The sequence below is a fragment of the Rhododendron vialii genome, chromosome 10a (assembly GCF_030253575.1).
Source record: "Rhododendron vialii isolate Sample 1 chromosome 10a, ASM3025357v1".
NCBI lineage: Eukaryota > Viridiplantae > Streptophyta > Magnoliopsida > Ericales > Ericaceae > Rhododendron > Rhododendron vialii.
This window is the reverse complement of record NC_080566.1, coordinates 10,432,929-10,541,114: the sequence shown is the minus strand read 5'-3', so window position 1 is coordinate 10,541,114 and position 108,186 is coordinate 10,432,929. Positions and strand designations below refer to the sequence as shown.

Sequence of the window (108,186 nt, the reverse complement as noted above, 5' to 3'; positions counted from 1 at the left end):
GAGCTACCATTATGCCGGCAAAGATCTAGCGCGAACAGAGTGGAGGAGGAGGGCGATAGTGGTGGAGATCGGGTGGGTTTGCAGATTTCGGAGAGATAGAGATGGATTTTGTATTTGTGCATATGGCTATTGGGTATCCATATGTTAAAGGGAAAGACTACAATACACACCTCTTATTTGGGTGTGTATCATATGCACCCCAAAAATGTTATGAATTGTAGAGAAAATGTTACGAATCGTATAAAGGTTACGAAACACACCAAAATGTTATGAATCATAATGAAAATGTTACGAATCGAACTGCTGAAAAGTTATGAATTGTAGAACAAAAGTTACGAAACACAATAAAATGTTATGAATGAACCATCAAATAGGTGCATATGGTACACCATTTTAAGAGGTGTGTATTATAAACTTTCCCTATGTTAAATGGCTAGTTAATGGGACTTTTCCTAAGCATTTTGGCTAGAATTCTCTTGCGGCTTCTGGAGATGCTCTTAGTACCGATCTATGGTCTAATCAATTGTATCTCCACTCATAGTCTATTCTACCTGTTTTAAGTTTGAGATCGCTTGTTGGATGAATTTGAAGCCAGCTTACACCGCAAGACTATAGAATGTATTCTCATATCCATCAAATAGATTATTGTGGAGCGGCTCCTCTCTATTTGAAGAAAAAACTGCCCGAATAACCTGTTTTTTAATGTTGATTTTTGTAATAGATTCTAAAGTATATTGGAGTGATGTAAGAGAATACGAAAATACTCGAATGAGTTTCAAAAAAAGGCAACACACGACCCCACCATTCACATGCATTCATATCTTTCATTCACATGACTAGCACCATGTATAAAGAATGTGGTTTGGGGTTTTATCTGAGGAAGGAACTGTGCAAGGAAATGTTTCAGTAACTTATATAGGGTTTAGGCCCCGTTCCGGAAATTTTTAAAAAAAATAAGTCCTTATTTTGTAACTTTTCAAACAAAAATAAGAAGGGTCATTCCACAAAATTCAAATAAAAAATTTATTTCACATTTTCAAACTCAAAAATAATGTAAATGAAAAAAAATATTCAATTTTTTTTGCACCGTATTAAAGATCTCAATGAGATCTATCAAATAAGATCCATATTGATGAGAAAATTATTTGCGTAAGCATATGATTTTTGAGCTTGAAATTGCCTTCTTTAAAAATAAGGAGTTGTGCTATGAGTAAACCGGGGAGGGAAACGTACCGACAGCCGCACCGGGCCGTTTTCGGCCACCGGACGGCCGATCACATATACACGAAAAATGGGTGTTCGGATCAAGCACCTTACACACCTCGGATGCCGTTAATTCTCGCGTAGGTCCCCTCGGTTTTTTTTTATAGAATTTTTGGACGGCTTGGATCGGCCGTCCGGTGGCCGGAGACGGCCCGGCGCAGCTGTCAGTACGTTTTCCCTCCCCGGCACTCATTGGTACCTATATAAATTCTGAAAAGGGTAGTATCTTCTTCAGTCTTACTCTTTCATAATATCTCAAGTTCGAAACTTCTCAGTTGTTATCAATAATGCATACGTTACCTTGCTCCGACTTTAATTGGACTATGAAATTAGGCCCTAAAATTATTCGAGTTGTATGTAAGTTGAGCAAGACATCTGAATTATCGAAAACGGAAGAAATCTACAGTAAGGGGAGGGGGTGGTTGTGGAGGAGGTAAAATCAGGGATAGGCTTATTTGGTAGCGGTTCAAAGACTCTTCCCGTTAGGAGAGACTTGGGTGGGGGTGACATTGATTGGTCAAAATAAAGGGAAAGGGATTGCATTGAAAAGATGAGATACGGGAATATATTACCATATATATGGTATGGCCAGAGTTTTTTTGTGATTTTTTTTTTTTTTGGTCTGATTGTTGGAGGGTGGCATGCAATAAATGGAAATAGAGGGTTTGGGTGGGAATCAAGATCTGACCAACTCGTGTTCCCCTCATTTGATATAAAAATGATAAACTTTTCACGGCCTTACTTGACGAACAGAGTTGTTGATTTTGCATGATTCTATGCGTTTCTGATTCATATAAAAAAAAAATTAGGTTGATCGAATATTGGTAATGATTTGATTGAATCGTATGTCATAAGAAAAATAAAAGGTCAAACGGTGAAAAATAAGAGTGTAATTTTGTTCACTCTCCTTAAAAGATGGTGAATATTACTCTCCCTCTTATTTGTTGAAATAGTGTAGGTCTTACCCTTGCAATACATTTTTTTGGTAAGCATGACATCACTTTGTGGTAGGATCTACAACATTTCAATCAATTGGAAAGAGGGTAATGTTCACTCTCTTAAGTGGAGGGTGAACAAAACTCAACTTGAGAACATCTAGAGATCGTTCATTTACAGGTTTTTGGATTTTAGATTCTAATCATTATCCTATTTCTTTCCAATTTTTACTTTCATTTTTCTCTCTATCTCTCTCCAATCATTACCCTTATTTTCAATCATTACTCTATTTCTCTCTACACTCATTACCTACAAATCCAAAATTCCAAAACGAACGGGCTCGTACTTTTCTAGCTAGTAACGATTATGCTTCATTCAGTTGAATACTGATATCCAATCAATCAGATCTTTTCAAAATGAATGATGAAAACAAAATATACCGCTGGAATAGTCAATTGATATTTTAAAGAGTCTTATTTTACGTCACATGAGAGGATCATCACATACAGAATCCACGTTTTCTTGGGCGGCCGGGAAGAGTTCCAAGGTTTGTGGGGGGGGGGGGGGGGGGGGGGTGGGAAGGGGAGATTCATTGAAAATTTCTGTAGATTCTCAAAACTATATAACTCATAAATGGGACTAGATGAATGGGTCAACAATAACGGGCCAACAACGAACAGTTGTAGCCGAGCGAAAAAAAAAAAAAAACAACGAACGGTTGTATTATTCTGTTTAAAAAATTCTTAAAACGGTCATATTTCAATATCATCCGTTGAAAGTGAACTAATTATACGGGTTATGTGTGACTGGACTAATTAATGACATGATTAGTAGGAGTATCATATAAAGGCGGCATATATATTAGGTGAGATCTAACTATGCTATTCACATGTAACCACCCAGAATTCTTGATTAATTTTAGAGATGCCATTTTATATTGACGCTTCCTTTTGTTATTAGCACTTTTAAGCTGAAGATGTCCGGGGCGTCTGACCGGATTAATGACATATTATACTTATTTTCCCCGATTACTTGTGTGTTTTTTCTAAAAACTCTTGCACATTGTTAATTTTCTCTTTAATTTGTGTTTCTATGATATTTTATCTTCTCTAATCTTATAACTGAGCGTGTTGGAGTCAGTTCACGCGTATATTGACTAATTTTTGAGGGATCAATTTAATCTCGCTTTGTCCATCGGAAGATAGCCCTTTTAAAAAATTGGAATAAAGCCCCGTATGGAATAAAGCACAAAATCATGTTACTTTCAGTGCATGGTGCATGAATGATTAAAAATTCTGCTACTCCATTAAAATGGAAAAAGACTATGATGACTAATGAGTCTTCCATTTACTAATATACAGTAATCCATAATAACCTTTCACGGCTCCTAAAAGAAGAGCCTCCATTTGTTTAGAGAATGGGGAGAGTCCTCGGGGGAATCTTCCAACGACCATAATCTAACGTTTGCTTTTGGGAATAATTGGCGAGGGTATTTCACGCTAGAGCTACACAAGGGTTCGTTGGAGGAATAATTGTTGGGCTCGGAGTGCCCCATGAATTTGGATACATAATAATTGCGACCGTTCTAAAAATAGTTTTGCGGGTGCAGTGTCGAACGCCATAAAAAAACTTAATTGAAACTCTTCCTAACACCAATTGGTTTTAGAAGAGATAGTGGAAAAACGATCAAACAATAATTTTATTGTTTCTGCTATGATATAAAACTAGTTAGGCTCACCCCGCGTAAGTGTGTAAATGAATGTAGGAGTCATAGGGCTGCAAACGAGCCGAGTTTTGCCTTGCTCGAGCTCGGCTCGCCTTAGTTTTCTTCAGCTCGAGCTCGAATCGAGCTCGAATCGAGCTGAAATATGTGGGCTCGAACTCGGCTCGAACATATATTCAAAAGCTCGACCTCGGCTCGAATGGCTCGTTCGGTATATGTATGTGTGTGTGTGTATATATATATGTATATATATATATGTATATATATATATATGTATATATATATATATGTATGTATATGTAAGCTCGAGCTCGGCTCGAATGGCTCATTTGGTATATGTATGTACTGTATATGGCAGCTCGCGAGCTCAACGAGCCGAGCATCAAGTGGCTCGAGCTCGGCTCGTTTATGAAACGAGCTGAAAATGTTGGCTCGAGCTCATTCATTTGCTTGATGAACCGAGCTCGAACGAGCCGTTAGCGAGCCGAGTCACGAGCCGCTTGCGAGCGGCTCGGTTCGTTTGCAGCCCTAAGGAGAGGTTATAAAAATTAGTCCGAAGGACACGCAAGGTGAACCCGGAAATACCCTGTATTACCCCAAAAAAGAAAAAACAGTGAAGAGAGATAGATAGAGAAACTTATTGAAAACCGTATAAAGTGTAAATTTTTTTTGAAAATTCTACATTTAGTCCCCGTAAGGAAATAGTAGGGCGATTGCAAGGATTCCAATTTGGTTTTCTCCTTCAAATGATAAAAGAAGAACAATCAAAAGCATTATTTAGAGCTTCTTTATTTAATTGTTCTTTTAATAGGAGATAGTCTATTCGTTGGCTAAGCAATTCATATTAGCTGCTAGATTAAAAAATTGGAAGAGGTTTTGTCCTTCAATATTTAGCTAATCTTGCCCTTCTGATGATGTTAGGTCTTCGAACCAGATTTGTTCCTAATAATATCCACATCATTTTTCCTCCTCCTCTTCTTGAATAAATAAACAAATGAATAATTAAACGAATTACGTTAACGAGTTGTCATTATCAGTCAATAAAGATTCGAGACTTTTTGAGGCGTCAAGCCACATCTGTTAAAGAACGGCTCTCTAATACGTATTCTCTCCTCATCTAGAAGGCCAAATCTTGAGACAAAATTCAAACTCCAATATCAAACATCCACTCCACGTTATTTTATCTTGAGCACATTTCGACTAATTTCAAGGTTTCTAAGATTAATAACCGGATGAACCCTCCAGTGGCCCTAAAACTTGGAATGTACGGCCTTCGTGGAATTTAAAAAAATAACTTCGTGAAGGACAAACACTTATTTGCTTTTCTATGCCCACTTGCAGAACCGATCCTAGACAAAGGCAAAAAAGGCGGCATTAGCCCCCGAAAAAGTGTAGAAAATAGGGCACCCAATAATTCTTATTGCCTGATATTTAAGCTCAAAAATATTTTTAGTACCCAAAATATAAGACCAACAGAAAAAATTGGGGCCTTAACCTTTCAAATTCACTTTAGGCTCTCGAAAAGCCAAGGCCGACCCGCACTTGACCAAGGTTTGTTTACACACTGTTGAAGTTCTAGATAGCCAACATGAAGGTCAATATCCCGTGTAATTTAAGTCTGAGGAAAAATTTTCATTTCTTTTCAAAAGTGGAGGCCCCGTTCCAGTTTCCGAAAGGGACTATTTTTTAATAAGGCAATTTTAAGTTTAAAAATTATTTGCGTAAAAATTATATGCTTACGTAAATAATTTTTCTATTAATATAGATTTTATTTGATAAATTTCATTGAGATCTTTTATACGGTGCAAAAAAATTAAATTATTATTATTATTTTTGAGTTTGAAAATATAAAATAAATACTTATTTTTTTAAGAAGGTGTTCTGGAACGGGACCTAATTGATGGTAGAAATTGACGTGTTCAAAATTTGGAATCGGAGGTCAAACGTGATACCTTATTCTTGCAGTTTTCTAATGAAAATGCTATGCCCACCATACCGACATTGCACTGACGGTCACACAAGGTCCACTACGGGTCCAACATAGAAAATTCGAGTCGTTCAATAATTTTATAAAAAATAACGACTAGCCCCGCAAAAAGGAAAAATCAGCTTAATCCAATATGTATAGGTACTCAATCAGATCTTCTCATTTTTCATTTAGATATAACAGGATATCTGAATGAAAAATGGAAAGATTTGATCGAGCATCCACATACATTGAATTGAACTAATTTTTTGCAGGGCCACTCATTTTTGTTTGTTTAAAATTATTAAAACGGCTCAAATTTTCTGTACAGGACCTATAGTGGGCCCCGTGGCCGTCGGTGCAACGTTGGTATGGCCACCATATGTGGCCGGAGAAGGGTCCGTTTTCAAGTTGGCTTTTCAGGGTTCCAAGATGTAGTTGGATACGCAATTTGGATACGCAATTGAAACACTGATGTATACGTATTTTCCGAATTCCTTCAAAAAAGTCATTCATTTTTTTTTTTGGAACAGTAATACTAGTAATAAACTGTGAGCTCGCAAGACTTGGTTCTGAATTCATTTGTTTTGAAAAATCTTATTTTGCTATGGTTTTTTTTTTTTTTTTTTGGCACATCAGGCAGTGCCGCTGTTTTTCGCCCATAATGTAATTCAACAAAGGACGGAACCATGGGAAGATAATACAGGCCCTGCTGCTGATTTTATAGGACTGATAATATTTGAAAATTTATACTCCTAAAAAATACTTTAAATCTTAGGGCAAATTGAGCAGGAGGACATGTGTTTACACCCGTTTTTGACATCCAGTCCTGGGCAAGCGTTGGAAGGTTATTTAATTATCTTTTAATTAAATTGGGCCAAAGAATAAAGATGGATCGGATTAAAATTAATGGGCCAAACCCATGTTGACTGGGCCCAATTAATTTTAATTTGGTTTGGGCTCGAGTTTGGAGGTTTTGGGCCAATTTGTAAAAGAATTCGGCTGGCCCAAATGTTGATATGGGTTAAATATGTTAGTAGGCCATTTAATTTAATTAAATGACACATTACCCAAGTGGCCCATGAAAAGTAGAAGGAAAGAAAGAGGTTGTTGCCTGGTGAAAGCCATTTGACCAAATCAAATGGTTGGGAGTTTTATTACCCATGGAAATAGGAAATGGAAATGGCCCACTAAATGCTCAACTGCCCATAATCCGGAATTAACCCATGGGTAATTGTTATTAACCTCCAATAACCACTCATGATCCCACTAAATATGTTAGTGGGTAGTTATTTCGGACACTTGGCAAGATCTGAAAGCTACTCGGGACACATGTCAGCTCGTGGCGAAGGTGGGATACTCGGCCCAGATCTGGACCAGTGCACTATTTGCCCATGATCTTTTGTAACTTCCAATAACTACCCATTACCCCATGATCTCATGAAGGGAAAGTTACAAAAGACACATGGCGCCATGAGAAGAGGACAACAAGCCCTTTACATGCAGAAAATCGAAGACCCGTGGCCTATAAATACTAGAAGACAAGAAGAAAAAAGGGTTCCCACACCAATCAAGCTCAATGCTTAAAACCAAAGCCTTCTCAGCGAAGCAACTATCTCTATTTTCTCACCCTCACTCAATTACTTCACCAAGTAATTCGGGTTTCTATCTCTCTTGTACCCCAACTTTATTATTACGAAACATAATAAAGTTATTCATATCTCTCTTCATCCCTGACTTTATTATTACGATATAGTAAAGTAATTCTACGTTGTTACTTTCTTTCCTACACGGTTAGAAAATTATTAAGTCCTCGCACGAAGAGGCAAAACCACGAACCTTCACTGCAATCCAGCCCTTGGTTGCAGCACTATCGCCTTCTCAGATCTAGAAGTCAGAACAGGGACGCTCAGCCCTTTACGTTAGACGCGACAAGTCTTGACACGCCCGCTCAGTCCTTGAGCCATTTCAGAGCCGAACATCTTTTTGGCACGCCCAGTGGGACCCTAATCGTCTAAGGGTTTTATCATGGTCAGGAAGCCGCAACAACAACCGGATCCACCCATCCCGGATCCACCACAGAGTCCTGAGGGAGTGGCAGTCGACGTGCCATTACTCAAGGAAGCTGGTCCTCAGATCAGCGCCCAAGATCTTAGCGACGCTACCGACAGCGTCAAAAATTATATGTTCATGGCAGGACGTGAGATCTCCAACAACGTTACGCAGTCAATCTCGCAATCCTTCACTCAGTTCTTGGAACCTCTGACCATAACAGTCAACAAGATGGTTGCTACGCTTACAGAAAGGCTACCGCTCGCTCCTCAGCAGCAGGGCTTTCCACAGTTTGGTGTCTTTGGCAATGGTCAAGACCAAGCTGGCTTATTGGGGGTTCCTCCCCCTCCTCAGACATTTTACCATGCCACTTCGTCTAATAGCCCTGCACTCGGGGGGCAAAAAGAGAAGGGAGTCGTGATTGGAGGAGCTTCGACGCCTCCGAATAATGATCAAAGGTTTATTTTGGTCGAGGACCAGAACAAGCTTGACAAGTTTGACAAGACGGACAAAAGGCCTTTGCAAGGAGGCCAGGGCTCTGGAAAGGACAAAGGAGCACATACTCCTCAAAGCTCGGATACTCGGGGGGCAAGTCCAGCCCAGAACCAGCAGGCACAAGAGGCGCACCCACAACCGCCTCCTGAGCCAGACCTAGTCATGGGAAGGGATCAAGTCTTGAACCTGCTACAGGAGCAGTTAGGACCTGGTTTCAGACCTTGGGAAGGCCAATGTATAGGAAGCCTCATACCGAGGAGGTGGACAATACACCTTTCCCAAAGGGTTATAGAGTCCCAGAATTCCAGACCTTCAATGGCGAGAGCATGCAGTCAACGGTGGAGCACATTGCCAGGTTTCAAGTTCAATGTGGAGAAGCTGGAACCATTGATGCACTGAAGTTGAGGCTTTTCCCCAATTCTCTTACTGGGACAGCCTTCACTTGGTACATCAACTTGCCACCCAACTCGGTGCAGACCTGGGCACAGTTGGAGGAGATGTTCTACCAGCAGTTCTACAGGGTAGAACCAGAAGTCACGTTGGCGGGCCTGTCATGCTATCGTCAAACCCATCTAAGAGTCTGTGGAGTCCTACCTCTTACGTTTCAAAACTGCTCAATTCAAATGCAAGATAGTCCTTCCTGAGGCCGAATAAGTGCGTATAGCACTAAACGGCCTGAGCTTTGAAATAAAGAAGAAGTTTTATGGAACGGAGTTCAGAGACCTGTTCGAATTATCTTCTAAGGCTTCTCATTATGAAAAGTTCTTGGCGGAAGAGCAAGACAGGAAGACGGCATCCAAAGGGACGTATTACCGCGACCCTAATTACGAGATTGCTGCAGTGGAAGCAGAGGCAGACCCAGACGTGGCAGTGGCTGAAATCATCAACAAAAAGCCATACGTGTGCAAGGCCTTTGTCAAGATGGAGCCCACAAAGCAGCCAGCCCAGAGCACTTTCAATAAGTCAACCAGGACCTATACGTTCGATGTGGGTAGGGCTGAAGCTATCTTTGATCACCTCCTGGCCGACAAGCTGCTCAAACTGCCCTTTGGTCATAAGATTCCAACTCCGGAAGAACTGAAGGGCAAAGAGTATTATAAGTATCACAATTCTTGGAGTCATACTACTAATAACTGCATAGTATTTAGAAATGATATCCAGGACAAAATTGAGCGGGGAAAGTTCAAATTCCCAGAGAAAGACAAGCAGCCCATGGGGGTGGATGGCAATCCCTTTCCTTCAGGGCTGAGTACAAATATGGTCTCTGTCAACATGAGGGACATGCCTAGGACTGTTCCTAGGCAGAAGATAAGTTTGGGAGCCCCTTCTAGAGCAGTCTATAAGTCCAGCCCAGGCAGGTATTGGGATCCTTATTATGATGAGGGTGACGTCAGTACTGAGCGGGTAAGAAGGTTCGAAAAGCTGAACTCTTGGTGGTCCAGACCGTCAGGAGTGAAGAAACCAGAGAAACCAACTTGTTCCATGGTGTGTACAGAGTGTGGACATCATGCCAGTCCTAGCAAGCCAGTCCTAGCAAGCCAGTCCTGAAAAGCATTATTATGGGAAGGGCTGAGCCAAGTCCTAAGGAGCAGTGCAGGTCTAAAGGAAGAAGGGTTGTACGCGAATCTGTGTTCAACCGAATTCAGCCTGGGTTGGTTGAAATCGGAGATGAGCTCGTCAACTTGAGGATATCTGCTCCTTCCAGGGATAAATCAAGGGCTGTGAAACCTCCAGTCACTCCTCCAGATGAGTGGCACAGGGTTGAACATCCCAAGTTTCCTTCTGAACCTCCACCTTTATCTAGATCTCAGAAAAGGCGCCGCCAACGATTCAGGCAGGCAGCAAGAAGGGCTGAGGAAGAAGGAGACCTACTTGACGATCCCATGAATGAAGATGACCTCATGAATGGAGATGATCCCAAGGGGAAGATGAAGATGGAGATCCCAGTGGAAGAGCCTATGGTCGAAAAACCTAAGGCTAAAAGAGTATACAAGCCCTTGGAAAGGACTATGGAAGAGGCTATCGTTGAGCCTCTTCTAAAGACTTTACCCCAGAAGCAAATCCTGTTCAAGAGGACGTACAAAGAGGTCGTTACCAAACCACCTCCAAAGCAGACAACGGTACAAAAGAAACAACCTATCTTGGAAAGAACTCTCAAGGAGGCTAGAATTCAGCCTCCACCAAGACAAGTCTCTTTGCTCCAGAGGACAGCCCTTGAACCTAGAAAGCCAGACTCGGGGGGCAAGTCAAAGTTGAATCCACAGGCTAAGGTATTTGTGCCTGGACAGGGTCATAACATGCAATGCAACATGGTCGTGTTCTTACCAGCAGATCTGGAAGCCAAGGAGAACACTCCAACAGCCATGGAGGGAGATGTTGTAGAGATGGGGCAGACAGCGGAGATCTTAAATGAGTCCTTCTCTGTAGGACTGAATGGACCTTCAGTGATCTTGCTGAAGGACGAGACCGAAGAGAAGAATGAAGATCGTGCGGCTAGCGTGATCTTTGAGAGGCCGAGTCCTACGATGAACAAACACATCAAGCCCTTGTACATTGCTGGTTGCCTTGATGGGATGCCAGTGAACCGTATCCTGGTAGACAACGGTTCAGCAGCCAATCTCATTCCTAAAGCCATGATGCAAAGGCTCGGGAAGACTGATCAAGACCTGGTTTCATGCAACGCCACCTTGACTGACTTCACTGGAAAGGAGATAGCATGCCAAGGTATTTTGATCATGAATTTAATGATAGGGTCCAAGACCTTAACAACACCTTTCTTTGTTGTCAATTCACACTCTTCCTTCAATGTTCTACTGGGGAGAGATAGGATTCATTCTTGTCTAGCGGTCCCCTCAACCCTTCACCAATGTCTTATTTTTTGGAATCAAGACGACGTGGAGGTAATATGGGCTGACCGTAGACCGTTCCAAGCCTCTACTAACCATGCTGAGGCCCACCTATATGATGAAGGGGTTGGTCCAATGAAGGTGGCAGGCCTTAACAAGTATGGCCGCCACAAAATAGCCCCCATTCATAACAAGAAGTCAGCTGAAGAAGTGAAGGCACTTTTTCAAGAATTAATCGGTCCAATGATTACGGAGTCAAGTAGGCCGATTATAGCTTCATCCAAACACCCTTCTCAATGTCAGTAAGCCCTTCAGAAGCAGAGAAACATGTGGCTCTTTGAACCACATTGTCAAAGTTTGAAGCCTATTTACTAGAGAAGAGACTGACGAGAAGTCAAGAGTCTGAGGAAGATTTTTTGGCCTGTGCGGCCGAAGTAATCAACGAAGACGAAAACCTGGTTGAAGATCTTGATGAAATCCGCTTGGAAGACCTTGAAGCGGCCCCAGCCAAGTTGGATGATTTAAAGGCTGACGTGCAAGATCCTTTAGAAGAAGTTAATTTGGGAGATTCAGAGAATCCCAAACCTGTATATATTAGTCAACTTCTGCCAGAGGATGTGAAGAAAAAGTTCATCCAGCTCTTAAGGGAATTCAAGTCCTGTTTTGCTTGGACTTACGAAGAGCTGCCAGGTCTGTCCAGAGACTTAGTAGAACACAAGTTGCCTATACAACCAGAATTCAGACCTTTCAAACAACCGCCAAGGAGGATGTCCAATGAGGTTTACTTACAGGTCAAAGACGAGATCGAACGCCTTTTCAATGCCGGATTCATACGCATAGCCAGGTATGTTACTTGGCTCTCTAATATTGTGCCAGTCCTTAAGAAGAACAGCAAGGTCAGAGTGTGTGTAGACTTCAGAAACTTAAACTTGGCTTCCCCAAAGGACGAGTATCCAATGCCAGTCGTAGATCAGTTGGTAGATGGAGCTTCTGGTCACAAGGTCTTGTCCTTCATGGATGGGCATTCTGGTTACAATCAGATCTTTATCGACGAGGCCGATACGGCTAAGACCGCTTTTAAGTGTCCTGGAGCCCTAGGAACCTTTGAGTGGGTTGTAATGCCCTTCGGCCTAAATAATGCTGGTGCTTCGTTCCAGCGAGCAATGAACGCCATATTTCATGATTTCATTGGCCATTTCATGGAGATCTACATTGATGATATCGTGGTCAAATCTCAGTCCTATGATGAACATTTGGAACACTTGAGGAAGTCTTTCTTGAGAATGCAACAATTTGATTTGAAAGTAAACCCCTTGAAATGTGCCTTCGGAGTCTCCGCAGGCAAGTTCCTTGGATTCTTGGTCCACAACAGAGGGATTGAAGTTGACAAGAACAAGGCCAAAGCAATCGTGGAAGCGAAGCCTCCTACCACCAAGAAGGAGTTGCAGAAGCTCTTGGGTTCGTTCAACTTCTTAAGAAGGTTTATCTCAAACCTAGCTGGAAGGGTTCAGGTCTTTTCTCCACTCTTAAAGCTGAAGGACCACGATGATTTTGTTTGGGAGGCAAACCATCAAAAGGCCTTTGATGAGATCAAAGGCTATTTAGCAACGGCTCCAGTCCTTATGCCTCCCATCAAGAATAGGCCGTTGAAGCTCTACATCTCAGCAGCTGAAAGCTCTATTGGAGGCCTTTTAGCTCAAGATAACGCTCAAGGAAAGGAATAGGCGGTTTATTACTTGAGTAGGTTGTTGACTCCTTGTGAAAGGAGGTACACTCCTATTGAAAAGATTTGTCTTGCCTTGTACTTTTCAGCAATAAAATTGAGGCACTACATGCTTCCTATTTTGGTTTACATTATGAGTAAAATAGACCTAGTTAAATACTTGCTTTCTCAGCCAATCATGAGAGGCTGAATCGGCAAATGGTCTTTAGCTCTAATGGAGTTGAGTTTTCAGTACGTTCCTCAAAAGGCTGTAAAGGGCCAGGCTTTAGCGGATTTTCTTGCTGATCATCCATGCGTGGATATCGGCGATGAGTCTGAGTTAAGTCTGAGCACCCTTGAGATATCACTTACTCCTTGGACACTGCTCTTTGACGGACGAAGGACTCAAGAGGTCTCAGGCTGCGGAGTAATTATCATCTCTCCCCAAGGCCTGAGGACCGAATTATCTTTTCAATTTGATTTCCCATGTACAAACAATCAAGTGTTTAGGGCACCCCGAGGCCATGAGGGTCATGAGTGAGGTCCATGAAGGAATTTGTGGCGCCCATCAATCTGGAATAAAGATGAGATGGCTAATCAAAAGGTATGGATACTATTGGCCAACCATTTTAGAGGATTGCATTCGTTTTTCTAAAGGGTGTCAACCATGCCAAGCTCATGGCCCAATCCAGCGTGTTCCTGCAGCTGATTATCATGCTGTGGTCAAACCTTGGCCATTTAGAGGTTGGGCCCTTAACGTAACTGGAAAAATTTATCCACCCTCTTCAGGAAATCATACTTACATCTTGGTAGCCACAGACTATTTCACCAAGTGGGCAGAAGCGGTGCCATTAAAGTGTGTGGATCAACAAGAGGTAATCAAGGTGATCAAGAAAAGAATCATCCATAGGTTTGGACTGCCTGAACACTTAGTTGCAGATAGGGGTACAATATTTATGGGGGAACAAGTGGTTAACTTTGCTGCACAGCAAAATATTATTATCTCCAATTCTACTCCTTATTACGCACAAGGAAATGGCCAAGCTGAATCCACTAACACGACTCTTGTCAACATTATCGAGAAAATGGTGGAAGATAATCCAAGGGCCTGGCACGAATTGCTTTCTGAGGCCTTATGGGCCTACAGAACCTCAAAGAATGAAGCCACCAATATAACTCCTTATATGTTGGTATATGGGCATGACCCAGTCCTACCAATGGAGGTAGCAGTAAAGTCAGCAAGAATAGCATATCAAAATGGCATCACTCCTGCAGATTATACTCAGGCCATGCTGATGGAGCTTGAGGACTTGGACGAGGTTAGGCTTGTAACCCTTGATCATATGTTGGTTCAGAAAAGAAGAGTCGCTAGATCTTATGACAAACGTGTAAGGAGAAAGAGCTTTACTGAGGGTGACTTGGTTTGGAAGGCAGTCTTTCCCTTAGGGGAAAAGAACCCAAGATATGGCAAGTGGTCTCCAACCTGGGAAGGACCTTACCAGATTGCTCAAGTCCTTAGAGGTAATGTCTATCTTCTTATGGACCTAAATGGCGGTCTGTTTAAGCATTTAACAAATGGAAAGTACCTAAAGCATCACTATCCTACTATGTGGGAGATGAGAGACTTTGGAGAAATTCAATCTACCAAACCATAAAGAAATTTCATGGCAAGGCCTGAACGGAGGCCGCAGTACTTACTATGCAAAATTCAAAAAAGCCTCAAGTTCAGGCCGCCTATCATCAAAACCAAACCATTGCCTTGGCCAATTAAAGGAAAGTTCCAGGCCAGGCAAGAAGCAAATTAACTAATTATTACAAACCAAAGTTCAAAAGTGAAAGTTTTTGAGGTCAAGACCTACAGAAGGCCTTCAAGACTGCTTTTGAGGTTTGCCCACGAGGTGTCAAGGTTGGCAAGCCGAGCTTCAAGCATATCCCGCTGCCCACAAAGGCCTGGGACTTCTTCAACCAGGAGATTCAGCTTCATTTTCTGGCTTTTTGATCCAGCCTTCAATTTTTCATGATGTTGGGCCAGGATTTTGGATTCCTTCCGAAAGTTTTCCAGTCGGCCTTCAGCTAGTGCCAATTGGGTTTTGAGATCTTGAATTTCATCGGAGGTGGCAGTGATGTTTGCTTCATTGACCTTGATATCTTCCTTGAGCTGATTCCATTCAGAACTGAATTTGGTAAGCTCCATATCAACCAGATCCAATTCTGCCAACTTGGCATTAACCTTGTTAAGCTCGTGGGTGGAAGAATCATGAGATTTGATCATGGTAGGAAATTCTTTTTGGAAATACTGAAGGGAGGTCTCCTCCGTACCCAAGGCCTGGGACTTCACCAGCACCTCCATGGCCTTCTTGATACTCGAGGCTCGAGCTGGATGGACAATAGCCTTGAAGTTCTATAGAAGGGTCATCCTAAGAGCTGTTTTGGCCTCAGCAATTTCATCTGGTGTAAATTGAGATTGGGAAGTTGATCCAAGACCACTACCTGAAGTACCAGAATTGGCTGCCTTCAACAAGTCTTGAGCAGACTGAAATAAAGTGTCCAGATCTTCTTCATCTTCTTCCTCTGTTACGATGACAAATTCAGGTTCGACAAGAGGATGAGTCAAAGGAATAGGTTTGATTGCTGGAGAGTTGGGCTTCTCTGGAGTCCTAGAGGATGCTTCATGTTCCGGTTCCTGGTGAGGCATACCCAGCCCTTTGTCTTCTATCTCTGTCTCTTCTTCAAAGTAATCATCAAGTTCCTTGGGGTTAAAAATAAGAGGGGTAAAATGATAGTAAGGGGCCATGAATGCTGAAGAGGACATGTCACAATACATCCTTACGATGGGATTGCCTTCTGTGGCAGACACGGTATTTTCAGAGTCAATTGGAGTAGGTTTTTTCTTCCTCAACCTCTTCTTGGTTTGAGCAGAATCAGCTTGCCCTTCCTTGATCTTGGAGGTGGCCTGTCAAAAGGAAGGGGATTTAGCAAAAGGTTTCAATGAGGCCAAGGGCAAGGCCAAGAAGAATACAAACCTTCTCCAAAGGGTCAGACTCAGGAGAACTGTTTTTGGCACTACTCCTTGTTCTACCAGCCACGGTGGTCTGAGAGGCCTGTGAGGAGATTTAAGGCATAAGTAATGAACAGAAGGAATAAAGAGATGCTAAAGGAGTTTTACCTTTGGCGCCTGCTTGCGTGCGAGCATTTTAGTCCTTTTGGGTTTCTGTGGGGCAATATCAGCGGGGGTCTCATCGGGGATACTCTCCGGGCCTGGAGACGAAGAAGAGATTAGCCCAAATGTTGATATGGTTCAAGAAATTTGCAACGGCAAAGGTGTGGGTCTTACCTTTTCTCTTTATGTTCAAAGATGGAGAAGGACTGATCTGTTGCAAGGGCATGGTAATGCCAGGCTCAGGCACTCCAGCAGATTGCGGCAGAAGTGTGGCCAAGACCTCCAGGTAGGGTTTCACGAAATGCATTCTTGTGTAACCTCCCCACCAACTATCAAATTTGGCTCCTTTGTCAGTGCGTTCAGCATAGCGATGAAGGGCAAAGGCTTTCCTGAGCTCAGGGAGAGTGTTCCTGACCCTTTCTAGGTCCTTTGGTTGGACCACCGGCCTGTCAGTGAAGTCCTCATTCAAGGACTGGTATGGAGGCAATGGAGTGAGTTGACAAAGGCCGAGCTGTCTGGCAAATTGGGCTGCATTGTAGTATTCAACTCCACACTTGTAATTGGTAGGAGTATAGGCCATGCCATACATGAGGTCCCTGGAAATCAGAAAGCTGCTCCAAATCTTGAAATGGTCATCAAAGTCATCACCTGGATTAGAGGCTTCTTGTTTCAGCCACCAGGGCACCGTGTCCCTAACAAAGGGTAGCCAGTTCTTCCCCATCCCAGTGAGTTCATGGTAGAAGAATTTGAAGTAGGTCCCGAAGGCGTATCTAAGGCCACGAGCATCAGTGTAATGAAGGCCGTAGCAGGTGTGTTCTGACTTTTTGTTCATGGGTGGGGCAAGTTTAGGAAAATAGGACCATAACCAAAGGGTCATGACCCACAGGGGTCCAGGGGCAAAGATAAATTTGTTGCTTATCAGTTCCTTCATACCACGGTAAAGATGGGCTAAGACCAAAGGGCCTAGTGCCAGCTTCTGCCTAGAAGCTAGGGCACAGGCCAAGTCTATAAAATCCTTGGTGACTCTATTCGCAGAAACACAGAAGATAAACTTGTTTAGCCAATACAAGAGGAAGGCCACGTGTTCATTATCCTCAACAGGTCCCTTTTTGGCATAATGGTTAATGAAAGGGGCAAAAGACAAGGGTTCTTTATATTCGAAGTAAGGAGTTTTTTGTGACAGAAAGTAATTGGCCTCTGTCCCATGGGGACGGAGGCCTGTCAGGAAAGCCAAGTCTTGAAGAGTGGGGCTCATAAGGCCTACCTTAAAATGGAATGAGTTTGTGGTAACTGACCAGAATTGAGAAGCAGTCAGGAAGAGATTTTTGTCCATATCAATAAGTGATCGACTGAGCAGAACGGCGTCTCGGATCCCTATTTGCTTCCACAGATCACCCTTGGTCTCAAGCATTCGATCAAGCCACTCTACGTACTTGGCGTCAGGTCTGTGCCAAAGATGATTGGGAATATCAGAGTTGAAACGATTCCAGTCAAGGGACGGAGATTCAAAGGGAAGGACTTCCTCAGCCAATGGGTACATCGGGGCAAGTTGGGAGGGAAACCCTAATTGAAACGCAGGCCCCAACCCAACTCGATCAGCGTTTGCAATGACCAGGACGTCGTTGGTAATCGCTCTATGCTCTTCGTCAATAATCTTGCGGATTTGGATGGCGAGCCTGTTGGGATTTGGAGGAGGAGCATTAGCTTTGTGGGTCGCCATCTCTGGTGCAGATCAGAAGACTTGAGTGAAAGAATGGCGGTTTAGGGCTTTTTTCTGGACTTCGTTCGTGCAAAAGGAGAGGAAGCAGAGAAGATGTAGAGAGAGAATGAAAAGAAAGAATGGAGCTTTGTGGATGGCGGCACAATTGATGCCGTTGTTTTTTCCTTTCTATCTCTATCTCTTTGATCGAGATTGAAGAAGCAACTCAAGGGTTGGACTCTTGATTGACGCAAAGAGTCCTGACGGTTTGAAAAGCTGCATGGCAGCCAATGAACGGCCTAGGGTGATGACACGTGTCCCTCAGGCCTAAAATGGTGATAGTTGTTGCTGTCAACAGAACTCCTTAAGGGGTTGTTTATCTCGAAAACTATTGAGATTCAAAATGGAGAATTCAAACCCAATTAAGAGACGTGCTTTGGAACTTAAAAAGTTGTTAGGCCTAAATATGGCCTGATTATCTTTTTAAGTGTAAACATTTGAACTTTTGAAAAATTCTTAGGCTAAATAAGCCTGATTATTTTTCAAATCTAGCAATAAGGACTCGTTTGATTATGCCAAAAATCGTATTTTGTCCTAATTTACAAGCCTAGATCTTGAACAAGATCAAGGCATGATAGGCATTGTTTACACCCGTTTTTGGCACCCAGTCCTGGGCAAGGGTTGGAAGGTTATTTAATTATCTTTTAATTAAATTGGGCCAAAGAATAAAGATGGATCGGATTAAAATTAATGGGCCAAACCCATGTTGACTGGGCCCAATTAATTTTAATTTGGTTCGGGCTCGAGTTTGGAGGTTTTGGGCCAATTTGTAAAAGAATTCGGCTGGCCCAAATGTTGATATGGGCTAAATATGTTAGTAGGCCATTTAATTTAATTAAATGGCCCATTACCCAAGTGGCCCATGAAAAGTAGAAGGAAAGAAAGAGGTTCTTGCCTGGTGAAAGCCATTTGACCGAAACAAATGGTTGGGAGTTTTATTACCCATGGATATAGGAAATGGAAATGGCCCACTAAATGCTCAACTGCCCATAATCCGGAATTAACCCATGGGTAATTGTTATTAACCTCCAATAACCACCCATGATCCCACTAAATATGTTAGTGGGTAGTTATTTCGGACACTTGGCAAGATCTGGAAGCTACTCAGGACACATGCCAGCTCGTGGCGAAGGCGGGATACTCGGCCCAGATCTGGACCAGTGCACTATTTGCCCATGATCTTTTGTAACTTCCAATAACTACCCATTACCCCATGATCTCATGAAGGGAAAGTTACAAAAGACACATGGCGCCATGAGAAGAGGACAACAAGCCCTTTACATGTAGAAAATCGAAGACCCGTGGCCTATAAATACTAAAAGACAAGAAGAAAAAAGGATTCCCACACCAATCAAGCTCAACGCTTAAAACCAAAGCCTTTCCAGCAAAGCAACTATCTCTATTTTCTCACCCTCACTCAATTACTTCACCAAGTAATTCGGGTTTCTATCTCTCTTGTACCCCAACTTTATTATTACGAAACATAATAAAGTTATTCATATCTCTTTTCATCCCTTACTTTATTATTACGATATAGTAAAGTAATTCTACGTTGTTACTTTTTTTCCTACACGGTTAGGAAATTATTAAGTTCTCGCACGAAAAGGCAAAACCACGAACCTTCACTGCAATCCAGCCCTTAGGTTGCAGCACTATCGCCTTCTCAGATCTAGAAGTCAGAACAGGGACGCTCAGCCCTTTACATTAGACGCTACAAATCTTGGCACGCCCGCTCAGTCATTGAGCCATTTCGGAGCCGAACAACATACTATAAGGATTTTTGTTATAATAAGGACATAATATTTTCCCCTAAAGTCTAAAGGGCATTTTGTCCAAGATTTACAAAAAAAAAAACCCTCTCAAGGTTGATCGGTATTGAAAGTGCCTAAAATCATAGTGTACCCTATGAAAATGCCTAAAACCTTTGGGTATCCTATATATGAAAGTGCCTAGAACCCTAGGGTACCTTATGAAAGTGCCTCAACTACTAAAACCCTATAATAGAAAAGTGCACCCTAAAACGCTATGAAAGTGCCTAAAACCTTAGAGTATCCTATGAAAGTGCCTAAAAACTTAGGGTACCCTATGAAAGTGCAACAAGATCAAAAAACACGGAAAAATACATATTTTGTATTAGCCAAATAAGGCCCCTTGTCTCATTTAAAACGATTTAAATGAAAAAAGATATTTTTTATGTTAGTCAAACAAAGCTCTTGTCTCATTAAAGGCAATTTTGTCTTTTCACGGACTCTGAACTCTAAAATATTTTTATTAATTAACTTTACACATCATAGAAATTTAAGCTGGACAAAAACTCCTATGGGATTGTTTCATTTGGACTTAAAACTAATATGCTGTAAATTTTAAGGTAACATATTGGAATTCAACTAATATTAATAACCAGTCCTTGTGACATGTTTGATTGCAGAAATTCAGATAGTACTCCGTGGTATTTAAACATTGTTTTGTTTTGTCATAACTCAGAAACCCGGGCCAACATTCTCGCCGTCAAATCGCGGGACCAATTAAACCGGTTTTTAAGCTTGGCCTACGAGTTTAACCAGAGTCAGAAGGCCTTAGGCTCCGTTCCGGAAACCTTCTTAAAAAATAAGTACTTATTTTGCCACTTCTTATTAAAAAATGAGAAGGGTCATTTTACAAAACCCAAATAAAAAGTTCCTTTTACATTTTCAAACTCAAAAATAATGTAAATGAAAAGAAAATTCAATTTTTTTTGCACCGTATTAAAGATCTCAATGAGATCTATTAAACAAGATCCATAGTGGTAGGAAAATTATTTGCGTAAACACATGATTTTTGAGCTTGAAGTTGCCTTATACAAAAAATAAGTCTGTTGCTATGATAATAGGCGCCGGAGGAGGAAAATCGTACCGGCGGCCACGCCAGACCGTCTCCGGCCACCGGACGGCCAATCCGAGCCGTCCAAAAATTCTATAAAAAAAAAAAACCGAGGGGGCTTTCGCGGGAATCAACGGCATCCGAGGTGTGTAGAGTGCTTGATCCGAGCACCCCTTTTTCCGTGTATATATGATCAAGCATCCTACACAAAAAATGGGTGCTCGAATCAAGCACCCTACACACCTCGGATGCAGTTGATTCCCCTGTAAGCCCCCTCGTTTTTTTTATAGAATTTTTGGACGGCTCGGATCGGCCGTCTGGTGGCCGGAGACGGCCCGGCGCGACCGCCGGTACGATTTCCCTTCCCGGCCGGTCGGTACCTATATAAATCCTTCCAAAATAAGTACCAGCCTTCTTATTTTTCGGAACAAGCCTTCTTATTACACAAAAAATAAGTTCTTATTGTGTTTCTGGAACACAGTCTTAGTTGGGCAAGCATTTGAGGCTACCATAGTTGTCAATCACGTACCATACCAGCCGGTACGTACCAGATTTGAGAAAAATCGGTACCCTAACCCCCCCAATACCGTTTCGGACCGAATATCGGTCCTTACCGCTTGGTACCGGCCGTTTCGGAAAATACCGGCCGAGACAAGCTTATCGAAAATCCCATCCGGTATTTTGCAGAACAGAAAAAAAAATTTCCTAGATATGATGTATCTTTCACATGTTATTCGGCATCCTCGAAAAAATTAACCAAAAAAAAACAAAGGGATAGAAAAAAAAAAAAAAACAAACGTTGCCTTTCAGAATTTTAGCAAAACGTGGGCTTAATTATAGTACGTGCGCGAGGCTCAAATCCCATATTTGCACCCCCTCTACACTAATAATCTGTGATGCGCACCCGGTTAATTGGTTTCTGAATCAGTTTTTTTAAATTGCCTTCGGCCACGGCCCATTTTTCTGAGCATGCAAGTCTCTTCTTGGGTTCTCATTCACAAGCCCACTAGTGTGCAAAGTCATTTAAGATGGAAAAGAGTTTTGTAACTAGACAATGTGGGACAAAAGGCAAACTCATAGGTATTTTATGATGAATTGCATGGTATGAGAGATTTTTTTGAATTATAATTATATATAATTATTTTATATATTATAGTTGCAGTAAATCTAAAATGGTACCCGGTATTTGACCGGTACCGGTACGTACCGTACCAATAGAAAAATTGATTACCTGGCCAGTACAGTATTCAGAACATTGGAGGCTACTGATGCTTTTTATTGGGCCGGCCTTAACGACTGATATTTTCAACTTCATAAACTAGCCCTGAATCGATCCTCTATTCCTCTCACTTAATTTTTCCGTGTGATCCTCTTATGTCATTGCCCGAGCAGAATGGAACCGTTAACATTCCTATTTTGTCGATGACCTGAATCGTTCATTTCTGTGAGAGAATTGAGAAAAGGAGAGATATTGTATTGAATTCGATAATAAACTGTACAATGAGGTCCTTATTTATACAAGGTGAGGAAGCCTAACTATGGAAAGAAAATCAACCTAATTACAATCAAATCATAATAAATTACAATAATAAGAAATCAAGAGAATCATATAATATCATAATCATATCATATCAGGATATGATTATGATTACGATAATATATGTTTTGATATTCTAACATCCCCCCTCAAACTAAAGGTGGTAGTGTAGACACTAGCTTGAGTTTGGACACCCAAGTCATGAAAACGTTTAGGAGGATGAGCCTTTGTAAAGACGTAGTCTGATCGAACGAGGAAACTGAGAGAAGGCGAACGCTACCCCAAACAACATGTTGTCAAATAAGTGACGGTCGATCTCAATATGTTTGGTGTGATCGTGGAACACATCATTGCGGACAATCTGAACAGCACTCTGATTATCACAATAAAGTGTAGTAGTAGTGGAATGAATAACACCCATATCACTGAGGAGCCAGCGAAGCCATATCAATTGTTGAGTAGTGTCAGCAATAGCACGATACTCTGCCTTAGTACTAGAACAAGAAACAAGAGATTGCTTTTTGCTTCGCCAAGAGATGAGAGAGTCACCAAGAAAGAAGCAGTAACATGTGGTAGAGCGACGATCAGTGGGGTCACGAGCCCAATCAACATCGGAATATGCACATAACTCAAAGGAGGAATGTGCTAAATAGTAGAGGCAATGAAATAAAGTGCCTTTGACATAGCGAAGAATTCGAAGAACAACCTGAAAATGAGTCAATCGAGGAGCAGACATAAACTGGTTAACTATGTGAACGACATAGGTAATGTCAGGTGGGGTGACAGTAAGATACACAAGACTACCAACGAATTGGCGATAAAGAGTGGCATCAGGGAGTGGTGTGCCATCCAAAGGAGTGAGTCGAGTGGTTGGCTCAAGAGGTGTAGAAGCAGTCTTATTGTCGGTGATACCAGCACGACTAAGAAGATTAGAGGCATACTTAGTTTGAATGAGATAGTAGCCATCAAATGTAGATGAGATCTCAAGATCTAAGAAAATAGCTCACAGTACTTAGATCCTTCGTTTGAAATTACTTGCCAAGGAAGGCTTTGAGATCAGAAATACCAACATTATCATCGCTAGTAATAATCATGTTATCAACATAAAGAAAAAAGAAAAATAATACCACGTGCAGACTTTTGGATAAAAAGTGCAGAATAATACTGGCTAGAAGAGAATCCAAAACTATGAATAATGGTGTTGAATTTGGCAAACCAGGCACGTGGAGCTTGCTTGAGACCATAAAGAGCGCGATTAAGTTTACACACTTTGTTAGGAGGATAATTATACCCAGGTGGAGGTCTCATGTAGACTTCTTCAGTAAGATCACCATCGAGAAAGGCATCTTGACATCCATCTGATTTAGATTCCACTTGCGTACGGCAGTAACTGCAAGTAAACTCCGAACAGAAGTGAGACGAGCAATTGGAGCAAAAGTTTTCTCATAGTCAATACCATACTTTTGAGAAAAACCCTTTGCAACCAGACGAGCTTCGTAACACTCTATAGAGCCATCAGAATGAGTTTTTATCTTGTAAACTCACTTAGAACCAATAAGAGTCTTGTCAGGAAGAAGGTCAACAATATCCCAAATGTGTATTTAATCCAAAGCCTGTAATTCTTCTGCCATTGCTTGCTACTAGTTAGAACTTGCTTTATGGTAGAAGTGAGGTTCATGTTGAGAAAGAATAGTAGAGAAACAATGATAATCACGAAGATGAACAGGTACTTCCCTTACCCGAGTAGAGTGACGAAGTGGTGAATCATTAGATAGAGGTGGTACAAGAAGCTCAGTAGGAGGAGAGCTAGGTAATGTGAGGGGCTCATTGGGAGCAAAACCAAAATGTGAAGGCTCAAGAAGGGATGAGCCAGAAGGTGTAGGAGTAGGGCCAGGAGGTACAGGAGTAGGATTATCAGATAGAATCGGCGCCTCAGATTAGATCATAAAAGAAAGCCCAAAAGAACCTATATCAACATCATCAAGAAATATATCTACAGAAGGGTCAGTGAAAAATGATGAAATAGACACATGGAGTAAGTGAAACTTGGACATAGAAGAGAACATTTTGTGTTCCCAAAATATAACATGCCGAGAAATGCAAAGGCGTTAAGAAGAGGGATCCCAACATTTGTATCCTTTATATTCAATCGAATACCATAAGAAGCAACAGAGACAAGCACGATGTTTCAATTTTGTGCACTCATGGGGTTGTAAAAGAACAAAACAAGTACATCCAAAATCTTAAGAAGATCATAGGTAGGCAATATACCATATAATTGTTCATAAGGTGACTGATTTCTAATGGTAGGGGATGGAACACGATTAATGGTATAGACAGCAGTGAGAGCAGCTTCCCCCAAAGTCGCTCGAGATAAGAGGCATCTATAAGAAGGGCACAGACACTATCCAAAATGTGTCTATGCTTACGCTCAGCGCGACCATTTTGTTGAGATGTGTCAAAACATGACCTATGTGGCAAGGTTCCATTTTGGCAAAGATATTTTAAAAATTCTGTCTCTTTATATTCTATGGTATTATCAACACGAAAAACTTTGATTGGGCGTGAAAATTGAGTTTGAACCATTTTGAAAAAATCATATAAATCTGTTGTACTTCAGATCTATTCATCATAAGATATAACCATGTAAAACGAGAATAATCATTTATGAAAATAACAAAATATTTGGAATCGCCCATTGTAGTGTTCGGTGAAGGTCCCCATTTATCAGAATGAACTAAATCAAAGGGAGCAGAGGACAAAGAATCACTCAAAGAAAATGGCAATGCTAGTTGTTTAGCAAGTTGACAAAAAAGACAATCCACGTGTTCATCTTTTACATGTCCTAAATGTCCACTTGAAATTAGGGAATGTATTCGACCAAAAGACGCATGACCTAATTGAAAATGCCAAATACCAAGAGAATTAGAAGAATTAGACATAACGGAACATTTCAATTGACTCACTGAATGAGTGGGAGGTGCAATGGACTGGGATGAAATATGAAGATTGATGAGTTCATATAGGCGTCCAACCTTACGGCCTATCCCAAAAGTTTTTCCTATCCGATGATCTTGCACATGACAACCAGTAGCAGAAGATAAGCACCCGATAATACAATTAAGGGTGCGCTAGTTGTCTAGTTTTAGCTATTTCTTTCGTTAATTTTTTGGTTTTTAATTGCTTTGGCTCATGAGGTAGCGTAACCTTATTTTGTAGGAATTTACCTATTAACAGGTGTTTTTAAGGCCCAAGGCATGTCAAGAGATGAAGGTGACCCGATGGCTCGCAAGGCAAGGCAAAGCAGCGAGCAAGACCAATTGTTGGAGTTAAGCACTTCGGCATCGATGGGAAGTATCATGTTACATCGATGTCAAAGTATTTAGTGACCAGTTCCATACCTATCTCGGCATCGATAGGAAGCTAAATGTTACATCGATGCCGAGACCTTTAGCAGCAGCTTTAAGCCTTTCTCCATCGATGTCGAGGGCTTTAGGAGGGCGTCTTTGGAGCATCTTGGAGAATATTCTGTGCGTGTACTTGGAGGATATAAAAGCCATGATGTCACTTTGTACAAAAAAGTAGAATAGATTTGATTGCATCAATTTTTAGATCTAGAACTAGATTTTGAATTGTTCTTGGTTGTTCTTCATTTTTCAGCTTTGAATCTTTATTTTTCTGTCTTAATTAATTAGTTTTTGCCATTGTCGTTTTCATTAAAGTTGTAGCCGCTACTCCGATCTATCATTTAATCTAATTTTCTTCTAGCGTTGTTATTTCAATTATGCTAAGTAGATTTTTGCTTGCTCTTATCTTAATAGATATGTGTGAGTAGTTTTTCAAGGTTAGGTCATAGGGTGATTAGCACCTCATGACTCGAGTAAAAATTACATTTTTCACCAATAAAGTTTGAATCTTTGGTTCGAAAATCGATGTGGGGTTCGGATTTATTTGTCAAATCGCAAAGATGTTAATCTCCTTGATCATGTGTAGGTAAGTGCATCGTCTACTTACCACACATGATGCTTGGAGCTCTGTCGCACGAGGCATTTGCTAAATAAATTCTAGAGTTAGCTTGGTAATCGAACCATCTTATTTTTCGGTTTGGGAACCTTAATTGTGTATCCTGAACTGCGTAATTGGGTGAAAAATATAGTTTAACTTGAGTCACGAGTGTTAATAATTCCTAGACCTAACCTGCTTTTTATCTTTATTTATTCGCTTTTCAATTTAGCCCCTTTTACTTTCCACTGCAAACGTAAAACCAAGTTGGCTGCTTAAAAGCCGAAAGCCCTTGCTTGTATCTACAAATCCAGCAAAGCCGTATTAATTATTCCCGTAGGTACGATCCTGGTCTTCCGGATTATTATGCTTCAATTGACATAGTAAGCTCTACGCTTGGGGCGTTATTCCTTATATCGGAGCGAACGAAGCAGCAGAAATGATAACATTAAGCCTAAGTTCACATAATTAACCAACAGATATTAAATTCAATGTAAGTTTAGGGATCAAATATGTATAAGATAAAAATAGTGGAAGTAGAGATGTGACCCATATGAATGACATGTATGTGAGAACCATCAGTTGTTTGGATGGCTGGAGTGTGAGAGACATGAGATTTAGGGAGGGGGGGGGGGGGGGGGGGGGGGGGGAATGGTAAAATCAGATGTCATATGATTACAACATGTTGAATCAAAGAACCACGAGGATGTACCTGCGGCAGCAGATAAGACAGTAGAATTCTTACCAGACTCGGATAAAATACCACATTTGGAGAGAATGTCCTGAAATACAAATGGCAGTTCACTTTTGGTAAAGGGGAATTTTTATGCCGGCCCAAAAACTTAGGCTCGGTCTTCATTTAGTCCTGTACAATTATTTGTATTTTTTATTCCAACCTTGCCCCTTCACGCGCATCAGCGCACAGAACTAGAGAGCATCTAGTATAGAAAAATTATCCAATGCTCCATGAGCACTGGTGCACCATTAAAACATTGTTTAAATTTCAAAAAGTCATATCTTTTGTTGTAGATATTTATTTTTTTTTAAAATTATATTTTTGGAACCTACTCGACGATATCTACTAAATAAGATCCATATTGAATATGAAATTATGAAATATTAAAAAAATACCATTTGCTATGAGAAAATTCTATGAGAACTATTTCTATGAGAATTGTCTATGAGAACTATTTCTATGAGAACTGTCCCTATGAAAACTGTTTCGGACAAAAATACCCTTAGTTATATGAACTGGCTATGAGAACTGTTAATTCTCATAGTCAGTTCTATGAGAACTGCCAGTTTTCATAGTCACTTCTATGAGAATTGGCTATGAGAAGTGACTGTTCTCATAGAGAACTAGCCTTGTGAACTGGTTATGAGAACTGGACTATGTGAACTGGCTATGTGAACTGAAAAATACACAGTTCACATAGTCTTACCACACACTAAAATACACAGTTTCATAAAATATATATAGTTCTCATAAAAAATATATGGTTCTAATAGACAGTTCTCATAGATAATACACAGTTTTCATAGAAAAATACACAGTTCTCATAGAAAAATACACAGTTCTCATAGACAGTTCTCATAGATAATACACAGTTTTCATAGAAAAATACACAGTTCTTATAGAAAAATACACAGTTCTCATAGAAATCTGGCTATGTGAACTGAGTTATGAGAGCTGGCTATGTGAACTGCTAAAAAATATATGGTTCTAATAGACAGTTCTCATGGACAATATACAATTCTCATAAAAAATACGCAATTCTCATAGAAAAATACACAGTTCTCATAGACAGTTCTAATGAACAACACACAGTTCTCATAGAAAAATATACAGTTCTCATAGAAAATACACACACGAACAAAAATTGAACAAAAAATAAAAAGGTAATCAAAATCAAATATAGTTATAAATGTTTTTACTGCCATGTCTTAAAAGAAGTAATCAAAGTAAAAAAATAATAGTTCACATAGAAAATAAATTGATTTAGAATTGAATTTTTAATTGCCAAGTCTCATAATCAGTTCTATGAGAACTGCTCAGTTCTCATAGATAACTGGCTATGTGAACTATCAATTCTCATAGTTAGTTCTATGAGAACTGCCAATTTTCATAGTCAATTATATGAGAATAGACTATTCTCATAGAGAACTAGCTTTGTGAACTAGTTATGAGATCTGGACTAAATGAACTGGCTATGTGAACTAGTTCTCATAGACAATTCTCCTAGAAAATACACACATGCACTTCCCTTTTTAAGTTATACTACTCTCAATTCCGCTCCAAATTACACACATGCGTACATCTATATACAAAGAGATGCCTTGCACACCTGGATGTTAACAAATTAGAAGACGATAAACCTCTAATTTTTACCCAATCTGACAAGTCCAGGATCGGCGTGAGTAAAGGAAATGCCTTACTCTTAAAATATTACAAGATTGGCGTGAGCAAGGGAAATGCCTTACTCTTAAAATATTACAAAATCGCCTTACTCCTTAAAATAGTCCTGACTCAAGTCCAAGATCGGCGACGGTTTCGACGGTGAGAGTCAGTTCGTGGAAGATCTGTTGTACGTTGAGACTTCCCGCATACAGAAACAACATCGATAGATTGCACAAAGAACTCCTTCGCATACACAATTCGCATAGCACATCTTCAACAACTCCTTCTCTTCCCCGCCACGAACTCCCCCTTCAAGTCCCCATCTCCGGCGCCTAACATCGTCATGCCGCCGGCGCTGTCCACTTCAGTGAAGTCCATAGCTGAGTGCAGCAAGTTCTTCTCCAATATAGATCGATCTCTCGCCGTCATCGACACTTGATTTCACCTGCACACACCCACCGCTGGCGACGGCAATTTTTTGATCCTCCCCTTCGATTGCGGCCATATGTTTTCAACTGTGTGCAAGTCTACGTCGTCGAACAATTTGTTCAACTTCATCAGAATGAGAGAGAAGAAGAAGAGTTCAACTCACGATGTCGCCGTCGGACGATTTGTTCTTTAACGGGAACCTGGTGCTGTTGTGAGATCGAGATGGGAGAGAGAGGGGATTTGTTGATGATGGAGAGACGTAATAAAAAGGGTAAAAAAGTCCTAACATAACATATCCAAGCCTACACAGGTTTGGGAATAATATTCAGGGTTGGGATCAAACCGAACCTAAAAAAGGGGACCGGTCTTTAATTTTCTATTTGGTAAACCGAGTTGAGGGAGGGTACTGTTTGAGACCTTCCAAGATGACCTGAACGTATGGCACCATGACAGATTGCAAAAAAAAAAAAAAAAAAAACAAGGTTGCACCATGCAAAACTAATCAAGAATTGCCCCACGGGATTAAATTTGTGGTCTGGACTGGGATGAAATTCGTGGTCTGACGTCATTGATTAAACGAGATTGGTAATAAATGGTAGTGGAGCAATAAGCGGTGATGGTAATTTGGCTAGACAATGGGTATTTTGATCACTGGGTGCAATGATAGCTTTAACTGGTGGTATTTTAATTTGGCTGGAAATTTTGGACATTGGCAATATGGTGGTTTTGGTAATGATAATAAAATATGGTGGTGATGATATATGGTGGCAACAGCAATATAGGCATGGAAATATAAAGAGTACCTTTTCATAGAATGTCAGATTGCGGTTTGGGAATGCGGTCAGATTGTGATTTTGGTTTTGGTTTAACAGGGAGACGTGGAGTTCGGTGGTGGAGTTGATTTGTGAGGGAGCAGTAGGGAACCGACTGATTGAGGTGGTTCCGGAGAGCCGATTGATTTGGTGGTGGTGGTGAAGAGGATCACGGTGGAGAAGCTAGGTTAAGAACCGTAGCTCTGATACCATGTGAGAGAATTGAGAAAAGGAGAGATATTGTATTGAATTCGATAGTAATAAACTGTACAATGAGGTACCTATTTATACAATGTGAGGAAGCTTAACTATGGAAAGAAAATCAACCTAATTACAATCAAATCATAATCAATTACAATAATAAGAGATCAAGAAAATCATATAATATCGTAATCATAATCTTATGATTATGATTACGATATTATATGTTTTGATATCCTAACAATTTCAATGTCTCTGATCAACTTATAATCCACTTATATATATAGGATAGGAGATAGGAAATAAAATAAGTTGATTAAAAGCAAAAACTCTCTCATCAATTAACATTTGTTTTGAAAGAATTGAACGCACAAAACTCAGAGGATCCTGACTATACTAAAGATCAAAAGGCTTTATTTTGGGCCACATTAGTTGGGCTGGGCCTTAACATGAGCCCATTGGTTTTCTGTCAAACGTTACGTTGACCCATGGTCGTTAGTCAACGATACCTCTGTATCCCTTAAACTACGACGACCTCCCAACGGTTCGACTCCAGGCCAATTCGTCAGTTTCTCGGCCTCGTGATTCGCGGCATTCGCCAAAGGAAGACGGACATGGACTACAACCACAAGCTCGTCCTCGCTCCTATGGTTCGCGTTGTCAGTCTCTCTCTCTCTCTCTCTCTACTGTTAGGGTTTGTTTAATATGTTGAGATTACTTGCTTGTAACTTCTAGTAATTTAATACCTGAAGTAACTCCGTTCTAGTGTTTGAATTAACTCGGCAATCCTGTTGAAAAACTATTTACTTTAAATGGATCAAATTCCCACTTAGTCTAGGATTGTGATTTCTGGTTGAATATGTCATTAGGAATCACATTCCTATTCTGGTGTGTTCGAAACGTGGGAATTATGGGTATATGGCATCACATTCACATTCACATTCCTCCTCAAGATTCCTGCCATCCAAGCTGAGCCTGATTTGTTTGTTTTTTAGGGTACATTGCCGCTTAGGCTACTGGCTGCAGAATACGGTGCAGATATAACATACGGAGAGGAGATAATTGATCATAAACTCATCAAATGTGAGCGCCGAATCAACGGTAATCTTATTTCTGCCCCCTTTTTCCGCATTTATGCCTTTTGATTTAATTAATGTCTACGGTGCTGGAGGTAGATCAAATGAATTTTTTTTTCGTGCAATTAGAATGTAATGTGACTACCAGTGGCAATAGGTACATAATCAATCAATTACTTGACATATATTACTATTGGTTTGCTAGCTTTATTTCAAAGATTGTTGAATACATACCATGTTGTGGCCACTTTAAGGGATCATTGTTTACTTTACCAGTTTATGGAGTGTTAAGAGGAACAGCCTACGGATGCATCTACGCAAGTATAACCTTAGGTTAATTAAGATATATTTAGTATGTGCGATTATTGTGTTCAGTGGGTGCTAGCAAGTTATTTAATCTAATTTTGTTATTTTTAACGTCTAATAACAAATCTATCAGCAGATACTCAAGTGCAGAGTATGTTCAGAACCATTTTGTGTGACCCAGGATTATTAAAGGAGTTGTAGATGTATATACCGTTTCCAGTGTAGGATTAAGCACTTTGTTGAACTTTCTCGGTATTAATTAGATGGAATGCAACTGTAACTTAAACACATATCTGACATTTCATTGGTCTTTCTTTTTGGTTCTTGATGGTAACTGCTGAATATTGCTTTGTTGTATGGATGATTTTGGTTACCATACATTACTGAGTAAGAAGGTTTGTGTGAGTGGAAATTCTGAGTGGAAAGAAAGGGTGCCATCATGAAGAATGTGAACACGATTCAGGACCAAAATTCAATAGGTTTGGAACCAATTTAAAGAATAGGTCCCGACGATGGGTTAGGCTGATATTGCTTAAAAACTGGCCTCTTGGCACCCTTCCATGTTACTGCCATGTGGAGAGTTTTAATTTTTAATAAAGGGCACTGTTAGAACGTTCTACTCGTGACATGTCATTGGAAAAATATCCCGTAAGCTCAACATGTTGTTTATCCCATATGATGACGAGGAATAGCTTAACAAGTATGTTTTGATTTGAGTTTACTGCCTTTACTTACATAACCTACTCAGTTCAGGATACAGGGGATGTGAACAATCCTTAATCCCTATATTTGAGATATTAAGTAATTAAAATCAGCTGTATATAGTTAAAAACACAGACCCATGGCTAGGGATGCAAACGAGCCGAGCCGAGCAAAGCTTTGAAATGTTCGTCCTCGGCTCATTCGAAACTAGTCTATCTCGAGCCTAAAAATCGAGCTCGAGCTTGGCTCGTTTAGTAGTGGGATGTTCAAGTTAGGTTTGTTTACTAAACGAGCCTCTACAAAGGAGCTGAGCCTCTTCAAACGAGTCAAGCTTTTATAAATGAGCCAAGTTACAAATAACTCGAGCTTGACTCGTTTGCTAATGAATCAAGCCGAGCCCGAGCCCACAACGAGCCTCGCCTCGAGCTGATCGTAAACAGCTCCGTTCGTTTGCAACCCTACCTATGGCTACAGATGAGCAGCCCAAACTCTACCTATTGGTGAAATTGGCTGATATATGCTGTTGGGTTTATGAAGCCTGATTCGGTCTAAATTGCGTTTCGCTGACTATTTGAGGTTTGACCTAACTGGTTAGGTCGCAGGGGTCCATGGGCCATCTCCCACAGCAGGGGCTCGAGGGCAGCACCCCTGAAACCTAGACAAGGGTACTACAATTGAAGATGTAAACAGTAAACCCCATGTGATAAATGCTTGTTATATGCAGCCAATGTAACTGCACTCCATTCTTCATGCATTACAGAGTGGAAACTGGTGTGAGCTATAGATGTACTCAACTACACAGTTGGGGAACCACGTAAAATCTGTGTCTTGAGTTCTTTGTTTCTGCTTGAGTGTTCTTCGCGCTTTGTGTTTGTGCTAGTTTGGCCGATTTCTCATCATAAACTTGTGAATTGTGAATCATCTTCATGCCATATGGAGGGATTTATCCATGTGTGGTATGTTTTGTACATGGACAGGACATGCATCTGGAGTGTGGCTCTCCATGTCATTTATTGGAACTTGGAGATATAGTGGGGGCTAAACTCCTACTTTGAGCATTTCTTTGTTTGACCTGAGCCCCAAATTTGATTTCATTGCCGAGAGAGGCAGTGAGAGACGTAGATGTGAAGCCTTAATTTGTTGAATAAGAGCTTGTAAAAAATTCTGAAGAAGGGTTGTAGAAGCTGAAAATACTTGGATGAGGCGCAACTTGTCTTGAATGACTTCTTTTTAGTCTTAATTCACCCATTCTTCGCTCCCTCCATCACGACTTACATGATGTTACCCTCGTACCCGTGTCTAGTTAGTTCTCTTAGCTTTTTAAGAAGTTGGGTCGGTGTAGTTTCAGTTCCCCTTGTTCAAAACTGGGTTGGGTTGGGTTGGTTTATAAGGTATGCCAAAATTTTCACTTACATTATCAAGTTATAGAGGCGGGAAACCTTATCTAGTTCATGAATTTGTATTGAGAATTGGTTTATAGCTTATGTCAATTCCATATAAGAAGTTGTTTCACAGTTACATCATTATCCTGACTCATCAACTTAAGAAAATGAAAATCAGGTTAAAACTTTTCTATATGTTTAATGCTGTCTATTGAATCTGTATGTGTACTCATTATTTCACAGTGTAGTGTGCTGCTCTTCTGTTTAGAATCCGGAACTCATCTGATTTGTTACTTATCAGAGGTGATTGGGACTACTGATATTGTGGAGAAGGGAACTGAGAATGTTGTTTTCAGGACCTGCCACGAGGAAAGTGATCGGGTAGTATTTCAGATGGGAACTTCTGATGCTGTGAGGGCTCTGGCTGCTGCCCAGATTGTGTATGTTTGCTTGTTCACTCTTCTTTTTCTGATTTTCCGGAAGGTCGGACACCTTAACAAGACTGAACTTGGTACTTGGCAGTTCTATGTTTTCTGTGCCGAATTAGTGTGTTCCTCTATGATGAGTTGCACTTTGGTGCCTTTGACTAGATGGTCAATTGTCTTATTGTGTTGTGAGAAAGGAAATCCAAGTCAAGTTCCCTAACCCGTAGTTTCCTTCTTTTATTTGGAAGTGAGTCTCCTGTCCTGGTTAAGTACGGATTTGCTTGGGATTTTACAAATTCCTCGTCAAGCTCGGTAGTTGGTTCTTCAAACGGCGCTGTTACCCCAGGGGATAAGGGTTCTTGGGATTAGGAGAATGTAAGAGAAAGTAGTTTTTTCATTTCATTATCATTCTAGCATCTTAATCAAGGCACAGTGAATGTAGACTGATTAGGGGTGGAAGTTTTCACAGAAAAACCAAGCTGTTTGGTCTGCGCCCTTTTTACTTTGGACAGTTTATAGAAGGCTCAAAGGTCGGTTCTGTTTAAATCTAAGAAAAAGTTTGAAGTTTTTTTTCGGTTTCAAGTGGGGAAAAATTTGACCCAACGAACCCCTTCAGTTTCCTTACTCTTTTTCAAATCGCAGCCATCCATCTATTACACGAGGGCACATCCTAGCCGTCCACCCATTCCCCAACTCACTACCCCATTTTCTCCCTCTACCTAACCCCAGACTAATCAAACGCAACTGACTATCCCACCTTCTCTCTCTCTCTCTCTCTCTCTCCAGCTGCACTCGGGCTTTTGAAAATTAGTTTTTAACTTTGTCTTTGAAAGCTTGTTGCTGTTAGCTTTGTTTCTCTTTTCTATGTTTGGAAAACCCTGCTTTGTATTCATCCAAGTAAATAATGGGATAAGAACAAGATGCTTTCACTTAGATGCACATCTGGTCACATGAAACAGCATCTGCCTTCATTTGCCACCTCTGATCCGTAGTTGTCGTGGTATATGATCCTTCAGGTGCAAAGATGTTGCAGCCGTTGATGTCAATATGGGTTGTCCAAAATCATTTTCTATTAGTGGAGGAATGGGTGCTGCACTACTGAATAAACCAGAGCTCATCCATGATGTATGCGATACCTGTTATTCATCACGTTTTATGTAGTATGTATTTATTTCATTTCTAAAGTTTTCGTTTCTGGTCCATGTTGAGCTAAATGCCTAAACTCTTGAATCCAGATTTTGACAACATTAAAGAGAAATTTGGACACGCCAGTGACATGTAAGATTCGACTTCTAAATTCCTCCCAGCATACTGTGGAATTGGCGCGGAGAATCGAGAAAGCTGGTGTTTCTGCTCTTGCTGTCCATGGAAGGTAATGTCTAATATAATCATCCATAGTTCAGGATATTTCTGAGCTCTAGCAGTTATTTCCACGGGTTTTTAGGATACAGAATTTTGGCTTGAGCATTTTTGGAAGCTTCATGTTGCATAATTAGCTTGATTTGCATTAGGAGTTGTATGTCGTTTTATTCCATTTAGTGTAGTTCAGATTAGGTTGCTTTCTGAAGCTTTCATTTTTCTGTGACTCTCGAAGAAAGATTTCCTCTTTTGCTTCTGACAATTTTCTATTTTATTTTTCAATTGAATGCACATAAAAGTTTTGACAAAAACGTTATTCAATTGCTATTCGATGATGACCAAATTTTCTTGTCTCTATTATTTGGAGATGAATGCAAACACAATATTGATTCTCTCATGTATGAATCTGAATGTAGTTTCCTAAAAAAGTCTTGTTCTTAAGTATAGTTTTGGAAGGGCAAAAGAAAAACAAATAAACTTTTAATGTGAGGGAACTTTGACATGGCCATAGAAAGTAATCTAGTTGTCGTGGCTTTGTGTCCTTGTAACTGGACTTGTCTGTGCTGCTTCTGTGACATTACCCTAGGTTAAAGAATTTGGTCATTGTTGTGTCAAAATGACAATGCTGGCTTGAAGGACCTATTGATTACTGTCAGGAGTTGCTTTATCACGATGTTAGCAACATTTCTATAGATTGTTTTATCAAGAAATGATTCTTGTCCCATATCATCATTCGTTTGCTGTTATGCTACTTCAAATGGAGGGTTTATCAATTCTAAACCATAATGTACTTGGGTGTAGAGCTGTTCTCATAACTGTGCAACTAATGGCTGTGCATGTCCCGTTGAGTGAATTTCAGAAGAGTTGCAGATAGGCCCAGGGATCCTGCTAAATGGAGTGAGATTGCGGATGTTGTAGCAGCACTCTCTATTCCTGTCATAGCAAATGGTGATGTCTTTGAATATGAAGACATTGAACGCATTAAACTGACAACAGGTAGATAAAGGACCTCCAATCAATTTTTAACATTGTATTTCTTCAGTTTGAAGGTACTTAAAATGATTTATATGACTCATCACCAGCTGCAGTTGCTATTTTGTTTGGTGTTGTTTCTTCAAATAATCCTATATTTCAGTGGATTAGGAAAAGATGATCTCAGGGTTTTAGGTAGAAGGAGAAGAAATATCAGTATCATAATTTCATTATTAAGTAAGATTTATGTTCTATTACTGTTGCTACTTAGTCTGTATCCAATTACGACTTACTGGGTGGTGCTGGGATTGGGGTGGCAAATGTGTTAAGGATCTGAGCATCTATGACTCTTTGTGTTTTCTGGTACGATACTGTAAATGCTTTATTGTTGTTGTCCCTTGGTTTGTTTTTATCATCACTCAGTATTCATTGTCTAACGTGATGAGGGCAGATCCCTTTACCCATTTCTTGAGTACTTGAGTCAGCCAGAGCATTTGTTGAAATCAGATGTTGTAACCCTCCCCTTGTCTTTTTTCCGCTCTTCTTTTGTCTCCATATCTTTGTAATTCTATTTTCACTTTAAGTGATCATCTATTCTTTACAAGGTGCCACATCTGTGATGGTTGCTAGAGGCGCTCTTTGGAATGCTTCTATTTTCTCTCCTAAAGGCAAAGTACCGTGGGAAGAGGTGAAAAGAGAATATGTTAAGAAGGTATTTGGCCTTTCACTTTTCTCTTTGCTTTTCTGTACATATCTTATATGTAAACCACACTGTGAGGGAAAATGTTAATTCCTCTTTCAATTGATATAAAGACCTCTTGTTAAGTTCAGTTTCCTAGTGACTGAAGAGTTAGTTTGTTTTTCGTTGGAGTTAGTGTAACAGAACTGTTTCTGCACTTTGATCTCAGAGCATCTTGTGGGATAATGATGTTAAGAGCACAAAGCACACTTTGAAGGAAATGATAATGCATTTTTCTTGCCTTGAACTGCCGGAGGGAAAGGCTGTTACTAAATCAGAAACGTTAGCAGATCTAGCGTAAGTATATTGTTTCTGTATTTGGGGCTATTTTTTATTAGCTCTACCAATTGTTTTGTAGTGTCATGACTACATGGATCCAACCAATCACATTCTTAGGTCTATGTCCCACACGATAATGGTTGAGGAGCTATGTGCATCGACATGGACACAGCACCGACACCTCAACAACAGAACCCATGTTGTCCCCAATCATTGGGGGTATGGGCAGGGGAGGATTGGAGACAGACCTAACCTTTGGCAATATGCACAAAGTGGCTGCACTCAAAATACCACTAAAACAGTGGCCCCCCTATACCTGTTTTGCTGCGGAACCATGCCTCCAAATCAAAGCTGAATGACATCAAAGAGGGCAAGCCTAGAGACCCAATTCAATTTTTGTGCACATTACCATGTTTCCTTCATTGATAGTCTAGAGCATCGGTATGCACAATTATTGGGGGACTCGTAAATTGCAGGACACGACACGTTGGGGGACATGTTTTAAAAAAATACTTATTTTCTCCACTATTATCATTAAATCATTCACCGAAGTATTTCAACAAAAAGTGTTTCATCACTTAGGAGTTAGGTGTCTTTGTAATTAAACATCACGGCCACACAAAAAAAGAAAAAGAAAAAGGAAGACTTCCTTGAGTTCTAATTAGAAAGTACTATTTTATTTAACACACTGACTTGTTTTTCGAGTGTCCAGAGCATTTTTTTAGAATGTCCTGGAGTGTCCACCCAAAAAGAGTTGAAAAAAATAGGAGACTTCAGATTGAAGTTTCGGACACATGTCTTGAGAGTGTTGGTGTCCAATACCCCTATGTGGCTTCGACTAAGTGTCCGTGCTACATAGTTGAGGAGCTTATAGTTTCTTATTTCTAGATCAGCTGTTTCTGTGTGGCGTGATTCCACCAGTTGTTGATTGCATGTTTTGTATATAAGCCAGGTTCGATTTCTTTATGTAAGAAAATATGGATTTGTTACACGTGATATGCCAACAAAATATTTGCTAAATTTTGACAGATGCTAATGTCTGCCGTGGATTTTTATAACTTGTAAATCCTCACCATACTTCCTGACTTTCAAATTTCAATCCTTGGTTGGACTTCCAAGAGAAGCCATAGAGAAATCAATATTATAAGCAATCTTACTTGGTATTTGCTTGTACCCCGACCTGTTGATAAGATATCCTTTGTCATTTGTTGTTGTTGTTGTATCATGGGAATGAAATGGCCTGCAAGGATTTGCTTTTTCGTTATTTTTCGTTTTGGTTATTCTATGTTACAATTATCATTGTCTTTGTTCATCGTTTGGTTTTGTAACTGCAAGTTGGGAATCTGTGGGTAATGTACGTGTAGACATTCTTTTATATTTGGTATGCTAGTGTAGTTATTTTAGCTTAAAATGTTTTGCCAAGAATAATTGCATCCGACACTTCCGTTCACTAGTATAGAGACATGCGGTCTAAGTATTTTAGCTGTCGTGACTCCACAACCCTTAAAGTTCACTTGTTTAATTTTTCTTAATTTAGTTTCATTACTCTCAACTTTGTTGCGTTATACCGTACCAGGTTCTCTCTCTCTCTCTCTCTCTCTCTCTCTGGGTGTGTTTGCATGCGTATGTGTGTGTGTTTTGTGCTGCTAATCTGAAGCTTGCATTTTTTACTTGAACTTCAGACAACTTTATGGGGAGGACAACTATTATGATTTTGTCAATGCCAACCGGTTCTCCAATGGAAGACGATGACTAGTATTTTCTAAGCTGAGAGAGTCTTGTTCATCATCAATATTGAATTTGGCGACATGGTGAATACAGCAAAGTGAGTTGATATCTATGGCTAGTAACTGCAGTTTCCAGAAATGTATACAAAACAAATCTTTTTAGATGCATTTTCGACCAAAATATAATTAAAACCCATGCTCTAAAAAAATCAGTTTGGAAATATCAGGATTCACACCTTGTTCTTACTACTTACTACTATATTGAGTTTCCAAATTCCATTCCCAGAATACTTGTTCGGTGCCATTCTTATTTTATATTTCTTTTCCTCTTGCAGTTGTTTGTTGCTTGTTAACAATTATGTGAAGGCAAACGATTTTTCACCTCAATTCTTAACTAGGGAGAGCAAATAGTGATCTTTACCCGAGAATTGCTTCGGATTGTTTAGTTTAGCTCATCGAAGTAGGGTTATCTGTAATTTGGTAATATGTAATTGTTTGGTGTAATTCTTTTGCTATTGTGCTTGTGCTCCAAGCCCTCAAAACTGCTTAGCACACTGATCATACTTCAAGGTTATCTGTAATTTGGTAATATGTAATTGTTTGGTGTAATTCTTTTGCTATTGTGCTTGTGCTCCAAGCCCTCAAAACTGCTTAGCACACTGATCATACTTTCAAGGTTTTCTCTGAGGCATGTAATTTTATACCATGTGATTATATGTTCTATCTATAGTGAAAATTCTGCTTTTAAACGTAATCCGATCCTTCTGGTCCACGCCTTGCATACAGTATTTTGTATATTTTCTCGGGTTGTTTTGTATTGGCTATAATTTGTTTGTTTCGGGTCCCCCATCTCAACTGATTTAGTTTTCTGTTATTGTAATTCTTTGAGTATAAATTTTCTACCACTTGACATTATGAAAGAAGAAGAGGGTGCGCAACTTTTCTTGTGATTTTGCTCTTACTGATTAGTGATTTCCTACTGCTTTTTTTTAATATACTCCATATTTTTATTTTTATTTTGGATCGAAACTGCTGAGTCCAAGTTGACATATAATTTCAATAACAAGAAAATGGCAATCTGAGGGGTGTATAATCGATAACTACTGCAGAAAGAAGAAAAACTCTTTGAAGTAGGAGTCTATTCTACGGAGTATTCTATACTCTCATGTTCACTATTTGTATTTGGTATGTTCCGAACCCTATGATTATGAGTGAATCTTCAACGCATAATTCGCATTAATCAATGATTTTGTGAAGATTGTTCCCTATTGATTGTCTCCTCTCACATTTTCCTTGGTGTTTTTTTTAAAATTTTTTAGTAATTTTTTTAACTTTCGATTTGTTTTGTATGTTGGAAAATTGTTAAATATGAATAGAAATTTTGAATAAGGTTGCTAAATAAAAAATAAAAAACTGATTACTCAAAAAAAGATTAAGCTTATCTGAACTATCAAATATTAAAGATAAATCACTAAAGATGCAACGAGCCGGAAAATAAGGGGGCATTTTCGCTAAAAAATTTGGACTTCAAGTTCTTGCATTTTACCATGTTATTCACACTAATCCACAACTTATTTCTCTTCATTTTTCCCTCTATTTTTTTCTTTAACCCGCCCATATACAATCTACAATTTATGGGTTAGTGGAAACAATTTGAAATTTTTGAAGAAATTGTCCATAACTTATTGGTTCACAGAAACGCTCTGAGGCATCCAAAATCAGGCTTATTAGTATGAAAAAACATCATTTAATAAAAGGGGGTAAACACAAATTTCTGAACTTATGATGAGTTTAAATTGTCTTGTCTTATTTTTTAAGTTAGCTTCTTTTCATTGTGATTTCTTTTTAGACATTCAAAATATTTGACTATTCAGATTCGTCTCGACAATAAAAATTTTCAAACAAATATTAAAAAATAGGGATCAAATTTTAAAATGAGTAGTGATTTCTCACCCCCTTTTTTTTGATAAATGCACTACATTTTTTTTTGTCTTTTAGTGAAATTTTTATGTGTAATTTTTTCACTAAAAGACAAGAAGTGAAGTGAATTTATAAAATAAGGAATGTGAAAATTACTTATTTATAAATATAAAATATATAGGCTAAAAAACCTGTGAACTTTCATTTATTTTTTTCTTTAGTAATTTATTGTCAAACCTTTTCAATTCTACTCTTCAAGATGAAAAAATATAAAATAATTGAACCCAAATTAACAAAAAATTGACAATAAAAACAAACTCCAATAATAATGTAAAGTACAGTAGATAATAATTTAAGCTAGACCTAGGCTTCGTAGAATGATCCCATTTTAAGCAAGCAGAACCATTTAAGCAATCATAAAAATCTGCCCTTTTGAGGAGCGTTTACTTATCAGTTATATCATAAAGGTTTCGCATTCGCAGTACTCAACTTAACGATTGCTTCTGTGCACGACTCTCCTCTTCTAGCCTCTTCTTCAGGTAAGAAAACCGACCCTCCTTCCTCTTTCAATTTCTACATTCAATTCATATATGCACAAATACAAATTAGATCTTTTCTTGAATTAGGTTTCCACGGTTTTCTCAAACATGTGTTTTCTCGGTGTCCTGTAAGTAAAATCCCGTTTGAAGATCACGTGTCTGTGCGGAGCTGTTGGTTGCGTTTGTTTGCCTTGTGTTATCTTTGAGTTATCTTTTGATGGGTTTGGATCGGATGCGCTATTAGTGTTCCCTTGCTTACAGAGCCGGCCACGATTTTTCAGGGGCTTAAAGCGAAAAATTAAAGATTGGGTTCTTTTTGCTAGACTATTAAGAAGGATATACCACAAAGGAGGGGCCCCTGAAATTTAAATTTTCTTGGGGCCGCTTCTCTTCTTCGGCTTTAGCTTAGCGTCGGCTCTACTTGCTTATAGTTTATGTCTGAATCATAATAATATAATGAAATCCCTTTCCTTTGAATTGGGTCTGATTTCGTGCCTAACTACTAGAAAAATTAGAAATTTGGGAAATATCAACGGTCTTTTGTTTAATATGTTATATGGGATGTTGGTTTTTCCCAAATCCTGAGTTGGTTGTGAGAGCCATTGTTGCGAGGGTTAGAGATAGAGTTTGTTCTTGGGACAAAATGTCTTATTCATGAGTATAATATGTCGTGTAGGAATTGGAACATTTCTCGTTGTATTTTCAGTAGAAGTTTAGAAGATGTTTAGCTGAGGTCTTTAGCTGTAGCTTGTTTGTTGTTTTGACTATGGGTATGCCCTGGGATTGTTGAGCTGTCTTGTGGTGGAAATAAAATTTAACTTACCCAAAAGAAATCATATTTACAAGGCATACACAAGGCCAACTTGTCTGATTATTGAGTAAAGCATGTGCTTTTAATAGTGAAACTTTGATTTGTTACTAGATTCAGTGAAGTAAAAGATCCCAGTGACTGTGGTCTGGCAATGAAAAGCTTTTTCTGTTTTTGTTCAAAATGTGCATGGAGATTTGTATATCTCATTATGTGATGATAACTGTTAGGTCTTCAATCAATACGTGTATTCATACATTGTAATACTTTGTTTTTTTTTGGGCTTTTTCTTGGATATTTTGATTGAACAGCATACCCAATATATGAGCTTGTTTGGCTGATAGAATATTTCTTTTGTAAGCTTCTTAGATAAGAACTCTCTTGTTTGGCACTTGTCTTGAGTTCAAACTTGTCCTGCACTCTGTGCGTGGCTGCAGCATACGTTCTGCGCTGAGTATGAAGCTAAGCGTCACAGAATGGGACACGGACAGAGTACATGAAAATTATACTATTATGAGGGGCACGGACACAGCGGGACCCTTAAATATATATATATATATATATATATATATATATATATATATATATATATATATATACATACATACGGGGCAGTTCTGGGGACACTTAAAAAAAACCCCCCAAGTTCCCGATCGAATTTTGATGTTCCGAGCCGCTCAATGTAATCAGAACGTGATTTTAAGGGTGCCCGTGAGAAATCAGCAAAAAAAATGACTGGGAAGGGCTTCATCCGAATAGTTTTTTATTGAATTTTATGGAACGGTTCAATAAAAAACTGCTCAAATCAAGCCATTCCCGGTTAGTTTTTTTGCCAGTTTTTCACGAGCACCCTTAAAATCACGTTTTGAACACATTGAGCGGCTCGGATCGTCAAAATTTGATCGGGAACTATGAGATCGGGAACTTGGGAGGGTTTTTTTAAGTGTTCCCGGAACCGCCCCGATATATATATATATCGGGGTCCGAGCCGCTCAATGGGTTCAGAACGTGATTTTAAGGGTGCCTGCGGGAAATTGGCAAAAAAATTAATCGGGAAGGGCTTGATTTGAGCAATTTTTTATTGAACCGTTCAATAAAGTTCAATGAAAAACTGTTCGGATGAAGCCATTCCCTGTCATTTTTTTTGCTGATTTCGCGCGGGTATCCTTAAAATCACATTCTAATTACATTGAGCGGCTCGGATCATCAAAATTTGATCAGGAACTTGGGGGGTTTTTTTTAGAGGTTTTTTTAAGGGTCCCTGGAACTACCCCAAATATATATATGGCTTTGTATATTCTAAGTTGATAATTATATGACCATTGTGCGCGGAAACAACCAACACTGATATTACAATTTGCAGTTCTTATCTTTTTCTTGTAAATATTATAATCTAAATGAGGGTTTATCTGGTCAAAATATGTTCATGAAATTAATAAATTGACCCTTGTCGTGTCTAACTTGAGACACTGGTGTTCCCGTCTTCCCGATGCATGTCTCAAGTTGATTGGACATGCCACCGGTGTGAATCTCATACTCGGAAGGTTCCTGATGTGTCGTGTGTTCCCTACCTGACTGACAAGTAAGGCTTGTTGGTGCTTCATAGGTCTGACATGCCGTGGACATGCCGGAAAACTTTTGGGATATGGCACATGGGGTGTCGAATAAGTTTAATTGATTTTTTTGAAGTGGGACACGTCGAGTACACGGCATGGACATGTGGGGACACAGCAGGGGTGGATATGTAACATTTTTTAGTTTTTCGATGGTAAACATGTTATTACTGTATATATCTGGGGTTTAGTGTAATTAAGTCTATATAGACTATCCTAACACATCAATGGAGGAAAAAAAAGGCGGTCTTGAAACCCTAGATGGCTAGATCGAACACAGAACACTTTTCTGGTGTGGGATATGTGTTTGTCATTTTTAGTTGGACACTTACCTAGAAAGTTTATTTAGTATTCAATTTCATTCCCCAATTTGGCATAAAACTCTCATATTCAGCATAAAAATTGGGTCATATATGTCAGAAGTTAGTTATTGTATAGCCCACACATAACGAAATTTTGGATCTCAGTTTCAAATTCCTTGTAGTCAATGGCTCGAGTATGGGTATACAGTATACTCAAGGAAATCCAATCCCCAATAAGAGGCGGATTTGGTAGTTTGTTCAATATCCCAATTGGAGGGCGGTAAAGGATATCCCCAATTGGAGATCAGATGTAGAATATGGTCCCACGAGTCAGGTACTACCTGTTGTCATCCCTAGATGTAGCTTTGTCTTGACTACTTATTTGATTGTTTTTCAGTAAAAGATATTTTTTTCTTATTCTTTGTTAGGGAAGAAGTTACTATTTTATTATGAGCTCATATACGAAATTGGTATTTGTATGTTATATGAGATAATATAAAAGAAAACACCATCTGGCCAATTGTGTGTGTATAAACATAAACAATAATTGGCCATATTTACAATTATATTTCTAAGGCATATATGTAACTAGAATAGGGAACGTATTGGGTTGGGGCGGGTGCAGGTATTCACAGTGGGATTATGAAACCGTACTTGTCCCATACACGAGCGAAGATTTTTTAAATTCCACCATAACCGCTCGTATTGGGATAAAATCAATGGTATGCCATCTCAATTGGGTGTGGGGCAGGTATACATTGGGCTGCGAATTGTCATCCATACCTTTTTGATGTGATAGTCATATCTTGGAGAATATTGTCGGATATCGCTCAATACAAGGCTGTATCACGAATGCCAACACACATCCAGATGCGACAATATCAATACCTGCATGAAATAATCCGTGTCACTTTGTGAACCCAATTTATCTCATAATATGAAAGGAAAACATAATAAAAATGTTACTCACTCTGTTCCTAATTGATAGCCCACTACAAGAAATCGTGCTACTTCCAAATAAAATGACAGAGCCCTTTCATATGTAATTTTCGTGCTAAATTGAGATTTAATTTGGTGCCAAAAAAAATATTTATGCATGACATTGCTTTATTCTTTGATTTAAAAAGTGGCACAACTATTCGTAATGGACTGTTCCAGGGTCCTTGACATAAGAATTAGATGTGTTCCATTAAGACAGTCCGGTATCCGACACGATATAGTATTGGAGCAAACAAAACTCTAGACAGACATCTTCTTTCATCCCATTATCAGGGGGACGCCAAATTTTTTCTGCTTAACCACCACTGCACTCACGGGGGTGAGCTCACCGGTGAGAGATACGGTTTTTGGTGCTCAAAACTGTAGTCTCTAGTATTTCCCATCTTACAGTACTTGTTTTTGCAGCAGCTGAATGCTTCGAAGCTATATCATAGCACATCACTGTTTCCTGTTAGTTTTGTGATGATCAGAATTTCTTGGTGTTGATATCAACTACTCCACCTTATAGGGTTGCCATTTGATGGAACTCTGTTTGGTTATACACGTATCTTACACACCCATGTGATGTGGAGATTTTCCGTAAAAACTAATGGCTCTTGTTTACTCAATTCCATTGTCTACATACTTTAGCAACTTACTTGGTCTTTTGATCTTATTTGTTTTTTGTAAGTACTAAAATGGGTGTTTTTAAAAATAACCGAAATGAAATGAGTGATAAAGGATCCAAAGTTTTATGTAGTTAACTTTTTTTTTTTCCCTTCTCTTTCCTCTACGTTGTGGTCAACTGTGAATGATGGGAACAAAGATATTAACTTGCAGTTTTTCTCCAAAAAATCTGATCGGATGGTCTTTGTATGACTTTATTGAATCAGAGTTTTTTGCCTGTGACCTAGCATTTTATGCGAGCTGGAGTACCATGTAATCTTATTGTTATGTATGTTGTGTAGATGGTACATGCTTAGTAGAGAAAACAGTGTTGGTTATAGATTCATAGATAATAATTTGTGGCAATATATATAAAAAGAAAGTGTCAATTTTATACAAATCAGCGCCGAAATGGACCAACCAGCGGCGCAACTTGACCAAACCTTGTATGCTTCAATTTAATTTGTTTGCCAAGTAAAAAAATACTAATATAAAACCAATAGGAAATGTGATGACTACTCTTGGTGTAGTATGAGACCACTATCTGACGTATTGTAAACCAATATGTAGTGTTTTGCAAAGGGTGATGGGCTTTAATTTCTTGTAGTTGTAGAAGGACTCAAGATACCTATTTGAACTCATATAGGATGACTAACGATGGCAGCTAGAATGATAAGAGACCTTTATCTGTTACCGATGAAACTCGTCCACAATTGTTATTTCAAATTTTGGTTTATGAGAAAAATACGAACCTGTTAGTTTATAGTGTTTAATTTTAGGTATCTTGATTCAATTAAAGAAATTCCAAACATCATTTCAAGCTGCATTATTTTTCACATAAATCCTGTGTTGATTCATTATCTTGTAATGTCTATCCATGTCCCTTCTTCACCTCCCCACAATTGAGCACCCTTTTCTTCCTACATTAGAAATTTTACTATTCAGAATTGGTGTATCCATCATTATCATGCTATACAAATCAAAGCACCTAAACAATGGGAACAATTAAAATTGCTAGCTTATAGAAATATTTGTTAGTTAGCTGTTCTTGAGATTTGCACCTCCCTCTCTTCCTCTTGAAGTTATAAACAGTTGGTCGACAGACTCGATGTTCTTTTTAATACAAGAAAAGTGAATCAGCTACAACCTGTTAAGGATCCAATAGCATCCAATTGCCCGAGCCAAGGAGAATAATGACCAAGGAGGCAAACCAAAAGTTCTTGTGGTGAAAGTACCAATGGGCTACCAACATGATTCAGTTTGTAGAGTATGAGGCAAACATCTAGTCTCTATAATATAGCAAATAGCTTAAGAAAGAATTGTTTTAACCTTTAACGATGATTAACTTGATCAACTTAAATTGAGCATGTATTTTATGCATATAGTTGCAACATTGTCCTTGTCTAATGTGTTATAATGTCGAGCCTAAAGTTTAGCATGCATAAATTTGGGCCGAATATTATGACTATTGTTAGACAACAACTATAGTTGTGAGTACTTTGTAAAAATGTATGTTTAGTTTAACTTGGTGGCCACTACATAACTATATTTTCTTAAGCTATTTATTCTATCTTGGCAACAATAGATGCTTTACGTATACCGTACACATTGAATCATGGTGACAATCCATTGGTACTTTTGTCACAAGAGCTTGTAGGTTGCCTCCCGAGTTGTGTAATCTCCTTGGCACGGGCAACTGCATCCCTATTAGGTCGTAATAGGGGAAGAAAGGGAGGTGCAATGCTCTTGAACGGGTACTGAAAATTTTCTCGATGTTTCTATTTTCTCCTTGTTTATGGACTAAGTAAAAAATTAAAATTTGAATGCTGATAGGCCTGCAAACAAACCGAGATGTTCACGAGCAGCTCGAGGCTCAACTTGTTATGGGCTCGGCCTGTTAGTATACGCGTCAAGCTCGAGCTCGAGTTGTAACTCGGCTTGAAAGCTCGGCTCGTTTGTGTAAGCTTGCATTTAATAGAGGCTTGTTTGGTAAACAAACAGAGCTCAAACACCTTGATTATTTAAATGAGCTGAGATCGAGCTCGATTATTTGGGCTTTACTAGAGCTCAAGCCGAACTCAAACACTTCAAAGCTCGGCTCGCCGTGGCTCGTACAATGATTAGGATATGTCAATATTGTATTGTAGGATTATGAATCAGTAGTTGCTAAAGAGTTCTAGAATTGCAGGGAGGCGGAAAAGGACTGGGGTACAGGATATAAGATGAAGCATGAACTCATGCTTTAGGTGAAATTCATTGCAAGGGGAATGAATTATTTGAGATTTCTTGATTGATTCAAGCTATCAAGAATCAAACATTGGAACTAACTTTCTCTACATTAGTTTTTAAAAAAAACTGAAGATACAAGGTTTCAATGAATTATATTCGGTAATAGAGGATGATGCTATAACTCTTAACTGCTATCAAAGCCATCCAATCTGTGCGCAAATAGATATGAATGATTCTTTGATTCTTTCTATAGACGCAATAAAGTTAGTAAAGTGATCGTGTTACACTTGAATGTATACTTTTATGATTCAAACCTGTACCCAAAGAAAATGGATATATTTAAAATGAATGTATAAATGCATTGTTCTCAAGGTTGATAACTTTTATTGCTCTATTTGTCTTGTGCTATGCATGGGGTTTACATGGCAAATACTGGTGACATTGATCTCATGGATGTGGCATCGGTAGATCTTGACCCTTCTTGTTGTAAGCACGTTTCTGGAAACTATAGTCTCCAATCATGTCCTGAGCTTTTTGAGTTTTTTCTTTTTCCGTTGTCTTAACCAGATACTAGTCGTTACAAAGAGAGGAAGGGAAAGCCCCATTGCATAGGTACATTAAAGGGAAGGGTTCTGTAAAGCTAACCAAATTTTGATTCTCCAAAACTAATCATCTAGAACTCTTAGCTTGACTGTACTGAACCGAAAAGAAGTTCCACTTCATCAACCAAAACATTCCACTCTTCTGGTTTGAAGATGATGAGTAGAATTGTGGAGAAATGATCCACCTAATTAATTTCTATTGACCCTACTAGGTGGCATGTACGACTATTATATTTTACCTCATGGTTTCAAATTGGGAGTTGAAAATGTGAATTTTTTGAATCATGAATCACTTTGATTTGGTCATGATATTTGAAATATATGGAAAGATATTTTCATGTATATGATAAGGCGAAAGGATATATCATATGTAGTATGAGAGAAACTTATTCACGGCTTCGTGCAATCTCAGCCATCCGTTTTGGCAATCAATGGTCGGAATTTAAAAAAATCTATTCACGCGAAGAGTTAAACTCTTCTAGTGAATAGTTTTTTCAAAATCCGGACCATCCAAAACACATTTGAACGCGCGCGATTGAGTGCAGTAAATTAGTTTCACGGCTCTGCCGTAAAAAAGTGCGTATTTGGGCTCCATCCAAATTCCAATGAAAAGATAGTCTCAAATGGTGAATTGATGAATCTCAAATGATGAATTGATGAATTCCTGCCGGTAATATTTCTGCGAATCACCCCAAGTCAAAAAATTTCCCTGCAATAATTGCTCCTCTGTGCATCGTATTCATTTCACGAACATGGTCTATTAGCCGTAGGTTTTTTGGTCCAAGGAGCTAGTTCAGTCTGTGGCTGAGAATGTCTTGTTTTTTTCAGTAGAGTGGCTTTGTATGCCCTTGGTGTAATTGTTCTCTCTTTTTTTTTTTGTGATGATCTGGGGTATGCCCCTTTGATCCTGCAATGCGCAGGTTTGTTTCAATAAACTTTAACTTAACCAAAATAAAAAACATGGGTTCAAATGAGCCCATGTACGGTTCTCTCGATTTGTCAGTTAAGGCAAGTTCCTCGGTATGCACTACGATTTACGATCATTTGCAATTCACATTTCATGTTCATATTGTTTGTATGGTGAATCAAATCGGTTTGTTGGGTTCATTTCACGTATATATGCCAAAATATATTTGTTTCATTGTGTCCAGTGGTTTCATGATTTCTTCTTCTTTTTCTAGAGTTAATTTTGTTTCTTCTTTCCCCCTTTTCTCCTAGAAGTTGTGCATGTGGCCCTAACCTTCCAATTATACTTCTGCATAATTTTCAAAAGTACAACTTAAATTGACTATATTCCAACAGTTACATCAGGCATCTTAATATGGTTTTGTAGATCTATTTGGTCATATTCAGTTTGTGATACTATGTCATAACTTCCATCATATTGAGTTTATGATTCTGATTTAAAGCATTTTGACCACTTTTTGTTGTTATAAGGTTCTCTGTTGATTCTGATTTACAGCACTGTGTTTGTTGTTATAAGGCTCTCTGTTACCATGTCATTTGAAATATGTCAAACATCAGCTATGAACCCCTTTTGGCATACCAATAACTGAACTTTTTGAGGTGCTATGATAGATGTTCCTGGTGATACACCTGTGAAGCAAAATCTCACATTGCTTGGGTACCTAAGTAATGTGAATTATATAAGCGTGAGGGCACTTCACTTCAATAGCTAGTAGCTTTTGGGGTTGTTTTCTACACCTCTACCCAAGACGTGTGTATCGTGGTTTTAGGTACTAGGGACAGGTAGGGTGTGTCTCTTCCCTGCACGTTGTAGATGTTGCTAAGTGAGCACGCTGCGCATGAGAGATGATGGGAAGTGAAATCCCATGCTGCCTTGGTGCCAAAGTAATGTCACATATAACTAGCTTTGGTGCCAAAGTAATGAAGTGAGGGCACCCTCACTACAATAGCTATCTTTTGGGTTGAGTTCTACCCAAGACTGTAACAATTAGACCATGCTACTAGTGACCTAGATAGCTTGGAGTTGGGCTATATGTTTGGAGCTAAACGGAACTTGCATTTGATTGGAACAAAACTGGGAAAATGGTAAAAATTTAAGGCCTAATTTTTTTTGTTTTTGTTTTGAGGCTTGGTCCATTTTGTTCATTGATTTTGATCAGAAGGATGGGAAGATTGAACAAGGTACAGTCTAGGAAGCAGGATGGTTGAATGAGTAGAATCATGGATGTCATCTTCTTGTTGATGCCTATTAAATATCTTCTTGTTCATGCTATTAATTATCAATCAAGTGGCTGCTAGGAAAAACATACTTTCTTGCATGTTTGCCTCATAGAAACAACGATAAGATGGAAGTAGGCGAATTGCATTAGAAAATATGCACTGGTGGCAGTAGGAGAGTCTGAGCACAGATAGCATAGATGCCATGGATGCATCTGCAAACAAAATGCAACATTTTTTTGAAGAAAAAGACCAGGCAAAAAGTCTTCCAACTTATTTTTGGCTGTTTAAATCGGTCGTGTGGATGAACAAATTTCATTTGAGGTTTTACTGCTCATGGGAACCCCAAAGTGATCATAGTACAACTATTCAACATGGTATTCACAAGGGAATTAGGAAAGGCTAAAAGGAACGTAGGTTGGACATCCTATTTAGGGATGAAATAATACACCGTATGGCTTCTGTTCAAGGATATTTTTCGTCGTTTTGTGGCTTGGTGCCTGCCTATATAGTTATAACTTTTGGTTCACTTGACAGTGACATAATCTGAATTGGGGTGGTCAGTTTTTCTAGTGGTAGCAGCACTAATTGTGGCATGTGTAATTTTGTATTTGTACCTTATAACATATTACAGTAGTTGTTAGATAAAAAATAGTGTGCCAACTGTGCAAATTGCTATCTTACGTGCAATTATAGAGGATGTCTATGCTAAGGATTTTCTTTGTTGTCATATACATGCTTCCTGTCACTGTGGTATAGTTATTGTGACAGTTACCAAGTAGGAAGTTTATTTTTCCTTAGTTACATGGATTTCGTTTACATCGAACTTAAATTTATGATGCTTTTGCTTTTCCAATCCCTTTATTGCAGGTGATTTTCCCTTTCTAAATTCGGTCAAAAAACCAAAGAGTGCTTTTTCATCAGTTTGACAATGGAGCTTAATACCACCAAAGATGCATTTGATCGTGTCACAAAGAAGCAGAAGCTATCCACTACGAAATCTCAAGAACTAATTGAACTGCTTGGCCAAGAGATAGAAAACGCATTGTCAAAACTCCAATCATCCCCTGATACTACTTCCCAACCGGATCATAACGTGATCCTGAGTGAACTGAAAAGCAAATTGAGTGAGATTGCTCCACTCAGTCAGATGGAAGGCACGCAGAAAGAACTCAATATAGCCCTGAGCAAGTATCCAAAGATCCTTGAAAAATTGTTCAACCCCGACATAGCAAAAGCTTATAGAAGTGTCGACTTTGATACTCACACAATTAACCAGATAATTGCTAACCATTTCTATCGGGAGGGCATGTTTGATCTGTGTGATTGCTTTGTAAACGAGGCCAAGGAAACAGAAGCGGCCACAATGCGAACTCCTTTCATGGAAATGTATGAGATACTCAATGCCATGAAATCTAGGGACCTAAAGCCGGCACTGACCTGGGCTGCTGCCAACCGTGACAAACTGAAGCAAAACGGATCCCACCTTGATTTGAAACTTCACCGTTTGCAGTTTGTGGAAATACTTCAGACCAGAGGGAGAGACGAAGCGCTCAACTACGCTAAAACTTTCCTTGTTCCCTTCGCTTTGGACCACATGGCTGAATTCCAGAAGCTAATGGCATGTCTATTGTGGGCTGGAAGGCTTGATATTTCCCCCTACGCTGACTTACTTTTGCCAACCCATTGGGATGATCTGATCGAGGAGGTCAACCGTCAGTTCTGTAATATTCTTGGACAGCCTTTCCAGAGCCCGTTGAGCGTGACAGTTGCTGCTGGAGTCCAAGGGTTGCCGACACTTCTGAAACTGATGAATGTGATGATGGGGAAGAAGCAGGAGTGGCAGTCTATGAAGCAGTTGCCCGTGCCAGTGGATCTGGACACGGAGTTTCAGTTCCATTCGGTGTTTGTGTGTCCAGTGTCTCGGGAGCAAGCGAGTGAAGAGAATCCGCCAATGTTGTTGTCGTGTGGGCACGTGCTGTGTAAGCAGTCCATAACGAAGTTGTCCAAGAATAACAGCACAAGGCCTTTCAAGTGTCCGTACTGTCCGTCGGAGGTTGAAGTTTCTAAATGTAGGCAGTTGTACCTCTGATTTGTGGTTCTTTCTCACTTAAATGTATTGAATTATTATTTCGTGTTGGAAAGACAATGTTTGGTGTTGTTTCTTGCCGGAATGCGGTGTTGATTGTGGCAAAATCTAGTATGTTCATTGTGTTAATGTGTAAAATGCATTCAGTGTACATAAAAAGTGTTCTTTGCACATTTTGTTCTCTATGAAATGAGAAAACAAGATGGTTGTTAAGTGGATTATCACTCAGAAGGCATTCTCTGTAGGCTGCAAAATGGACGGGTTCAGGCGGGTTCTCAGTCTTAACAAGTCCAGCCCAACGTTGTGCCCGAGCGTGCCCTAGCCTGTCCAGGTCTGGTGACGGGCTCAATGGTGTTTTAAGGCAAGCCCAACTTGACTTTCATCTAGAGCATCTCTAATGGGAGATGTTAATTCCAACGTGGACATGTTAACGGTAACAATTGACACCAAAAGTCAATTCAACCTAACAATCTTCTTTGATACCAAAATCTACGTGGCTTTGAAGGGAATGACAAAATTGTCAAAGTTGACAACCACCCTCCTTCATGCCAAATTTCAAAAAATGACCGTTTGGATTGACATAAGGATTGATATTAAGGGTTAGAGAGGGATAACTTGATGTCATATTAAGATAATTTGGCATAAGGGTTGAAAAGGAAGGCTTTGATGTCAAATTGGAGATGCCAAAATGCCACGTAAGCCTTCAAAAAACATTTGACATCTCCAATATAAAGTCATGGGTTGGAGATGCTCTTAGTGAATTCTCAGGTACTCAGGTTGTCTAAAAAATCAAGATTTATCTGTTTTTTAAGAAAAAAAAATATTTTCATGATTCTTCTGAGGTTCTTATTAGAGAGACAAGTAGTGGTGTTGGTTGTTTATAACCTGTACAACTTAGAAGAATCCCGCATTATTTGAATATGAAATGCATTACTGACCAAAAAATAATAATAATACTTAGGGTATCCACAATGCTATAATCAAAAATGAATAATCAAAAGTTGTCACATCAATTTTTGATTATCCACTTAAGAGATTACTAAGATTAGCAATGTAGAGATCCATAATGACATAATCAAAATTGAATAACCAAAAGTTGCCACATCACCTTTTTAAATTACAAAAAAACTAATAACTATGAACGTAGAAATAGTTTTTTCTAAAAATAATTTTTGAGACTAATAAAAACTATTTATTAGAAATAGAAAATAATTTTTAAACTTTTTAAAAAAAATAAAAATAGTTTTTGTGTAACTATGGGTTTTGAAAAAATAAATTTTTATATAAGAAAAGGTTTTGAGAAAAAAATTTCTTATACAAAACAAATTTTGAAAAAATGAACAATTTTTTTTATTTTTAAAAACAGTTAAAAAATAATTTTTTAGGGGGAAACAGTTTCAATTAAAAAACAATTTTAAATAATTTTTTTTTTAAAACATTGTTGAAAAAGAAAAAGAAAGAGAGGGGAAAAGGGAAGAGATATAACTCTCTTCTCTTTTTTTGTAATGATGTGTGTATTTGATTGAGAATGTGAGGTTAATTGAATTTGGTTATTGATAAAATATTGTTAGTTTTGGTTATCCAAAGTCCAAAATTTGATTATTTCTAAAAAGGTTGCTAAGCTTGATGATAGCATTGTGAGTCATATTTTGCACAAATATTGTTAACTTTAAAAAAACTAGCACTTTTGATTATGCCATCGTGGATACTCTTATATGACAATATAGCATTTTATGTACATATCATATCATAAATGAGACCAGTGATCATTTCGTAAAACATACACACAAATATTGAATGGTTATGTACCCACCAACACCACTACTTGTCTGAAAAATATACTAGACAGACAGGCGATTGGACGGTATCGGTTGGGCACTCCATATGTATAGTCATTTCTCGAGCCAAATAATCACTTTTCTATTTTCAAGCCAAGTTTAGCAAAAGTCATTTACTGCCTCGTCACCATTTGTGTGTTGTTATTATTATTATTTTTTCCATTCAAATCTCTAGGAAATGATTCACCTAATCTAACGGTGTGATGGGTTAACTTAAACACAAATACCTTCGCCATCATCAGAAGAACTTCGCCAAATTTTAACAAACTACTACTGGAAGAGCATCTCTAACCCATATGTCCAAAATGAGGTGGCATTGCGCGCAAACGGTCAAAATAGTCAGACATTTGCAATTCAAGTCCATGTGCCATTCTTTGCTTCAAATTCACGTGGATTTGATATGACATAAAGGTAAAGACAGCAGAATCGATGTGTTTCAACTTCGATCTGCCCTTATGGCACCATTGGCAAACATTAGCTTTCATGCCTTGCTTTCGGCTCTTAGGTTCTTATGCCAAAAAATGGAACGATACGCAACAACAGAGATCAGTAGGTCTGGTCGTCTGTACTAACAGGAGTGAAGAATGACCCAAGCCGGCCACAAGAAGGCAAGCAGAGTGATGGGGCGGTGATACCAGACGTCAAGGAGAGAGAAGTGAGTTGGTCTCTATGAGAACTTTCTTACCTTTCCTCTCTCCTCAGCTCTTCATCTAGTTGCCCACGGAATACATTCTTATATCTCGAGCCCCGCCTCTTCCTGCCAAATTTGAAGGCAACCCCTTCTCCTGCCAAATTCAGTTTTGTTCAAACAAATGTGACGGTTGGTGTGATTAATTACCGGCTTCAAATTAGAGAAATGTTATGGTAAAATCTCGTTTGAAATGATACGGTAGAAAGCAACGTACGAAGGGTTCACAAATATTTCAAAGGTATAAATAAAATAAAAGAGTTTAGGAGAGAGAGAGAGAGAGAGAGAGAGAGAGAGAGAGAGGGGGTTAGATGTCAATCTGGAGATGTCAAAATGCAACATCAGCCTTTAAGATAATTTGCCATCTCCAATTAGAGAGTGCAATTTTATTCACCCTCCTTAGAAGAAGGTGAATATTACATTCCCTCTTATTGGTTGGAATGATATGGATCCGCCACAAAGTGATGTCATGTTTACCATGCAATACATTTTTTGATAAGCATGACATCACTTTGTGGTGGGATTTACATTATTTTAACCAATAAAAAGGAGGGTAATGTTCACCCTCTTAAGTGGAGGGTGAACAAAACTCAACTCCCAATTAGAAGCCTTCAAACCCTTACGGCTGTTTTTAAATACAATAGAAAGTCTATCCCTACCGCTCTGTTTCATGGCTCCCCACACTTCTCTATTTCATTGTTTTCCCACCGCTCTCAATCTCACCGTACTTTTGGACGGTCCGGATTTGAAAATATTTTTTTAAAATTCGGACCATTAGTAGCCGAGATGGATATTGAGATTGTTGCAGTGCGGGAGCGGTGAAACAGAGCGGTAGGAATAACACTACTTTCCATGTAAACAGCCTTACACTTGTGTCTGGTAGAAAATAGCACAGAAACAGGTTCTTTTAATTTGCAGTAGGAAAGTAGCAGATAAAGGCCACCTTTCATTTACTCCTACTATTCACTCGAAAGGCTTCAAAGGTGCGCAATTTAAGGAAAACTATCCACTTTTCAAAAGGAGACAGCATTTGATTACATATGAAATGTCCATGCATCGCTTTTTCTGTCTTAGGATTCATGTCTCATTGCTTTTCCATCTTTTTTCCCCTACGTACTTGCAGAGCTTCTTTCACTTTTTTCTCCCGAATATTCACGAAACCCGTAGCAAAAGTTTTTTTTGTTTGGTTCCGCATTCAAAGGTGTTCTGACCAGCTTATATACACTCTAGCGAATTCACTCCTAGATCCGGTCAAAGGCCGCGCGTCCACGCTAAAATTAGAGAATTCACAAAAAAATATTTTCTTACGGCTTGACCCAAGCAATGCTAAGCTCGGTTGCTAAGCTGTTGAGAGAATACAAGCCTTGTTCGGTTTGTGATTTTGGATTTGGGAGGAGAGAGACAAAAAGAAAAATGAGAGTAATAATTAGAGAGAAATTTTTTTAGGGATAGTGCACAGAGAGAAGGAACCGAACATAGCCTGTACAATGATTTGTTAAGTGTGCCTAACAAATCACATGGTTAGGCAAATAATGTGGTAATTTGATATCTTGGAATTTTTCTTTTTTAAAATCACATCATGTTGCCTTAGACGAAGGAGGTCTTGGGTTCAAGTCTATGTAAAAACATCGAACCCCCTTGGTTAATTTGTTGGCATACAAATATTCCGCTAACCCTCCCAACTGATGTATACAACATAATTTTTTATTTTTTTTAAAAAAGATAGTAACGGTCATCTTCGTATTTTATGGCTACATTGCTTTATAATGAGATCGACTTATTCTTTTTTGATAACTCAACAGATATACTAGGAGTGGTCACCTAACAACTAATTAGGGCCTCAAAAAGTCTGTATTCTCGAGTTCAACTTGTACCCCCATGTTGCATTGAACATGCATGTCCAATAAAACTTTTCTATTTTAGCTTTAAACCTTAAAAAATCAAAGACACCATGCATATGGGATTTGGCAATTTGGTTGAGTACGTTCTTGTGAATTATTTTCGTATCAAATTTATAATTGATGATTTTCATTATCCATTATTTCCGTTTGACCAAAAAAAAAAAAAATTCATTATTCATTGGCACATCTTGAAATTGCCCTCCAACTTTAAAGATTGGAGGGAATACAGAGAAATTGTACACATTTTTACTACCTAGTACTTACTCTCATAGTGGCCCCTTGTATTTGACAATGAGCTAGTGGAGATCATGGAAGTGGATGTGATGCATCCACTTACTAATAATTCAGGTAAGTGGGCCTTTTTAGTTGGAGGATTAATTCATGTACGCTACCGTTATGAAATATGGATCACAATCCACCATTTTATTGCTTGGATGCATTCCTTTCAAATATGTACGTCCACATAATTCCCTAGAGCATTTTTTAAAGTAGAGTACGTATTGTTTAATGGTGAAATTTAAATGGGTCACTGCTAGTAGACGGTGAGATTGATCTCTCAAGATCATTTGAGCTACGTGTAAGCTGGCCTAATTACATCTGGTTATAAATAAAATTAAAAAGAAACTTAGAGTAAGCGGCATAGCCAAAATCAATAGTGTTGATTTTGTTTGTAATTGGCATTATCCTGTCTTCCACATCCAGCCGCACACCCCATTACCTCCCACCTACTTTGGCATTTACGAACCAAATCCTCATCCAATCACAACACTACTTTAGTTACATACTCTACTACACAATAAAACAACCAAAAACACATGATCATCATCATCATCATCATCATCATACGGAAGAAGAAAAAAAGAAGAAGAAATGAAAGCCCCTTGATTTGCTTTTACACAATATTCTTCCCAACAAAATGATTACAACCCCCACAACCAACCGCACAAAAACAAAAAAATGAGACAACTTTTAGTTGTAATCATACAATTAATGTCTATGTTATATGAATTCATATTTGGGTCCGGATGTTAGGGACGGGTACGTGTCTGAGTCTCGAATTCATCTAATTTGCATTTCAAGAATACTCTATTAAGGAGGACACATCGGAATATCTACAGCTTTCGGTATTACTCCATATTGATTTTGTCTAGAGCTTAAATCATGCACAAACATAATTACTTGGTCTGTCATTGGCCCTTGTGGTGTTGTAACTATCATATGGCCGAAAGAACGGTATGGGGAAAATGTTTGATATAAAAGCTATGCTTTGTTTGTTAGGAACTATGTAGGGGTTTTTTTTTTTTTTAATAATTCAAGTGTCAGTGTCAGCTTATTCACATCTCAACTTACTATTCGTGGGGCTCAACGCAACTGTCCACTTACTAAGAGCTTAATTATATCCGGAGCGTATGAACTAACTTCAAATGAGTTGATAGTATCTGATAGATTTCGAATAGAAAGATCAAATAAGTTTAGTCGATCCTTGACCACCGAGAGCGAACTCCTCCGTGGGTTAAACTACTGTGTAGCTTTGTTGGGATTACAAACTAACTCGAAGGAATAATCACATATCCGGCGCAAATATAAAGCTCAAAAGTAGATAATTGATGAGTATACAATATTGTAATGTTGGTAGTGATGTGGTGTAACATTACACTTTGGATACCCTAATTAAGCCAAAAAAAGAAGAAGAAAGTCAAGTGATGACTAGTTAATGCCAATTGCCATGCCGCCATGTGCCATTCCTACCTAGATGGCCGTTATGCATTGATCATCACCACACATGACTGCCAATGAGATTCCAATAATTGGACCATTCAATTGGAATAAACAATCGCCTTCCTCAAGTTTGAGCCCCATGAGGGTGATTGGAGTTTAGGATTATGAGCCGTCTTCGACTTTTATCTATTGTTTAAACCCAAATTTAAGTAAAAATGTGGATCAAAAGCTCTATTTAAATGTCTTACCCAATGTCATGCCCTTTTTTTTAAAAACTCAAATCTTGTGCTTATTTGGTTTTTCCTCCAAATTTGAATCAAAATAAATAGCACATTGATAACTATTATAGAGTGAAAAGAGATGTCGAGAAAAATGAATATGAGTTTGAGTCTTCTCAAATTTGGATAAGAAAAAAGGATAAATCTCATAACGGGTGAAAAATGGGTATGACATTAGAAATGAATATTAAAAGTGTTTTTACCTAGATTATGAGTTTTGAGTAGAAAAATGTGTAAGAACTAGAGATGTTCTAAAAATATTGGAAAAAACAATCAAAATTCAAGAGCCAGAAAGTCATTACAAAATTGTACGTACTAAAAATTCCACTAGAACAACAACAATAAAGACAAATAACACAACCACCTCACTGACCAATCAATCAATCATAGTGTGGGGGTTCCCTACCCCACTCTCTCTCTCTCTTCTCTCTCTCTCCTCACACTCTCTCGCTAGCTAAAGTACTGTCTACCTCTGCAGAAAAAGGCCCGAGCCGTCGGGTACTGCTTGTCGCTATTACACCCCCTGGGCCCTACCTTTATCTGATTACTTGACTTATTTTATTCTATTTTTTTACAACATTAATCCTAATTTTTCCTTTTTTCCGTATACCTTGAAAACAAAACAAAAAACCTCCGAATTGGAATTTAATACTAAATATTTCAGAATCTGGCGTTTTCGAAGCCGTGCAAGTCGCTAACCCTATTCACCGACTTCCTCATGATCGCCACCTTAGCCAGCCTCTCAGCCGCTCTCCAAGCCGAAGTCGGCGTCAGCGGCTCGCCCTTCTCGTCCAAGAAAACCGCCGCCTCCCTCTCCGTCACGTTCCCCCTCCGCCGCTGCACCTCCACCTCCGTCTGCGTCGCCGTCAGCTTCTGCCGCCTCCACTGCAGCTCCGTTAGCTCCCCGTCCAACGCTCGAATAAACTCGTCCGCGGAAGCCGATCTCGACTGCACTAATAAAGCCCGAGCCGACGTGAGCATGTGATGCGCCGCTGTATAATTGTTGCGCTCGATTAAAAGCCGAGATTCAGCCACGGCCCGGGTGGTGAAGAACAGGCTCCTCAGCCGTTCGATTGATGGAGGAGTTGATGACGATCGAACGGAGTGGGGACGTGGTACTAGTAAGGGCAAGTCTCTGGAGTATACGAGCTCCTGAGTTGACGGATCCTTGTGGCAGCATCGGACGGACAGGATGTGGTGGGCCCTGTTAGAAGACGATGGGACTTTTAATTCCATCAAGAACTCCCTCTCCTCCTCACCGTATAAATCCCCTATCCGGATCGAACCGGGCTCGATAGACGACGGCCGGCTTGACATCGAATAAACCGCTGATATTTCCCCGGGCGACGAACCGGAGAGGAAACCTAGCTGGAGACGGAGATCTTGAACGACGACGCTCAATAGACCGTCGACGCATTTGGCGAAGGCGTCGTCTGAAGGAGCGTGGTTGTACGCGCCGCTGCTGCCCTGGCCGAATTCGACCGAGTGTACTGGAATCTCGAGGTGGGCGAAGCGCGTGGTGATCGATTTCACGCTCGTGGAGGTCCGTTCGTTGTGGGATTCTGACAAGACCAGTATGCTAGCCACGGGATTCCTCTCCCGTCGATCTTCCAGAACCTTCGCGGCCTTCTTGACAGCGTCGCTCGCGCTGGACGCGATTGTTTCGCCTTGCGTGGAAACGATTGCGTCGACGATGCGGCGCGCCGAGACGCGGCCGTTCGCCGTCATCCGTCGCAGCGGCAACAGCCGTTTCGACGTGGTGGCGAACGCTACGATAGACAAACGATCCGTCGACGAAAGAGAAGAAACCACCAGCCGCATCGCCCTCTTTAGCACATGGACTTTCTCCGCCGACATGCGGCCGCCGACGTCGAGAACCGCCACCAGATCAATCGGGACGCGCTGCCTCGCGTTCCTCGGCGGAGCCCTCACCTTCAGAACGGCGGCGTACGTCTCATGGCTCCGCCCCACGGACACCACCGCCGCGTCCGGCGACAACACGACTTCCACAATGCCCGGCCGTTGCTTCACCGGACTACTGGCAATCGGGTTCACGAAGAATCCTCGGAACTCCTCGGCCCCGATATTCTCACTGTCATTGCCAGCCTCATTGATATCCTCCTCGTTCTCATCAGACTCGGGTATAGGATAAAACCGAGTGGCCGATTTCGGCGACATCAAGGGCTCATCATCGTTGTAAACCTTCAAATTCGAATCAGGCCTTGTAGACTGCTGCTTCCTTTCGTTATTGTTACTATTACTATTCGTTCTCGCATCCACGACAGCTGATTCCTGGTTCTTCTCCTGGAGATCTGGTTTATTGAGCTGGCTGTTGTTTTGGTGGGAGGTCAGTATGGGCAACTCCTTCCAGTTGCAGCCGCATACCGGGCACACCAGAGCACCGCCCCCTTGGTGATTCTTCAAGAGAGAAGCGATGCACGGGAAGTGGAACCCATGGGAGCACTCCGCCGTGAAGATGGCCCGACCCTGACCCGTCTTCACGCTCTGCAAACATATCCCGCACTTAACCTGCCCATTTTAAAAAACAAAAGCAGCAACAGGAAAAAGCTAGGAAAAGTCAGAAAATCACTCATCAGATAACTTTTTCGAATCCTTTTTGATTTCAGAAAGTAATCGTGAGGAGCTTACTCTGGAGATGCGTAAGGTGGATTTGAGGAGAGAGAGAGTGGAGGGGGAGCGAGGAGAGGATGGGGTGGAGGAGCGGCTGAAGAAGAACCTGGGGCTGTTTTTTGCTGTTTTGCATTGGAGCTTGGGGCTGTCCGGTGGGGTGGGAAGGGTTGTGGCGGTGGTTCGGCAGCGGAGGGTGGTGGGGCTCGGGGCGGACTGAGTGTGTAATCGAGGTGTGGATGGATTTGAAAAGAATCTGAATCTGGAACCGAATCGAGGCGTGGTGGTTTGCTCTTCTTGCTTCTCTCTGTTTCTGTTGGGATCCTTCGAATCTGAATCCTTGGAAACCGATGTGCAAAATACTCTCCTCCATCCATGAACCATTTTCCCCAATTTCTCTTCCCAAATCTCTCTCCCTCTCCCTCTCTTTATATCTGGAATATTTTAGGTGCTATGCTAGTGTGGCTTATCCATGGAGATTGTTGACCCAATTGATTGGAGCAATCCTCCTCATTTCTTCTACAGCTGTTTCTTCTACTATTTTGCTGTGTTTCCTCTTAGGAGTATTTGGATTGGACCCGAAATAGCACTGTTTCTCTCTCTAGAAAGGCAGAAAATTTACGTACTCGTTTGAGGCCTTTCTCTCTCCAGAGTTTCGTTTATGAGTTTATAACTCGTTTCTTCGAGTGTGTAGGAGGCAAAGGCTTTTTTACAAGGTGTGGTAGGATGTGGATATATCCGGTAATCTGAACTATTTTGTATAGTAGAATTCGTCATGAAAATTAATCTCATTAAAAATGACATTTATTGGATATAAGTAAATATGATTTTGAATCTTGAAAAATTAAATTGAAACACCAACTTGGAATTCATTAATTGAATGAAATTTTAGCATTATAAAGTAAAATAAAATAAAGGAGGGAGCTGATAACTACACTCTCGAAAGAGGATGCCAAAATTAATTTGGGGAGTGCCAAAATCTATTCCCATTAAAAATTAAGATCATTAAAGTGAGACTAATTATTTGCAAAGAAAAGAAGAAAAAATGGACGGTACATTTATTTGCAACCTCTGACCTACCCCATAATTACCTTTAAAAAAAAATCATAGCATTTTTCGAGTATGAAAGTAAGGCCCCGTTCCAGAAACCTTCTTAAAAAATAAGCAGCTTATTTCACATTTTCAAACTCAAAAATAATGTAAATGAAAAATAAATTTTCAATTTTTTTTGCATCGTATAAAAGATCTTAATGAGATTTTTCAAACAAGATCCATAGTGCATATTTTTAGATTTCAATAAATCCCTCATTTTTATGCTTGAAATTACCTTCTTAAAAAATAAGGGCTTTTTTTGAGTTCTGGAACGGGGCCTAAGTCATTATTTCTTCGGATAAATACATAGATCTCTCTAATTTTTACATAAACATTACAAACACTATGTATTAAAATATTTTTTTTGTTAAAAAAAATGTAACACGACTTCTTGTAACCCACACCAAGTAGGAACGGGAGGAGTATTTCTATTTTATCAGCACTCGAAATAAATTAAATAAGGTGTTGGGTCTGGGTTTATATTTATTTTACTACTAGGGTGGTTGGTTACTGGCAAATTGGGGGTTTTCGCACTAGTTGGGGGTGTGGTAAGTCAACGGGGGAGTGGCGGGTTTTGTTTGGACTTATTGATTCTCACTGCTGGCTCTGGACTGTCTGTCACCCGACCCCTGACACCTGCAGAGAGATCTCCTATAAACGACAAGTTTTTCAGCGCCGGGTGAGCACCGGCCAAGTGGTGCCGAGTACAATCTCGGTCGTCCAAACATATTTTGAACGGTTCAGATCTGTTTGGATAATTTTTTAGTATAAAATTATCAAAACATTCCCTCAAGTCCAAATAAATCTGGACAGCCGAGATGCATGCTCGGCACCTTGTAACCCGTGCCCATTCGACAATGAAAAATTTATCTCTAAAAACCCCAACCCCCCTTTTCTTTCTTTCTTTCTTTTTTTCTTTTTTTTTTCCAAAAGTTAGATTAATAATATTCATCAAAAGATCTCATTGGAGAAGGTTGGAGATCTACAGATCGGATACTCCAACAAAAAGAGTGTATAAGTGCATAGATGTGTCGCCTTATAGTAATAAGAAGAAACCCCCCGAAGAATGACAAAACCGCCCAAAGGAAGACAAACCCCCCAAAGAAAGGACATTATTAAAACAAATAACAAAATAAAAGAAGTACCACCGAGACATCTGCCTTCACTCTTTCGCAACCACCTCGATAGATTCGTAACCACCACATCTGCTTTACAAATTAGGAACACATCGTTGGGAGGTGGTCGCCCAACAAATGCGGTAGATGGCATCAGGTTACAGATTTGAGAAGATGGCAGCTGAGAACGGTGGTGGACAATATCTTACCCGCAACCACTGAAACCGAACCTTCGAAATGTCGCCGAAAAACGATTTGGCTAAAAAGTTTCCAATGGACGCTTGAACTTCAGTCGCAGGATTGAGAGAGAAGACGATTCGACGGTGGAGAGAAGATCGAGAACAAAGGGAGAGAGATCGGAGGGGGGGAAGTCGAAGGGGAAGGATCCCTCCCCTCCGGCGGCCTAAGAAGGGGGGGAGGGGAATGAGCTGTTGGCGGCTAGGGTTTGGAGATTTTGAGAGAGAGAGAGAGATAGAGAGATTTTTAGAGATTTCCTTTTTTTTCTTTTTTGTTAAGGCCACTTCTTTCTCAAAACAAAAATAAAAAAAGATAAGCTATTGATAGTGTTCCGATTTACCCTCTCAAAAAATATGTAATATGAATCTTATTTGATAGATTTACATGAGATCTATGAAATCTTGCAAAAATAATTGAAAAATTATTTTCATAAACTAGTATTATTTTTAAGTTCGAAAATAAATCCTAATTTTTTAAGTACTTATTTTGGACTGTGGAACGAGGCCTCATACACCCAAAAAAAAAAAAAGAAGTTATGTGGGACTTTTACTTCTGGATCTCATACTAATGATTGAGCCATTAAATCTGTTTAAAATATATTTTTTAATTTTTTAATCTTTGATAAAAATTAGTTCAATCATTATTGTGGGACTTTTACTTCCAGATCTCATACCGATGATTCAGCTAGTCAATTTGTTTAAAGTATTTTTTTAAATCGTCGATAAATATTAGTTCAATATCGATAAGAGCTTAATCAATTCATTAAATTTTGGGACTCTCTGAATTTCGGTACCAAGAATTGAATTGATTAAAACAATTCTCACAGAGAGCTAATATTTTGTAAAGAACTTTAGCAAATTGTTTTAAACAAAGGGAATTGATTTCTACACTCCTTTTTTGATCATATATAATCCCTTTTTTGTCTTATTTGGTGTGAATTTACTCTATTGCCCCTTAATGTGTAAAAAAGATAACTTATGAAAGTGTAAAAAAGTAAATTCACATGAATAAGAACAAAGAAATGAGTGTATATGGTAAAAAAAAGAGAGTGTAGAAATCAATTCTCTTAAACAAATTGTATCATTTTTTGGAAATACCAAGGTCGATCCCACACAACATTTGGGTTGCCCATAATTTTTTTTTCCTCCCTACCCCTTTGCCATCCACCCAAAACCATCCAACCTATTTTCCTCTTTCATTATTTTTACACACGCATGTGACTCTTCTTGTTTTCTTTGATCAAGACATGTGCCCTACCGTTTCCTGTCTTGATCAAAGAAAATAAGAAGAGTCATGTGCATGCATAAAAAATGATCTCATGTGCTTAAGAATACCCGTAAGAATTTGAACCAAAAATCAAATGAATTAATCAAGTCCTTATTGATTTTCAATTGACCTGAATTTTTTATTGAGTCCCACAAAAAAATACAATAAATATATGGGGTTTTACGTGTAGCTCCTATTTTGGACCCCCTCTTCTTGCGCACTCCAAAAAAAAGAGAAAAGAAATGCACCGTTAAGAATTTTTGGAATATGTTTTCAAAATTGCCCCTATAAAAATGTCTAAACCATTACAATCCAATAATAAAAAAGTGTACCCCAAAATTCTATGAAAGTGCCTAAATTAGCCTAAACCATAGGGTACCCTAGAAAGTGCCTGAACCTAATCCATAGGGTACCCTATGAAAGTGTACCTTATGAAAGTGCGCAAATAATTTTTCAACCAATATGAATATTGTTTGATAGATCTGATTGAGATCTTTTAAACGGTCCAAAAAAATTAAAATATTATTTTTCATTTTCGTTATATTTGAGTTTGAAATTACTTAGAAAGAAAGAAAACGGAACAGAATCTTAACCACGCATTGGTGTGAGGTTCATTTCCAAGTGTATAAACCACTAAAATCATATAATAAGAAATCGTACCCTAAAATTTTATGAAAATGCCTAAACTCTAGGGTAGAATATGGTACCCTAGGGTTTATGTACTTTCATTGGATTTAGTGAAATTTAATAGTATTTGAAAGGTAAAAGAGTACTAATTTTATCATGAGGTTGTACTTGAAGGTAATTAAAAATTGAGTTCATATTTAATGGAAATTAAGTGCTCTGTTTCTATTCTTGGAGGTAAAATTCTCTATATTGAATGGCTAAATCTCGAAGTGGATTCCACATATCCGATTTACAATTGGTGTATATAGTTTTTTTTTCTTTGTTCAGCATCGCTTAAAGGAAGAAATTAATACGAACAAGGAACATGTGTGAGTCAAGAGATTGTGATAATGCTTCGGATAGTCTTGCCAGCGCGCGCACACACAAAAACTACGAATTGATTTTTTTTATTCTTTAAAAACAACAAATAAATAAATTATTAAGAGCATTAACTCCCTTTAATAAGATGGTCCTGATTTGTATGTGGAGGTTAGCTTGGTCATTTCGGACATTTATTGCGATTCCATTATTAATGCTTGTGGGAAATAATAACGGGTGCATGATGGCTACCTTACCTAGCTGTTGTGAAATTTTTTGGTGCCGATCGGGTACCATGTGGCAGTATTCGTCTGCGATCTCAATTGTCTAAACGTATTTTAAACGGTCCAGATTTATTCTCTCTCTCTCTCTCTCTCTCTCTCTCTCTCTCTCTCCCCTCACCCAACCACTCTCTCTCCTCTTTTTGTCTCTCTAAAATTAGATCACCGACAGAGTACCACATGTGTGATACGGTCTAGGTTCTCTCTCTTTCTCTCTCTCTCTCTCAACCACTCTCTCTCCTTTTTTTGTCTCTCTAAAATTAGATCACCGATAAAGTACCACATGTGTGATATCCATACGGCACCCAAAAACTTCTCCCTTGCTGTTTACATTGCGTACTTGTTTTCCTACCATACCATATGTTGCTGTTGCTTTTGACAAGTGTCAATGATCAATTCCAATAATACAAGACCGTATTTCTGCTGATACACAAGGACAGGATGATAGGGTTCCATAATAATGTGGATTTAAGACTTAGTACTACTTATTTGACCAAGAGGAAAAAAAATTGAAATTAATGCATCATCATTGGAATTGAGTTCTTTTTTTAGGAAACAGTGTGAACTTCAAAAAAATTGCTATGTGATTGTGCTTGTCACTATCATAATTCACTTTGTAGCTGCTATGATTATTTCTCTATGGGATGTGTACATACTCGAGTTTATCCCGCTTTTAATCACCCTCGCGTTAGGAAATTGAAGCGGTTGGTAGACTCAATTAGAATCTTTGTTCTCTTTTTTTTTTTTTTTTGATAGCTATGAGGGTGAAATTCAAACGACGAATTTTAATAGAGTATGCATGTATCATGGATAGTGGACTTTGATACTTAAATATTAACAATGGTTTATTGGTTCCTTTTTTTTTTAAGGTTCGTCCATTTTGCTTAATTAATAGAGCAATCATAATTCCGTTAGGTATAATTTCAAATGATATGTAATTCCTACAACTAATAATGAATTAGATAAAAATAATAATAATGATGATGATAATAAATTAACAATACCAAACCACGAAGGGTATTATTTTATAAATCTCACATTTTTTTAATGAATTTGGCTAAATATCGAATGTATGGTCCTATAATCAAATATAGTAATTCGATCAGATGGTCGTATCAAGCCAAAATATGTGTGTGACAGTGACATCGATTAGTCAACCAGCAAGAAGGTCCACCTAATTTGTAATATAGATTTGCTTTTAAATAATGTTAAGAGAATAAAAGAGCAAGAAGAAGGTGACATATATATATATATATATATATATATATATATATATATACAGTCATTTTCAAATAAGGTGGTCCATATTCATATTCCTGCTAATACGAAGACAATTTATCTTTGACCTAATGGCTCTGAATTTCTATAGATTTGGTTGAAAAAAGAGTTCGCATTTGATTCTTGTTTTGTCCTCTGATAAAACCTCCGAGCAAATTGTGAAAGACACAGAGTGGGACATGCTGTCATGCAGCCCTCACTACAAAGGTTATAGGACGGTCAATCCGGTCGTCCATTTTGACGCCAAAAGCTCGAATTTAACCCGAGCTCCTATTAATTTGAGCCGTCCATTATTTGGATTAAAATTCGAACCGTCCATCCTACAGCTCTGGAGTGCGGGCTGCACCATACCCCATCCCATTTAAATTGCTAAGAGCAAGTTTATCAGTTTCTCTACTTGCTGCTTTTAAGGTAAAGTACAGAACTTCAACAAGAAAATCCCCTTGCAGCAGAAAAGCAAAATCTGAAGCCAAACTACATTTTGCTATAATTCCTAGGTAAATTTACATATCAACTGTTCACAAGCTTTTTATTTTTTTATTATTACTTTCTCTCTCTCTCTTTCAAACACACCCTCCACAAATCAAATCTAGAAGTAGGGAAGTAAAAAAATAGTACTCCCTTCGTCCCTTATTTATAGTCCGGTATTTCATTTTGGGCTGTCCCTTAATAAGTGTCCATTTTGTAAAGTTAGTGGGTAAAAGTTGGTGAATTGTCTATTTTATCCCTAAAAGTATATTCCATTTTAAAAAGTAAGTGAGTAAAAGTGTAACGATGATGGGTAAGTAGGGAAAGTGGAGGAAAAAGTTGATGCGAAAGGTATAATGATGATGTCTTTTTAATAAGTTGAAATTACGAAGCAGGACACTTAAAAAGGGACGGAGTGAGTATTATTTTATAAAGTGATAGTTAAAATAGATAAAATTGGTGTAATGTTAAAAGAGATATGAGTAGGTAAAATATAAAATTTACACTGTTCATTAACATTTTTATCTATTTTTACCTATTAATTGGTGTACTAGCTCTAATGATCCCAAACATCGGTTTAGTGGGTCCGAGTGGAAGATCGTTTCCAGGTCCCACACGCAATTTGACAGGTTAGAAAAATCGATCAAGGTGGAATTGGAATCTTATCTCTTTTCGTTTTTGGCATTTTTCACCCCCATGCACGTAGCGTAGCACACAGACTTGGTTGGGTCATGATGCATGAGCAAATGGACAGACAGACACACACACAGAGTAGTAGTACTACACTAGTACTACAGTCTACAGTACCGTGCAGTGGGTCCGTCCAGAGGTAAAAGTACCTTCCCAAGCCAAGAAACAAAACCATAAAACCAGCAGCGGCACCATCAAACGGACGTTCCTTCCTTTTTACTGCTAGTACAGTACTACTAAAAATTGATTTTGACAGTTTGATTCCGTCCAACACCAAACACAATCTTTTTGGTCCCTCTCCCTTCACGCCGTTAGCTAGCCCCGGCCCCTAATATGATATGACAGGAATTGGATACTCAGCAAGGGGTGTTTGACCGGTAGATATATAACGAGGGATGATATGTTAATAAGAGTAGCTCTACCTCTTAAAAAGTATAAATTTGTAATGAAGTATTTGAATAATTTTTTGTGAAGAGAGATTTGGAGGGTGAATATGATGGCATAAGATCGATGTCAATTGATTTAATTGCCTCCACTTTAGTATTTTGTTTTTGGCCTAAATTGCGTTTATTTCATTATAATTAGAATAAATTGATATTTTTCATTAATTGTGGGATAAAAAAATTCATTTAGTCTTACAAATGTTTAAACAATAATTTTTATAATATTACCGGGAAAAACATAAAAAATGTTTTTATGTAATTTTTTTTTTTGACAAAATACAACGTATTGTTTTATAGGAAAAAAAATTGAAATGGTCCTTGAAGTTTAGTGTTTTTGTCAACTTGGTCCATACAGTTTGAATTGACTCGATTTATACTCTGTAGTTTTCATTTTGTTCCAACTTGGTCCAATTACTAACTGCCGGTAGACTCCATTAACCCTAGACATGAATGGGCTCCTTTTCTAAGGTTAAAACAGTAATCTGTCATTCTCCTCTTACCATAATATACCTCTGAACCAAAACACAGAGCCTCATTGTTCCATTCTCCATTTTTTTTCACGGCTTTCATTCTCCATTTATCGCGCTAGGGATTTTACCTTCGATCGAAACATGTCTCGTTCGCCTTCAATGGGAAGGAGTGAGAGGGATTAGGGTCTGAATAAGTGATCTGATTCCTATGGATTGCGACATGGTTCTTAAAAAGAAAGGAAAAATGAGGAGTTTTGTGTTCTATAAAAGGGATTTGGATATTTTTGAAAAATGTTTGAATTTTAGAAAATGAAGTGGGTTTTATTTTTAAAAGGGACCGAGTTTTCATCAAGCTGCCTACATATCTCCGAGTAAAGAAGAATCAGGTCCGGCCATAGTTTAGGCCACAAAAGGGGTTGAGAAAAAAACTTATCTCCACCAGTCATAGAGTTTAGGTGTGTCTAGTCACCTCTTGAATATCGAAAGAATAATTCAAATATTTTAGAAAAAATAACACGGGTCAGAGAACCCAATTTTTAGAAAAAAGTGACTCCATTTTGCTTTTTAGAAAAAAGTTTTAAGTCTACGAGGTTTGAGAAGAAATAGTTCAGTTATTCACTAGAAAAGGGGCCCATTTGTGCCTAGGGTTAACGGAGGCTAACGGCAGTTAGTAATTGGACCAAGTTAGAACAGAATAGAAATTAAAGAGTATAAATCAAGCTAATTCAAACTGCAAGGACCAAATTGACACAAATACTAAATTATAGGGACCCTTTCAGTTTTTCTTTGCTCAACTTCTTTCTTTCTTTCTTTCTTCTTCTTCTCTTCGAAAACCCTAGGGCAGCTGCAGGCTTGCAACAGTCTCTCTCTCTCTCTCTCTAGGGCGACTGCAGGCTTGCAACAGTCTCAGTCTCTCTCTCTCTCTCTCTCTCTCTCTCTCTCTCTCTCTCTCTCTCTCAAATGGGTCTTTCATCAACCCCGCATGAACAACGATACGTACCCCTGTCGTTAGCTCTCTCTCTCTCTCTCTCTAGGGCGGCTGCAGGTTTGCAACAGTCTCAGTCTCAGTCTCTCTCTCTCTCTCTCTCTCTCTCTCTCTCTCTCTCTCTCTCTCTCTCTCTCTCTCTCTCTCAAATGGGTCTTTCATCAACCCCGCATGAACAATGATACGTACCCCTGACGTTAGCTAATCCGGCTTTGGGTGGATTTGCAATCCCAAGTCGGCAAAATCAGGGGGCCAAATCTGGCTATGCTTTTGCCCTCCCAAACACCGAAGATAAGGAGAAGTTGGAGATGAAATCAGGGTGATTCACATATCTGGCTGCAAATCTAGCTGCCAAACACCGCACTAGGGGATTGCACACCGGCCCGCTAGTCCGCCCAACTTAGTCCGATTTTTTAAGGGTTAAGGATGTGTATTTTTTTTTTGGTCATTCGGTAAACCTAATCTACTCTATTCTAAGGGACTTGGGGAGGGGGAGGGAAGCTTACGAGAATTGAACTTTGTCCATGTGCATGAGAGTATAAGAAAGGCACCAATTGCACTTCACTTCACTTACTTGGAATGTGTATTTAGGCTCATCGAATTGGGTTGGGTTTTGAAGCCCGTTTAGTTAACAGAATAAGCTTGGGAATATCTCTTAAAATCAAGTCCGACCCGGTCCGATAAAATAATGACAATGATGTGCATTATATGCTCCATTTATACTTATCAAAAAATAGTAAAAAGGAAAGTAAAAGCTAATACAATACCTATATATACACACAATACCTTTTTTTTTAATGCATACATGTACATATATTCAGGCTCCATTCCACTAAGGTTCTTATTTTTTAAGTACTTATTTTTTACTTTAAGAGAAAGGTCATTCTCACACAATACATCACCTTTTATTCAAAAAAAAAAAAAAACAAGTTTCCTTTAGTGGAATGGGGCCTCATTGGTCTTCGTATAACTATAACTATTATGGTTGTAAAATTTAATTTATAATAGCAGGGATAATTAATTTATCCTTGGACGCTGTACTTTAGAAAAATAGATGGGCTAGTTGGATGGGCTTGAGAAATGAAAGTTAAAGAGGGCCGGGTATGGAAATATTAAATGAATTATTAGTGAATTGAGCTCGGGCATACACAATTCTCGTTATTATCTAGTACAGTACAAGCCAAGCCCGAACCCGGGCCCGGACCAATCTATGTGCACCCCTAAAGTACTCTCTTATCAATGGGACTAGACGATTCTGTTTAGTTGTTTTATGAACTTTTCCTAAATTTTATTTATGTAATTTATCGAGAACATTAGTCTGGTCAAAAATCGTACGATTAGTATTAAAGTAAGGTTGAAAACCCACATAAAAAACTGAACACGATCTTCACTGCCATCCGGTCGTTCGATGAAAATGAAACCAACAAGAACGGGACTAGGGGCATTTTTGTCCACTTAATTATGAAAATAATTTAAAGCATTTTTGTCCACATAATAACATGAACAATTATACACACACATAGATAATATAAGAGCATAAAAAATTTTGGGCCCTAGAAAATACAAAAAATTTGGGGGTCGATGCGGCCACATTCTTGGCGTGTACCAAAAGCGAGCCCTGTTGGCTTCATTCATTTGACACTTTTGTGGGTCTCATTGTTATCTTCTTGGGGCACTTAATGCCCTCTTCAAATTCACCATGATGGTATGCTACTAATTATCCTCCGTTACAAAATTGTCTGATCCGTAAAACGACATCTTATAAAAAGTAGAACTTTTTCTAGAAAAAATCAATACTCTTTCAACAATTTACTCTAAATCAATAAGTTTTAAGAAAAAAGTTTGATTCTTCTTAAATAAATAGATTAACTTTAAGTTCTCGTTTTGCGGACTGTCCAAACATTTTGAGACGGAGGTGATAGTTATCTAACGAATTAGTATACATTATTATGCCTTTACCCTTTGTCTGAAATTTTTTTATCCCATACACAACGAGATATTAAAAAATCTATATTTTTATCAAAAAAAAATTATTGCTTGAAAAATATCATTGGTAGTTAGTAATTTGCGAAAAAAATTTAACTTTTCTTTGAAAAGAGATACTACTAAATAATTCAGAAGATATCATTTTGCGGGTCTGCTCTGTAATTAGCAGTCATTATGTAGATGTTAGTTAATTAGGAGACAATGCAAAATCAACCAAATGATTTCTGTCACCTTTTTTCTTTATTCTCCCGGCTTAATTAATGATGTTTTCTATGTTTCAGAGCTGGTAACCGTTTGAGGAGACTCCTTAATTAATTATTAGTACTACTTTTTCATTTCCATTAATTATTATTAAAGTCCTCCTAGAGTAATTATTAAAGTTTTTGCTGTACGAGGGGATCATCATCTCTTCCCAACAATAATTTCTTTTGATAAAAAAACAATTAACAATTTTGTTAAGTTAAGTCACTTTTGATATAAAAAAATTCAAAATTCAATCCACTTGAAGGGTATCTCGAGGTCGAGGTTAACAAAGCACAAAACTAATGCTTGTTTAAATTATATTTAAATTTTGCTAATTAATATACTTGGAGCACTCATTGACAATATAAATTAAAAATTTAGCCTCTAAACTAAAATACAGTATGCAAACATCGATTATGGTGAGATCGATTAGGCATGTAACACTAGATTAGATTCTCTAGTTTGTGAAAATAAAACTTTCTTTAAAGTATCATCGAAATACTGTTACAAATTTATTACACATTTTAGTTAGAGTAGAAAATATGTGATAGATAATTCATAATTCAAAATTTTAAAATAATTACCTTTCAAACACCCCCTATAATCTCTGCTAAAATATGACTTTTGACAATATCCTTTGGACACAACGGTTGGACAAAAATAATGTAGGTGTGTCGATATTGTGTCAAAGGTTGTGTGGATCCCACTTTGGAGCCTCAATATAAATTATCTAAGCCGTTCATTAATTATTAAGTAATTTTCCAAGTGGGATAGTAAAAAATTAGCTCAATTGAGTAACTGTGAAAGCTTCATCTAATCTTCTAGTATTTCAGTCGGATTTAAGAATTTTGAGTTCTAATTGAAAATTGAAAGATTAGATCTAAAACTTAGGATTATTCCGATTGAGTTGATATTTCACAAGGTAAATCGAACAACTATTTTAGATAATGAACATCTCTATGCATTTGTACGGGACTCCAAAGGGAAACCCACACAAGCTATCGGTTAGGGATGACAATGGTTCTTCGGTCCAAATATTGGTAAAATGAAAACCAAAACCGAACCTTATAACTGACACCAAAATTATAATGAAAACCGACAGTTTCATTTTATCTAAACCATGACCAAAACCAACATCGGTTATCTGTTCGGTTTGATTTTTTACCGAAATCGGTGGTTAACATTTTTAATCACCCAACCTTAATCAACCGGATGAAAGGAGCAGGAAAAAAATAAGAAAAATATAAATAATAATAAGTGCAATCATGACGAAGTGAATGCACATCTTCCAAACACAAAGTCAAAATCACCATAGAGTTCACAATAAAATTGGCATAAAATTTCATTTTCCAAAAATCAAAATCAAACCGACTGATTTTTTCGAATGGAAAATCGAAACCAAAATCACCGTTCAAAAATAAGTTAATTACCGTCCTGATCGATCTGGTTGTATTCGATTAATCATCAATTCGGGTGAGATTGTCATCCCTACTAGCGGTACAACATTAATGCCCCATCGTTGAGAGTAATTCCATGCACTCAAAACATCATGTGACGGTGTTCTAAATTTTTTCTTATCTATCACATGTTTATGTAAACTCCACACATTTTATGATAGAAATCACACAAACATATGTATATGAAAAAAGATTTTGAAAAACTGCAAGGGACGGTGCCCAAAAATATTGACTCTATCACATGTTTATGTAAACTCCACACATTTTATGATAGAAATCACACAAACATGTACATATGAAAAAAGATTTTGAAAAACTGCAAGGGGCGGTGCCCAAAAATATTGAATAAGTTTCCACACGGTGGGTATCCATAGTCGAGCTAGCTCACCTCACGGGTGGGCGCAGGCATTGTAGCAGCACGTGAAGTTGCGGTTGGAGAGGGCAGAATGCTGCTTTTTAGCTTGTAGCCTTGGCTGTTGCCTAGGCTAGGCTAGGAAACTGGAGGATGCAGCAGGGATAGGGTAGTAAATGTACGTCTGAACGTCGTCGTGGCCTGGGTACGGAGACTTTTACTTTCATTTTAAGCACACAGCTGTACTCTTTCCACAGCATGTGGAAGTCCCTTTTGACCCTTGCAAGTCAAGGCTAGTACTATCCCTTCCCTAAAGTTGGGCTCCTTCCGCATATTGGTAGTCTAGCGATGAGCATGGTCTGGATTAATTTAATTTTATAGTAAATTAAAAATTAAATTAATATCTACGGATTATTAATTTGAAGAATCAATTCAATCCACAAAAGGCACAGAAACAAATCAATCCAAACCATTAAAATATGAATTGGTTTCAGTTTTGAACCACAGTTTGTTTTGAATTAAGCTATCATTTTCAAAAAAATATTTAAAGTACTTAAAATTATGAAGATAAATTAAAATAAAACTTATATTAAAACTAATTCCATTCAAATTACTAAAATGCACTAACATCAACCAACTAAGTAAGAGTAGAATACCAACAATTGTCTTAAGTCTTAAACTAAGAAAATGAAATACCGATAAGCCACAACAATGAACCAACTAAGAATACCAACTACTAAACATCTTAAGATAGTTTAACTAAATAAAAGACCAAAGATAATTCCTAAAACTATTGAATTGAAATGAGGAAGCGAAAGGGCAGTAGCAGCAGTATGGTAGCAACCAACTTGTGATGATCACTCCACAACAAGATTAATAATCATATGAAATTAGGAATGAGTTGTGAGATATAAAAGTTTAGTCTAAATTAACTTGACAGAAAAGAAAAACTAAATATTGCGGTGGATTTCATAGGATCAAAAATTAAGAAATTAGTTGACTAAGGCTCCCTTATTTATTTGGTAAATCATAATTAAATTCTATATGCATGTATGTATTATACGGTTCAGATTGGTTTGGAACCATAACAGTAAACGTGAATCCACAAACCAAACCATATAACGCAGTTTTTAATTTTTTTAAACCATGACCAAACCATACAACTAAAAAACCAAACCAAACCGCTCATTTTGTTTAGAGTTGCCGTAAAAAATTAGATCAACCGGATATCGATAAGGACATTTATGAAATATCCAACTTATTCCAGAATTCAGGTCTAAATTGTAAAGCAAAATTAGATGTTTCATTAATGCCTTTACCGATCTCCGGTTGAGCTAATTTTTTAGAGAGGCCCTAAAACAAATATTTCAAACAAAATGAGTGGATCGAATTAATTTATTGGGACCCGAAATGGGTCCAAACGGAATTTGTACTTGCATGCACAGATTATAAATCTGTGTGGATAGAACACTCTTTTAGTACTAATTACTCATAAAAATAAAAGAACAATGCTACCAGCACAACTTTAAAATACAATTGAGTTTGGAATTGTTCGATACACACTTCACATTTAATTCAAAAAATAAATATTTCTTTAAAATATAAATATTTAATTATTTCTCTTCGTGGAACGGGGCCTTACTGATTAATGTATTAAGATTTGACTATGGGGATCTTTAAGTTATATATCACAAGATCATGATCGACAATATTGGATCCAGCTTCATTTCAAGTGGGAAGTCAAATAGGGACTACTACTCCACAACAATATTATATAGTAGTTGTACACGCAACAAAAATTTTGAATTACTTAAAAAAGGCAGTCTTTTTTTTTTATATAACTCAGGGGTTCGGATCAGCTTACGCGCCCTTCGACTAATCTTGAAAAATAAAAGAGATGGTCTTTATGTGCATTTCATGCACTAAAAGATTAAGTAAAGGATCAAACACGATTTCCTTTGGATTTAAATTATGAATTCGACATGTGAGATGTCTAAACTTGCATTAGACATTTGCATTAACATGTGAAACAACTATACTTCTTCCTTTTTTCCTTCTCACTCTTTGTCCAAGGAATGAAAGTGGATTCTCCACGTACATACGTAGATGATTCGGAACCCAATAATCACTTTAATATATATTTGGACGCAGTTCAAATCTTTCTAAGAAAGAATCCTCTCTCGTGTGGCGATCCCTCGTGTGATTTTTCAATGTCACATAAAATGGTATCCGTTGTGTCAAGGGAAAACAATCCTTTATATAAAGCCCATCCCAAGCGGTTCATGTCCCCTACATGTGCCAATTGTTTTAATTTTGTGCTTGTAAAAATACCTTAGCATTAAAGACAGGACTAATGACAGATTATTATTCAAAGGGTGATAGTTAGGAGTTTTACGACCCATCAACGTGGTCTGTTTCCTTTCTTTCTCAAACGAACTTACTTTAATGCTGCCCATTTTAAACCGGTCGCAAGTTTGACTTTTACGAAAGTCAGATATTCTAAACCTCGAGACCATTGGAGATTTACCGAGCTAGTTGGCTATTTGGCTGGCACGGGTGTGTTGCAGTTACGATTGCAAATTTTGGTTTTGGGCTTGACCCATTTTTGTTGGTCTCTCTTGCCAACGCTTGAGTCTCAGGTAGCATTAGGTTATTAATCTTTCCTTCAGGTTGTCCTTGTTCCTTTTAATCTTTGTACCTTTTTGGAGGTTAATAAAATTTCTTTTGCCAATCAAAAAAAAAAAATCAGAGCCATGGAATTAGTCGAGGTGAGTGCAAACTAACCCAAACGTGCATTCGGTTATAAGAAAAAAAAGAAGTTACATCATTAAAAAAAAATTAGACGTTATCATTTTCGATATATCTACAAATATATGTATATAGATACAGACACTATTAATAATATGTATATTATTTTAGAGGGGCAAATATATGTGTACGTACCTGCCTTCGACCACACTACTCCATTGTTAGACAGAATCAACTGGGGACTTGTGAAGAAAAAAAAAATACTCAACCGGGCAGTGTCAAGCCAAAATATATGCATTGGGAGATTAACATAATAAAAAAGGGGCTTTCATTAATTGTGACCACCAAATTAAACCTAACCCAATGCCGTGGCAGATTAACACAGTAGTAATAAAAAAAGGGACATCATTAATTATGACCAAAAAATCAAACCTAACCCACCAGCTTCCTTATGACTTTTAGTAGGCCGGAAGTAGGAAAATTTCACAAATTGGTTTGTGTTAGGATCAATTAAGCGACTGATATATCGAGGATTAGTTTAATCTTACAGGGAATTAATTAATATGTCAATGCACCTGATTTGGACACAGATTAAATTAAAGAAGGGCATGTGATTTGTCTGGTAATAATATAAAACAATTATGCCGCAAACCGTGAACCTCAACTGGTTTGGGTTTGAGCTAATTCCCATTTTTGGGTTCTACTTCTTCATCTTTTGAGTTACGGTATTTCCGAATATTCATTTCGGTCTGCTTAGCAGTATACGCTAATGGAGCATGGAGCTCGCGTTCAAGGTGATAGTGTGGTTTGGGTTCTTTTCGATCTTTGTGATCGATCAGTAAAATCTTCTCGTGAGTGCTGTTGGACATCCTTGAACGACTGGAAGACCGGAGAAAAAAGGTTGGCCCGTTACTCAAGATTTAGGAGTTTACTCAAGTTTGGGTTCCGAACCTCTTCGGTGGTATCAATGCCACAAATCACAAATCTCAACTGCATGCTAGGGCTAGGATTCCTAAGAACCTCTCGATTTAGTATCAAGTCTTGCGGAGTCACTTCATATGTAACTTTATCTCCGCTTTAATAGGGATCCACGTTATAAACTTTGGAAATTAGCCTCTAGAAATTAGCTGAGGTTGTATAAGCTGATCCAAGTACCTAAATTATCAAAAGACTCCAAACAAATTTGCAAGTGAGAATGAAAGATTGGAAGTAGACAAATGAGCAAAAACAGACAGAAGTGTCATTTTCCCAGGAGGGTACCTCAACTGTAAAATAATTGTAGCACAAAATATCTGATCCTACCTTCGAGAGAGAGAAAGAGAGATGAACATAAAGAAATACTAGTAGAAATTTTGAGACAGCCCATATGAATGATCCACACAGACATAATTGATTAGTGGATTATTAAAAACATCCAAGTTGAGTTTTGGACATGATCATATTCTCTCTCTCTCTCTCTCTCTCTCTCTCTCTCTCATCAGATCTGTACAAAGTACAAACCCTCTGCATTGACCACGGGGAAATATGATATGGGTAAGATTTCGAGGCCTTAGTTGCTTCAAGTTATGAAATTTTCCTTTAGGAGAGGCCTCGCATTCAAATCTCATTATATACTTTTTTATTTTTTATTCTCTTTCTCTTGAATTTTTTTATAACCAGATGTTCAGACCAACTTACATGCATCTTAACTAATTTTGGAAAACCGATCTCATTGTTCATAGCGGGGGCTCTATGTAAAGCCAAAACAAATCTCTGTATCCCATTGCTTGTGGATACAGCGTAAGACTAGGGGGTCACGTACCACCTTGGGGTTTAATAATTAAGATAGCATTTTTATAAAGGAAAAATTGGAACTCGTGTTGCCCCTATAAAATGATATTAGTGCATGTCCACTATTAGAGATGAGTTATTAGATTGGATGCTAATCGAGAATCTTCTGATTGGATGCTAGTTGGGTCTCTTGTATGTGTATTGATTGTGTATATTCTTAAAGTTAGGTGTTTTCATATGATAAAGAGATGAATTTTACCATGAGATCGAGTACTTGTGATTTCGTATCCGATCAAAATCTTGGCTAATTGATCGGAGAGGGTAGCTCAAAAGCATATGATGAATCTGAATTTTGGGTTGCAATAAATTTCTCATGAAATTCCTTGGAAGAAAAACCTTATGAAAAATATTAACCAAGACCCATATATAGAGTCAAGATCCAGTAAGGGATTCCTTACAGGCCAAACCATGCTGACCTTCCCTTTCCGATCGAATTGCGACGATCCGAACCGCTCAATGTGTTCAAAACGTGATTTTAAGGGTACGTACCGGGAAATCGTCCAAAAAAATGACCAGGAAGAGCTTGATCCAAGCAGTTTTTCATAAAAATGCTAATTTTGATCGAGAGGTTTTTGAATTCCCTATATTTTCTCCTATATTTTGGACCCTAGGATCGGTATACATTTTTTCAACGGCTGATATTATAGGGTAGAAAACCGAGGGATAAATTGAGAAATAATGCTTACTACTGTAATGCCACATTTTCGGCTGAGATTGATTCCCTGTAATTTCGGGAATTAATGTTATCACATTTACCATATATTCGGAAATAAAGGAAACCTGCAAACTAGTGATAGGCGCGTGAAATGCATAGGATTTTAGCGCCTAAGTAGGGAAATTAGCGCGTTAGACGTGCGATTAAGTCTCATTTTCCATTTAATGCGTGCACGTGGTTGGATTTTGTGTTTGTGCCTAATTTGCAGGGAATTGAGATGTTTTCGCGCTATTGAGAGGTATTCATAAAGGCCAAGATGGAGTTCGGAAAGCAAGAGGGCTGTGTGGACTAAGTATGGGAGCAAGAATTCGTGAAAAAGTGAATGAAGCCTTCGTGAGCGCTACAATAAAAAGACCTAGCGCTCAAAAGTGGAACAAAAGGAGCACGAAGGAATCAGAGAGTTCGCGAGCGCTATACCCTTTTGGGTATAGCGCTACATTTAGACTGAAGGGGGTCAACGGCCACGTCAGCAGGTCAACGAAACACGCCCTTAATGGATTCGCGAGCGCTACACCTATTTTGGTGTAGCGCTACCGAGGGCTTACGAGTGCATGGAACGGCGGCGTTTTGGGGTCGTCTCGGTTCGAATTCCGATTATAATTAGGATTTTAATTGTTTTTAAGGGGGATTAATATAAATACCCCGTTTTAACTTAGTTTTAGGGTAGATTTTTCATTGCAGACTTTACGTAGCAGCTTTTTCAACTAACGTTGTTTTGTTTTCTCTCAGTTCTTAAGTTTTCTGCACTACTTCCTTCAATCGCTTGGATTCTGGTAACGTTTGAGATTTTCTTCATTAATTAAAGTTGTTCGTTATTAATTACTCTTCGTAGATCTTTCTTTTATTTTCCATTTCTATTAAAAATAGATGATCATGTTTTTATCTAGGTTTTTATTGCCTGTTACTCCAAGCATGTGTGAGTAGTTCCTTAGGGTGCAGCCACGGGACGAAGGAGTCCTGTGACTAATTTAATCAGTATTTTACCTCGGGTACGTATTAATTTATTTTTCCGACAATTTTGGGATACGAAAGAGAATCCTTTTCTAATAAACAAAACCCAGGCATCATCAGATTTCAAATGCGCATGAGGGCTGGTGACAGGCGGTAGGCATTTATTGGGAACCCCCTCTTCCCTTATTCTGAAATCAGTGAATCAAATAATTGTGTCCCGAGTGAATATTGGTTAGGCTAGTTGCAGACGCTGGGTTCCCACGGCTGTACTCTCCGTTAAATTCATAGTTAATTAATTCAATTTAGTAGTTTAGGCGATCAATCCATCAATCAATTGACAAAGGGTGGCTACCTAAGAGCCAGATTAAACTAAAGTTCATCACAATTGAGTCAACACCGTCCGTCCGTCTCTGTGGTTCGACTCCGGTACTTCCGGAATTATTGTGCTACATTGGTCGAGAGTCCTACGCTTGGGACACGTTTTCGCGTCTTTATTTTAATACACCCGACAGATCAAGCATTTTTGGCGCCGTTGCCGGGGACGGCGACGTGTGTTCTAGAGTGTGAGATTTCATATTTTTGTCTTTTAGTTGAGTCACCATAGGTAGAGAGAAGAAGGTGTCCTTTAAACAGGACCCTCTTTATTATCGCGACCCGACACATCGTTTAGTTCGAAAAGAACTGGAGTCGAGTCAGCCTGTGTCTTCTAGTTCTTCATCTTCTAGTTTAGAGTCAGACTCAGCTGAGCATCAGTCAGAGTCCATTCCCATTAGTGGTTTTTATATAGATTTGCCTTTTGAGTCAGTTAGTGTCAGTAATCCACTTTTCCAGTCGGTTTTAGAATCAGAGTCAGAATCCGTTGAGATGGGAGATAGGCAGGTAGCTATTCAGCCGTCCTTGAGGCAGCACATGCATCCTGAGAGAACCACTCCTCTCGGACCTATTGTGTTCCCTCAAGAAACACAAGAGGCACGAAATGCCTTTACAGTAAAGCCTGGTGTCCTTAATAGTCTCCCTAGTTTCCACGGGAGAGAGTGTGATGATCCGTACGAACATGTGCGGACATTTGAGGGATTGGTGCGCAACCTTGCGTCTAATACCCAATATGAGAATGCGTGTCTCAAGCTTTTTGAGGCGACATTGAAAGATGGCGCGCTTCTGTGGTTTCGAATGCAAAAGTCTCAGTCTTTCACCACTTGGGCACAAGTGCGTGATGCATTTTATAGGAAGTACTTCTCTGAGGCTAAGACTAAGACTTATAGGCGTCAAATCCAAGGTTTTAGGCAGGAGAGGGATGAGTCATTTCTCAAGGCATGGGAGCGCTTCAAGGAATTGCTCCTAAGGCTGCCACACCATGGCTTTGAGAGAATTCAGTTAATTGGGTTCTTTCATCTTGGTCTCAATGCTGAGTCAGTCCAGCACATAGAATATTCTTGTAAAGGGGACGATTTCTTGTCCAAAACAGCAGACCAGGCATGGGATTTCTTAGATGACTTAGCTGATAGGCAGAGGGCTTTAGAGCCATCCGATTTTGAGCGATCCGGACCTTCTGGGTCCAGTGTTATCCCGGTCACCATTCGTGACCAGCGGCTTCAAGCTCAAGTGGAGAAAATGGCTCAGAGGTTAGAGGAACTAGAGGTGAGGCAGGCTCGACCAGTTCATGAGGTATCAATTGAGGAAGTGTGCGTGTGGTGTGAATGTAAAGGGCACACCGCGACCGTTTGCCCTGGGTTTATTGCCGCCAAGGGGGCAAGTCATTTTACCCAGGAGGAAGTCAATGCAGTTAGGACTTGGGATCCTTATTCTACCACGTATAATGCGGGATGGAAGGATCACCCCAATTTTGGGTGGTCTGACTCCAGACCCGTGGGTGGAGGTCAAGCTCAATCCTTTGGGCCACCTCCGCCGCAGCAGTTTCAACAGGCCCAATCGTCCAGGCCCCCTCAGGGCCAAGTTATCCCATTTCACTTCCAGCCACAGGCTGGTAGAGGGGCAGGACCATCCACTCGTGGTCCTCCCCCAGGGTATTCACAGATGACCGCGCGTGACCATAAGTTAGATGATACTGTCAATTCCCTGATGCAGTCACAGATGACATTTCAGACGGAAACGAGACAGCAAATTGGGGCTCTTACAACCCAAATGTCACAGCTCACTGCGGTGATCGGTCATCTGCAACAGGAGAAAGGTAAGTTTCCGGCCCAGGGTAGTACAGCAGGGGCCCATTATTTAGAAAATTCTTCAGGTTCCAATATTCATAACCCAAATCAGGAGGAGGCTAAGTCGGTCACCATTCTTAGGAGTGGGAAGGAGATCGATAAGTCCATCCAGCCAAAGCAGAAACCAGCTCCACCCCCGGAGCCGGTTGATGCACCAAAAGCAACTCCTGATTTTGTTGATGTCCCTAGGAAAGAGGAGAAGGATGATGAGGAGTCACCAGTGGTGGTGGTACCTGCAGCTGCAAACCCCACGACTCTAACACCGCAGGTTGTGCCAGTAGCTCCATTTCCCCAGAGGTTAGCGGTGAAACCTAAACAGAATATGAACCATCAAATGATTGAACTTTTTAAGAGGGTGCAATTCCCTATCACCCTGATGGAGGCTATTGAGTCTTTTCCCCAGTGCGCGAAGGTATTGAAAGACCTTTGCACGAAAAAGCACAAGGGTCAGAATAATGTGGTTCTGACCGAGCAGGTGAGCTCCATCCTTCAGACTGAAATTCCTGCCAAGTGCAAGGATCCTGGGTGTCCCACCATTACCATAGATATAGCAGGCCAGACGTTCGATAAGGCATTGTTGGATTTGGGAGCAAGTGTTAACTTGCTCCCCTATTCAGTTTACTTGAGGCTAGGTCTAGGGGATTTGAGAGCCACTCCTGTCACATTGCAGTTGGCAGACAGGAGTGTGAGAGTACCCAAAGGTGTGGTGGAGGATGTAATGATTCAGGTAGGTGAGTTCAAATTTCCCGCAGACTTTATTGTTCTAGACACTTGCCGAAACCCTGAGGTTCTAGAGAAGACTCCCATTATTCTAGGTCGTCCTTTTCTAGCCACCTCCAATGCCGTCATGAATTGCAAAACTGGCAGAGTCCAGTTGTCTGTTGGCGAGGAGATGATGGAGGTGGATGTCTATAATGTTAACACTCTTGAGGAGGATGATGAGGAGGTAGAAGAGGTGAGTTTGATTGATGCGCTCGTGCAGGAGCATATAGATACAGTTTTGTATAAGGATCCTCTGGAGATTGCTCTTACCGCCGAGGAGGCGTCATTTTTAGATTCTCCAGAGGTGGGAAGTTTGTTAGAGTTATTAAATGTTGAGGATTCAGTAGAGGAAGTATGTGGGGTCTCTTATGACCCATTGTTTGAGCCTCTTGGCGACCCTCCGCCCAAGGTTCTTCCGTCTTCAGTTCAGCCGCCGAAACCAGAGTTAAAACCTCTGCCGGACACACCCAAGTATGCCTTTTTAGAGGGCAGTGATACTTATCCGGTAGTGATCTCCTCATCCCTTGAGGAGAATCAAGAGAGGAAGTTGCTTGATTTGCTGAGAGAGCACATAGGCGCACTTGGCTGGACTGTAGCAGATTTGCATGGTATAAGCCCAACGGTGTGTACACACCGAATCGATCTTGAGGATAGTGTGAAACCCTCTAGGCAGCCTCAGCGGCGCTTGAATCCCCACATGAAAGAGGTGGTTCGAGCTGAGGTTTTAAAGCTCTTAGATGCGGGTATCATTTACCCAATCGCCCATAGTGAGTGGGTGAGTCCAGTTCAGGTAGTGCCTAAGAAGGCTGGGGTGACAGTTATTACTAATGAGCGAGGTGAGTCCGTACCAACCCGAGTTCCAACGGGATGGAGAGTATGCATAGACTACCGGAAGCTCAATGTGAGCACCCGGAAAGATCACTTCCCTCTCCCTTTCATTGACCAAATCCTGGAGAGGGTAGCTGGTCGGGCTTTTTATTGTTTCCTGGATGGGTATTCGGGATACAATCAGATAGAGGTTGCGTTAGAAGACCAGGAAAAGACCACTTTTACGTGTCCGTATGGTACTTATGCTTACCGTCGCATGCCCTTTGGGTTGTGCAATGCACCTGGTACTTTTTCCAGGTGTATGATGGGGATTTTTAGTGACATGGTGGAGAGAATAGTGGAGGTCTTTATGGATGATTTTTCGGTCTTCGGGGACTCATTTGATGGGTGCCTCGAGAATTTAGGAAAAGTATTGCAGAGATGTGAGGAGAAGCACTTGGTGCTGAATTGGGAAAAATGCCACTTTATGGTAACCCAAGGGATTGTGTTGGGACACATTGTGTCCTCCAAGGGTATCGAGGTGGATAAGGCTAAGATAGACTTAATTCGTAAACTTCCTACTCCCAAGTCTGTCAGAGATGTGCGTTCATTTCTTGGACACGCTGGTTTTTACCGGCGATTCATTAAAGATTTTAGTGCTATCTCCCGTCCGTTGTGTCAGTTGTTAGCAAAGGACGCACCCTTTGTGTGGTCCGATAAGTGTGAGGAGGCATTCCAAGAGTTGAAGCGGAGTCTCACTACTCCGCCTATTGTGCAGTCTCCTGATTGGAGTCTTCCCTTCGAGTTAATGTGTGATGCATCTGACTATGCAGTTGGAGCTGTTTTAGGACAGAGGAGGGGGAAAGACCCATTTGTGGTTTACTATGCGAGCAAGACACTCAATGAGGCACAGATGAATTACACCACTACCGAGAAAGAGTTGTTAGCAGTGGTGTTTGCCTTAGATAAGTTTCGATCCTATCTGGTGGGGTCGCAGATTACGGTGTTCACCGATCATGCGGCCCTAAAGTACTTAATGACCAAACAGGATGCGAAAGCTCGCCTTATTCGATGGATTTTGTTGCTGCAAGAATTCCATCTCATAGTTAAGGATAAGAAAGGGGTAGAGAATGTAGTAGCTGATCATCTGTCTCGCCTGGAGTTCGAGGATCCCACCTCGGATCTTCCCATTAGAGACTCTTTTCCAGATGAGCAATTGTTTGCTGCTAACGAGTGCCCGTGGTATGCTGATATTGCCAATTACTTAGTAACCGGGCAGATTCCTTCCCATTGGTCTACCCAGGAAAAGCAGAGGTTTTTAAGGAGTGTCCGACAGTACATTTTTGATGACCCATATTTGTTCAAGTACTGCGCGGATCAAATTGTGCGTAGATGTGTCCCCGAGGCTGATCAGCAGGGGATTATAGAGTTTTGTCATGGGGAGGCGTGTGGGGGTCACTTCTCTTCGAAGAAGACCACCGCCAAGATTTTGCAGTGCGGGTTCTGGTGGCCCGATATGTTTAAATATGTGCAAGCGTTCTGTAGGTCATGTGACCGTTGCCAACGGCTTGGCAAGCTGTCTTCACGTCAGGAGATGCCCCTCCGGCCCATTCTTGTGTTAGAGGTATTTGATTGCTGGGGCATCGATTTTATGGGTCCATTTCCTATGTCTCATGGTTTCGAGTACATTCTGTTAGCAGTGGATTATGTGTCAAAGTGGGTGGAAGCGATTCCCACTAAATCTTTGGAGTCTAAAGTCGTCCTAGAGTTTCTTAAGGCTAATATCTTGTCGAGGTTTGGCGTGCCACGCGCCATTATCTCAGATCAGGGCACGCATTTCACGAGTCGGTCATTTGGGAAATTGATGGGGGAGTTTCAAATCACTCATAAGGTATCCACTGCATACCACCCCCAGACTAATGGGCAGGCCGAATTAGCTAACAGAGAGATTAAGAGGATTTTAGAGAAGACTGTAGGTGTGACGAGGAAAGATTGGTCCACCAGGTTAAACAATGCGTTGTGGGCCTACCGCACTGCTTATAAGACCGTGTTGGGTGCTTCACCCTACCGGCTTGTTTACGGTAAGGCCTGCCATCTGCCAGTTGAGTTAGAGAAGAAGGCCTATTGGGCCATACAGAAAGTCAATTCAAGTTTACGTGAGGCAGGTGAGCATAGGAAATTACAGTTGTGTGAGCTCGAGGAGCTTCGGAATGACGCGTATGAGAACGCTAGCATCTATAAGGCTAAGGTTAAGGCGTATCATGATAGGAATATCCAGCGCAAAACCTTTAAGATTGGTCAGAAAGTGTTGCTCTATAATTCGCGTCTCCATTTGTTTCCAGGGAAGTTGAGGTCACGTTGGGACGGTCCCTATGTAGTGGTTCAGGTATATCCAAATGGTTCAGTCGATGTCCAAGATTCTAAGGATGATCATGTGTTTAAAGTTAATGGGCAGCGCCTGAAACCCTATTTGGAATTTCTAGAAGTAGGTGAACCGGATGAGGAATTGGTCAATCCTGTCTATCAGGATGACCCGGTTGCATAATTTGATAGTCATGATTTGCACGGGGAGCGAAAGCGTACCGCTGGACTTAATTGTTTGTCGGGCCCGGCCCCTAGCGATAGGGGTACCCATCATTGACTTGGGTTTATAGCTCCGCACGCCGCTATTAAAATAAGGATCGTGTGCCCAGCTCCGGTTAGTAAGGGCAATTTTGTGTCAGTAGCATTGGATTTTTCCTAGGATCTTTTGCTTTTGGCACAATCTATGTATTTTCATCTTTTATTTATTTGTTCTTTATTACTAGGATAATTTTTAATATCCGTGACATAGGGTTTTAGTTAGCTTTTCTGATAGGAGTAATTCACCGTGCACCACTCACGTCTCCCAGATTAGCCCCATCGGGGGCGGTATAGATCATAGGTTAGGCTTTGGTATTCCCGTGCTCCATAACCGCACTTGGCCCTATCTTGTGCCTGCCTAGTTACGATCTTAGGGGACGCTGGACTTAATTGTTTGGCGGAGTCCAGCGATGACTTGGACGCTCCGAGTTCTGATATTAACTCATGAATCTTGTGAATAATGCACATACTGTATATTTTGTACATAGTTCTCTTTTTGGTTGTTGTTTCTTTGTGTTTCGGGCTTTTCATTCAAAAGATTTCATCAACGCATTATTGTATCGGACTTTTAGTAGTCCGTCTTTGTGGTAGTTTACCGTTAATGATCCGTGCTCTCCGAAATTGTCCCTATCGGTGGCAGCTTAGGTCTGTGGGTGAGATTTACTTTTGTTCTTGTCTCACTTTGTTTCGACCGAGGGAACGCTGGGCTTAATTGCTTGGCGAGGTCAAGCGGTAAATTTTACTTCGAGCGTAATGTAACACATTTGACGGTCTAGTATAGCCACCCGAGTTTTGTCTCTTCGGTGAGACTCGGGAAGAAAAGTATGACTCGTGAGACTGCGTGAATGTCTGGTGGTGTTCTTTTATTTTCATTATTGTTTCTTGTTGTGGCCCGGCTTCTACTAGCGGGCGGTACTAATGTCATATGTTGCCTAGTAGGTAGTTGGTTCTTAAGACTTTTGCAGGATGAGCATGCTACCACATCAGCCTTGGTAGTTTGGGCCTCTCCGCCGGTGTGAGTGAGGCATTCAGGAGCCTCGAGCAGGGGTGCCACTATGTGTGGCGGTTGTCAGTCCGATAAAGCATTGGCGCGGCTCTATGTGACTAGCTGTGGACCTCGTGAGGTCCGAAGGAGCGAATTCTGGAAGCAGTTCCGATGACGAAACGCAACAGTGACAGTAAATTCCTCGAACATCGGCCGAGGTCACGGTGGTTGGCTGCCACCCCAGGTTCACTCTTTCCTTCTTTTTGCTCTTTCTTGTTCAGTGTCTCCATGCTTTGGGGACCAAGCGCATTTCCAGTTGGGGGAAGGGGTGTACTTTGTACACTTGCTTTTATTTTTATTTTTTATTTTTGAGCGTTGTTAGTTGGTTTAGGTTTTTATTTTTTTTATTTTTTTTATTTTTTTTTATTTTTGTCTGGGGATACGATTGTTATGCTTGTTTGTATGAGTTAGATGAGCATGCTAGATTTTTGTCTTATTGTTTGCCTGTTTAACTCGTTTACATGCATATATCTGGTATCTCTGTTTAAGTATTTTCGCACCATAAGCAATGTTGAGTAGATGTTCCCACTTAGTTCACAGTGTGTCCTGAAAGCATTCCCATGTTTCTTTGTTCTTTGATTTCCGCAATTGCATAAAATAGTAGGCGTTTGCACCGCTTGTCGTAGTCTAAATATTTTGCATGCATGATTGAGAGTTGGAAACGTGCTTAGGGGATGAAACAAGGCAGTTCTTGTATGATTAAACCACTAAATGAGTCCCGTTGATCCGTTTTAGACCCGTCCGTGTCAGTCAATATCTGTGTCAACTTAGGAAACCGGTGTTTGGATGGGGTGTGTGTTTGGTGGTCCAGCTCTGTGCACAGTTTAGAGGCCTCGAATTGTTGAGATTAAGGAGCATCGTCATTCGGTGAGAATTAAAGTTTTGCTTTTGGTGCTGTATCTTGGTAAAAACCCAAATCCTTAAACCATTCTTAAGCCTAGCCATAATCCCTTTTAAATAAGAGAGAAATTTTGAAAAAGAGGAAAACCGAAGTCAACTGACCTTTGACCCGTTCAGCAGTTATTAGCTAAAAGAAAAAAAAAAAAAAAAAAAAAAAAAGGAGTTAGCCATTCGGGAGCGCTACACCACTTTGGGTGTAGCGCTAGGGTCCAGAAAAAAAAAAAAAAAAAGAACGCTGGACGGTCAAAGGGGGGTCCACCCCATTATTACCTTTTCAGAATTTTTTTTTTTTCCAATACCCCACATAACCCCACGAATCTTTACTCTCTCTCTCCTCCATCACAATCATCTTCTTCCTTTCTTCTTTTCAACTTCCAGACCTCCAAAACTCCATAACCAACTCAAACCCTAAACCTTAAAACTTCATATCTCCCTCAAAACTCCACCAATCTTCACCAAAATCCACAAAAATACTCCTCTCACCCTCCTCTACCATATTATCCAACCCAAAATTCCCCTAACTCCCTAAAATTCCCAGATCAGAAAATCCCAAAAACAACCTTTTTAGCCCAAAACCCACCGAGAGTATGGCACCCAAAAAGCAAAATTTAGGCAAAGGGAAGGCAGTGGCTGGAGCCTCTGGTCCACCGGAGGAAGTTCCAAAGACCCGGGCTAAGCGTAGGGACCGGGAGCAGATTGACAGAGATAGTCAAGCGGAATGGGAGGCTTCCATAAAGGAGCGGGGCGTAAAGAACGAAAGACACATTGTTGATGATGGGTTATGGCCGGCAAATTTTGAACCTTTTGCCGCCATTCGGGACCAAGGTCTAAGGTATTGGTTCACTCCTAATCCTGGGTACAACAATGCTTTATGTGAGGAGTTTTATAGGAATATGGTTGTGCCGGAGCCGGGTCACTTTTTGGCTCCGGGTGCCCGGATTACTTCACGAGTAGGTAATACTTCAGTTTTTATTGATGTGGCTGAGATAGCCACTGCTTTAGATTATCAGAGGCCCACGAGACCTGTTAATTTCCCTAGGCCGGATGAAACTTTTGATCAGAATGAGATAGCTGGATATCTGTATGAGCACCGAAAGAATGCTAGGATTCCTCACTGGCCTGGTAGATTCACGACTGCGTATAGGTTTATCAACCAAGTGATTTGCTTTAATTTGTATCCTCGGGGTCGGGAGGGCGCACCCCAGAGGTCGGTTGGAAACTTGATGTATGCATTCATGGGTGAGGACACGGTTTCTGATTGGGCCCTTTATATTTTTGGGCAAATGTGTGATTTTAGAGATGCTCCGACTACTTTGAGGATGCCTTTCCCGTGCTTAGTTACCAAAATTTTGAGGACTAGAAATGTTCCGGGAAAGCGATTCTATAGTAATGATGATCTACTGCCGGGGGATTTGGATTCCTCGTTTATTCACCGGAGTATGGCCCAGTTAAGAGGGGTAGAGGGATCGTTACTGACTCCGCCACCGGCTAGTGCTAGTACTAAGACTTGGCTGGAAAAGATTTTTGGTTGTTTGACAGGCATTGCTAGGAGCCAGCGCAAGTTAAAGAGAGAGCAAAGGCAGTTGGCTCGGAATCAGGCGGACTTACTTGATAGGCAGCGCCACATGGAGGCACAGATGTCTGGGGAAAATCCAGGGCCGTTCCAACCTAGGAGGTGGCCGGCATTAGAGGTGAGCGATGATTTTGGGGATGAGCCTGAGGAGGAGCAGCATTCGGATGCTGGAGATGGGAACTGAACATAGAGCTAGACTGGGTGGTGGTGTTATTTCATGTGTCTTCTTCGAGTCTGTTATTTTATGCGTTATTTCATGTGGGGGTGTGATTTTGTCTATGTATTGGAGGTCTGCTAAGAGTCAAGGTGGCGGCCAGTCAGGGTAGGCTGTCCATGCGCTTCTATAGGCCGTCATCCTTTGTATTTTTCCTTATCTTTTGCAACCTCGGTTGTTAAAAGCCAATGAAGCCCTTAGTTGACCCAATGCACGTTGTTAACTCTCGTGCATGCATGTTTTACATTTAGCTATGAACATGTGGTATCTTTATTCCGTTGAGCTTTCATTGTTTTAATTGGCGTTAGTTTGATTGGCACGTGGTGATTTTTATTCCATCTCACGTTGGTCGCCAAGCGCCTCGCATGGGATGTTGAGTGTTCCGGTAAGCAAGAGTAACATTGTAACTTTGTGGGGACGTTTCATCTCTAGTATGTTTTGGTGCGGAATGGTTCAAATAATAGCTAGGGCATGCATGTGACTGAGTTAAAGGTGGCAATGAGGAGGAAATTTTATGTTCACTTAATTTTTATACAGGTTGCATAATTCTCGTATCCCCTGTTGAGTCTTGTTTTGTTATTTTTATTTCGTTGGTTGCTAGGGACTAGCAACGCTCAAGTTGGGGGATGTGATAGGCGCGTGAAATGCATAGGATTTTAGCGCCTAAGTAGGGAAATTAGCACGTTAGACGTGCGATTAAGTCTCATTTTCCATTTAATGCGTGCACGTGGTTGGATTTTGTGTTTGTGCCTAATTTGCAGGGAATTGAGATGTTTTCGCGCTATTGAGAGGTATTCATAAAGGCCAAGATGGAGTTCGGAAAGCAAGAGGGCTGTGTGGACTAAGTATGGGAGCAAGAATTCGTGAAAAAGTGAATGAAGCCTTCGTGAGCGCTACAATAAAAAGACCTAGCGCTCAAAAGTGGAACAAAAGGAGCACGAAGGAATCAGAGAGTTCGCGAGCGCTATACCCTTTTGGGTATAGCGCTACATTTAGACTGAAGGGGGTCAACGGCCACGTCAGCAGGTCAACGAAACACGCCCTTAATGGATTCGCGAGCGCTACACCTATTTTGGTGTAGCGCTACCGAGGGCTTACGAGTGCATGGAACGGCGGCGTTTTGGGGTCGTCTCGGTTCGAATTCCGATTATAATTAGGATTTTAATTGTTTTTAAGGGGGATTAATATAAATACCCCGTTTTAACTTAGTTTTAGGGTAGATTTTTCATTGCAGACTTTACGTAGCAGCTTTTTCAACTAACGTTGTTTTGTTTTCTCTCAGTTCTTAAGTTTTCTGCACTACTTCCTTCAATCGCTTGGATTCTGGTAACGTTTGAGATTTTCTTCATTAATTAAAGTTGTTCGTTATTAATTACTCTTCGTAGATCTTTCTTTTATTTTCCATTTCTATTAAAAATAGATGATCATGTTTTTATCTAGGTTTTTATTGCCTGTTACTCCAAGCATGTGTGAGTAGTTCCTTAGGGTGCAGCCACGGGACGAAGGAGTCCTGTGACTAATTTAATCAGTATTTTACCTCGGGTACGTATTAATTTATTTTTCCGACAATTTTGGGATACGAAAGAGAATCCTTTTCTAATAAACAAAACCCAGGCATCATCAGATTTCAAATGCGCATGAGGGCTGGTGACAGGCGGTAGGCATTTATTGGGAACCCCCTCTTCCCTTATTCTGAAATCAGTGAATCAAATAATTGTGTCCCGAGTGAATATTGGTTAGGCTAGTTGCAGACGCTGGGTTCCCACGGCTGTACTCTCCGTTAAATTCATAGTTAATTAATTCAATTTAGTAGTTTAGGCGATCAATCCATCAATCAATTGACAAAGGGTGGCTACCTAAGAGCCAGATTAAACTAAAGTTCATCACAATTGAGTCAACACCGTCCGTCCGTCTCTGTGGTTCGACTCCGGTACTTCCGGAATTATTGTGCTACATTGGTCGAGAGTCCTACGCTTGGGACACGTTTTCGCGTCTTTATTTTAATACACCCGACAGATCAAGCAACTAGCTACCCGAAATGGGCCAAGGCCGAAGGATGATTGAAATTTTGAATTTGGGAACCCGAAATCAGCTATTAAAATTTACAAGAGGATTGACATTATCACATAATTTTGATTTAAAATTCTATTGACATTGACAGGAGGATTGAAATGGTATATTTGGAAATCCGAAATCAACTACCCGAAATCGCATGAGGATTGAAATGGTATATTTGGAAAGTATGATGACATTTACAATTAATGCAATCAGCTAGCCAAAAATTTGGAAATAAGATGAAACGTTTTTTTTTTTTTTAATCAGTAAGTTCAGCTAGCTGTTTTTGAATCTATATATTTTAGATCCTAGAATCGGTACATATTTTTTCTACGAGTAGATGAGTTAACGATATATTTGAAAAGGAAACCTAAAATTGTGATTTCTTATTTCCGAATAAATGATGGTACAAATTAATCTTCCGCTATTCATTCCTTTTAGGCTCTTATTTCCGAATAAACACAATTTTCCAAATTTTCAGCTGCCTCAAATACCATTATGGTAAACATATCCATCAAAGGTTAGAAGTCAAAAAAAGGTAATAAAACCTTTTCCTAAACATTAAACCGTTTCTCTCTCTCTCTCGTCTATCTCTCTCACTCAAGCAATCTTTTAGGTGTTCGAAAGAAACCCTAATCGATTCGAGGTGCCAATCGATGCTAAAAAAAATCCCTATGAAAAACCTGACAGAAGAGCCCATAGAGAAATTGTGATGCGTTTTGGGGGAAGCCGTGGAGAAATGCGAATCGGTGTGTTGAAAATCCTAATTAGGAAGATTTTTTGGGTTTTTTTTTTTTTTTTAATCTTATCAGACTTTTTTGTATTTACATGTTTGTGTTCAATGACTCTGATTTTGAAGGTCAACTCTCCCTCTTTCTCTCACACACGCACATTCATACCAACACAAACTCACTGACTCTTTGCTGATTGAATTTTGATAGTTAATTTAGATAATTCTAATATAATCATTTTGCAATTTTCGGAGAAAAAAAAAGTGGTCTACTTTTGTATTGCATCAGTGTAGCTGGGTTCCAATTAGTTCACAATGGCCAAACCTTTGTAAGTAGTTTATGGGTAATATGTTTATGTGTTTTACAATGACCGAAAATTACAGAACACATAATTTGATATTGAGGGTTGGAGCTTAGGGATTAATGTAGTTTTGAATATAATAGACCTTTGCATTTTAGTTATTGAACAGATCGAGCTGCTTGGTTTTTTCCTCTTTCAAAAATATTGCAGGTTACAAACTTCCGCACAAGCCGAGAACCAAAATTCAATCTAAGGGGATACAAAGTCAGGTAAGGAAAAAAAATGTTTAAGCTTAAATTCAATTCTTGCTATAATCTATAATTTTAATTCGTTTTCTCCTTTTTTTAACTGATCTGAATTAGTGAATCACCTCAAGACAAGTAGGCATCTCCCCCACCTTTAGCTTTTGTCTTGAGATTGAAAGTGAGGCTTAATTGATTGTATGTTAGACAAGCATATGAAGTGACAAGTTGTGGATGTAATGTAAACTCATTGCTGAAACTAATAATACAGTAAACATAAATTTTTGTCTCATTAAATTCATTACCTACATGATTTCTATTCCAGTTTCTTTTAGGTGTGTATTCCAATTCCAATTGAAAATAAATATTGTGTCTTAATGTTGTCTTGAATTGATATGCGGTGGGACAAATAAAAAATTATTTATTTTGTTAAGATGATATTCTTAGTTTTGTTAATTTGTTTTTTATTAGGATTATATGAAGCAGGGAGTCTCATTAAATTCATTACCAACATGATTTCTATTCCAGTTTCTTTTGGGTATGTATTCCAAACAAAGATGCTACATGCACAACGGTTGTGCAAACTATCAAACACAACCAATCTCCATCCGTCCATTATTGTAATAAATGGTCAAGATTCGTTTAAATTTTTCTTTGGAAGAGTTAAACTTCTCATTTGAAGAGTTTTTTTTTTAAATCTAGAACGTCCAAACACATCTGAACGGTCAGAATTGGTTACACAACACACACAACGATTGTGTGAGTATCATTTCCGTATTCCAAATCCAATTGAATATTGTGTCTTAATGTTGTGTTGAATTGATATACGGTGGGACAAATAAAAAATTATTTATTTCATTAAGATGATATTCTTAGTTTTGTTAATTTGCTTTTTATCAGATTTATATATGAAGCAGGGATTGGTGTTGCAATTGGTAGAAACTATTTGGGAGAGCTACGAGAAAATATGTCGATTGAGGTGGGCTGATGCACAAGGATCACATGCAATAGGTTTCACATTTTTCGAGACATAAGGTTCTCCTACTATTGCTAAAGTGAGGTGAGAATAGATGATTTGGTTATGGTAAAAAGGGGATAAGGATACAAATGGGTTAAAGTGGGTTAGAACGGTGAGAATCTGAAGGAGGATTCGGCTAAAAAGCAATTTATAATGCCACATTTTTTGAGCCGTGTCTTTAGACATGGGCATGCGCAAGTGTGTGTGTATATATATATATATATGCTTTGAACGACCTTTTTTTGGTGGTATGATTGGCAGTTGGGTGGAGGAGATATTGGTTCAGACTGCCACTAGAATTAGGAGAGGGTCACGTGGGACTAGGATATATAGGGATGAGAGAGAGGAGGATCATTAGTTCCACTTGCATATATATATATATATGGTTGGTTATACATTTATGGAGTATATGATATGCACATAGCTGTGAATCAAAAAGATACTGTATATATGTGATTGATAGGGAATTTTGCTGTGTCCCCTCGATTGGTGGTTAAGGTGTTGACATTATTGGGTCACATGCCATATCAACTCATTGAATGCTCAAATTGGTTAAGGTGTTGACATTATTGGGTCACATGCCATATCAACTCATTGAATGCTCAAATTTCCGCCCCCCCCCCGATCTAAGTACATGTATCTACACACATGCATGTATAATATATATGCATTAAGAAGATCAGGTTAGGGCTACAAACGAACCAAGCTGCTTGCGCAAGCAGCTCGAGGCTTAGCTATGCTCGATCGGCTTGACTTGACTCGACTCGCTTAATAATCGAGCCAAGTTCGAGCTCATGATCAAGTTTTTGACTCACTTAATAAACGAGTGGAGCTCAACGTTGTAAAGCTCAACACTCAATGTCTGTAACTTGATACATCCTCTGTCCGCTTTTGTTGATCCAATTTGGAGATTTGTGTCATTTTTAAAATATTTTATCTTTCAATTTATAATGTTTTTCATAATTTTAAAAACTTAAACTATAAAACTAATTGAGATCTATTAAACAATCTATATTGGATATTTTTTGAAGTCTATATTAAAAGATACAAACAATTGAAGGTGACACAGACTCCCAAAAGGGACTAACAAATACGGACGGCGGGAGTAAAAAATTGACATACCTTATTAACGATTAATTAGCACGCATCATAGAATTATTAGCAGCCCCAATTATAAATGACTTGTGAAGGTGTCGCCGTTCTAAAAGTTGGCAGTAATTAGCACTTGAACCAAACTACTTTTTTCCTTGGTCATCTTAATTAATTAGGAACTTGATTAATCTGGTGACCAGAACCTCAAACAATGCTCCCCTCTTAAGAAAAAGAGGCACTTAGAGCAAGTTTATCAGTAGTTTGGTAAAATTGTTTGTAAACAGTGCACTTTTTCCATTTTACCTACTCATATTTCTTTCAACGCTACATTAATACTATCTATTTAACCTATTCTCTATTAAAATATTATTATTTTTCTTTATCTTTTTCTTTTTTGAGGGGAGAGAGAGAGAGAGCTGGGACGGAATCAGAATTTCTTAAACACGGGGGCCGAACTATTAACAACAAATTTTGAAATTTCAAGATTTGAAAATCTAAGAATTCATTTGTTTGGATTTTGAGGGAGATTTTTTTGGAAACTGAGTAGAGAGATAGAAAGAGAAACGAGGGTAATAATTGAAGAAAAAATTGATTGGAGACTGTGCAGAGAGAGAGAGGTTGGATTTTATGACCCAAAATGAACATAGTCTAAAATATTTAAATGTCTAAATAATACATAATTCAAAAAAGATAATATAGAGTTGCTCTTACCAAACAAAAAACAACTAATCTTAATATTACAAAAAAACAAAAACAAAAACTCCGAAACTACGCAGGGGCCGTGGCCCCCATACGCCTTGTATATAGCTCCGTCTCTGAGAGAGAGTAATAAAGAAATGGGAAGCCTGTGCATAGGGCTTCGGTAGATTTACCTCACTATTTCAACAAAGCCAATTTACCTCTTTTGCTACTGTTTTCTTTTGTGGATTTTCCTTCTGTAAAATAGCAAAAAAGCCAATTTACCTCATCTGATATATTTGCTCTTAGGTTCCATCCGGTCCGGTCCGGTCCGGTTTTGGACCGTTATAAACTCACCTAGGACCCACAACATTGATCGGAGCTAGTCTTTATTTCCTAAGAAGGTCATCTTTGTAAAAAAAAATTACTTCGATTGGAAATTGATAGCTATTTGAAAAAATAGCATTTGTGGAAGAATAAATTAATGGTTTAAGCTTCAAAATCTTCTTTGACGTTTTGTTCATATAGCTATTGGTGTCCGAACAAGCTATCTTTTCAGATTAATGACCTTTGTGAAAGTTACGACGTGAACAGTTCTGGTTGCCTTGAGTCCCGAGTGAGACCATAACAGTTCAAAACTGGAACGAAGTAAAGGAGTTGGAGACTGATGAGAACAAAGTCAAATGCATCATTCGATGACCCAATATCGGTAAAATCCGTGTATAATCAATGGGAGAACGGTCGTCATATTAGGAGTCCGGTGATGGAAGCCATTTGGAAGAATGTATGCCCCCTAAAGGTGGAAATTTTCACTTGGATGGCTATCCAATCCAAGGTGGCTACTAGAACCGTGTTATTGGGTTGAAATCTGCTACCGAAGGGGCAATCTGTGCTATGCCCATTTTTGCTCGATGTACTTGGAATCACCTCATCATTTATTCTTGCATTGCCATTTTTCTTGGGACGTTTGGTCAAGAATTCTGGATTGGTGGCATGTAAAGTAGGTATGCCCTGCTGTAGACACCCCATTCTGGACTGTCCAGATAGCGTTATTTGTCGATCTTTTATTTTCCCAATGATGATCTTAGTCGAAAACAGTTTAAGGACAAAGGTGTGGTTGAGCTTTGAGCGTCCCGAACCTCTCTCAAAACCCCTTTCAAAACCCTTCAAACCAGAGCCAAACAGCCCCAGCAAAACCCAATTGGCATACGCCAGTGTCCTGGAGGCGTACGCCAGTCACCTGCCACGTGTCAGTCGTCGACCAGTGGCCCAGCTTTTACTGGCGCACGCCAGTTAATAGTGGCGCACGCCGGTCAAATCCAGTCAAATCAACTTTATTCAGCAACTTGGGCGGGACTTTTGTGCCACCCTGACGTCGGCTACAGCGTCCCTGATGATTACTTTCGGCAGAGACGCTCCTCCTCTCTCCTACACCCCCCATCAAGGCAAGTCCCATGCATTTAATGCATGGGAGGCTCCAACCTTGCCTTGACCAGCCAAACAAGGCCCTAGACCAGACTGATCTCAGTCTCTCTCTCCCCTATAAATACCCCCCCCCCCTTGCATTCATTTGCAAGGGGTTGGCCTCATTAAGAAGTAGAAACTCTATCCTTCCTCCTTTCTTGCTCTCTATCCCTTTTTCTTCCATTGAAAGAGAAAAGAAAACAGCCCACTTCCACACACCCTGCTGACATCCAGTCACCATCTAAGCTTCCATCTCCAAGCTTTAAAGTTCAATACCACCTTCAATCCTCAAACAAAAAAAGGTATACCACCTTTGTGACCCTTTCTGTTTTTGGCCCCTGAGGGGATCCAGTGAGGCCCAGGCTAGTAAGTAATACTAGTCCTGGCCTCAAACTGGCAAAATACGACAAACGCATGAGGTGATACATGGCGCACGCCAGTAACCATATGCCGTACGCCAGTCATGGTAGAACGAGCACTACTGGCGTGGGGATCATAGACTACCATTTCTGTCGTTTTATCTTGCTGTCAGTCACCCTTGCATGCTAAATAACCAGTTTACCGCTTTCTGTATATTTAGAACTGTTTAGATGTAGTAGTTAATACTCGCTTCTCATCTGCTTAAAAGGGCCCCTGGGATCCTTCTGGTCATGCTCCAGAGCCCAGATGATGCAAAAGCCAAGCACTGGATTAGGGTCCAACGTGCGTACGACAGTCCATGACTGGCGTACGGCAGTTAAAGCTAGGATCCAGTGGCTGGCCTTTTGCATCTTAGTTCAGTCTTGGCCTCCTTCCTGTCCCCACATTGTTTAAGGGGTTTCTTGTCTATTTTCATGGTTTCAAGCCATCTCATCTGTCTGTAAATGTATATATCCTGCTTATTTAACTGCATGGTTTGTCCTGGGTGTGCGATGGTCCTTTTCCAGAGCCTAGAGGGTTGCAAACAAGGACTGTGAAACCAGATTAGTGGAGTACGCCAGTCTCATTGTGGCGTGCGCAGGTCATATCAACATGCAGTGGCTCGGCCAGTGCATGCTGGTAGAACTTGCTCACACCCTTGCGGGGCAGCGTACTGCAATTTGTCCAGTTTGCTCAGTGCTTGTTCTCAATCTATATTTTAGCATTGCAATCAAGCCATTCACAAGCATTTTTGTCATAAATCACAACTTGTTAAAGTTTTAACCCCCATTAACTGTTCCCCCGCCCTAACTGGCTAAAAAATGATCAAATGAGAGAAAAATGCAAGCGCTTTTACAAAATGCCCGAGTAGAGACCGATCTCCGGATTGGACGAGAGGGGTGCCATAAAACCCTTCCCCTCTCGTAACCTGGCTCCTGAACCTCAGATATCGAAGGTGACGACGGACCGGTCTATGCCTTTTTCAAACTCAAACAAACGTGGCAAGCGTTTTCGAGTTCGGTTCCTTGGGTGTTCTTACCGCTAAAACCCGAGTGGCGACTCTGAATCGAGGCGTTTCGCCGCGCTTTTCCAACAAAAAGGGCCGCACCCAATTTTACAAATAAAATTTCCGGGGGCGCGTGCCCACAGTGGCGACTCTGCTGGGGAAATATTGCGTTGATCGATATTTGGCGATTAATACATAATTGAACAATTTTCAAAAGCTTGTCAAAACAGTACGCTCCGCGCTACTGAAGAACGGAATGGTAACGTAACAGGATCTCAGCGTCCGACCAATCCGAACTGGGGCTTTTACTATTGTTCTCTTGTGTAGTTTTCTACAAGTATCAATTAACAAAAGTGGGCCAAGCTTCAAAAGGCATTCGTTTTCAAAAGCGTTGCATTTCTCTCTCATTTTGATCATTCTTCGGCATTCTCCGTTCGTATCGATGATTGGTCAGCCCCGTTGAGGTGTTTTGGGTAACCGGCACAGTTTACTGGAGCCCGGGGTCCTCGAACGCCCAACAACCTTGGACGATGATGAGTCGTACTACCGTTCGACCATTGCTTTGCTCTACGCGTTGCAATGGGAGGTATATCGCGGCTCTAGTCAGAGGAACCCCTTTAAGCCAAAACCGGCCTCTACAGCGTGTACAATGCATTAGAACCTTTCAACATAAGACAGGAACCCGCAGGGTAGGATTACTTGTTTCTAACCCCATATCCTGTTTATGTGTTACCGCTTTTCCTATCGCATGCTTGTACATACATTCATGACCGTTTTTGCGTAGGAGCATGCTAGGGCGGCTTTTAGGATGTCTTTTGTCGAGTCTGTCTTGCGCCCACTCGGCGTTTGCCTTGGACCGATGACGAGTCGTGCATCTCGATGTTGCACGTTACCAGAATTTTCAAAATCCTTAACCAATGAGACTTCGGGAAATCGATACTTCTTAAGTCCTTGTCTAAAACCCCATCGAGGTTTCAAACCGAAAACTAGGAACAACGGAGAAAATGGCATGATGCTTACACCACTCAGGTTAAAAGTGCTAATCACTTACACCAGGCTCCGGCACAGTGCTGCTTACGCCGTTTCGGTTACGGTATCATGACATCCACACCGAGTTGTTCCAAAACCAAACTTTGAAACTTCGAGAAGGGAGAAAGTCAAAGACTTAAGCTGTTTTGGCATCTCTTAGTAACATTCGATTCAATCAAGGATGCACCGTCGAAAAGAAAATCTGAGGATTCCATGGCAACTGTCCGAGTGGCGTGAAGCAGACTCCCCCTAGTTCTAGAGTCTAGGAGGACACCGACGACGTTGGCATGATCATTTTTCAATTCCCGTCTATTCTTTCAAATAAAATGACTGCAGGCTGTCACTGAGCTCTTATACTTTGCCGTCTAGTCATGCCGATGTCAAAGCAGAATTCCGACATCAAGAGCCAAACCTACTTGGGACTGTCCGTCGAGTCTGTTTGAGGATCTGTTTTGGGGTTCGTCTTTCAGTCGACCGCAACGGAAGCTCTGGCCTGCACTGTGTCACGGGAGGATTCGCCACCGATTACTCCGCACGAGTCCCCTCCGTCTACTCCATCTCCGCCAGCATCTCCCAAGCTTGTTAAAACAGAAGTACTAGTCATGGCGAATGTCCCGCCTCCGAATCTTGCAACCATCCTAGCCGATCTGCAGCGCAACCTGGCTATCATGCAACAGAGAGCCGACCAGGCCGACGCCTCTATGGCCAATCTTCAAACCCTAATCGAGGAGCGACTTCCCTTGGTAGCAGGAGGGGAAGGAGGTGAAAGGCGTGAACAGGGAGCCGCCGGCCAGGAGGAACCGCTGGTTGAAAATCCCGCACAAAGCCCAGAAGTGGCAGCTTTGGTCGCCAAAATGGCCAAGTTGGAAAAAGCCGTCGCCAAATCTGAAAGAAAAGGGTCGGGAGTACTAGACATGGACCGCCTCTGCCCATTTCCGAATGCCCGGCTGCCCGACCGGTTCAAAATGCCCGACTTTGCAAAGTTCGACGGTACTGGAGACCCGAAAACTCACTTGTTGGCCTATCATGGAGCCATGAAGCTGCATGGCGTCGAGGAGGATGCCATGGCTCAGCTATTTCCGCAAACTCTTGCCGGCCCCGCCTTCCAATGGTTCCTGTCGCTCGACATCTCCAAGAGGCGAACATGGGAGGACATCGGCACGGCCTTCAATGCTCAGTATAGCTATAACGCCCAACTCAAAATGACCACTCGGGAGTTGGAATCCACCAAGATGACTGCAAAGGAGTCCTTTGCAGACTTTATCCAAAGATGGAGAGCCAAGGCCGCTCTCATGCCCGACCGCCCAAGCGAGAAGGATCAGATCCGCATCATCTCCCGTAATCTGCAGCCCGACTTCGCCAAAAACCTCGTGTTGGTTCAGGGCGCAAACTTCGAAACCTTCTATGACTCCGGGCTGGCCATCGAAGAAGCCCTTCAAACCGGCGTTCTGCCTAAGAGTGACAATTCCTCTTCCACCTCAGCCTCAAAATCAAAGCCCCGTGCATACACCGGGAACAGCACTGCTTTGTTCGGTGGCAACAGCTACGCCAACGCGAACTCTGCCAACAACCCCTCTACCCAAAGCTCTAACCACATTGCCGACATTAACCAAGTTCAAACCCCTCAAGGACCCCGAAACCGCAACCAACCTCGTATCTTCGCCAACTTCGAGGCGCCTCTCTCCTCGGTGTTGGAGAAGCTAATCAAAATCGGGCACCTCAGGCCTCTAGCCCCAATTCCGCTTCCTCAAAATCCACCCCCTAGCCATAACCCCAACGCTTTCTGTGCGTATCACCAAATGCCTGGCCATTACACCGATTCCTGCTATCGCCTCCGTCATGCGATACAGGATTTGGTGGACAATGGCACCCTTCCGACTCCGCCCACAAAGCCCAATGTCATCTCTAACTCCTTGCCCAAACATGACCCTAACCCTCAAGTGAACCAGATAAACCTCAGCCCCACCATATTCAACCCCACCGACCATATTACCTCAACCTTTAACCCAAGACTAGTTGTACCCTTTCCCTCCGAACCAAGCGTTAACATGATGGCGGCCGGTTGGGCCATGGAAGACAGAGCCAAGGAATGGGAAGAGCTTTGCAGTGATTGGACTGAACAATATAACATGGGGTTCCCCGCGCACCCTCAGGTCAATCAAATATGGCTAGACCAGTGGCAGGTAGAATGGAACGCGGCACAAGCTGACCCTCTGGATGGTCTCTCTTTGTTCGCGCTCTTTTACCAGCCCGAGTTAAGCCAAGTCGAAGTGGAAGCCGAGGAATACGTGTGGGATCCACAGCCTAGTGGATGGCAATTGGGTCAAGGTCTCGAGACAGATGTGGACCAAAACGACTTCGATGAGAAGTACTGGGACCAGTTCCAAGAGGGGGAGATTGTGCCCAACGTTTGTCGCCCACTAGGCGCCATGTTACCCTTGGTAAATGCTATTGCTGACACGCTCGACCGTCACATCCATGAATTTGATCCTACTCTCGACTTCGTCTCTGTGGAACAGCCTTGCCATATTGTTTCTGCTCCCGGGGATGACTGCTCAATCATGGTTCTAGATGCGCTTCCGGCCGACCTCTGGGATGCGGAAGAGGCCGTTAAGACCTCACCACCCGCTAATATTTGGAACGTCGACAACATTGTCGACCTGAACATGGGGAACGAAGTGTGGACCGTCAATGCTGCTCTCGTCGATGGAGGATTTTGGGACGTTCCATTCGTCACTAACCCGGGAGCGCCATTTGAAGAAGAGGCTGCACAGGATCCTGCCTTTTGGGAAGGTCTAGTGATGGAGGACTTGCAATGGGACACCGCTCTGGGGACAGACTCGTCTGCAACGGTGGCATCAACGGACAAAGGGAAGCGCAAGCTGGAAGAAGTACCGGCCGATCTGTGGGATTCTATTGACTCATCGTCTTGGTGGGATGTGGCCAACGTCACTAGGAGCGGCCGAGTGTTTCAGCCATCCAACCTCCAGGCTGGGAGCTCGTCCAATCCGCCCGGTCAGAAAGCCACTGTTTCCGCTGCTCAGAGGACTGATCCGCTCTTTCCAAACGGGGTTCCAGAAGAAGACGCCATTTTGAAACAGCTCGAGCGGATCCCGGCCGCCGTCTCTATCTGGGGCCTAATTTCGTCATCAAAGGAGCATCGCGAGAAACTGTCCTCCGCTTTGGCCTGGCTCACTGTACCAATCGACATCACCCCCGAGGCCATGATTGCTCTCGTGCTGCCACTTCTCTCTAAGCACTCTGTCACTTTCACCGAGAGGGATCTGCCCGTCAAGGGAACCGCTCACAACCGCCCACTGCACATCACCGTCAAGTGCCGGGGACATTGGGTGCCAACCGTGCTGATTGACAACGGCTCGGCCATCAATGTTTGCCCGATGAGGGTTGCCTATCGTTTGGGATTCTCCAAAAGTGACCTAACACCATCCAATCTGGCCGTCAAGGCATACGACAGCACTCGCCGCATGGTGGAAGGAACTCTGATGCTGAAACTGGATGCTAAGGGCTTCGAAATGGATGTAGAGTTCCACGTGGTCGACGTCCCTGCCACCTTTAACCTGCTGCTGGGCAGGCCTTGGCTTCATAGGGCCGACATCATGGCCGTACCTTCAACCCTGCATCAGAAAGTCATGCTGGGGCTGCCTACCGGAACTTTAACAATCTGCGCGGACTCTGGGATCCGCCCGCTCACAGATGACGGCACGCCTGTCTTGGGCATTATGCACGGGGAAGAAGACTCGGACTTCGGGGGATTCTCTTTCGACACATCTAGCTCAGTCCTCGCCATCGCCATGGATGATGACTTCACCATAAGCTCAACTGTCCTCGAAATAATGAGGAAGATGTCATTCATGCCGGGCCTAGGACTCGGGGCCAACCAACAAGGGATCGCCGAGTTCCCTGTCTTTCCTTCCAACAAAGGTCGCTTTGGTCTTGGTTACACTCCACCGGCCAAAGATGCCGAAAAGAGGAAAGACACGGGAAAACCTCGAACCCTTTTTGGTAACCCCGACAGCTACTTTGTACGAGAGGGAGGAGGCTCTGCTTATTCGGGACAGATAGAGCCGTTTTGGGATCCGGAGACTTCCACTTGGCTGCCAGGATTTGAAATCTTCGCTACGGACACCTGGCCCGATGAGGAGACGGCCGAAGAGAAACTGGTCGAAAAGGAATTCAAGAAGCAGCTGGGTCAGACCAAGGGAGAGTTTGACTGGCTGAAGGCTTTTGATCAAGGGGATCTGGAAGTGCTGTTCTCCCAAGTAGGTTTGGTTGGCAAGGGCGAAGAAGCTGAAGTGCTGATGCTCGAGCCCGACTCCTCAGATGCTCTCGAGGATCCTACCTCTCTCATCGTGAAGGCACAGGGAAGTCTCAATAACTGCATTTTCACTCCGCGTCTAACATGCATTGACGATGAGTCTGAGTCTGACACGGAGTCTGTCAAGTCTAAGTCTAGCTCAGAGTCAGAGTTTGTGCCTCTTGGCCCTCCACGTCGTAGCTTTTACTTCGAGTTCGAGTCTGTTGTACTTGGCAACCCTGTGGGGTTTTATGAAATGCATGATCCTACTTCTGACTACTTTGCTAGCTTCTATATAAACTGTGTCGACCCTGACGATGAAGGAACAGACTCCGACGGGGACATCTCGGCTGAGTTGCGTTCCCTCATCGAAAAGGAAGACGAAAGGCGTGCTCAGCCTTTAAAAGAAAAAGTAATTTTTGTAAATTTGAAAGACGAGGGTGACCCCCGCATGATGCAAATCGGTGCAAATCTATCCCCGGAAAATCACGCCGGAACGATTGAGCTTCTCAAGGAATTTCCCGAGGTTTTCGCGTGGTCTCACAAGGATATGCCCGGCATTGATCCTGAGATAGTGCAGCATCGAATCCCGTTGGAGCCTGGGGCTGTCCCTGTCAAACAGAAGCTCCGTAGGATGAGGCCGGATTGGGTTCAGAAGATCAAGGAAGAGGTTACAAAGCAGATTGATGCAGGGTTCATAAGGGTTGCAGAATACCCCAAATGGGTGGCCAATATCGTGCCTGTTCCTAAGAAAGATGGAAAGATCCGAGTCTGCATCGACTTCAGGGACTTAAACAAGGCAAGCCCCAAAGACAGTTTTCCCTTGCCACACATTGACGTGCTTGTGGACAACACGGCGGGGCATGCCTTGCTCTCTTTTGTCGACGGATTCTCCGGATACAACCAGATCTCTGTGGCACCCGAGGACCAAGAGAAAACGACGTTTGTCACGGAATGGGGCACTTACTGCTATGTGAAGATGCCGTTTGGACTGAAGAACGCCGGGTGCACTTTCCAGCGGGCTCAAACGACCTTGTTTCATGACTTTATCCATAAGACCGTCGAGATCTACGTCGATGACATGATCGTGAAGGCAAAGGAGGAAAAAGACTATCTTCCGACACTCAGGCAATTTCTCGAAAGGCTCCGCAAATACAATGTGCGCCTGAACCCACAAAAATGCACGTTTGGGGTCACGTCAGGAAAAATGTTGGGGTTTTTGATCACCGCGAGGGGAATTGAAGTGGATCCTTCCAAAATCAAAGCGATTCTTGAGATGGAACCGCCCAAGTCTGAAAAAGGTGTGCGAAGCTTCCTAGGGAAGGTCCAGTTCATCAGCAGGTTCATCTCCAAGTTAACTCTAACCTGCGGGCCGTTATTCCATTTGCTCAAAAAGGGGGTCCCATTCGAATGGACAGAAAAATGCCAGGTCGCTTTCGAGTCTATTCAGAGGTATTTGCAGAGCCCACCGGTACTGATGCCGCCAACGCCGGGTCGGCCTTTGATTCTCTATCTGTCCGTTTCTTCAACAGCCATGGGATGTCTGCTAGCACAAGAAGGAAGCAATGGGGTCGAGAAGGCTGTGTACTACCTGAGCAAGAAGATGGTCGGATCTGAGGAGCGCTATACCCCTCTGGAAAAGACGTGTTGGGCGCTAGTTTGGGCTACAAGAAAGCTTAGACACTACATGCTAGCCTATTCGGTGAGACTGATTTCTCGGATGGATCCTATCAAGTATCTGTTCGAGAAGCCTGCACTCACCCATAAGCTAGCACGTTGGTTGCTTCTGCTAGCTAAGTTCGAACTCCAACATGTCACGAGGAAGTCTGTAAAGGGGCGCGCTGTGGCCGAATTTCTAGCCGATCACCCGATCGACGGCCCGGAAGACGTGGATTTCACATTCCCCGACGAAGAGGTTCTAACTGTGATCGAGGAAGTATGGACGCTCTATTTTGATGGGGCTGCTAACCAGAGGGGATTTGGGATTGGAGTGTTGTTGATCACGCCCGCCGGCGCTCACATTCCGCTCGCCTT

At 40.3% G+C, this 108,186-nt stretch overlaps 4 protein-coding genes, 2 non-coding genes and 1 pseudogene across 12 annotated transcripts; 3 read left to right on the top strand and 4 right to left on the bottom strand.

The window, feature by feature from the left end:
* The first annotated feature begins 13,218 nt into the window (after window positions 1-13,218).
* Window positions 13,219-14,638, top strand: LOC131302875 (uncharacterized). Its single transcript, XM_058329668.1, has 2 exons — window positions 13,219-13,395; window positions 13,676-14,638. The coding sequence occupies exons 1-2, from the start codon at window positions 13,219-13,221 to the stop codon at window positions 14,636-14,638; spliced, it is 1,140 nt and encodes a 379-aa protein (XP_058185651.1).
* Window positions 14,639-22,509: 7,871 nt separating this feature from the next.
* Window positions 22,510-23,606, bottom strand: LOC131302874 (uncharacterized mitochondrial protein AtMg00810-like; annotated as a pseudogene).
* A 6,993-nt stretch (window positions 23,607-30,599) lies between these two features.
* LOC131303336 (uncharacterized) lies at window positions 30,600-39,861 on the top strand. 4 transcript variants are annotated; one of them, XM_058330152.1, is made up of 11 exons: window positions 30,602-30,799; window positions 31,136-31,241; window positions 33,908-34,046; window positions 35,048-35,156; window positions 35,267-35,403; window positions 36,250-36,386; window positions 36,968-37,074; window positions 37,271-37,398; window positions 39,063-39,205; window positions 39,443-39,677; window positions 39,784-39,861. In XM_058330152.1, the coding sequence occupies exons 1-9, from the start codon at window positions 30,755-30,757 to the stop codon at window positions 39,130-39,132; spliced, it is 978 nt and encodes a 325-aa protein (XP_058186135.1). In that variant the 5' UTR covers window positions 30,602-30,754; the 3' UTR covers window positions 39,133-39,205; window positions 39,443-39,677; window positions 39,784-39,861. The 4 variants fall into 4 exon arrangements, with proteins under 4 accessions (XP_058186137.1, XP_058186136.1, XP_058186135.1 ...); XM_058330153.1 differs by having other exon boundaries at window positions 30,601-30,790; window positions 39,443-39,861; XM_058330151.1 differs by having other exon boundaries at window positions 39,443-39,861.
* Window positions 37,698-37,805, bottom strand: LOC131305826 (small nucleolar RNA snoR100). Its single transcript, XR_009193383.1, has one exon. It is a non-coding gene; the product is annotated as a small nucleolar RNA snoR100 (small nucleolar RNA).
* Window positions 39,862-41,364: 1,503 nt separating the features above from the next.
* Window positions 41,365-53,250, top strand: LOC131303335 (protein RMD5 homolog). 4 transcript variants are annotated; one of them, XM_058330150.1, is made up of 3 exons: window positions 41,397-41,566; window positions 48,730-48,774; window positions 51,819-53,250. In XM_058330150.1, the coding sequence occupies exon 3, from the start codon at window positions 51,880-51,882 to the stop codon at window positions 53,038-53,040; it is 1,161 nt and encodes a 386-aa protein (XP_058186133.1). In that variant the 5' UTR covers window positions 41,397-41,566; window positions 48,730-48,774; window positions 51,819-51,879; the 3' UTR covers window positions 53,041-53,250. The 4 variants fall into 4 exon arrangements, with proteins under 4 accessions (XP_058186130.1, XP_058186133.1, XP_058186132.1 ...); XM_058330149.1 differs by lacking the exon at window positions 48,730-48,774 and adding an exon at window positions 47,591-47,687; XM_058330148.1 differs by lacking the exon at window positions 48,730-48,774 and adding an exon at window positions 47,584-47,687.
* Window positions 53,251-59,759: 6,509 nt separating this feature from the next.
* LOC131303334 (E3 ubiquitin-protein ligase WAV3-like) lies at window positions 59,760-62,768 on the bottom strand. The gene is made up of 2 exons (XM_058330146.1): window positions 62,111-62,768; window positions 59,760-61,990 (listed from the first exon to the last, which is right to left on the bottom strand). The coding sequence occupies exons 1-2, from the start codon at window positions 62,471-62,473 to the stop codon at window positions 60,122-60,124; spliced, it is 2,232 nt and encodes a 743-aa protein (XP_058186129.1). The 5' UTR covers window positions 62,474-62,768; the 3' UTR covers window positions 59,760-60,121.
* A 20,164-nt stretch (window positions 62,769-82,932) lies between these two features.
* On the bottom strand, window positions 82,933-83,041 carry LOC131305779 (small nucleolar RNA R71). The gene has a single exon (XR_009193338.1). It is a non-coding gene; the product is annotated as a small nucleolar RNA R71 (small nucleolar RNA).
* Window positions 83,042-108,186: the final 25,145 nt, after the last annotated feature.

Coding starts and splice junctions, on each gene's coding strand:
- LOC131302875 (XM_058329668.1), top strand. CDS start 13,219: ATGGAGTTGAGTTTTCAGTACGTTCCTCAAAAGGCTGTAAAGGGCCAG. Junction 13,396..13,675: donor ACGGACGAAGGACTCAAGAG/GTCTCAGGCTGC, acceptor GGCCCAATCCAG/CGTGTTCCTGCAGCTGATTA.
- LOC131303336 (XM_058330152.1), top strand. CDS start 30,755: ATGGACTACAACCACAAGCTCGTCCTCGCTCCTATGGTTCGCGTT. Junction 35,157..35,266: donor AACCAGAGCTCATCCATGAT/GTATGCGATACC, acceptor TCTTGAATCCAG/ATTTTGACAACATTAAAGAG. Junction 36,387..36,967: donor ACGCATTAAACTGACAACAG/GTAGATAAAGGA, acceptor ATTCTTTACAAG/GTGCCACATCTGTGATGGTT.
- LOC131303335 (XM_058330147.1), top strand. CDS start 51,880: ATGGAGCTTAATACCACCAAAGATGCATTTGATCGTGTCACAAAGAAG.
- LOC131303334 (XM_058330146.1), bottom strand. CDS start 62,473: ATGGTTCATGGATGGAGGAGAGTATTTTGCACATCGGTTTCCAAGGAT. Junction 61,991..62,110: donor CCACCTTACGCATCTCCAGA/GTAAGCTCCTCA, acceptor TAAAATGGGCAG/GTTAAGTGCGGGATATGTTT.